This window comes from Vipera ursinii (genome assembly GCF_947247035.1).
Source record: "Vipera ursinii genome assembly, chromosome: 2".
NCBI lineage: Eukaryota > Metazoa > Chordata > Lepidosauria > Squamata > Viperidae > Vipera > Vipera ursinii.
Genome location: NC_139513.1, coordinates 274,070,163 through 274,185,851, shown reverse-complemented (window position 1 = coordinate 274,185,851; position 115,689 = coordinate 274,070,163). Strand labels below are relative to the sequence as shown.

The following is a 115,689-nucleotide window of genomic DNA, read 5'->3' as shown; positions in this document are numbered from 1 at the left end:
AAAAGTGCTTATAGTCAAGGCTATGGTCTTCCCAGTTGCAATGTATGGCTGTGAAAGTTGGACCATAAGAAAGGTTGAGTGCCAAAGAATTGAAGCCTTTGAACTATGGTGCTGGAGAAGACTTCTGTGAGTCCCTTGGACTGCAAGGTGATCAAACTGGTCAGTTTTAGAGGAGATCAACCCTGACTGCTCTTTAGAAGGCCAGATCCTGAAGTTGAAACTCAAATACTTTGGCCACCTAATGCTGGGAAAGGTTGAGGGCAAGAGAAGAAGGGGATGAAAGAGAATGAGGTGGCTGGATGGAGTCACTGAAGCAGTAGGCATGAGCCTAAATGAATTCCATAAGATGGTAGAGGACAGGAAGGCCTGGAGGAACGTTGTCCATGGGGTCGCAATGGGTCATACATGATTTCACAACTAACAACAACAATGATAATTATAATGTAAAATAGACTGGAATGATTACTTCTCATAATTTGGAAATTATATTAAAATATTTGTGATTGCTATTTTCCCCCCAGCACTTACAGATATTTTTTAAAAAAAATTTCCAGGTATATCAAGTCAAAACTTGAGCACAGCAAACTTCAGCTGCTCTTCCTGGCTTAGTACTGGTAAGTCTTGGTAGCTCTCATAAGTATAGATTTAGAAAGTTCTAAGATAGGGGTGTCAAACTGCTGGCCCACGGGCCGGATGCGTCATGCCGAAACTGCACCCACCTCATTGCCAGCAATGGAAAAAAAAGTTGCGATACTTTGCAACAAGTCACATGACATTGCAAGTTTGACACCCCTGTTCTAAGATCTCTGTCTTCCGCAACTGATCCTCCTAAATGAGCATGTTAAAAGATAATAACCATGTTTGATGACAAGGGTAGTCCAGTTACCTGCTTTCCTATATAAACAACTCCTGAGAGAACAATTGTGAAAACAATTAACCAGAGGAACACTTACATTCAGATGTTGTGGGTGCTTCATCAATGAAGGTTTTTAAGAAGAGACTTGTCTGAAATGTTATAAGGCACAGGTGTCAAATTCACCATGTCATGTGATGTGTCGCGACGTATCGCAAATTTTTTTTTGCATTGCCAGCAATGGGGTGAGCACGGCTTCAGTATGACGAAACTGGCCCATGGGCCGGCAGTTTGACACCCCTGCTATAGGGTCTCCTGCTTGAGTGGGGGGCTGGACTAGAAGACCTCCAAAGTCCCTTCCAGCTCTATTCTGATTCTGAATGTATAACTTGGGCCTTTGAAACACATTGGGATAGTATCTTCAGAATTTTGTTACCTTATCCTTAATTGTATAATCGTTACTTTTTTAGACTGCTTTCTACCTCTTCCCAACCCTTCATCCCCTCTGCCCTAATCCTAATAAATATCTAATGGATTTTAATAATGGCTGTTACTGTGGCAACCTGCTATAGCAACTAAGAAAAAGCCAAGATTTTATATTCAGAGAGAAAAGAAACTTCGCTTATGTGCGTTAGTATTTTTCTCTGCTTTTCCTTGACATCAGTTTAATGCAATGGAGGAGGAGGAGGAGAAGGAGGAGGAATATCACCTTAGCAATATATGATCTCTAAAGATTGTTCTAAAGATCTGTTGGACTAGGAAAGAATTTTACATGTTGCATGGAGTTCTTGGCAGAATTTGGCTGAAATAAAATATATTATAGTAGGACTATTAACATTGAGTTGAACTCATTTGTTTTTAAAGACAAAATCTCAATCCACAGAAAACCATACTATTGGGGAAGTTGCTGAATTACAATTCAGAATAAGTCATTAATGATAAATAGCTATTAATGATGTTGTAATTCAGCAACATCTGGAGATCCATAACTGTGTATCCATAGTTCAGTTAAATCTTACCATTAATGTTCTTTTCCTAAAGCTATTTATAGACATCTTCTTCAGCCTTGAATCATCCATATATCCTAAAATTTCCATTTAGTTTGTTTGGTGTGTGGCAAGGTAGCTACAGTATTTCTCTGAATATCTTTAGAGGCATCTAATTCCATTCAAAAATTCAAACCGACTTTCTAGTTCAAAAACCAATTAAATTTAGAGATGCAATCATATTATTCTAACTGAATATGGACCTAATACATATCAGATATCAATATTATGTATTATTTCATTTATAGCAGAGGGGGGCAGCTTGCAATCCTGGACTCTAAACCCAGGATTTTTATCACCATTGTGCTGTTGAATTTCATTTAGCTTTTTATTTAAATTTCATTCTCCCTATTTAGACAACAGTGGCTCTATTCATAAGTCTGAGGCGGCTCTACCCATTCTGCATGTTGCCCTCTCCACTGAGTAGATACACCTGTTCACTTGTCTCTGACCGAGGCATTGTGATGACTGGATTCTAGAAATGTCAATCAAAATATGGTGATGAAGGGCACAAATTTCCTCTTTATTTTTCAAAGCACTGCAGGAACTGAGGAGAGATTTGGGAGGTGTATATGGAAGGAAAGATCAAAGGAAAATTTGGAGTCCACTTTTCAGAAAAAACTGTTTGGTAATATATATTTAGTGCCAGGGAAGACAAGGAGTCCTTGTTTAAGCATTCAAAAGTGACTCTGCTTTTACACACCTTCCCCATGTCCCTCAGATTAATGTTACTTAAGATGTATATTTAAAAATGGAGTAGAAAAAATAATCATATCAGGAAGGGAGCGAAACAATCTTTGAGTAGATCGGGTTTGCTTTAATTTTGAAGGAAGTTTATTTTCTGTTTTACTATCTTAAAATTATTTTTTTAAAAAATGATAAAAGACAAAATTTCTTCAGTTTTGAAAAACGTTCTTTTCTATTTTACTATCTTAAACTTAATTTTTTAAAAAACTGATAAAAGATCAAATAAAAAGTTCTCCATATTGTTGTAAACTGTTGAGTGAAATTTTCTTCCAGAGAAAGTTATTTTAAGTAATAATGATCACACGTTTATCTCTACTAGTCTAGAAACAAGAAAAATGTCCCCAGGAAAGGATTCCTAAACTTGATCCCAAGTTGTTACAATTTACCAAATTTATGTTTATTAGCTCTACATATGTAGCATTGTAAAGAAGATTAGGGCTACCATATCTGTCTTGCAAAAATATGAGTAGCAGCACAGACATAATAGGACATATTACTGTTTATGTCTGTGTAGAGGTTATCTAGATTTTTTGCAGTACAAATCTGATACAGACAGGCATTGGGTTGTACTCAAAGTGGAATTTTGGTTGCTAAGCAATGTGGTTGTTAATCAAGCCATCGTGTGCCTACTCAATTTTACAACCATTTTATTGTGGCTGCTAACAAATCACTCAGTTGTTACATGAATCACACAATAGTTAAGCAAATCTGACAACCCCAATTGACCTTGTTTGTGGGAAGCTGTTGGAAAGATTGACCACAACATCTGCAACCATTAGTGCCAGGTGCCAAGTGTCTGAATTGTGATTACACAATTACACGATCACGGGGATGGTGAGACAGTTGTAACTGTGAAGACCAGGTTGTAGGTCACTTCTTCTGAGGCCATTCTAACTTGTAACCATTGTTAAACAAACAGTCATAAATCAAGAACTTTCTGCAGGTAAATGTTTCAGATTGCTTATCTACAGAAAAGCCTATGATTTCTAACAGAAGTTAAAAGATCAAGGACAGTAAATAAACTGACAGTCAGTGCCTGATAACATTGAGGCCTGTGCTATATTTAAAATTCAGCAATTTTTAAATATGTAAAAATGATCAATCACACAGAAAACTATCTATTAATATATCTGGAATGATATCATTTTCATGCAAAATTTATGTTCGTTATTTAAAGAAAGCTTTGCCACTAGGGAGCGCCAGCATACTAATTATTCGGAAAGCCATTTTTTTTTCCTGCCAAAGGAAAAGGGAAAAAAAAGTTGAGTTGTTTCTAATGTACCTTCAAATTCAGGATGGCACAGGCAAGCATCTCAATTATCTTTCAGTTAGATTAACATATTATTGATTTTAGTAATGAAATTAGTGAAATATTTCATTAACTAACAAATAATAGCATAATGGAGGTTTGCATTAATTTTAATTGTATTGATTAAATGACTGTATTTTTATTGTGTCAGTTAAGTTTTGCATTACGTTTAATGGAAAACCAATATGATGTATATATTTCTGACTCCTGAGCCAACCAGCTGCTTTGAAGATCAGTGGCTGAAAGCACTGAGCAAAGAAAAACTTTTTCCCTGTTCTCTATTTCTGCATCAGCATTACAATATTGACTCAAGCTCGCTCTTGTACAGGTAGTCCTTGACTTACAACAGTTCATTTACAACAGCACTGAAAAAGTGACTTATGACCATTTTTCACACTTATGACCTTTGCAGCATCCCCATGATCACGTGAGCAAAATTCAAGAGGCTTGTCAACTGACTCATGACCGTTGCAGTGTTCCAGGGTGATGTGATCCCCCTTTGTGACCTTCTGACAAGCAAAGTCAATGGGGAAGCCAGATTCACTTAACAATCCTGTTACTAACTTAACAACTGCAGTGATTCGCTTAACAACCATGGCAAGAAAGGTCGTAAAATGGGACAAAAATCACTTAACAAATGTCTCACTTAGCAACATAAATATTAGGCTCAATTGTGGTTTAAGTCGAGGATTACCTGTATTCTTGATAAACCCAACACTTTTTTTCTCCCAAGTACCACATTCCTGGTGCAGCCGAGTTTCCACTCTGTCTTTTACTAATTGTTGGGACTTTTGTAGAAGTTATTACTATTTTATTATGATAAAAAGATTGATATTCGGTCTTATCTTGGGGAGTTAAGCATACACGGTGCCTTCATTTTCTCCCCAAAAGATGAATGCTGTGAGGTAGATTGGTCTGACAGAAAATCACAGACTAAAGAGCCGCCTTGCTGAAAGGGGATCCAGTCCCAGCTCAGTGCCTTTACTATTCCACTATGAGGACTTATTTGAACAATTCTTGAAATTAAGCAAGGGCCAGATGCTAGATATGGAAATCTATTATGTGCCAACACAGCAGCCAGGAAAAACAGTCCCTTAGCTTTGCCTCTTGAGAAGAATGTAAAATTCAACCTTGGCAACTTTAGGATCTGTGGACTTCAATTCCCAGAATTCCCCAGTTACCTGTGAATGCAGAATTCTGGGAGCTGAAGTCCACAGATCTTAAAGTTGTTAAGGTTGGGCATCCCTAGTATAAATGTATCCCTATGATTTCTGACAGTCACTCCAAGAAATCCTCACTTCTGTAGCACCAATGCTTAAAGGATAATTTCTCTAGTGGGACAAAATAAGGAAACCCATTGCGGCATGTGGCCTTTGTTGATGGCTCTCTTTGCCTTTCCTTAATTGTAGAAAATTTGGTATCCATTGTAGAATTGGGAGAAAAGAGCTTGGAAATTTACAGGCAATTTAAGTTCCTTCAAGCTTTCTCTATCTGTGGAAGGAGAGGCTTCCCATTTGCCACTTAACAAAACTCTCTTGTGGGAAGACTCATCATCTTTATGGAACATTAAAAAATGCAGTAAAGTTAACTGTAAAATACGTCTGGACAGCCCTGGATGGCAGCTAAAATGCAGTAAAGTTAACTGTAAAATACGTCTGGACAGCCCTGGATGGTGTTGTGATTCAGGGTCAGCCCGTGGGTTCGGCAGTTGGGTCGGACAAATCAGAGGAGGATGGGGGTCTTGAAGACCTTGCTGAGGGGGTTGAAGATCTTGCTGATGATAGCCCTCAGGCAGGCCCCTCCCACTTGGTCACCATGGAGACCCAGCTGTGTGAGCCTGACAGTGTGGATGAAGATGACCCACAGCTGGCCCTGTTCAAAGATGCCCGACGCAGGAGACAGTCAAGTAGGAGTAAACAGAGGAAGGCTGTGGGGCTTCTCGGAAGGAGGCAGAGAGAGGCCACGCCCTGAACTCTTTATAAAGGGAATGTTTGGGGAGGGCTGGTTTGCTGAAAGCAACCGCTCAGATAGTGTTTCAAAGCTCCTGTATCTTGGTACTTGTCTTGTTTGTTTTTTGTAGTAATAAATTTGGCAGACGTCATTCCAGCCTCTTGCCATTTATAAAGGGGTTGCCTTTTCTGCAGGGCCGGTAGCAGGCTGGTACAGAACAGATGGCAGCTAAGACACACAGGACAGTTTTAATGACTTTCTGCCATCTCTTTGAATGGGTTTCTGGAGTTCAGGTCTAACAGAGCTAAAAAGCAAAAGCTGTAAACAAACTATGGAATGATTTGATGCGTCCTTTTATGATTGCAATACATGAAATAGGTCTATTTATTTACATATTTGCTGGGCAAAAAGGAGAGAAGAGGAAAAAGAACAGCGCTTGTGGTGCCTTCATCTGGAGATGGGCACCTGGAAATACAGCAGGTGTTATCTGTGCCTGGCATGGAACTGAGCTGGAGATAAAATCCAGACTATATTTCTTTGCCAGGATGCTCTTAAAGACACAAGAACAGAGCCAGAGAACAAAACAACACCAAAAATGCTTGTCTGAGAAAACATTAGTGGGGATTAAAAAAAAACTTGTAACAACTTTGTAGACCTTTTCAAAATGGTACAACCAGATCAGAGAAGGGATTGTAGCTCAGTGGTAGATCATGAGGGCATGCTGAAGTCACAAGATTTTTTTTACATTTATAGTCTAGCCAACATGCACTTAGCTGGACAATATGACCTTTAACTAATCTCCAACTCTTCTATGACACTGCTTGCTTTTAAGATGGTATCCAGGGATTATACTAATGTATTGATGGGCTGTCTGTCACAACAAAGCAAGATTATGGCATACACTTGAAAGGAGACCAGGAAGCCTGTAATTGGGGAGTTTGGCAAGAACAAAAAATCCTTATTCACAGGGAACATGCACATATAACGCTTGTAACAATTCTGTGTGGTCAAAAAGCTGATAAGAGTAACAAAAGTCTTAGGCATCTTGCAAGCTCAGCTAGAAGCTAGGAATAGGGATGGGCTGGAGCAAATAGTATGTGTATTAGACAACTCCTGAAGCATTCATTAGCCAAGGCTTTGGAATAGAGACAGCTAGAGACCAACAGAATAATTGTTAGATTATAACTGAAATGTTTATTGGATGATATTTCTTATATATCTCACCTTATCCCACCTTCTGCTTTAGAGAAAATATATAAGGCTTTATTAATTCTGTGGTTCTTGGTTCCTTGCATTTTGGCCAGGATCCCCTTTCCTGGAATGCTTCAATAAAAGACAACAAAACCTGCACCTGTTCTTCATTGGCCTCAGCACCAGGCTCAGACCTGAATTTGGGACAACAGTATCATGCTAAAATATGTTAACATGACTGGTTTTGACCTGCCCATAAGGTTCCAAGCAACATTTTAGGGATTATTGTGATTATCAGTTTGGGCATCATGGACTAAAACAAACTGTGGCCTACCTGGATCATTGAATCCAGCTAATGGCTCAGTGCAGCAAGTTAATAAAATAGGCCTTCAGCTCAGATTGAGGAAAAAGTACCAGGATGAGATAGCACAAGTTCCTTCATTCAATTGCTTCCAAATGGTTGATTATTACTTCCCTAGTCCCAAAACATTGTACATAGCGTCTTGGAATACTATATTTGAAGTCCATCATATTTGGAGGATCTGGACAAGGAAAGAATGAGCTAGATGAATAAAGAATTTAACCTGGCATTTTAATCATTTAAATGGGTGTTCTCTAATAAGGTTGCAGATGACCTAGCTAGAACTTGAGATGCAGGATTCAGCATGTGAAAATGTCATGGCATGAGGACAAGTCACAACCACCTTGCATGCAAATACTCTGAGGGGAAATAACAATAGTGGTTAGTAACGAAATTGAAGACAGTTTAGAGTAGTACCATTCCAAAACAGGAGAAATGTCAGGGGAAAAAAAGTTGTTCCCAGAGCAAGGGTTATTTCAAATGTGCAGGGACATTTTTGAGTCTGTAGCAAACTATGCTTTACTGTATATGTTATTTCTCTTCTTGAAAGAACTCAGAGGGTGAGCATAACTAAATTCCCATTCAGGAATGGCCAGGAGTGTCTGCAAGTGGGATAGGGCTGGGGGCAAATGCCAAGATGACCGACATGACCATGATAATAGCTTCTCCCATTTTATGTACCTGCAGTGTTGAAGCATATACAAAGAATTGGGCTTTGATCATGCAGTTATGCCCACCAGTGTGGCTTTTGGACCACTTCTTCCCAATGCCCCTGTGACTGGTATTAACTGAACAAACATTGTTTCCTTGGCTGATATTGTATTCTCTTATCAACTTTTTTTTATTTTAATGTATGTTTGCATCATCCTTCCAAAAATAGAGCCAGTGTGGCATCAAATTGCTGGATTGAATACTGGACTGAATCCAGGAAGATTCACTCTCTGCCAGTAAAGTTTGTTGGGTGACTTTGATTGGTCACTTTCTTTCAAACCAACCTACCTCATGGTAAGAAAAAAGTGAGCAGGGAGTCCTGGACACCTGGCCTCAATCTCCTGGTACCTATGAAAAATGGGATATAAATTGAACAAAGTCATAAATAAAACAATCCCCACACCCCAACCTGTTCAAGTTATAGATATATTAAACAGAGAAGCCTAATTCACATTTTCCATCTTCCTGGAAAATGTAATGGTTCTTTGAACAGAATGCTTTCACTTTGTTTTACTTTGTTTTATTTGACTTTGGCTTAATTTAGCATGCCTGCTTAGTCATTTGTAAGTTGCAGTTTGTATTTCAATGTTCGGTATGAACCCAGCCAATTGTTGTTTATAGAACAAACCCTCAAAAGCTCTGTTTCTTATGCCAACAAATTGACTGCCCAGTCAGTTTCATGCACACTTTTGATGTTCAGATATTCAACAGGCTTTCTAACCTTTTCCTTTAAGAAAGAGAAAGCATTACTGTATCTAAGGTGTTTCAGGCAACAATGGAGGTGTGTAAGGGAGCTCCCTCTCTTTGATAATCTGAACAGGCCTTTCAGAGCAGCATAAAAGAAACAGTGTGCTGTTAACAGGATCAGGAAGCATCAAGCCACGACAGCATCTGGAACACTGGAGGCAACATAACCCCATGTAATTACATTAATTGCATATAATTGCTTTCAGAGACCCACACATGCTGCTTTGAAGGTAGGCATTATCAAAGGAGGTTTAGGAAGTAACTTAAACAAGCACATAAATCTCATTATAATATTATAGCCTTACTTAATGGGGCCAGGAAATATTAGGAGCTGTTGATACCACATTTTCTAACCATCAAGAGTTTTCTTTTTTATTACAGCTACATAGAAGCTTAATAAATACTTAAACAATAAAATTGGAGGGACCAAAACTTGATTGGGGCTATGGAGGAGTTTGGAGTTTCTGTAAGACACAATCCATAGTCTAAGGTAGGACTAGAACTCACAGTTTCCTAGTTCTTTGCTTGGTGCTTTAATCACTGTACCAGACTGGCTCCCATATGTACTGCATATATAAAGATAAAGTCCTATCATTTTTGGTAATGATATAGAACACCTATGACACACATGTTAGAGGTGACATGCACAATGTTTTTGGATGACATGTCAGCATTCACCAACACCCAACAAAAACTATTCTCAAAACCACACCCCATTCTCATGCAATTTTAGAACCATAACAGGTTCTCCATCACAAGTATAGAGGCTTGCCAATCATGCCACTCTCAGTGTAGCACACGTTTTATATGATCAGAAAGGGCAAACACCTATAGCAATATTTCTTGTTTTTGTTTAGTTCAATATGAGTGGATGAAGACCTCTGTACTTTGAAGAGAAAGAAGGTTAATTCTTCTCCCAGTCATTTTTTAAATTAAAATTCTCATTCTCTTTCTACGTACACACTAATATGTAATCAGAGGCTTTTAAAAAAAAATCTGCAGGTGCCAATGAAGTCCTTTAAATGAAAACACAAATCCTGCATGGAAGATTATTTTTTCAAAGGGGCTAGGAGGAAAAAAAACCAGTTTTTTCCTATATTGTGTGTAGAGTAGCCAAGCTGGATTGCGCTTCTGCACAGTCACACTAAAATAAATAAAACATGTAAGCTATTTTGCACATCAGTAATAGGCTGTAATACTTGAAAAAAGGATATAGTTTTGATAGGTATAGGAATTTGGAAGGGACGAATATAGGATATGCTCCTGTACAGTAATTTAATCTGTTTTCATAACATCAGTGTTTCCCTGGTAACACCACATTCCCAGCTGAAGTTCTTTGGGACACTAAATATTTCTTAGGCATTTTTTCCCATTAATACATTCCCTTCTAAAAAGATACCATGCTACTTTTCTTATACTAAAGAATCCCCTTGAATTCCAATTAAGAGCTGATTCTGGAAGTAAGGCTTAGTCCTTGAGATATAACACCATTCATGCTTAGACTTAAGGCACAGAATGGTAAAATCATGAAGACTCTAATTAATAATAATAAACCTTTATTGTCAAAGTACAACATGTGTACATTGAGATTAGCTGAGCCTCCCCCTGTGCTCTCTCCCCCCAACACACAGTGACAACAAACCCTCCATCCCACCACACTATGTGAACCAACTACACCACACACCGGCCTCCCAAGTCAATTCTGCATAAGATTACATCCCATTCAAAAGCCTAACAGCCCACGGATAAAAGCTGTTCTTCAGCCTGTTGGTACGGCTGGCTATACTCCTGTATCTCCTAACCAATGGTAGGAGAATAAAGAGATACCGTCCAGAGTGTGAGTCATCCCTGAGAATCTTCCTCACTCTTCCAAGGCAACGAGCCCTGGCGATGTCATCCAGTGGTGTCAGGGGACAGCCCACAATGTCTTGTGCTGTGCTCACCACCCTCTGTAATACTTTCCTATCCGTGGCTGTCAGACCGGCATACCAAACCACAATACCATATGAGAGGACGCTCTCTATGGTAGACCGGTAAAAGAGGGTCATTAGCTGTTGTTCTACCCTGTTAATTAGGCCATGTTTGATATGAAACATAGCTGTCTGGCCAACTACATGTCAGTTCTTAGGAATAGGGCACAGCTCAGTCCCATCAGACAACTAACATTAATTATTTCATCTATATCAGATGCATCATGCTACTGATGCAAGTGACAATTTGTGTCACTGGTACAATGATGATATTCCCCCAGATAATTTGTTGGTCTTTATTTTGAATTTAATTGTTCACAGTTGCCCCATGTAAAATTTGATCCACCAAAATAACACGATTTTCATAATCAAAAAGCAAAATGTATTCTTGTAGAGTTGCATGAGTAAACAACCTGTGGCATCTTTGCTCAAGCCCAGTCTTGCTTTCTGCAATCCTTTAGTTTCCAAAACCGTGAAGTACAGAGTATGCAGTGTACCGTAAGCATCTGTTTTCATGGCATATTTTTGCATGTGCAAAAATTCAAAGACATTTTGGGGAAAAAATAGAATGCACTACAGTATGTCAGCTTTTCTCATAATTTTAGTCTCAAGCAATGCCCATATTCTGAATATCAGTTGACCACAATTCTGGAAGGCAGTCACCAGCATATAGACCGAGCTTGGGGTTCAGGGGATTCCAATGTCCTGAATTATTAAATACTGCTAAATTATTGCTTAGGACTCTTGAGAGTTGGATCCTAATGCGTTCAGAGGATAACAGAATAAAATATTCTGGTGTAGATGGTACTAAGCTACATGGAACAATGTTATGGTTCCATATAAAGCCTCAGCTTTATAAATCTGGTTTGCTGCTTGTTGTTCTATGTCACAGACACAGAACTGGTAAAACGAGATTTGGAAATTATAGATTGTTAAATTAAGGCCGTGACCTTTATGGCCATGATAGGTCACAATCTCTCCTGCCACCAGGTTTCACCATGTTTCTAAAATTTCAGGGGCTTATGGAAGGAAAGCTTCAATTGCTGAACTAGAGGAACAGTACAAAGATCATATTACAGCATTAGCAGAAGAAAGTGGAAGAGATTCCTGTTACCAAATTGTCAAGCAGAATGAATTTGAGACCCTATCTACTGTATATGCTCCATGAAAAGGCCTTAAACCTTTAATTTTCTTCTTCTATCATTGTTGCTGGGAATTCTTGTTCCTTATTAAAATCCCTCCACTCTTGGGCCGTTATGGCTGACAGTTCTTTCAAGACTGCCTTGATTATTTATCAATCACATCACTGAGTCTCAGAATGAGAAAAGAATTGTTTGCATTTCTTGCTTCTCTCCTGTGACATTTTGCTTAGTTATGATGGCAAAAGAATGTGTAGTCTTTTGTATGATCAGTTTTATAGTGAGAAGCAAGGCATGGGAAATGATAATGCTTCAGTACACTGGACATTAAGTATTCCATTTTCAGCATTGTATTTATATTCCTAGCCCACTTTGGACCAGTTTTATTGGATACCTTTTATTTTCTGGGCTGCTTAAAAAAATACACTCACAAGTTGTCAGCAATATTTGAAGCTGTTTTAAGCAAGAAGCTGATTATAGCGTGCAGTTTCTTCACCAAGGTGATTTGTAAAACTGGAATAGTTGCAACTGCACATTTAGCTGCAACTACTTCATTAAACTAACTTTGCAATCTCTCTCTCTCTCTCTCTCTCTCTCTCTCTCTCTCTCATATAAAATAAAAGCTGAGACCCACAGGTTGGGATTGCAGCAATCAGAAATCAGTGTTTACTTCAGGTTTCAGGCAAAAAAAGCCCATTAGCTAAAATGGGTTTTCTTAGCGATCACCAAGTTCATTTAATGATGGCAATGTTCACTTATCAACTACTACAGAAAAGATTGTAAAGTTGATCATGGTCACCTGGCGACCTGCTTAACAACCAGCACAATTTACAACCATAATTCTGGGCTCAATTACAGTTGCAAATTGAGTATTACTTGTACTTACAAGAATGCTTTATGCTTTGACAGAGGATATAGAAGGGAAACAGATTTTATTAGATGAAACAGAGACTGGTTGTATGTGGATTTGGAGTTTTAAAAAATGTTGTATTACAAAAGTGATATGGAAAAAGATGCCAAATGCCCTCCGAATATGGACTTAAAAATACAAGAGTATAAGAGAGATATGGGGAAAGATGCCAAAATGGATTTATTGTAGAAATAAAACTAGCTGATGTCTTAGTAATTAAGGGAGGCATCCAAATAATAAATCAGAAGAGTTGAAAAGCCTTCTTATCTCAGATTTACAAAAGGAATGTGTGAAACCAAAGAAACTGAGAGGGGACAAAGAAAAAACTAATGAGAAATCAACTGGTGGGACATTATTTGATGGGATTAAAGATCAAGCTTTTTAAAAGTAAGCAGAAGGTTTATAAAGTGAACTTATTCAATCAGGATTAAAATATATATGTTGTGGTTTCTGGTAGCTATTAATCAGATTTATTTTTGACTGAAAGATGAGCGTTCAAGGAGATGTTCATAAGTGTTTGCTTTATTTCTTAGAGAAAGTGATAAATTGGATTACAAAATGGACTTTTTTATTAAGATACATTTGTTACTATTTCTAGTAGCTCTTAATAGACTTTTGCTGTTTGGGACTGAATGATGAGTTCTTGAAAAGGTAAAGGTTCCCCCGCACATGCATGCTAGTCGTTTCCCTAGTCGTTTCCAACTCTAGGGACCGGTGCTCATCTCCGTTTCAAAGCCGAAGAGCCAGCGCTTGTCTGAGGACATCTCCGTGGTCATGTGGCCGGCATGACTGGACGCCAAAGGCGCACGGAACGCTGTTACCTTCCCACTGCAGTCATCCCTATTTTTCTACTTGCATTTTTACGTGCTTTTGAACTGCTAGGTTGGCAGAAGCTGGGACGAGCAACAGGCGCTCACTCTGTTACATGGCACTCGGGATTCGACCTGCCAAACTGCCGACCTTCTGATCGACAAGCTCAGTGTCCTAACCCACTGAGCCACTGTGTCCCAATGAGTTCTTACAATTAGATTATTGATCAGGGATGAGATATTGGGAAGAAGTTTTTTTAAGTGAAATACTAGAGAAAGTGTTAAGGTACTGACATTGTTTATGCAATGTCTCTTTGGAGGGAGAGAGTTATCTTTTATATATCTACTTTTTCTTCTTTTTTCTTTTTTTATTTGTTTGCACTTTTTTTCTTATTTTGTACTAATCTTTTACATTTGTAAACTTTAATAAAATTACTATAAAAAACCCAGACAAACAATCAAGCAAAAAACAATATCCTAATCAAAGAACTACCAAGGCCAAAACCCCACCCCCTACCAGCCTTGGCAGGGCAAGGTGTTGTATACAAACAGAGCAAATTCCACACACTCTAGCACTGAAGATATTACCTAAGGTAGTTGGGTAAGCAAACAACTACCAGTAACCTCGGAGAGCACCAAAGACTCCAACCTACAAAATAGGTCATATGCTCATTTTAGTCATCTGTTGGAACCCTTCTCAGCTTCTTCATCAAGCAGCCATGGCAGAGGGCCTGCTCTATGTACTTTCCTGGATTAATTCACAGTAGTGATAGAATGAGAGGAAAAATGTGTTTCAGGAGATATAGTGTACTCAGAATAGTGTTTTGGCTTTGAATAAGGGAGCTTCCTGTCTAACATCTGAATTTGCCTTTTCTATTTACTCCAGATATAAATAGCAGAACACCGGTGCTGAGAATTAAGAGCTTCAACATTACTTCAAATCTTCACTGGGCTTGGCATGGATGAAGTGAGTCAATGATCAATTTCTGCAGTAATCCCCAGAGCTAGAAAACCAGATTTTAATTAATTTAGTCACAGCTGAATATTGTTTCAGAGGGCACATTGGTATGCAGTACCATCAACCTTCCTGTGATAAAGAAGAGGAGGTAGCTGTGTCATTTTATTCCCTTGCCATCACCTCTTGTCACCCCAACTAATTTGCATTCAGATTGCTTGACTCCATGCCATAATGAAATTGTCACATTTTGTAACTTATAGAGGAGCCATTTTTTGAAGCATAGTCTGAAATGATAAATTCGGGAAGGCAACCAAGAGAGTAAAACCCGTGCCTTTGACAAAAGCAAATAATGGAAACAATTCAATTACATTTTCCACAATGACCTATAAAGTTCAGCAGGTTTCTATGTGTGTTTCAGAAGGTGGGAAATGTATGTGTAGGAGAGAATTCTTAAATTGGTTGGAGAGTTTTCTCTCTCTCTTGCTTCCAAATATTTTTGTTTAATGATAGAAGAGTTTTCTATATGATTGAATTTCAATCTTTCAGTTCCACCGGTAAGGCTAAGAGAATTCTGTGGTGCCTGCCATTAATTTGTGCGTGTATATAAGCATCAAAGGCTACGTGTATATGTAGCGATGATTCATCCGTGACATTTGCACTGTACTGCCCAATGACATCTATGAACAAAAAGAATATGGATTATGAAATACTTCTATAGTTATTATGTTTCTTAAAGAGGAGGATAGCAAGATTGACAATGAAACATGAACATCACGATGTATGCCTATAAATGAACACAAAAGTCCTGTGTACTCTGAGAATAAAGAAGAAACTCAAAATGAAGTGTCATCAACTCTATTCATGGTCTTAAAGCATCGATTTTTTAAAAAATGCCCTTTGTAGCTTTAGTGTTTTTGGTGATGAAGCACCTCTAATGCCTTGACAAAAAGCAGCAGAGTAATGCAGTCGATACATAAATAATGAAATAATAATTTTTAAAAACCCTTCTGGCCAGTTTTCCTCAGTTTCAGTTTCATATATGCTCCAAATTACTATTTTAAATATTTAATTTTATTTAAAGCAATATTTCCTGCTGTCAGAGAATGCATTTCAGACAATATTGTCTGCTAATATTTTATATTTTCTAACATCTTCTATCTTTTGCAGAAGAGTCATCTTTTATGGATTACTATGGAGTCATAGTACAGATACTATTTCCTTGAAGTGTAACTAAAACCTGAAAATATTTTTAAACTCTTATATTAAATTGATATAAAATTGAATGGGATTCAGTTGGATAATCCTCTGTTTGATGGGCTGCCTAGATCAGACGAGAAGCCATTGGAAGATTAGCAAGATCTCTTCAAGGGAAGAGGCTCAGAAGATCTGAACTGGCTTCTGCTTGAAGAACTGGAAACAGTTCTGAGAGAGTAAAAGAAAGCAAAGCAGAATAGCAGAATAAGAGAGTTGGAAGGGATGTTGGAGCTCTTCTGGTTCAACCCTTTGCTCAGACAGGAAACCATATACCATTTTAGACAAATGGTTGTCAAATCTCTTCTTAAAAACTTCCAGGCAAGTTGCTGATTAATTGTCTGGAAATTTCTTCTGAGTTCTAGATTGCTTCTCTCAGTGCTTTTTTTGTAAAAGAAAAAGGTGCCGGAACTCACACATGTCATACAACCCGCCTTGCCTACCCTACAAGGTTCCATCCAAAAAAGGTGCCGGAACTCCGTTCTGAGCGTTCTATGAGAAAAAAAGCCCTGGCTTCTCTCCCTGATTAGTTTCCATCTATTGCTTCTTTTCATGCCTTCAGGTGCTTTGGACAAGAGCTTGACCCTGTCTTTTTTGTGGCAGATATTGTGCTATCATGTCACCCTTAGTCCTTCTTTTCACTAGACTAGACATACCCAATTCCAGCAACCATTCTTCATATATTTTAGCCTCCAGACCAAACCAAACCAAACCAAACCAAACCAATATAGCCAGTTGTCTATTAGAAGGAAGAGGCTTCCTTACTCTGAGGAGTTTTGTGTGTGCTGAAATATTCATCACAACAAAGCATCATAGGATGCTTTGCATAGTTCTAATTAACCTGCAGGCACATCACAGGTTCTTTGATCACAGCCATCCCCTGCCTGGTGAAGCAGCAGAATACATTCTATTTGAGTTAGGGTAATTACTTCTACATTTGCATCTCTTAAAACAGCCAATGTCATTTGAATGAAATTGATAATCTAATGTACTCCATTTCAGTCAAAAGCCTTATCTGCCTTTCGTTTGATTTCTTACGGTCTTCCAACTACCCATTCCATTTAAGCAAAGGCCATAAAAAGGTATCAACAAACTAAAATATAGAAAAATAAAACATTTTATTTTAGAATCATGCTGCATCAACACATTAACCAAATAATCAAACCAGAAATATGGTTACCAGGGCTTTATTTGACATTTCACGGAATACAAAGAAACATTTGCTCTTTTTTTTACATTACATACATTTTTTAATAAAAATTCACATTTGCTATACAGAACTGTAGATGGTTTGTTTATTTTCTTTATGCAATATTTATTAAAATACCTACATTTAAAAAGAAAAAAAACCTTTGGTACACATTGCAATTTTAGCCAAGTTAACATATTCACAATTTCCATCCAAATAAAATAAGGTCACTGTAATACATTAGCAAAAGAAGGGAGTTGTTAGAGAAGGCTTTCCATTTTTCTGAAGAAACACGGAGGACATCAAAACTCACAATAGGTAGCTAGGGCAATGTAAGAATGAATCTTGGCCTGTGAAACAATCCATCACTTTTGTGATTTTCTATTCTTAGAAAAGAAATACAATTCTACTCCAGCTCCAGTTAACTGGGATCAAGTCCCACTGAAAGCATCAGAAGACATTCAACTTCTATATTCCATTAATTTTAATGGAACACATATCCTGACAACATGTGTTCATTACAGAGACCAAGTCTTGATGGAACTTACTTACAAAATACTTGTACCCAAAATGGGAAATATTCTGGTTTAAGCAATATGGAAAGTGATGGCAAATTGAGAGAAAGATACATTAAGCCACACCACAAATAGTACTGCAGCTCCTTTCAGAGAAGTGATTGGCACACCTTTGAGAAGCCCGAGGGTGTGCTTGACATTTCTTGGAGGGATAATTATTGCAGTGGGCAGACCTAGAATACAGAATGCTAAGCATATTTTCTTGTATTTTCCTGGAGCTTGTTAATTATAGCAAATCTAACTCAAATGGGGTAACTCATTGTCATGGTATACTTTGTTAGGCCAATACAAGCCATATTTGTGACAATTGGGAAGAAGATGACTACTTATCCCATATTTGGATTGCAGGTAGCCCAAACTTTCTGTTGCTAAGCAAGATAGTTGTTAAGTGATTTTTGCCCCACTTTACCACCTTTCTTGCCACAGTTGTTAAGCAAATCCTTGCAGTTGTTAAATTAATAACATGGCTGTTAAGTGAATCTAGCTTCCCCATTGACTTTGGAGGAAGTGACATGACTCCGGGACACTGCAACCATCATACTGTAAAACAAGAGCCAGTTGCCAAGTGTCTGAAATTTTGATCATGTGACCATGGGGATGCTGCAATGGTCATATCTGTGAAAAACATCAGTGCTGTTGTAACTTTGAACAGTCACTAAATGAATTCTTGTAAGTCAAGGACTACCTGTACACCACTGGATGACCAGTGAGTAGCAGCAAAGAAGAAACGTTTTATGAATCTCTCTGGCTGCATCTGGGGGTCTAACTTGTCCATATGCTGCTCCCAAACTATCAGTATGGAATAGAGTCCCTTGGAGTTTCAGCACACAGTCTTTCTGCCTTTGCCTTTACAATGTAAGTAATTATTTTTACTCTTTTTCCCAAGAACTCACCTTTAAATAATTATCTACTTGAGTGCTTTGGGAGCAGAAAGATTGGATAGAAAAAGCATAAAATAAATGATTAATCCAAGAAAATTTTACATTTATATATGTTACTTTTAGGTTTTTGGTGATGTTTGACACATATCTGGGCTCATATTTACATGCCTAATTTTTTTTTATAAAGGGCTAGAGAATTCTTTGTATTTGAATATGGTTTTAGGGCATGATCTAATGGAAGTTTATTTTAGTCCCACAGGATACAGTCTATGACTTAGTTCCAGGTAACAAAGTGAAGGACTGCAACCTTAATCTGTCAATAAAATACTGGAATTTGCTGAAAGGGTATCAGTAAATAATGAATGAAGGTGAAATCATTTTTATGTAGTGCTTCAGTTGACCATTGATAAAGGTAGGGAAAATGAGAGGGGAGGCATATTAATTTAATAAATTAATAAAATAAATAATATATAAGTGTTCTTAAATCTGCTTATCCCATTCTGAATGGGCTTTCAGTCACACAAGAAAGAAGCTGTGGACAAATTTCTATTCCTGTTTGTGAAAAGTGCCTAATCAGTATTATTTTGAAACCAATGTATTAAAGCTATGTATCAATTAATAAATATGTTAATTTTCATTGGTTTAGTTTAGTGCAATCAGTTCTGAACATTTAAAAAAATCTCTCAAACCACAAAACAAAGAATGTTTTCGTTTGGCTTTTTTTTAAAAAAAAACTTTTACAATTGATATCCCACCTTTCCTTATAAATATAAAATTCAGGTTTGGAGAGAAATAAGGCTAAAATTTACTGGTGGTTATATTAATAGACTTGAGTTTTAAACATTACAGAATTTATCCATCTTCCTTCTGGGACCTGAACTCAGGTTTCATGGTGGAACACAGGCAGATGATGAATTTCAAATTGGGTGACAAATATATAATTTCATTTCCCAAGAAATGAATTCTTTCCCCATTTTCAGATGTGAGATTCATGGTTATTGTTCTGCATTTATTTTCTTTCAAAATACCACAGTCATTTTAATGTTTATGATTTTAAAAAATGCATACTAAGGACAACAATCAAAGCTTGCAGCTATGAACCAGAGAACCGTATGAAGGGTTTCATTTTTATTTTTTTAGGAGCTCACTAGATTTTGGTCCATATAAATTAATCCTCAACCACGCATGAAGCTTTGAGATTTCACAAAATCTTAAAACAGATGCAACTTTGAAGAAACACAACCAGCTTTTTCATTTAGAATTAAGTTGCTAATTCTCCTAAATTGTATAATGCACACAACCCACACCCCTGCACACATACGCCCAAACATACACAGCAAAACTTACAGGAACACGGACACAGTTTCAGAATTATGGAGAAGGGAATCACCAAAGTTTCAACAAATAGGTCATTAATACATTTTACACTGTGTACAGCATTTTTCTTAAAAGTACCTTGTGATTAAGTAAACAGATACAGTTCAGAACAGTGTAAACACAGAGGCTACTGAAGAATTATACCACACAGATTGTATAATATACTATTAGCTTTTGCTTCACTGTAAAGAAAGAAACATCTAAGAAAGTTATCATTTGAGCTATTACAATTACACAAAGCACACTTTATAGATGGCTGTGCTTGTGTCTCCAGGTGCCCGCTTTGAAATTAAACACCCTGTGAAGAACAGGTCACCTTCAGAAACATTCAGTCTAAAGCTTCCCAAACCGAAAGCTTCTTTTTTATTTTATTTTTTTTGCTTTTTTACATTCCAGTAAGGGAGATGGTGCTCTGAACTAGTTAAAATCACACTGGACTGAAATAAATGTAAAAACAGAAACACAAAGACAAACAGAAAAATATTCATCCTAAACCATGGAATAACAGAGTTGGAAGGCCATCAAACCCAATCTTCCTGATCAGTGCAGGAGTATGAATGAAAGTCAAGGGGATCCCACCACTTCTCTGGGTAGCTCCACTGTGAACATCTTTGTCTCTTAACTTTCTCGATGATCAAAATCCATTCTTCTATGTTATGCCCTCTAGGGCAGGGGTCCCCAACCCCTGGTCCATGGATTGGTACCGAGCTGTAGCATGCCAGCAACCAGGCCACACAAACAAGGAAAGTCCCATCTGCAGGCTGCAGGCAGCACACAAAATCACGCCCCTCCGGTCCACAGAAAAACCTCTCTTCACATAACCAGTCCCTGGTGCCCAAATGGTTGGGGACCTCTGCTCTAGGTTGACAGAGAACAGTTCTTGGCATGTGATAGTAACTGAAAAATGCTATCATACCTATTTTTAAGCTTCTCTTCTCAAGGCTACCCATTCCAAGTTCTTTCACCTCACAGGAATAAGATTGTAAACCTCTTATCATCCTTATTGTCCTTTGAATTTGTTCTGCTTTGCTCTTCCTAAGGTGTATTAAGCAGATCTGGTTGCAGTATTAAGGTGTGGTCTAATTAATAAAGTCAATGATTACTCATGCCATTGATAAACTATACTATTCTTAGTGAAGCCTAAAATTGAGTTTGCCTCTTTTTAACCACATTGTGCTGCTGTTTGAATGCATAGTCATATTTATAACTGAAATCTTTTTCTCAAGTTCTACTTTAAACTATGTATCCTCATTCTATACTTATATAGGTGATTTCTGTTTCCACTTATTGGGCTACTTCCAGTAATATTAACAACAATTCTATATGTAGATGTAGTGTCCTTGTTCATATTGAAAGAGATCTCTACCGTAGTGATGTGCACAACAATTTAATTGTTTTATTTGTTTTTAATTTTTTGTATTCATGGTTTTAACTGCCCTGTAAACCGCCCTGAGTCCTACGGGAATAGGGCGGTATACAAATCCAATAAAATAAATAAATAAATAAATAAACTCTACCAACCACAAAGAATGGACAGCTGTTTAAATTTGCATGCCTTTTTAGCTGGAACATAAACATGACTATGGAATCCCTTGATCCAAGAAGCTAGAAATTAGTTGACTCCCTTCTTTACATAAAATACTGGTACAGGACACAGGATTGCAATACAGGACTAGAATACAGTTCCCAAGATGCCATAGCATCTGCTGGACTTTGAGCTCGCAAGTTATTCCTAAAAAAAATCTCATAAGAGTTTGGGTAACATGTATCAAGAGTCATGTATCAAATCTCATAAAACTTTGGCAATCTCACATGATCTCACTGAAATGTTGTGAGAGCATAATGATTGGCAGGGGGAGGGAAGGACCGTGGCAAAAGGTTGTGCCATAATGCCATCATCATTTTTTTTTAAAAAAAGTAGTTAACCCTGGTAAAGAACGTAGAACAATCTTGGTGAAAACTGTTCTGTGAAACAGGTGGCAATTTGGTGGTGGCAATCCTGCCAATTGGGCAGGATTTTAGAACACTCATGGGCAGGCTATGGATGGTTTGTCTGGGGAAGAGCCCCTCAATCTTTCTGAAATTGCCTTTCAATTTATTTTAGAGCTGTGCCTTTCTACCTCCAAATATCCAGGGACTGCAGGAACATGTAAGTGTCTCAATTTCATCAGCCTTGGTGTAGCATAACAGTATAGACAATACTGGCCCAATAAGCAGAATTATCCCTTCATGTCTTGCATATAATAGTCTCTTCTGGCCACTAGAGGTGACTTAAAGGAAAGCTTTGTAGAAACCAATAAATTCATTAGAAGCTTATTAAAGATTTCTCTGGAAGTGGAAAGAATGAACAATGTACTATGATCTCTTTATAATGCTCTTGATTTTTACACTGTTTGGTCCACAGGAAATTCTGTGCCTAGAACAGGGAAGGCAACTAGTATCCTTCCAAATATTGCACTCACCATCCTTAACCAGTCATTGGTAAGAAATAAAGCAGCAGTTTCTGGAAAGAGATCCAGGTTGCCTACTACTGATCTAGAATGAGATTTCTATTCAGAATTAAAGAGACACCATTGTTTTTATGACAAATTTTGGAATTTTAAAAAGATCATTCAGAGACGATAACCATGTTTATCATTCTTATTTCTTGAATCCATTGCATAGGAGTTTGCTTTAGGACAAGCAAGATGGAACAAATAATAGCGATAGTCAAAGAGCAATGAGGCAAGTTGAGGAAATTCAAATGAAATCATCATATGCTGGAGCAGAAAATTTGATAACTCCAAGACCCAGGGCTGCGTGGAGTTTTTGAAAGCCTTTAGGAGATGCCCCCAGATTTCTAACAGCTTTTACAAGATTAATAATTTTAAAGGGCCCCAAGGGAGATGGGTTTAATGCATGAATCAAGTGTGTTCATTTTCTGTTAATTTGATTTACATTTTAATAAAAATCACCATTAGCTTTTATTTTAGGCCTAATTTGTAAGAGGTAGGCCTTCCTTCCCTGGAAAAACTGTGCATAAAGTGCACTGACATTGTATGAGTGTCCTGCTGTGGAAAGACTCAAATGCCAAATCACTTTAATTGGAACAGCAGAATTTTTAAAATATTATTATTGCAAAAGTTCCCCATTAAAATTGTGTAACCTTGCTTTATCCCACTGTGTTCATCAGATGTTTTGTCTCTCACTGATTACTTCCACCAATGAACAAAATGGGCCTTAACTCTTTTTAATGAAGGCCAATATATCCATCTGTCATCATTTCCATAATATTTTAGATCTCTCTAATAGGAAAGTAATTATTAGTTACATGTAAATATATATTAATTAGTGTTCGTCTCTCTTTTTCTACCTGTAGTTCAGCAACGTCAATAAAACAAGGAAATATATTTGGTTATATCTGCAGGAGCTGTTCTTTGTTTTTAAAGCTTGAATCAATAACTACAAGGGATGCCAATCTGATATCTGAATGGTTCCAGTAAATCTAAGATATACTTTTCTATAGCTATACAACCCCCCCCTCACTATACATTCTTTTTTTATGACTATTCAACATCAACATTGCAGTGACCTTGACTGTAGGCTGTATTCTAGAGATCTAAGTACCCATCTGTGAAAGAATATGTGAAGGTACTAGAGTCATGTCAACTGCAACATTGGCAATTTGAGCAGCCCTTCTCCAAATCCACTCCATACACAGAAGAGAACTGTGGAGAAGGAATATTGTATAAATTTTGACACTGACATCTGTTTTATAAGGTTTGGTACATGGAATACCAGGCAACACCATGTGATTTGTTTAGTATTTTGACATTCTTCAGGTGAAGGTAGCTAAATGTTATTCTGGGATTCAAACTTTCTATGGGAATGGGACTCATAGACTTTTGCACTTTAGATGACTATACATGGCGTTAGCTTTAATATCAGAAGGGAATAATGTTGTAAGATTCCTCGAATTAGAGTCCTTCAGATGTGAATTTCCATCTTCCCTTGTCATGGATCATCTAAAATAGAGTTCCCCAACCTTTTGGGGTTAGCAGCCTGGAGGGAGGGAAAGGGGAAAGGGAGGAAGAAGGGATGAGTTTTTGTGGAGGTGAACGCATGCATGCACGTGTATGAGCACCCATTGCTCATGTAAATGGGGCTGTGAACGCCTATGATGCTTGGGCGAGTGGGGCTGCAAATGCCCATGATGCTTGTGGTGATGCTTGCATAAGTAGGTCTGTGTACATCCGCACACACATGTGCACCGGTCAGCCACTCATGTGGCCCAGTGGCCAATAGGCCACAGCTCAGTAGTGGGCCATGGCCCACAGGTTGGAGACTCCTGGTCTAAAGGTAACCCAAACTAATAAAATGCCCTCACCAAGGACATTCAAATGTTATTCTTCAAAGGGAAGCTTTGAATGTGAATTCAAAGAAGCTGGTACTGATTTGATGATGATAACTTTATTGTCACTTTGAATGTACACCAATTGGCATACATCAAAATGAAATTTCGTTGCATACAGCTCTCAAAGGGTCACCACCTCCGATATATACTCCTTGTTCGGGGCCCGCTCCAATTTCCCATTTGCTCTCATCTGTGTGCATACATTTATAAAAGTAGTTCTGCCAGGTTGTCTAATACCTCTTTCCAAACAAACTAGTCAGATATTCCTGGATAAATTAAAGCTATGTTTTGAAGACCCTTTCCCACTTGGTCCAATTGTAAGATTTGGTCAGAAATGAATTTGCTCCTTAAAAATAAAATATTTATATTTATTTAATTAAAATAAGGACTTTACTTTTAAAAAGAAAATTGACAAACCAGGAAAAAATATTCCTTAATTTGGCATTGCAGACTTCTTACATTAACCATTTCAAGCAAGGATCAATGTCAAAATTAAGGTCCTTGATTCATCAGTTTTGCCTAAGTAAAATATGTTGGGTATAGAGACTGAATGATATAGTTTAGCCACCCAGATGATTACAAGTATTCATTGGGATGACTATTTCCTACATTCATAATATTTTTTCTCACTAATGGGAGCTATTCTGGGAGCAGATCAAAACTGACTTCAAAGAATTCTTAACCTATGTTAAGATTTAAATCAGAATAAAGAGGAAGGAAAGGGAAACATCCATTCCTTGGGCAAAGGAGGTTAACAGGACACTAAACAATTACTATTAGCAAGTTAATCATGATTGTCATCATCATCAACTTCATCAACATAATTCTTGCTAGGTGGAAATTATAAAGCCCCAGATTAAGGAAAGTTGTAGTAAATAAAATGAAGAATTGCATGAGGAGAAACAGAAGAAGAAGAAAATCAAAAGCTGAAATGACTTGGAAATATTCTGATCATAATATCCTGGAGAGTGGGAAGTTATAACAGGGAAAGAAATGTGGATGTGGATATTAGATGGTAGGGCTTGATATTGGTGATTTGACACAGCAGTTGCCACAAAGAAGAGGGAGTCAACCTATGTCCCAAGGCACTTGAAGGCAAGACACGAAGCAATGGATGGAAACTAATCAAGGAGAGAACCAGCCTAGAACTAAGGAGAAATTTCCTAACTACTTAGAACAATTAATCAGTGAAACAACTTGCCTTCAGAAGTTGTGGGTGCTCTATCTCTGGAGGTTTTTAAGAAGATATTGGACAACCACTTGTCTGAAATGTTGTAGGGTCTCCTGCTTGAAGAGACATGAGCAGGAGATTGGACTAGAAGACCTCCAAGGTCCCTTCCAATTTTGTTATTCTGTTCTGTGAAGATGTGTGCACTTCAGCTCCCAGAATTCCCCAGCCAACATGGACAGTTGAAGTCCACACACCTTAAAGATGCTGAGCTTAAGAAATATTCCTCTATAACGGACATGTCAAACTTGCGATGTCACATGATGTCGTGCGACATATCAGAACTTTTTCCCCATTGCCAGCAATGGGGTGGGCATGGTTTTGTTGTGATGCATCCGGCCCGTGGGCCGGCAGTTTGACACCCGTGCTCTATAACATTCTGGAGTCTTCTCCAATCATAGCAACTGAGTTTGTGTTGGGGAACTATTATTTATATAAAAGGTAAAGAGGTTGCAGGTTATTCACGCCTAATTAAAATCTTTCACTATTTCATCTCTTAGCATTTGAATATTCCCTTATGAGACAAGTGAGTGGAAGAATTTTCTATTGTCATGTACTACAGGTTGTTTTTGAGATAGATTTTTTTCATTAGTGTCCTTTCACTCAGACAATGAAAAATTAGCTTCGTATTATTAATGCTCACTGAACTATTCTGCTTATACTTTTTATTTTTTGCTTAGAACAAGCTGGGAAATTATTTTTCTCTGAGTGTTAAATAGAAATGTATGCTGCTTTTATGTGTTATCAAAATCCATACTTGGGATATAAATATTGAGTTCTAAGAAAAAAATAGTTGAGTAGATTTGGACCTAGTCAGGCTGAGAGATGATCCAGTGAAATTAATGTGACATATCCGTTCATGATTTCAATGAATATCTGTAAGCATGGCTAAATATAGATCCAACCTTATATTATTCTCTGTATCTTGACAGTCTTACAAATACAAGAGAATATATGCAGCTTAGGATAGAACTGTGGCGTCCTTGATGCTTTATGAGCTTGGTTGTTTGCTTGCAAACATTTTATTACCAAACTAGATAACATCATCAGTGTGAGTGAATGTGGGGTTTGATCCCTGTTTATATACAGAGCTTATTCTGCCAGTGTTAATGGGTGGTGGTGGTTTTCTCCTTGTAGGATATTGGGATACTGTTTTCTGTTTCATTATTTGTTTCATTATTTGTTTGGTGATAATCCATGCTTATCTGGACACTGTTTGCTGGAGGGATGTCTGATGTTTGTGTTTCTTTCATAGCTTTTTTATTATCTCTTTTGAATGCTGTGTAAATATGGTTTATCTCTATGTGACTCTCGGTGGCTGACCCATAATAACTAATAATAATTCAGTTTAATAACTAAATTAAATATATTTAAATATAATTCAAAAGGGTAAATATGCAGTAAAAGGGAAAAATAGGCCCCTGTCTAATGCTAATGCCATTCTATAGTGTCACTCTAAAGCAGGGGTGTCGAACTCAATTTCATTGAGGGCTGCATCAGCATTACGGTTGCCCTCAGGGGGCTGGGTGGGTGTGGCCTGGGTGGGCGTGGCCTACTGGGTGGGCGTGGCTAGAGTGCGTATGGCCTACTGGATGGGCATGGCCAGCTCTACATCGTTCGCATCAAGGGTGCCTATGGGGGCCTGGGCAGGAGTGGGACAGATCTGAGGGTCTCTGGCAGAAGGAGGGTCTCTGGGCCAGGGCCAAGGCAGAGGGGGCCTTGCGGGCCGCATGAAACCACTTTGCGGGCTGGATCCGGCCCCCGGGCCTTGTGTTTGACATGTCTGCTCTAAAGCCACTATCCAATGCTTTCTAATCCTTTTTAGAAATAATCAGTGGCAGACTGTCCACCAAGTGCAAGAAGACAAAATTAGATTAACAATGTAATGTTCCTTTTTTAAAAAATGAAAAAAATATTCAAAGTGTTCTGAATTTCCAGAAAATGTACCCACAGTAAACAGTGGAACTAAAACAACTTGTTAAATTGGGATTAGTCTTTAATGTTGATGGCCTATCCTTTCCACTTGAGTTGAAGCAAGCTGATGCCACCAATTAATTCAACATTAATTAATGGAGTACGCTGGCAGATGCTACACCTTGATATGATAGTACACAGTTCTCATCCATTAGCAAAATTCCTAGCAGCAATGGGAACTTATTGCAAATAGGACAGTAGATGGCTGCCAGTTGTGAATTAAGCTTAGCAGTGATCATACATATGGCCAAAAGCACATTGGTTGCTGGCAGAATATATATTAATGGCTTTCTGAATTATGATAACTTAAATAATCAATCCTGACTGGGTTTCAAGAAATACAGTTGCATCAATGTCAGGAAATTATTACAACTTATAAAAATGTCTCCTTTTTGCCTATTCTGTCCAATTGCTCGACACTTTCAAAAGAAAATGATAATGTTCAGCACGTGCTTGCAAAATCTGTGGTTACAAGATTACAACCTAACCTAACACAACTGGGGGAAAAAAGTTCAACTGTGGCGCATGTTGGACATATTACGTTACTATCAGGTTGTATCAGCTTCACCTTCATCCAAGCTGTAGTTGAGTTTTATGACTGTGCTGATAAAGTCTCCAAGTTCTACAAAGTCTGCGGTGACAATGTTGATACCACTTTCCCCTGGTGTTTGAGCCTGGACCCACTGCATCATGGCGGGGAGAGCTCTGTAAAGAAAACAAGTAATCATTTTTTATTAAGCAAAGCAAAGTCCTGGGTTCTGTAACAAACAAACAAAAACATCAGCTGCTAACCATTTTTATCGCTTCAATCTCATTTTTTAATTCTGGTAAATCATGAATTGGGTATGTCTAGTCTAATGAAAAGAAGGACTAGGGGTGACATGATAGCAGTGTTCCAATATCTCAGGAGTTGCCACAAAAAAGAGGGAGTCAACCTATTCTCCAAAGCAGCAGAAGGCAAGACAAGAAACAATGGATGGAAACTAATCAAAGAGAGAGACAACCTAGAACAGGGGTGTCAAACTCGCAACGTCACATGGCATGTCACAACATATTGTGACTTTTTTGCCCTTCTGTCAATGGGGTGGGCGTGGTTTTGCTATGATGCATCCGGTCCGTGGTCCGGCAGTTTGACACTCCTGACTAAGGAGAAATTTCCTAACAGTGAGAACAACTAAACAGTGGGTTAGTTGCCTTCAAAAGTTGTGGGTGCTCCATCATTGGATGCTTTTAAGACGAGACTGGACAGGCACTTGTCTGGAATGTTGTAGGGTCCCTTGTCTGTGCAGGGGGTATAGTAGAAAAGTTAAAGCAGAAAATCCATCTTTCACTGCATAAAAACGAATTACATCACATGCCTAATATCTTCTTCATTTAACACTGCCCTCAAGAGAAAGTTCACAGAAAAGAATACAATGTAATAATAAAAAAATCAGGCTAAAAGCAAGAGTCCATAAATTCTGCTCTCGCCTTAACCAGGAAAGCCAGCTGACCTTGGGCCAATCACTCTCAGTTCAACCTACCTCAGTCCAACCCCACCTCACAGGATTGTTGTTGTGGGGAAAATAGCAGAAGGAAGGTATGTCGGATATGTTCCCAGACTTGAGTTACAGTATTTGTAAAAACAATAAAGATGGGATACAAGCAATAAATAAATATCTTTCTTGAATAGCAGATCATAAGGAAATACTCCCTGTAATGATCTCAGTGATCCTTACAGTCAGATTTGGTATTTTCCCCCCAGGGAGAAGGTGCCTTTTCAGTGGCAAAAGAGCAATTGTTTATCCTTCCTTACAATTTCCAGTCTCTTCATGCCTCAATCCTTGTAATTTATTTTATTTTATTTTATTTTATTTTATTTTATTTTATTTTATTTTATTTTATTTTATTTGTATACCGCCCTTCTCCCGAAGGACTCAGGGCGGTGTACAGGGCAATAAATGCCAAAAATACAAAATACAAAAGTTAAAAGCAAATTAAACAATTGTGCCCGAATACAATAAATTAATTAAAACAGTAATTAAAACCCCAAACCCATCAGGCCAGGCCGGCTTCTTCAAATAAATAAGTTTTTAGATCACGTCGGAAGGAGCGCAGGTCGGGAGCCATCCGGAGCTCAACCGGTAAACGGTTCCAAAGGTCTGGCGTGCCCACAGAGAACGCCCTCCCCCTGGGGGCCATCAATCGGCATTCTCTGACCGGTGGCACCCTGAGGAGGCCCTCTCTGTGGGAGCGCACTGGGCGGAGGGAAGTTGACGCCGGCCGCAGGTGCTCCCTTAGGTACTCCAGACCCATGCCATGTAGGGCTTTATAGGTCATTACCAGCACCTTGAATCTCACCCGGAAGGCAACTGGAAGCCAATGCAGCTCACGGAGCAAAGGTGTAACATGGGAGTATCGGGAGACCCCCAACACAACTCGCGCAGCTGCATTCTGCACCAGTTGGAGCCTCCGAGTGGTCCTCAAGGGCAGCCCCATGTAGAGAGCATTGCAGTAGTCTAACCGAGAGGTCACGAGCGCATGAGTGACTGTACGCAAGGCATCCCGGTCTAGATAGGGCCGCAACTGGCGCACCAGGCGAACCAGTAATGGCCCTTATTAAGTATTTCAGTCAGGACAACGGAGACCACGCTTTGTAGCAGCTACCCAGATGGTTGAATGCTCTTGGAAACTTAGAACAGCTATATTCTAAACCCTAACATTCACAAATATCTTCTGGTTTCCAGATATAAATTAAATAAAGGGGGTGTGAGAAGTTTTTGATATTCTTGGCTAATCATGTTTTTCTGAACAAAGAGACCAGATCATAAAGGTTAGATATTTAGTTACTTAGATACTACTTACTTACAGGTAGTCTTTCACTTGCAACAGGTTGTTTAGTGACCATTCAAAGTTACAATGAGACTGAAAAAAATGACTTATCACAGTTTTTCACATTTACAACCACTGCAGCATCGCCATGGTCACATGATCAAAATTTCAGATACTTCGCAACTGACCCACGTTTATGACCTTTGGAGTGTCCCAGAGTCATGTGATTCCCCTTTTGTGACCTTCTGACAAGCAAAGTCAATGGGGAAGCCAGCTTCACTTACCAATCGTGTTGCTAATTTAACAACTGGAGTGATTCACTTTAACAATTGTGGCAAGGAACATCATAAAATGGGGCAAAATTTACTTAACAACAGTTTCACTTAGCAACAGAAATGTTGGGCTCAGTTGTGGTCGTAAGTTGAGGACTACCTGTATTACCCCCAAAGTAGAAAGAGTTGTGATAAAGAAGTGGGGATAAAAATCCAAGAGGTTGGACTTGAGTTCGAGTCGCTCTTAATAGTCTGACTGGATCACAGAGAGGGAAGAAGAAGTATAAACATTTGAAAACAGTTGAGAGCTGAAAGGTTTTCTATGTCAGATATGATACAAGTCCTAACTCCTAATTCCTAATCAGCTTCTCTGTACTCAATCCTATAGTGGACTTCCAGTTTTAGTTATAATTAAAACATTTATTCCCTCTCAAGAAATTAAACTGCACCATCTGATTGCACGTGCTTCCAAATTTTATCCGGCAATTGTAAACTGTTGTATTATAGATAAGCCCTTCTGGACAATAAATCTCTTAGTTGCAGGGTGCTAATCTGGGGAAAGTGGATTTGCCAACAAGTCCATCCGTTTGTTTATTTCCAATTATGTATGTTGTTCCTAAAAAAAGGTTTCCCTGCTGCCAATGCCAAAACAGGATTTTGTAACCAAGGAGCTGTAGAAAAATGGAAAGAGGAGAGCCATTCTAGCTGCTCTAGTGTAAGGACAGCTCCTTCTTGCTTCATTAAAGAGTTTATATTCCACTTGGTACTGGTGAGAAATCCATCCTGTCTCATCCCATCCCATTTACAGCCGAAAGGTCCCAAAGCCTGGAGTAAATAAATAAATAAATTATTCAGCTTGAAGAACTAGTGCCTAAAACAGTCTTTCCCTTCCCTTCCCTTCCCTTCCCTTCCCTTCCCTTCCCTTCCCTTCCCTTCCCTATTCATTCATTTTCTTTCTGTCTGATACCTTTTAGTTGGAAACTAGCAGGCAGGGACTGCCCAGTTTTAATCACTGTATGAAAGCTATTTTGGAACACCTCTAAGACTGAGAAGTAGAGTGAGGTCCATTCCCTCAACACAACCTCGTGGACATTAGCTCTTTTGGTCATAGAAATGAATCATCGCAGCTTTCTTCTGGGACATCTTTTTAACTTCCCAGTTGAGTATATAGCCCTAGATATTCTTGACTTGGTGGTCTCCCATCCTAAAAATGTCTAACCTCGCTTCAATTTTTGAGATTTGTTGGGTCATTTAAGTGTCACTATGTAGTTAAACTTCTGCCAACCTAGCACTTCGAAAGCACGTAAAAAAATGCAAGTAGAAAAATAGGGACCACTACAGTGGGAAGGTAACAGCGTTCCGTGCGCCTTTGGCGTCTAGTCATGCCGGCCACATGACCACGGAGACGTCCTCAGACAAGCGCTGGCTCTTCAGCTTTGAAACAGAGATGAGCACCGGCCCCTAGAGTCAGAAACGACTAGCACACATGTGCGGGGGAACCTTTACCTTTACCTTTACCTATGTAGTTAAACAAAAGACTGAGATAAAAAGTGCCCTTTAGGAAGTATTTATTGGAGTTATATCATGCCTTTTCTTCCCAAGCTTAAGACAGCTTATATGGGCAGGTCAGTTTCGTTTGTTTTAGCCCCATAATAATAGCACAGGGACTAGACTGGGCCAGGCACTCTTCTTTGACCAAAGTCACCACATAACTTTCCGAGCTCATCTGGCGGGACCTAGAAAGTGTGTATTTTCTGTTGTAGTATCTGCCCTCTGGAGCACCAGGCCCCCTGAGAACTGCCTGACCCTGAGCTGCCCTCTTCAACACCAGGCCTCTGGGATCCAGCTAGCAGCTGATTTTGCTTTCTCAAAAAGCCTTAAAAACACACTTCTTTTCCTGGGGTGAGGAGGCTAATGGGGCCCCTGAGATGGAGATTATGTGTAATAATTGTTGTCCTTGACTGTGTATGTCTGAGTGTGTGTGTGTGTGTATGCTAAGTTTCAATTTTCTGTTAGGCACCCAGAGTTGCTGTTGTGAGATGAATAGCCATATAAACCAGCGTTTCTGAACTTCAGCAACTGAAAAACCTGTCAACTTCAACTCCCAAAAGTTCACAGAACAGAATAACAGAGCTGGGAGGGACCTTGGGGTTCAGAAATGCTGACGGAAACTGATAGAAATAAATAAATAAATATATCTGGCTGCCTCTCTGAATTTTATATTACTTTTGGTGTACAGCTAAGTACAAATCTAGGAAAATCAAGAAGAAAAATATGATCTTCCTCCTTCCCCAAAAGATAGGCCAATATTGCATAGCTTTTAATGATAACACAAGATTTATAAAAAGTATGCATTTTAAATTTCCTTTTCTACATACAACATACTGAGTTCTTATTATAACATCTTCTCTTGCACCACGATGTAAAAAAGATGTTGAGACTCTAGAAAGAGTACAGAGAAGAGCAACCAAAATTATTACGGGGACTAGAGGCTAAAACATATAAGGAACAGTTGCTGGAATTGGGTATGTGTAGTTTAATGAAGAGAAAGACGAGGGGGGACATGATAGCAGTGTTCCAATATCTCAGGGGCTGCCACAAAGAAGAGAGAGTCAAGCTATTCTCCAAAGCACCTGAAAGCAGGACAAGAAGCAACGGATGGAACTAATCAAGGAGAGAACTAAGGAGAAACTTCCTGACAGTTAGAACAATTAACCAGTGGAAAAACTTGCCCCCAGAAGCGGTGAGTGCTCCAACACTGGAAGTTTTTAACACGAGACTGGACAGCCATTTGTCTGAAATGGTATAGGGTTTCTTGCCTGAGCAGGGAGTTGGACTACATGACCTCCAAGGTCCGTTCCAACTTTATTATTGTTGTTGTTGTTATGACTCAAGGCCATAAAATGTAATTTAATCAAAAGTTTACCATTGTCTTCTGTACAATGTTACAGCTTGCAATAGTGGCGAAGATCTGTAGCTCAGGTGTAGGATGAGGGTGAGGGTTTATTCTCCGAGCTTGTGGGTTGGTTCCTGAACGTTTCGTTAGCAGGCTAGGTAACATCTTCAGTAAAGCTTAGGGGATGTCAGTGTCGGTGTTCTGTTTATAAGGGCTTCAGGTGCAAGTGCGTAAGTGAGGGTCTTGTGATGGGTCAGGTGTGAGTCATCAGTGAGAGGCTTGTGATGGGTCTTATGATGGGGAAGTTACATCCGGTCAGGGTCATTGGGAGGTGATCTGCTGTTGGGGGGAGGGGAAGCTTGTGTGGGTTGGTTGAGGGTCAGTGCTGTCTCTAGTTGGCTGTGTGGTTGATTTGGATTCTAAGTGGTTCATAGGCTGGTTGTAGGTCAATGTGTCTGTTGATGGTAATGAAACATTCGGAAACCAACCCACAAGCTTGGAGAATGAACCTTCACCGTCAGTGTTACAGCTCTGTACCCTTTTTTACACCATGTCATCAGTGCAGAACTATATGGAACTTGGATTTTGGTCCCTTCTTATGTCTGTTTGCATTCATTTTGCCAGTATCTCTCTTTAAAAAAAAACCTGGAATATTTTTTGCTTTTAAAGCAACTTGTTTCATAGAAATTAATTTTCTCTCTTCCTTTATTTCTGAAGCAAACCTTCCCACCTGCTTTTATTTCAGCCCTCCAGAGAGAGATGTGGCAATTATATTCACTGTCAGATCTTTTTTGACTTTTCTTTTAAAAAGCTTGTAGGAAACTGCCTTTGCACTGCTTAGACAACTGCTGCATCTTGCTCAACACAAGCCACGACGACTGCCAGGAGATCTTTAGAAATTGCAAAGCATTTATTTAGAGCAGAAATTAATCCAAGGGACTTCTACAAAGGTTCTCTGCCACTGCACCACTGTAATTGATAGCTTTACTCCAGATCTATCTTTACTTCCACACCTTTATTCATTTATTCGCAGGTGTGCCTGTGGAGACTGCTTGCTGAGTGTCCCTCCTCCAAGTGAAGTGCTATGAAAAGAGATTCAAAGGCAAGCGTTTTTTTCTGTAGGAGCTCCCATCCTGAGCAATGCCTTTCAACCAGACCTAAGTTCTACACCCTCCCTCCAAGTATAGGTAGTCCTCAATTAACATGGCAACTGGAACTGGAATTAGCACTGCTAAGCAACACAGTCATAAAGCACAACATCACATGACTCTGCAGCTTAGCAATGGCAATTTCCAGCAGTATGCAAGGACCTGACATGACCTGACATGACTTCCTGCCAGCTTCCCCACTGACTTTGCTTTCAAATTGGAAATTGTGATCAAGTGACTACAGGGACACTGCAACAACTGGAATTCTAAAGACTAATTGTAACTACTACTTGTTCAGCACCATCATAAGTCTGAAAGATTGCTGAATAAGTGATTATTAACCTGTATTCAGGAAACTTTTAAAAACATGCATTTGGGGACTAGGAGTGAAAATGGGAGATGTCCCTGAATTCAGATGACTGACTGCTGAGTTTCTCTCACACTGTGACTGGAGGTTCTTTAATAGTTGGGTGGGATAACCTGTCTTTAAAGACAACAGTTATTTCCCAGAAACATTGATAGTGGAGGCTTTTTCACCTCTTTTACAACGTACAGATGTACAGTTTTACAGGAATTAATAGAGAAAAACCAAAACTATTTAGCAGTGTTTCCAAACTTTCCAATTTGTTTCTTTCTCTACTTATTTCCTAGGGCAGGGGTGTCAAACTGCCGCCCACGGGCTGGTTGCATCATGCAGAGGCCACGCCCATACCAGCTCCAACAATGCAAAAAAAAAGTCATGATACATTGCAACACATCACGTTATGTGGCAAGCTTGACACCCATGCCCTAGGACTATTTACTAGCCACTCCATGCTCCATTACTTAGTCACCAAGTTCCCCTTCTCCTCCTCCTTCCCTTGCAGTGTTTCACTAGTAGAGAAGGCTAGGAAGCGAATTGGCTGGGCTACTTTGAAGTCTCCTCAAAGCTTGTCATCCTAGGATTTTGGACTTTGTCAGCTATGCCTCTATATTGACATTGCCGGGAACTGGATCTTCTTCCTGGTCTTCCAGTATGGGGCTCCTCCAAGATCTTCAGGCAGTGCTTGGCAGGCAGCAACCTTCCTCTGTCTGTGGTTTGCAATTAGATTCAAGATGTTTTCAGAATGGACACTTCAAATGTAGGTTGGTATGCAGCTGCCTTTTTCTCCCAGCCAGGTGACCTTGAAGCAGCATCTTGTGACTGAGTCTTCACTCCTCTTCTTCCAGAGAAGTCTCCAATGAACATCTTCACACTCTTCTCTCTCTGGGGCCAGGAAATGGTAACTGCCCAGGCCAGTGGTCAGATGTCTGTCCCTAAACATCAACTTCCCCTACAGTCTTTTCAAAGGCTCTCCATCTGTTTTGATATCTCAAGCAATATAGATGTAGGAGATGACCAGGCTGAGCCTGAGGGAGGGATCAAATGCATCATCAGTCACATCATGCCCACAAGAGATCTAAGTCCAGCCCACTTTGTATTCTGTTGACTCTTATTTACTGCCAATTTGCTTTGACCATTAGTAATTCTGATTCTTGTAGAGAGCATTAGCATACAATAAACCTATATTCATTTGAACTGCCTGGACTTCTGCTTTACGGTGCTTGGCTCAAACATGGTAATATGTTTCCCCCCCCCAATATACTGTCAGACTTAAATCTCTAAATAGAAACAATCCATGATATAATTTTATTAGAAGGCAAGTGTATTGCAGTAATGTATAGCCAGATCTGACAATTGTGTGCCAAAATCTCTCCCTTAACTGCCTCCCATCGCTGAACCCCCTGCCCTGCCCATGACCAATCAGATGTTTTCAAAATGGACACTTCAAACATAGGTTAGTATGCAGCTGCCTTTTTCTCCCAACCAGGTGACCTTGAGGCAGCATCTTGGGGAGATACAGATATTACTTTTGCTTTCCCACAAGTATTCCCCCTCTCATCCACCCTCTCCAGAGTTCATGGCAGACTGACACTGCATGGTAATGAAGCACACAAGCAAGCATAAGCTGATGGCAGCTATCTCTCTGTCCCTCTCTCTCCCCCTGCAGTATTATCTCCAGCAACCAATAAGTTCCATCCTCAGGCTCAAGATCCCCAACTAGGTTGGCCAATGAAAATATTGCCCATCTGTCCCACAAGAGTCCTGGCTAGCAGCCAGGACAGCTTATCTGCCACTAAGAGAGTAGAGGTTGCATCTCAAGACCATACCTGAGCTTCCCCTCCCCATTTTCTTTTCTCACCTGCTGACACACACCAGTACAACAGCCAGCCTGGCAATAAAATACATACACCATAAGATGTCATATAGGATATTATGAATTCTGACATTATGATGATATTTAAGTTACTTGCATTAAGAATTAATGCTGGTTTTGCAATCTTTTTGTTCATTTTGGGGCCTGAAGACCTGGCTCTTTGAGCTCTCAGGCCCAGGCTGAGGAGAAATTTTAATTGGGGGTTTTAATGTATACAGGGTAATTTAATATTTTTTAATTGGTTTTTTTAACTTTTGTATGGTGGATTTTTAATTCCCTGTAAACCGCCCTGAGTCCTCAGGGAATAGGGCGGTATATAAATGTAACTATAAATAAATAAATAAATAAATAAAATCAATCTGTGTGGTTGCCAGGAGTCAACAATGACTTGATGGTACACAATCTTCAATCAATGTTTTCTTGCACACTTTCTCAAGTTGCACCATCTAATGGACACAGAAACATTTGTAATAAAATAACAATATTCAGAAGCTCATAAAGTTCAAAGACTTCTTTGAAAAAAATATGTAAGAGGGAAAATAATTGAATTGCATCCTTTTTTAAAATTACATTTTCTCAGAGAAATACAGATTTGTCTGTTCTTGCTATTCTTGGTTACATTCTCATTTAATGGGACACATCATTTTTCCTCAGTGCCCTCCACAACTGAGCTCCAGCCTTCAAATGAGCTAGAATACAAATCAGTATAATATCTAACATTCAAGCCAACAGCTCTGCTGTTTAGTGATGACGGGAACTGGAGCTTAGCACCCTACTGAAGACAGCTATTCTGCATTTTTGGTATTGGCTTTCTGCCTCTCTTGGAAGGCATGATGATGAATAGCTGAAGGTGCTTGCTTTTGACATTTTTTAAAATTGATTTGATTAACGTTCTGTCACTCCAGCAGACCAGGATGAGTCAAACACAAAGCCTGCTGCTGCTTCAATAATATTCAATATCCCTTCAATGAAAGAAATGCTCATCATTTGCTTTGCTTTGGGTTCTTTTTTTAAAATGTTAATGAGGTTAGTATTCCAATTACTTTAGTCCCAAGAATTGAACGGCACTGGATTCTCTAGAGCCTTTGAACTTGAAATTGCTCAGTATTATTGTTTCAAAAAGGTTCCCCAAGGATGTTGAGACACAGAGTATGTCAGTATTTTTTTTTAATCCCATTTATATCCCGCCCTTCACCGAAGACTCAGGGCGGCTTACAATCTAAGAAGCACAAATCAATGTGCTTAGCAGTAGCCTTCATTCTATGTATATGCCTGCTTATTAGGGCTTTCCCCCCCCAGCGGCATTTTTACAAAGTCAGCTTATTGCCCCCAACAATCTGGGTCCTCATTTTACCTACCTCGGAAGGATGGAAGGCTGAGTCAACCTTGAAAGCAATTTTGAAAGGTTGCAGCATAACACTTGGCCTTTAACAGTGCTAACACAGTCTTGATCCTTGACTTTTTCTTATCTATGTCTCACACAGAGATAAGAACTGACAGATGAACTCCTGTCTTATTTAAATATGGCATCTTAACATTTAGTTGACCAATGGGCTGTGGATCAAACTTTCTACAAAAGCAAGAAAGCTTTCCAACTATGGTATCTCTAAGAGCTGAGTCTCATAACCGTCTGCTGGGCTTCAAAGTGCCTTATCTAGTTTTCTTCTCCCAGCAGGACTTAACCATGAGAGGATTTTCACTGCTATGTGGGCACTGCACTGCACATCTGGACTTGGCTCCATCTCTAATCTCCATAGGAACCTTGGATTATTTTGAATTGACATTGTGCATGGAGGTAACTTCCTGGTATCTGAGGAAGAGAAATATTCCATAACGTATATGGGTAAGTATTCCATAACTTATCCAATGGTCAAATTGATCATTGCTGGGTGATAGACAAATTGCACACTACGCCAACAATTTGGAAGAGAACTCTGGTTATTTTTTTTATGAATGACAATGAAAATCATAGGTAACATTTCACTTTCAAATTTAATGTTAAACAGTATGAGAATTTATTTATTTATGAGTGTTCTATTTATTTCCTTTTTCAGATCAATTTTTTTTAAAAAAAACCTTTGATTACCTTGGAATTCATTGTCCACAGAACTAGGGAAAAGAGTAAGTTTATTTCTTCCAAATAAACAGGATGCCAGTCACCTGCTTTATTTTTCTGTTAAGTAAAGGAAGTAGACCAGACATGTCAAACACAAGGCCCGGGGGCCAGATCCGGCCCGCGAAGTGGTTTCATGTGGCCCACGAAGCCATCCTGGAAACAGTGAGGGACCGGCCCCTGCTGCATCGGCCCCGCTCCCTGGGCGCATGCTGGGGAGTTATCACCCTTTGTGAGGAATGAAGAAATGCACCATCGCCTGGAAGTGGCCAGCACATGGCCCTGCCTACTTCGGGCAGGCTAGGGGCTGGGCAGCGTTGTGCTTCTCTTCAGATTTGTGCCGTCTGGCTCAGCCTCTCAGCACTGTGAGGAGAGGGCCACACCCACCTGGCCCCTGAAGGGTAACCGCAATGCTGATGCGGCCCTCAATGAAATTGCGTTTGACACCCCTGAGGTAGACGGATGGATACCGGAATGGATGAAAGCTAAATATTCTGAAAAGAAAACTTTTTGAAGGAGTCCGAGCTGTAGATCTTCCCCTTTGGGGTACAGATCTTACAATACTCTGTGTTACACATTAGCACAGAAAAAACATTAGTTTCTGCATGAGGCCCAAAATGTACCAACGGTTGAACAAAACATGAAAGCGGCCTAGTCACCAAGAGCTGTTGTATTTCCTGAATATTTGGCTGCAAAGACCTTCCTTATGTGCTGTCAGGCAGCCTCAAAGGACATCAAGTAAGGGTGAGCTTATCGAAATCTTTTCCTCTCTTTGAGACTCATAACCTTCTTAACTGACCAGAAAAATCCTCTGTTCCACCTTTCAAGGATAGAGAAGTAAAGCACTAAAGGCCTTGAAGGACCATTCTGAATTCTGCCAAGTGTGAAAAAACCTATCAGTGGCAGGACCACCAGGCAATCACGCACTTATCAGTGAGGAGTGTAGGTGTCCTAGCACTTGCTCTAATTGGCTGGTTTGAATGAATTAGTCTCTGCTCCAGTAGAAATACCATAAGAAAAGCCTCTTTGCTGCCTGTTTGTATTTAACCTCATAAGAGGAGAGGATTTCATAAGGACCAGCTGGGATCATTTGCTGCTAGAGCCCATCAGGATTGGAAGATGATTTGGAGATGCATTTTTTTTGGATCTTACTCAAGAGGCAACATGGCAGCCATTTTTGAAAACAGATCCAGTTGCTTTAAGGAGCTAAGTTATTAAATTTATTGCAACTGTTAAAGTTGCTGCTCTTTTTTTCAGATTTGAGCAGAAGCTTGAAAAAAGATGGGCTGCTTTAAAGAACAGCAGGGAAAAGTTGTACTTAATTTGGACGCGAGACTTTTTTTTTTTGAAATTATTTTTGAACCTTGCATAGCCTCACTGATTCCATGAATAAGGCACAGTAATGAGTGGCAAGGATTCTGTTTCTTGTACTTATTTTGACCAAGATTGGTATCGTAGATGGCAATCATCTTACTGGGATGATGATGATGATGATGATGATGATGATGATGATGATAGTGATGGTGATGATGATGGTGATGATGATGATGATGATGAGGAGGAGGAGGAGGAGGAGGAGGAGGATCATTCTGTTGCTGTGCATGTACACTGAGAGCTTCCACACTGGAGACAAATTCCTTGTGTGTCTAATCATACTTGACCAAATAAAGTATTCAATTCTATTCAATCAGACCCTTGGAATAGGACTGTGTTTGCAATGGAATAGTGATTTAATACCATCTGATCTGTGTTGGGTTCTCTACAGTTGCCTATGGAGACAACTATGGTTATATTAGCAATATTACAAACTTGAACTGCAATCCTAAGGAATTATAGTTGTAGAACATACGCCGTGAAAACTTTTATTATCTCAGGTTATTCCTTAAGGCTCCACATGAGGTGTAGCCACCCATTCTGTTTCTATCACCTCCTTTGTTTTTTGTTACCTTTTTAACACTTTCTTCCCTCTCTCCAAACCTGTTGTGGGAGGGAGGGAGGAACTATTACTGAACTTGAACAGATGACTTGGAAAATATTTTTAAATTGGATGGGGACTGCAAGTTTCTCAGTTTCAGGCTGGAGAAAATGGGGTAATACAAAATATCAGTCCTTAATCAGCGCTGTCCAGGAAATGTTCTTGCATTTTTTTCCTACTGGTTCATTTCTTTTTTAATTTGTTGAATTAAATTATTTCAAAGGCAAAGAGAATTTTGGACCCGTATGTTATAGATTGTTGTTGTGCTACTTCAGTGGCAAATTGAACAAGGAGCATGCGTGACTGATTCATCCTTCATTGGCCAATACTCTCTAATTTCCTCTGCTTCCATTAAATCCAAAAAAGTAGATTTTATGAGTGAATGCCTTCCATTAGGTCCTTGAGTCTAAATTCCCATCATTAAATCCTATCATAGTTGCACAATAAAGTATAGGCTTTTAAATCAAGAGCTAAGATCATGGCTGGAGGTAATTCAGCTCTGATCTACCTTTCTATATATAGCATTCATTTTACATATGCTTTACTTACACAATGCCATAATACAAGCATTTTACATATGCTTTACTTACACAATGCTATAATACAAGTAGAGCACTTTCTATACTCTGAGAATTATAATGCATTGAAATATCCCTGTGTGGTTGAATGCATTCCATTTGACAGAATATTTAATGAATAACTGAGCCTAGGAGATAAAGTTAACCATGCGGCAGTGAAATGGAGTGCTCTTGTGAAAATTCAGGAAACCAAAAATTCGATAGTTAGCTCAGGGACCAATGCAACATGTGTCACTGAGCAATGGAAAGATTCATAAAAGAGCACTAGAGGAAAAATGAGGAATCATATTTTGCACAATTACATTAGCCTCAGATGGAGTTTTCGTTCCATCACCATTGCAGTAACTGATTCTTAACTATACTTGAACTTGTTGCTACTTCTCTCTCTCTCTCTCTCTCTCTCTCTCTCTGTGTGTGTGTGTGTGTGTGTGTCTGTGTGTGTCTGTGTGTGTGTCTATTTCTCATTCTCTCTCTCTTTAGTCTATACAGGGATTATGGTTACTGATGTCTAGCATATTTTTATGAAGAAAAACTAATCCACTTATTCTTGTTATAGAGCTACACATGGACAGGCCACTGTTCCAACCGTATTAATAGGACAAGAAGAAAATAATTCAACCAAACTCTTATAAACATGCACGCATAAGATGAATGCATGCCTCTAGTTTCGCTGACCTGGTTAATTTTCAGGAAGATCTACAATACATTTCAGGTCTTTAATGTCTTGCAGTATACATATTTTTTAATCTATGTCACAATTCAGATTTTACTATGAGTCATGATTTCACTTATTTATGTTAGGTATCCTATATCACTGCACTTTCATGAAAATTGCCTTTAGAGACACCCTCCATTCATAGCATTTTTTATTTAATATGTTCTCATTCTAAGTTTTCTTTTCCATTAAAATATGAGTAATCTTACATATCAAATCACATGGACTCGGAAACAGATACATTAGCATGACATGCTTCTGACGCCACACAACTAAGTCACATCAAATTAGACAATTGACTTAAACTGATAAATTCCAAGCTAATGCCCAACCAAAGAGGTGATGGATCTCAAGCTTGTTGAGACCATCCTCTGATTTCAAGTTGCTCCTTGCAAACCAAGAGGTTTTTGGCCTCTCATATGCCTGCAACATCACAATAAGGGAACTTATTAGACACTTTCAGGTGTTTCACTTGCCACAATGTAAGATCTAGTGTGACTGCTAAATCTTCCATCATATATTGTAGGAATGCTATTGAGAGACTTTGCAATGCAAAACTGCAGGAGTTCTCTCTTACTGCCAACCGTCATGTAGTCCTTAAAGGTAGTCCTCAACTTACAACCACAACTGGGACAGAATTTCCATTGCTAAGCAAGGCGGTTGTGAAGTGAGTCACACCAGATTTCCAATCTCTCGTTGACTGGAAATATTTAAGCACCACTGGACAACATATCTCAGCTGCAGACTGCATTGCATCTCCTGTACAGAACCAGGAGTTAGTTTGACCTCCAGTCTCAAATAATTCTATAATTTTATATAATTAAGAAGTGCCCTTTTCTCTAATGCTTGCTCCCTTATTCTGAAGGTATATCCACTCTGAATCTGGACACAAGCAATCATACAACTCGAAATACAGCATTTCCTTGCTGTTCAGAGCAAGTCTGAAAGATGCACTTGTCTTGATGACTAACTAGCTAGACATGGAAATATTTCCTGGTTCTCAGAACTGGGCCTTGTGCTTTGTATCTTAGTTATCTGTTTGTTTGTTTATGACAGGGACTCTGGCCACCATACAAGGACTAAAATAGGAACCACAAGAAAAGTTGTCTCTTTCATTTAACCCTGCTCTGAGTAAAAAACAATAACAGAGCACTATATGGTCTTTTTTAAAAAAGCTGCCTTTGATTTTCAATAAGACAATTGAGTTTCCCACAAAACTATGAAAAAATGAGTCTAGGTACCTGAATAAACAGGATTCTGCAGTTTCCCTCTTTAGGGTTTAAAGCTATCAATTGTGCAGCTACAACCTGACTTAAAATCTAGAAACTTTCCTTCCTCCCCTCCAAAAAAAAAAAAATCACGGACAAGTGGCAAGCAATGAGGGTATCAACAATCCCTTACTTATTGAACTCCCAAACTGATTTGATCATGCTGAGAACCTCACTGAACTGTGTAACATCCTTTATATTATTCTTAAATACACTTTACAGTTAATAGATGTTTGTTACATAATTCTTACTTTAATATACGGTGGGGTGCAGGAAAAATTCATTTTTATTTAGTGAAATAATTAAATTGTTATGTTTTATTTGTTAAAATAATCTGTGATCCCAAATAATATATGGGGTTATCATCCAAGAGGAAGCATTCCAATAAGACCATTACGTGTTAGGATCTAAAATTACCTAGCTTCATGGTGGCCATTTCAACTTGTGTTATTGTTTCCGAATAGCAAAAATGAGCTATTTTAAATGTCTCGTGCTTGACAATATGAGGGATTAAAACAGATTTGGGATGCCTTTGTATATGAACCCTGTACACTACAGCTGTCTGCTCAGAACTGCAAAACATCAAATGACCATTAGATGGCAGTAAAAACTAGTTTGTGTCTTTTCTGCTATCTTCTACAAGGGTGGTAACTATGAAAAATGGTCATAAGTCACTTTTCAGTGCTGTTGTAACTTTGAACAGTCACTAAATGAACTGTTGTAAGTCAAGGACTACCTGTATTAAGGTTACACTGTGAACTTATGTTGGTGATTCCCAGTTTATGTTGCTTTGGATAGTTAATGCTTTATACTATACATTAAAAGGGACACGGTGGCTCAGTGGGTTAGGACGCTGAGCTTGTCGATCAGATGGTCGGCAGTTTGGCGGGTCGAATCCTGAGTGCCGCGTAACAAAGTGAGCGCCTGTTACTCGTCCCAGCTTCTGCCAACGTAGCAGTTTGAAAGCACGTACAAATGCAAGTAGAAAAATAGGGACCACTACGGTGGGAAGGTAACAGCATTCCATGCGCCTTTGGCGTCTAGTCATGCCGGCCACATGACCACGGAGACGTCCTTGGACAAGCGCTGGCTCTTCGGCTTTGAAACGGAGATGAGCACCGGCCCCTAGAGTCGGAAAGGACTAGCACGCATGTGCGGGGGAACCTTTACCTTTACCTTACTATACATTACTGAAATTCCTTTGAGGCATGGAAGGCAAGGCTCTGTCTTGGATTAAGCTCTGAGGCTTCATAAACAAAAGAACTGACCTGGCAGGCCTCCAAGGCTCTAAATTGCTCTTCCCAATCAGTTTTGTTTCACTCTTTTAAACCCACTTTATCAAGCAACAGTATATTCTGCATGACAGTTGCTTAGCTACCAGAACTCTTGCTTGGACAACTCTACAATTTTTGAATCTCACCAAGGGTCAAAGTCTATTGAATAACCCTTCCATCATTTTAAACTCATCCATTGGTGTACATGTTCATTATTCTACCAGGTCAATCAAGAAGACTGGAAAAGAGCATGTTACAATAGAGGGTGTGTATATTTCAGCCCTTGCAATGTATGGCAGTGAAAGGTGGACCATAAGAAAGGCTGAGCGCCAAAGAATTGAGGCCTTTGAACTATGGTGCTGGAGAAGACTCCTGCGAGTCCCTGGACTGCAAGGTGATCAAACCGGTCAGTCCTAGAGGAGATCAACCCTGACTGCTCTTTCGAAGGCCAGATCCTGAAGTTGAAACTCAAATCCTTTGGCCACCTAATGAGAAGGAAGGACTCACTGGAGAAGAGCCGAATGCTGGGAAAGATTGAGGGCAATAGAAGAAGAGGACGACAGAGAATGAGGTGGCTGGATGGAGTCACTGAAGCAGTAGGCGTGAGCTTAAATGGACTCCAGAAGATGGTGGAGGACAGGAGGGCCTGGAGGAACATTGTCCATAGGGTCGCAATGGGTCGGACACGACTTCGCAACTAACAACAACAAATATTTCAGCCCAAGCATCAAGATGTCTGCCTGTCTGTCTGTATTGACAAGATTATCACTGTCATTGTCTGGTCCAATACAATAAAGACAATAAAACACAGGTAGCCCGCAACTTACAACAGTTTGTTTAGTGACCGTTCAAAGTTATAACAACACAGAAAAAGTGACTTATGACCATTGTTCACACTTATGACCATTGCAGCATCCCTGTGGTCACTTAACCAAAATTCAGACGCTTGGCAACTGACTCATATTTATGACTGCTGCAGTCTCCCAGAGTCATGTGATCACTCTTTCAGATTTTCTGACAATCAAAATCAATGGGGAAGCCAGGTTCACTTGACTTAACAACTGCAGTGATTCACTTAACACTGTGGCAAGAAAAGTTGTAACATGGGACAAAACTCACTTAACCACTTTCTCACTTAGCAACAGAATCTTTGGGCTTAACTGTGGGTTGTAACTAGAGGACTACCTCTAACAAAATTGTCACCTCTTGAAAAAAAAACACAATCAGACCAATAAGGACGTTATTGGATTGCATGCTGCTGCTTGAAATAAAAAAAAGTTTACAGTTTCCTTCCATGAGAAAAAAAAATTAAACAGTGCTCTGGTTTCATTTGAATGGGTTTAGCCTCTCAAAACCTCAATGAGACCTTATCATTTGTTTTCCATTGGAAGAAAAAAAATGAGACCAGAACAGCCAGTTCTGGAGATATCATATCAGCCACTCTGTATGTGAGACACGAATGCAATGAAGCAAAGCTGAAAGATTATTTTAATACTGTAATATGCCTGCTGTATATTTGTGGTTGATATTCTCTCTGCAGTAGCATCGAATCTAGTGTGTGTGTGTGTGTGTGTGTGTGTGTGTGTGTGTGTGTGTAATGGAAAGTCTGCACAGATAAGAGACTTATGATAAATACATGCCTACTGTGCTAGCTTTCTGGCTTTATAAGAATTGGCATTAATTGGCCTGCCTATCCTTTACTATTATTAAAGCAGTATGTAAAATTAAGATGCCCTAAATATATGCAAGTCATTTCCTGAGTATGATATAATTATAGCCAACCAATTCATGAGATATCTTTAAATTAGTCAATTTCTGGCCTTAACCAGAAGCCTGGCTCAAACTGAAGTCCACACACTCTTAAGTGGGCAATGGGTTACAGCACCACCTGGCTACATATCACTGTATTCTTTTGAATTCCATTCTTCTGCTTATCAATCTCATAGAAATGTGGATTTTTCAAGGTTTTCTTGTAATGTACAGTGCCAGAAATCCCATTGCTGTGACAAACACTCTACATAAGCCAGCAAGATAATGATAAGATTCATATATTTATTTATTTATTTATTTATTGTAGATAGTGTGTGCTCTTTATAGTTTATAGCATCAAAGAATCATGGGACTGAAAGGGACTCTCGAGGTCTTCTAATCCAACCCCACTGCCCATGACAGGATCCCTTGTACCATCCTGGACAAATAGTTGTCCTCCAACAATGGAATGCCCACAATTCTAAGAGGCATTTATTAATCATTCTCACTGTCAAGAAATTCCTCATTTCCAGGTTGAATCTCTGACCAGCTTTTGCCTGTTGGTTCTTGTCCTGCCTTCAGCACCTGTGACAGCCCTTCAAGTATTGGAATACTGCTATGAATTCTGCCAACTGCATCCTATGCAACAAATTATTCTTAAGCAAGCCATGGTTTAATGCAGACATGTCAAACACAAGGCCCGGGGGCCGGATGCGGCCCGTGAAGTGGTTTCATGTGGCCCACACAGCCATCCTGGAAACAGTGAGGGAACGACCCCCACTGCCTTGGCCCTGGCCCAGAGACCCTCCTCCTGCCAGAGACCCTCAGATCTGTCCCACTCCTGCCCAGGCCCCCATAGGCACCCTTGATGCGAATGATGTAGAGCTGGCCATGCCCACCCAGTAGGCCATACGCACTTTAGCCACGCCCACCCAGTAGGCCATGCCCACCCAGGCCACACCCACCCGGCCCCCTGAGGGCAACCGCAATGCTGATGCGGCCCTCAATGAAATTGAGTTTGACACCCCTGGTTTAATGCATTGCATTGTTTCAATACAGTTATCTCAAAAGAGACTTAAAGGTCTCTTTTTTTCTTCAAAAGGCAAGTGGACTGTTTTTTTTCTTTGAGGAACAAGAAGAAAACGTTTCACTTCTCATTTAAGAAACTTCATCAGTTCTGATGGCCGGAGGTATGGAAGGATTGATACTGGCAGTTGATTCTACTGCATGCTGGGGAGATGGAAGGATAAGTGGGGAGATGGAAAGATAGGATAGGAAGAATAGGAAGCGGGGGGGGGAAGCACCTTTGAGACAACTATGACTTGGATTACTGAGAATCTCCACAGAGTTTCAATACAGTTATTTTTAACACTTTAGATTAAGATCTTTATACAGGCAACTCTCAAGTATTCTGTCTTTGGGTAAGATCATCAATAATGCCCTTGTCTTAGGGCTTCAGTTGCACCTGAATGAAATTGACTATCCAGTTCAAAGTATAAGGATCATATGATGCCTCTACAGAAACTTTTGCACTGGCTAACAACTTTCCAGACACAATTCAGGATGCTAGTGTTGTTCTTTTAAGCCCCAAATGGCCTGACTATGTAAGATAATGTATCTCCCATTGTGAATTTCTTTGGTGATGCAGATCATCATCATCATCATCAGCATTTAAAACAGGGGTGTCAAACTGCTGGCCCATGGGCTGGATGCGTCACGCCAAAACCACGCCCACCCCATTGCTGGCAATGGGAAAAAAAGTCACACTACATGTCACGTGACATCACAAGTTTCACACCCGTGATTTAGAAGGTGAGCATCCAGCCAGAAGATTGGGAAAGGATTTTGTCCTGGGTGGCTGTCAGGCCATGAAATACTTTGCCCAGAAAATTACACTTGGCTACCATTTTCCAACAATTACAAAAATGGCAAAAGAAAAAAAAGAACCTTCAAATGCTTATATTTATTTTTATAAATACTTATATTTATACTTCAGATCATTACTGGATGTTTTTAAGAAGACACTGGACAGCCACTTGTCTGAGATGGTATAGTGTCTCCTACCTCTCTACATGGGGCTGCCCTTGAGGACCACTCGGAGGCTCCAGCTGGTACAGAATGCAGCTGCGAGAGTTGTGTTGGGAGTCTCCCGATACTCCCATGTTACACCTCTGCTCCGTGAGCTGCATTGGTTACCAATTGTCTTCCGGGTGAGATTCAAGGTACTGGTAATGGTGTTTAAGGCCCTACATGGCATGGGTCCGGAGTACGTTAGGGAGCACCTGCTGCCGGCATCAACTTCCCTCCGCCCTGTGCGCTTCCACAGAGAGGGCCTCCTCAGGGTGCCACCGATCAGAGAATGTCGATTGGTGGCCCCCAGGGGGAGGTCCTTCTCTGTGGGCGCCCCGGAGCTATGGAATCAGTTACCGGTTGAGCTCCGGACGGCGCCCGATCTTCGCTCCTTCCGTCGCGATCTGAAGACACTCTTATTTGAACAAGCCGGCCTGGCCTGATGGGGGATGGGTTGGGTTTTTATTGTTATTTTAATATATGTATTTACTGTTTTTAGTTGGGCATATGTTTAATTTTCTTTTAACTTTTGTATTTTTGTATTTTTTATATATCTGCCCTGTTCACTGCCCTGAGTCCTTTGGGAGAAGGGCGGTATATAAATAAAATTATTATTATTATTATTATTATTATTATTATTATTATTATTATTATTATTATTATTATTATTATTATTATTATTATTACTTGAGGAGGGGGTTTGACTAGAAGACCTCCAAGGTCCATTCTAGCTCTATTCTGATTGACTTAATCCCTCTCGACTTTGCCAAGCGTTTGACTGTTAATTGATTTGAAGTACACTTGGTTTAATTCTGATTTACCTTGCATTGATTTTACTGTTATGCTTTATGTTCTGCATTAATTGTTATAGGTCACCTTGATAGCTTCATAAGCTGAAAGGCAGAGTACACTTTAATGAAATTCCATTCATTTCAGGCAATTAACAGAAGCCTTCCTTAGACCTTCGTTTGTGTCAAATAATTAGTAGATGCCTTTCTTATTATTTTTTCCCTGCTCCACAAATAATTTATTATTTCTTGAAATAATTCTGTACTAAGCTTTTATATAACACTATACAATTCATAATTAGTTCAAGGATTGAAAATCTGCATGTATCAGAACCTCCTAACCAATGGTTTTAGAAATGAATTTTCTTGCCTGAAATGTTTATGTTTTTGCTCATATTTCAAAAAAATATTGGACAAGAACACTGAGGTCTTGTGAAATTCTACATGTTGTGAGATTTGGCCTATTCTTTAAGAATTGTATTCTTATTTTTGAATCCTGGCTTCCCCATTGGGAGAGATAGTTTCATGGAAGGCAAAGCACCTTAGAGTATTGTATTACCAAATCAGTTAAGACTCTGATTTCTCCATATTTGTTATGGAAATTAAGAAAGGGAAGGTAAAATGCAGGTATCTGACTCAAACCAGCCAGTCATTTTTTGTCAATTGTGAGGTATATAATACAGGTAGTCTTTGAGGGTCCATGACAATTTGCCACAGCCAATTTGTCACGGCCAGCTTGCCACAGCCAACTTGCTGCGGGACCACTCGCCATGGCCAAGTTGTCACAGGACAGTTTGTTGCAGGACAGAAGTTACACTAATATCAAAGAAATGGTGGAATAGAACCATTAATAAAGGATGCAGAAGGAGGGACAGAATGAAATGTGAAAGACAAAATGTAAAATAATTTTTTATTTATTTTAGATAGTTAAATAGAATTACTAAATTGTCCCTCCATGAGTTGCCCCACGATCAGTTGGCCGCGGCAAGTTGGCTATGGCGAGTTGTCCCATTCCCGCTCCTTGACTTACAACCATTCATTTAGTAACCATTCAAAGATATATAAATGATTTATGACCAGTTTGCATGTTTACAATTGTTGCAGCATCCCTATGTCACGTGATCAATGTTCGGGCACTTGGCAACGGGCATGCATTTAGAATGGCTGCACTGACCCGGGGGTCATGTGATCACCATTTGCAATCTTCCTTGTTGCATTCTGACAAGCAAAGTCAATGGGGGAAGCCAAATTCGCTTAACAACCACACAACTACAGTGATTCGCTTAACAACCATCGCAAAAAAAGATAACAAATGGGGTGTGACTCCTTAACAATTGCCTTGCTTAGAAACAGAAAGGTTGGTCTCAGTTTTGGTCAAAAGTTGAGGAGTATCTGTATTAATCCAGGTTACCTTTGGGGACTCGGAGAAAGGAAGATTTGGAGGAAACTCCTTCTATTTGTGCATGACAACTGATATTTTTTGATATCACTCTTCCTTCAAATTAGGAGATCCTTGAGATTGGTACCAATAACAGAACCATGAAGTGAACATTATCGGTCCAAAGGACCTACAGTGTATTAGCCATTGAGCTGTATTATAGACGGGTACGCTAAAAATTCACTACCTTTCATCTTGATTACAGTGATGTTCCTGCATTGTACATTTGCCGTGGTACTCAAAGGGGTGAGGTGGGAGAAGAGCACACCCATTTTTCTTCCAGCAAGAAAAGATGAACTGTGCCCTCCTAATTCCAACTGCATTACAGAAACAGCGTTCTGGCAGGTGGGACCGTGCTTGTGCGTCAACACACAGCAGCAGCACACAAGGCTTTGTTATGGGCTTACGCTGCCTGACTATGGAGAAAACTATCTGCAAAGATCTCAAGACTGGCTGCCTGTATTTCTGCTCTCCGATAGAACAGCAGGTTACCTAATTCAAATTAATGCAATATTAATGCATTTACGGACAATGAAAACTACTCAAGACAAATACAGGCCCTATTAGAATAACTGCCCACTTAAAGAAATTGGTGTATTTTTATCACATCTATGGAAATTAATGATTTCCAACATTAAGACTAACCTCCTGTGCCCATTTACCTGCAAGTATCTCCAGTTATTCTATTTATTTATTTATTTGCTTTCTTAAATATATGGCTACTCATAGTAATTGTGTGGGTCTATCAATACATAAAAACATATTAACAATGCTAAAATAAAAAGAGTAACTTGTCTCTACCCAAAAAAGATCAACAATTAAATACACATAATGGAGTATGGAAGATATGGTGCACTACAATGTGATCTTAATGCAATTGTTAAATCTGCATAGATTTGCAAATACAAAAAAGCATCCTTTTAAAATGGGGAGGACATACCACTTACATGTAGTATATTACATTTTATAAAACTTGTTAGTATTGTAGCAGCTATCAAATCAAAAAAGGCATGTTTTTCAATAAGCTGAAGCAGTAAACAAAACAGCAAATAAAGAATGGAAAGAAAGTCAATTTGGTACATTGATTAAGGTTCTGTCCTAGAAACCAGGAGACTAGGAATTCTAGTTCCATTTTAGGCTTGAAAGGAAGTTGGGTGACCTTGGGCCACTCACTCTCTCTCCCTCAGCCCAACTCATCTCACAGGGCTGTTGTTGTGGGGAAAATAGGAGGAACATTATGTATGTTCTCTGCCTGGAGTTACTTATAAGTAATAAAGGTGGAATAAAAAATCTAATAAATAGACAGTCGGCATAAAACGAATGCTCTAAAAGAGTGACTTTCTTCCACTCCTGTGACTATCCTCCATCCTAATATTTTTTCTGTATCTGAAGGCTTAATACAGTAGGAAGAATCTAAAAAGTAGCTACCAGAATTGGGTCCAAACCAGTCTAAAATTGCACTGAACCTTGTTCTGCAGAGACATCCAATTCTAAATTTCATTCAAGAGAAGGTTTCTAGGGAAGTCCTCTGTTGATCAGAATGGGATTTCAAATTTCAAGATTGCCTGGGGTGAGCAGACCTTTTCCCCCCCCTAGTTCATGTGTTTTAGAAACAATTTTAATGTATGAGATTTAGATATGCAGGCAAGAGCCTGTTAAGTGTAGTGGTTAAGGCATTAGGCTGGAAACCAGGAGACCTAGTCGTGTCTTAGGCACTAAGCCAGCTGGGTGACCTTCAGCTAGTCATTTTCTCTCAGCAATAGGAAGGAAGCGATGGCAAATTACTTCTGAAAAACTTGCCAAGAAAACTGCAGGGACTTGTCCAGCCTGTCTCTGAGAACTGAGGACACAGTTGAACAGAAGGGGGACAAAAAGATATAGAAGCAATCTGCCTTCATCCACTTGCATAATGGCAACTTCGGTAGATTATTATTTAGTAAAAGAAAAGAGTTTACTTTTGGACAGTTGATCAGTTTGTTTTATTACTAAGATTTCTATGCTATGAATGTAGCGAATTCTAGGTTCTGGGTTAATTTTTTGTGTTAGTGAGGACTATTAGGCAAGACTTCCAAATCTTTCCAAAGAAACGACACATTGACCTCTGTCTGATTTTAAGCACAATGGCTGTGTTTTAAGAATGAGAACATGTTAGTTCACCTATGAGGCCAATTTACATATAATGCTAAGCCATATATAATTAATGATTGTGAACTCTTATATTACGACTTAACATTATCTGGGAACCTGACCATTATGGCTTATTCAACAAGGCATGAATAAACAATGGCTTAGTGTTATGTGCTGTCAGCAATAGTTATGAAGTTCACAGTTCCTCATTCAACTTTCCTGTCACGCATCCTTCCTCTTATTGAACTGCTCCAAATTCCACAAAAACCTAGTATCATTTCAAAAAATAAATGTAAAAAACTAGAGTACATATAGTAATAAGGACTGAGCGATATTATTAATTGTATTTGGTAAGCAAACATGTACTAAGAAGGCAGACACTTCATATAACAATTACTACTGAACAGATCAAAGGTTTTCTGATGATTCATGTACAACCACAGGACTGCCAAGCTCTATTAAAATGAGTATAAGAACAATTGTTTTCCTCAAGGAATTTTGAAAGCTATATTTCTCTGTCATGGACCAGCATACTAACAGAAATCTTAGTATCTTAAGTATTTTAAAGTTTGCAAGACTCCGTATTTCCTCATGTAGAAAGAATCCATGACTGAGGTGATATGACCTTTACTTCTATTGCAATTGATCCTCCTAATTCTCCTCCGTAATCTTCTTAAGCCTCTGAGAAACAGAAATTATCTACCCAGTTTCTTCTAATCCAACTCTAATCACAACTTTGTAAATGTAAATACATTTTACTCAGTTTACTAAAACTTGATATTGTCTAACTATACAGATGACAGAAAATGTAAATGGTCATAATTAATATTCTGGCAGATTGCAATGGCAAACATGTATAATATTCATACACATTCAGTGTGGTCTGGGGATATGCACACATGGTGTTGTTAGTTATGCAATATCCAATTCAGAACAGAACAGAAAAACAGAGTTGGAAGGGACCAGAGTTGGAAGAGAGGTCTTCTAATCCAACCTCCTGCTCAGGCAGGAACAACTTATACCACTTCAGAGAAACAGTTATCCAGTCTCTTCCTTTCTCTTATTTACTCTGAAGTATCATGGAACTGTTCTGTACCAGCCTGCTACCGCCCCTGCAGAAAAGGCAGGGACAACCCCTTTTACAAGAAGGCAAGAGGCTGGAATTACGCCTGCCAAATTTATTGCTACAAAAACAAACGGAACAAGACAAACCAAGAAACAGGAGCTTTAAGAAACAGGAACTATCCAAGCGGTTGCCTTCAGCAAACCAGCCCTCCCACACATTCCCCTTATATAGAGTTCAGGGCGTGGCTTCTCTCTGCCTCCTTCCGAGGAGCCCCATTGCCTTCCTCTGTTTACTCCTAATTGACTGCCTCCTGCGTCGGGCATCCTTGAACAGGGCCAGCTGTGGGTCATCTTCATCCACGCTGTCAGGCTCACACAGCTGGGTCTCTGTGGTGACCAAGTGGGAGGGGCCTGGCTGAGGGCTCTCATCAGCAAGATCTTCAACCCCCTCAGCAAGGTCTTCAACACCCCCCTCCTCCTCTGAGTCGTCCAACCCAACTGCTGAACCCACAGGCTGACCCTGAATCACAACAGGAACTTGGCTAAAGATAGAGGATCCTTCTCTCATTTTTCATTTCTAAATTTATTTTTCTGTCAAGGAAAAAGAAGGTGAGTCAACTATTTAGTGGAACCATTAAAGGCATCCTTGGAACAAATTAAAGAGGATAGGAAAGAAGAAGGAGAAAATTAAGGGAGACAGAAGGTGAGAATTCCCACCAATGGAAAGCAATTCTCCATACATTTCCAGAAGAAACGTGTCACAGTCATGTGAGGCCAACTTTCAGTTGGTGGCAGCTTGAATAGGGCATGGTCCTAATACTTCCTTTGAGATATAACATGGGAAGGATAAGAACTTGGCAATGTGTTCCTTCTTCTACCCATTGTTAATAGATTCAAAGTTGGAAGGGATTTAAGTATTGTTTTTTTTGTTAAGATGAGCGCAGGATTTCTGTGTGAACATTTTAACATTTTTGCAATTATTAATAATAGTTATGGGGAAAGGGTTTTCTGCCTTTACTAATAGGAATTAACAGAAGTGAAAGACAAACTGCCATCAATCTGAGACTATCTCAGTATTTGGGAAAGTACTCACCTTTCTGTGATTGTTTCTCTAAGACCACTAGTGACCCCCTTGACCACAGTGCTAGCCTTTGGAGTCAACACCACCTGAGATATAAAAAAAGAGCCCTTCTTCCTTCGGTCAATGATTGATGCCTGGAGAAACTGGATCAATTTTTCTGGATCCGTGGTGTTTGCCCAAGGAGCTGGCATCATTTGTCCTGGCCATAGAAATGGGACCTCTAAAGCCACCGGACTGTGATAAAACACCAAAACTTGATAATCCTTCTCCCACAGGTACTGGAGACAGACTTCATGGGCAAAGATGGGTGGGCACATTTTACTCCCAAAAGTGTCTTTGAGCATTTGAACCAGTTTTTCATGGTGGCATTTCTGCATCCCGTAGAAGTGGTTGAAGTCCAACAAGACCACTTCTTTAAGATGGTCATTCAGAAAGGCACTGATCTCCTCCAGGCCCTCATTGACTTTGGCACTGAATAAACCATGAGCAAAGTAGAGTTCATTATCAGGGTCTCTAGGCTTTGTGGAAATCCGAAGGTCGAAATACCGTATCCCTGCTCCAAGCTGGCTTGTAAAATTCATTGTCTGTGTTGCAAGCCATTTCCTCATCAGCTTTTTAGCCACAGTTCCAAACACTGAGACAAAATTCTGGACAGTTTCTGGCTGCTCAGGTCCCACTGGAGAGGCCTCATCAATATAGAAGCTAAATGAATCATGAGATCCTAAAGATAATACAAAAGAATAGTTTGAAACAAAATCAGCAAGAATTAAACACCCATAAGTGATATCACGTACTGATCAAGATCGCCTAATTATTCCATGAAAATATGATGAAATTCAAATAGCAGTACAATTTACTTAACTGTTTCATATTCAGGTAGATTGGTGGGAAATTCTGTAATCCGTACAATTAGTAAAAGAAATAAAAACAACATTTGTGATTAAATGAAGATAAATATGAATATTTTAGAAGCAATTTTAATATACGTAAGAGTATTTTCTTTGATTATATCAGACATGAATGGATGTGTAATATACATATAAGATGCTAGTAGGAGAATGTAATATAATAATTTAGGTTATTAAGTTCTGACCTGATTTGGATTCAAAATTTATGTCAGCTATGACACTTACTAAGTCATATCGAACCAATCTCTCTCTCTCTCTCTCTCTCTCTCTCTCTCTCTCTCTCTCTCTCTCTCTCTCTCTCTCTCCTCCCTCCCTCCCTCCCTCCCTCCCTCCCTCTCCCTCTCCCTCTCCCTCTCCCTCTCCCTCTCCTCTCCCCCCCCTTCTCTCTCCCTCTCCCTACTTCTAAACCATCTTGAACTCTTAGAAATGCATGCAATGAAGTAAGGAATAAAGCACAAATCATTGAGGTAGATTACTTTGCACCATATGAAAAATTTTCAGAATAAAGAATAATACTAATACATAAAATTGACTAGATAGAAAAATGTCTGAATTGATTTCTTAACTACAATACAAGTAACGTCTGTGCAGAATTTCTCCTGAGTTCTGGCACGGAATATGACTCAGCACTGATAATTGCTTGGTTTTCATGCGTAAATCTTAGGTGAGATTGACTAGCTGTTGTTTGATCCATTAGTTATACAGGGAGTATAGGGGACTGATATTCCTCAGTGTGAATGAGGAACACAAATGATACACCGAAGTGCATAAACCCAGCACCTGTTTAAAAGGAATTAGTTTTAAATGTCCGAGGCAACAAGTAGTTGTTCACTGCAACATTTGAGCAGCACATGACTTTACTGAAATCCTAAATTAGTGTTGCAGGTGAACAGAAAGGATATATAGCTGTTACCTCGGTCTCACAGAATGAAATCTATGAATAGTGTATAATGTTGCTACTGTCCTGCAATTTATTATCTATTTTTCTACTCTGTTGTTCAGAATGAAGTAATGATATTGTGCCGCGCACAATATCTTAAGAGCACACAATGACTATAAAGTTGGAGAGGGACATTAACCATCAAGTATGCTGGCTGGAAACATTTAGAATTAGAGCTCAACACATTTAAACATTAGCAGCTTGGCAAAGGCAACTGTATAACTATCATATATGAAAACATGCACCCACAATGTATTAGCCAAGAAATTAAAAGACGCTTGCTCCTGGGGAGGAAAGCCATGGCAAATCAAGACAGCACACTAAAAAGCAGAGACATCACCCTGTCAACAAAAGTGCGTATAGTCAAGGCTATGGTCTTCCCAGTTGCAATGTATGGCAGTGAAAGCTGGACCATAAGAAAGGCTGAGCGCCAAAGAATTGAAGCCTTTGAACTATGGTGCTGGAGAAGACTCCTGAGAGTCCCTTGGACTGCAAGGCGATCAAACCGGTCAGTCCTAGAGGAGATCAACCCTGACTGCTCTTTAGAAGGCCAGATCCTGAAGCTAAAACTCAAATACTTTGGCCACCTAATGAGAAGGAAGAACTCACTGAAGAAGAGCCTAATGCTGGGAAAGATTGAGGGCAAGAGAAGAAGGGGACGACAGAGAATGAGGTGGCTGGATGGAGTCACTGAAGCAGTAGGTGTGAGCTTAAATGGACTCCAGAAGATGGTAGAGGACAGGAAGGCCTGGAGGAACATTGTCCATAGGGTCGCGATGGGTCGGACACGACTTCGCAACTAACAACAACAACAAAATTTAAATATGGAAAAATAAAATATCTCAATATATTGGTAAAGTTAGATCCTCTCCTGTTTTTGAAGGAAAGTTATGCCAAAGAATGAGGGAGATGCAGAACTATACACCTACTCTGAAGAAGGTCAAAATTGCTCAAACTGAAGATTCAGCCTGTCTTTTCTGGGGACATCATCATGATCTCTTTCCTGCTTCTTTTGTTTCTTTTCCTCCTCTTTGGTTATACAAAAAGAGCATCTGTTTGCTAGTACACCACAAACCGAAGGAAATAAAAGAATGAGCAGCTTTTGGGGACTTAAATAACAAGGAAGGCATATTCTATTTAACTGCAGCATTTTTTTTCTTGGTGGGGGGAGAGAGAGGAAGGAAGGGGAATCACTGGAACATCATTTCAAGCCTTGCACGGAGCCTGGCTGTTTGAATCTTGTTCCACAGTGGTCCTGAGCCCTTGTGAATTAGTCTTGATTCCAGCCAAGGTTTATCAGAGACCTCTGAGACACAATGATACTGGGCAAACAAAGACCTTAACATCAGGGGAAAATAAATGTGGATCACTGGCAGCAAATGAAATTTTGGTTCTCGTTTCTTCCAAGCCAAAAAAAAAAAAAAAGAAGACAGATATATTTATTATGCCAGATTTCCATTTCAGTATCTCTCATCCCTGTGCTCATGGCTCTATGCTTCATTTACTTCTATGTCAGGGAAACTTCCATCCTTACTTCAATGTAAGTGCCCTGAGAGCTGAGAATAAGATCGAGAATAGACACTGCACTTCTAACAATAAAAAAGATTATGTGTTTTCCTCCTAAGAATTGCATTAAGAGTAGAGATGTGAACTTTATAACTCGTTCTAGGCTGGGGGGGACATTATCTAAATTAGATAATCACTGAGCAGATAGGAAGCAAGACAAGCAGCATTCCTGAGCAGTGGGGGGCAGGATCAGTAGGACCCCCATATCTGGGTTCAGCTTCCTATAGTTTCTTGGGGGAAGGCATTTCCCTTCCTCTTGCTTAGATGTCCAGGCGGTAAGAGTCAGTATTCCAGCATGTGCTCAGCCCACACTTGTGGAGTGCATTATTAAGTGTTTTTGTGAAGCCCAGGTTGCCATTCCTTTCTGTTTCTATGTACCCATCGTGCCACATCGCACTAAAGGCCAAGCATGGAGGGAATCATTCTTTACAGAATGCCGGGGTGAATGTGAAAGATCCTAAATGGCTACTCTCATCTATTTAGATCTTGGAGAACAAATAACAACTGGTTAGCAAAGACTAGACCAAACCAGACAAACATCCATGCTATGTCACCAAACCTGAACTCCCAGCACCCTTCATCACTGGGCTTACTGACTAAGGCTGCTAGGAGTTGCCTTCTTTCTCCGTGAAAGCAACCTTCCTTGGTAGAAAGGTCTAAATACCTTTCCTCTGTTGAGGGTATCTAGCAGCAAATGCTATCCTTGGACTGAAGAAAAGGTTGAATGACATTCTCTTAGAACTGGCCTTATCTGGGATTCTGAACACACACACACACATGCACACACATACACACAAACATTGCTTTCCACATCAAAAGCCTATTTTCTAATCCATGCTAGTCTGAAAACCACTTGAAATGATTTATGTCATCCAATTGTTTTCAACAAATAACAGCAAAAGAAAATAGAACAGAGAACAGGGTATCTCTTTCCAACTATTATTGTAGTTCATTTTATCCAGTTATATGCAACCCATTCAACCTGGTTATATTTTGTTTTACTCCACAAGAGCAAGCATTCAAAATATTGGGTATTAACAATATTGATAGGCCATATCAATTCTAAGGGCCTTTGGGCTAGAACAACAAAGCAAACTGTACATACAAAAGTCAGTAGAAAAGAATTAAAAAGCTATAATCATAGGTGACTAAATCAAGCAGAGGCTGAAAACATACTGCAATAATTGTGCTTTAACCCTGTGAAGGACAATCCATGTAATGGAGGCTATTATTGAGAAGCCTTGTTGTCTCATCTACTTCCCATGAACCACACAAGAGGGGCCACCCAGCAGACTTTTGTTAGATGACACTAGACAAGCAGATTCAATTCTGGCAAGTCATTGCCTGATTTATACTGGTGCTGTACTGTATTCTGGTGCTGTATAGAGTAGGGGTCTTCAAACTTGGCCCTTTTATGACTTATGGACTTCAACTTCCAGAATTCCTCAGCCAGCCTGGCTAAGGAATTCTGGGAGTTGAAGTCCACAAGTTATAAAAGGGCCAAGTTTGAAGACCCCTGGTATAGCGTATTAAAAGTAATGACCAGGTCTCAGATTAAATGAGAAAAGGCACACAAAATAATACATGCAATTAATAGAAATTTGATATTCAAATTTCTTAATAATCTAGTTCAAGCAATTGGAAAATACCCATGGTGTCATTATGTGTTGGCTGTGCAATCCACAACTCCTTCACTCCCAGATCTTTCCATATGGGGGAGGTCTGGATGGGGTTCTATTCATATTCTTTTGATCCTAATAAGAATATCGAGTTTGTTGCATACTCTCCATAATGCGTGAGTAGATTAACACAAATATCTATACAAAATAGAGAACTGCTACCCGAACAACAACTGATGGATAATTGTTATCACAGGACAATGGATCCATAAAGCAGAGGTTTCCAAACTTGACAACATTAAGAGCTGTGGACTTCAACTCCCAGAATTCCTCAGTCAGTCATACTGACTAGGGAATTCTGGGAGTCAAAGGCCATAAGTCTTAAAGTTGCCAAGTTTGGTGAGCCCTGCCATAAAGAAAGTAAAAGAAGTCTTAAAGTTAAAAGAAATTGGAAAGTAAGATAATAAGGAATAAAGCGGCTAGGACTAGGAAACGGAACTTCATTTCTAGAGAGGAATAAGCAATTTGTAGTATTTCAAATGTTGTTGCATTTATTTATTTATTTATTTGTTTAATTTAATTTTTATACCGCCCTTCTCCTGAAGGACTCAGGGCGGTGTACAGGGCAATACAATAAAATACAATATATAAAAATTAAAAAAAATATTAAATACAATAGCCCAATTTAATAAATTACAAAACGTTAAAATACCCCTAAACCCATCAGACCAGGCTGGCTTGTTCAAATAAATATGTTTTTAGGTCACGTCGGAAGGAGCGAAGGTCGGGAGCCGTCCGGAGCTCCACCGGTAAACGGTTCCACAGGTCTGGCGCGCCCACAGAGAATGCCCTCCCCCTGGGGGCCACCAGTCAACACTCTTTCACCGACGGCACCCTAAGGAGGCCCTCTCTGTGGGAGCGCACTGGACGAAGGGAAGTTGATGCCAGCAGCAGATCTTCCCGTAAGTAACCCGGACCCATGCCATTTAGGGCTTTATAGGTCATAACCAGCACCTTGAATCTTACCCGTAGGACAACTGGAAGCCAATGCAGCTCACGGAGTAGAGGTGTTACATGGGAGTATCGGGAAACTCCCACCACCACTCGCGCGGCTGCATTCTGCACCAGCTGGAGCCTCCGAGTAGTCCTCAAGGGCAGCCCCATGTAGAGAGCATTGCAGTAGTCCAACCGGGAGGTCACGAGTGCATGAGTGACTGTGCGCAAGGCATCTCGGTCTAGATAGGGCCGCAACTGACGCACCAGGCGAACCTGAGCGAAGGCCCCCCTAGTCACAGCTCCTATATGATCATCCAAGGAGAGCTGTGAATCTAGGAGGACACCCATTATAGCTCCCAGCATCCCTCACCACTCCCCATAATCCTTATGAGTGCTGGGAGGTATACAGTAGATCAGCAACAGCTAATGTTAAAACTCCTTAAAGAATCTGGGATATATACCACTGAGCCTAAGGAGAAAATAGTCACAGAGGATGAGAAGGAAAGGAAAGAGATAGAAAAGTGCAAAGTCAAGGAAGCAAAGAATTGTAAGGACAAGGGTGTTGTGTATGGGTTTGGGGGTCAACATAGCAACAGCGGTACTTATACCACCAGGTGGCGCTGTACCGGGACTGATGCGGATTGGGCTATGTCTTGGCGTGAATACCAGGTTCAAATGGATTGGCCAGGTGGATACCTGGCCAGGTATATATAAGGACTCAGGTAACCCCAAATCCTCAGTACAGTTTCTACCACCAATAAAGAGCTGCATGCTGTACCCCTCTGCCTGGCGTCGTTCCTGTGTTCCAGAACCCACTACACAATCAAGACCACAAATTTCTGAAGATTATTGGAGGAACCAGAGTAACAAGACAGGCTAGGCTGGAAACAGTCCATAATGGGAATATCCCAATATAAAGTATCAGAAGAAAAATACACTGTAAAGTATTTTTCTCTCCTAAACATCTTGGATTTAGGTAAGATTTCTCTAAATCAGTGTCCTTCAAACTTGGCAACTTTAAGATGTATGGACTTTAACTCCCAGAATTCCCCAGCTTGAAAAACACTGTTTTAAATGAATGCTCTGCTGATTCTTCCAAGCATAAACTACGGGAAGAAGATAAAAAGAAGAAACAACAATGGTGTCTAATCTTGTTTCTGTGAAAGTAATGACGTTATTCAACAAATCAAGTAGTCTAGTCTCTCTTGAAGAAAGTGATAAATATTGAATCCTATCATGTAGAACTCCTTGATCACACTGATCCAGAAGATTTCACGTTCATGTCTGACATGTAGGACCAAATGTACCTTTGCAATAAATTCATTAAGAAAACAGGTAGGGCTGTTATAAATGGGGACTAATCCCATTTACTGCAACTTATTTTTTTTCAGTTGCTTTGTCCTCTTTTAAGTGATTCATAAGGATATATTCAAGACAAGGCTTTTAATGGTGCAAATGGCATTTAAACTGAATCAGCTATCAGTCAAATGGAAGCATTTATTTAGATGTGTCTATTTGCTCAGCATAAAATGTTTGCACTGCATCATCAAAACAAAAATAAATCAATGGTTAAAAGTTCATTATTTCTCCCAAATCACATATAAGAAAGAGCAGTGATCTACAGCTAAGCAGTTAATCTGTTTGGAGCTGCCACTGTTGAACTGTGGGGGTTTTTAAAACTCATTCTTCAAATAAAGAATGGAAGATCTTGAAAAAATATCTTTGATGAAAGTCATCCTTCCAGGACACATTAATTTGCACTTCCAGGTAGAGATGAGAGATAAATTTATAACCATCTATTCTCCAATGTGTTGGAAAGAAGGTTAAACCAGAATTTCATTTCACTTTGGCAAAATTTGTTGTAGCCTTTGATCCATTGTTCTCACTGGAATCCTGGATGTCTCCAATAGCTAAAACTGGCTACTCCAACTTATTTTCCAAGCAATCATTTATATGTTGTTTATATCTTGCATCTAAACTTGTCCAGTGTGTTCTATGGTTTGGGGTCTTCAGCTGGTGCAGAATGTCGCAGTTAACATGCTGTTAACATGCTAGCTAAACTCAATGATCCTAAATCTGGATTAGCAAAACATATTGTTGTTTTCCATTGGACAAGACCATGGCTAGATTCCCACAACATGTTTAAACTCTAAGTAACCAGCCCTATTTTATTCAAGATTGAGGATTTGTACAGACACAAGTTTCTTTACTACTTTCCTAGAGTTGATTGTAAGTATAAACTATACTCAAGGTAAGGAAAAATATCCAAATCCAGGGCTCCAAAGAGATTTGTAGCCTTTCCCTGGAACTTGTCTCATTAGACTTTGAAAATGTTGTAAGTATTCCAGTAGAAGAAATTATATGTAGGTCAAGTTCGAACTGTTGGGTTCTTGGTGTTCTCTGGACCTGGTTATTTTCTCGCAGATGTTTCAATAAAATGTTACTTAGCCTGGTAATAAAATGCTTGCAAGAAACAACCAAGCTCAGACAGCATCAAGAGGCCAGCTGTAAAATGTTATTAAGGAATGAATTTAGGAATGGATTTCTAAAAGGTTATGAGTCTGGTCCTTCAAAATAACTTTTCCATGTCCATTAATTACTCAAACATTATAATACTGATGCATCACAGACTTTTATATCAGCCTAGTTCAGTGCTTTGCCTTGGGGTACTGTTTTCATATAGCCATCAAAATGTTCCTGACTCATATATTTGTTCAACCATGTCTTTCTCCATTGCTCCTTTTATAGGAATTGTTATGCTTTACTTGGACTACCCATTCTACAAGTTAATTCAAGGAGAAAGCTAACTTCTTCATCATACTTTGACTGCTGATGGAAGATTATATGAAATGTTAAAGAGCATGACTAGATATATTAGTTCTTAATATAAAAATGTGACTGTATGCACACACACGTACGTTTGGCAGTATATATGTATAGATATTTTATGCTGGTCAACTAACGGTCATACATTTTTATTTGCTATATATGAAAAGTAACTGCAGAATAAATTATTCTACTAATTATTTTTAAATTTCTCCAATAAAGCATTCTTCCTGTTTTATAATGTAGAATGATATACAAACAAAACTGAATTATGCTCGTGCTATATCAGCTTAGACAGACGTGGATGCTAATGGATATGGGAAGGTGTTTTTTTTTTCTTTTTTAAAACTTGAAATCCCCTATCTTCCAATAACATGGAGTAACAGGACACTCAAAATAAGTAGAGCAAAGAAGTGTAGTGAGAAGACAAGTGTCTTCCTCAAGGAAAAAAACAGTCCAGTTGCCATTTGAAAAAGCACCTTTGAGACTACAGCCAAGATTTGGGGAAAGACAAGTTGTGCACAAAACTGAACAAATATACTATTTTAGATAATCCAAAATTCATTGTATAGTATGTACTATCAAGCCCAAGCCCAGAGATGACACTGCAAAATCCAATCAAGTCCAATCCTTTACTTGCTTACACCTAATAAACAGAATCTTATCCACACTTGTCCTTCCAACCTACTAGATATATCCTGAGAGAGTCTAAGATATGGCTACTGTGAACCTCTGCTTGGGACTATTCAGTCTCTTAATCTGGATTCTCTTTGGGAAAGCTCCATGTCACCAAAAGCGTCCCCCCTCTGCTCCTAAACTTGAACCTTATTCTTCAAAGAACCAATTACTTTGGCAATGGTTTGACACACTAATTTAAAAGACCAGCCCAATCATTTCGTGTCTTTTTAAAACTACTGCTGAAAGTATGATCTTTGGCTTGAGGATATTTGCTAAAGGGAATCTTGCCTGAATAAAATGACAGGCTCTTTGCTCACATTCTAGCCTGCCAGAGATGGCCCATGCCTTTCTAGACTTTTTAACACCCACCCTGAAGACACTGCTAGGCCTAGGGACATTAACAGAACTCGAGTGACCTGCAACTTGCTCTTACTAACTTTCAATTTTCTTTTTGCGATAATATTGAGTCTTTCTAGCCTCTTTGACACACAAAAAAATGAAAATTCTATATAGTTCTACCAGTCTTAATAGCATTTAATTAAGTTAATAAATGTTACATTTTCTAATTAAAAAATGACAAATGTATGAGGTATTATTTATCTGTAAATATAATTATATAATAATAAATTTTGGCAGTGGTGATAGAAGGAAAAAAATCTTTGCAGAACAGTGCTCATGTTACACAACTAATTTTAAAAAATGGTCTTTATGATAATTAGCAGAGCTCATCCCTTAAGGAAGCCTTCTGGTTCTCTGGCTTCTTTCTTTTTCCTTTTCCTATTTTCTTCCGTACAATCTGTACTGTTCTTCCACAAAATAAGGCAGATTTAGATGTATATTTTTAGACTGTCTGCAGAATTTAGACTGTCTGCAGAATTTGTATGTCACTTTCCTCTGACTTTTGTGTGATAGATTGTGTTAAAATTGGAAAACATTTCATAGCCAGTACGGATGTTCTAAATTGAGAAGAATCTGAATCCCTTTCCTGAGAACTTTTGTCTAAAGCATTTGTTTTGTTATAATAGTGCCTCAAGATGTTATTGCCAGTTTTGGTCTTTCTTCTGGCATTCCTAGGCCAGGAAGCAAACCTGCCTTGCAAATGTGAAGGAAGGGGAGGATTTATGAAGATTAAAGAAGATGTACTTGATGGAAATATGTAGGAACCATTACCTAGGCCAGGGGTAGGCAACCTCAGCTCTTTTATGACTCATGGACTTCAGCTCCCAGAATTCCTGAGTCAACTATGCTGACTCAGGAATTCTGGGAGTTGAAGTCCATGAGTCATAAAAGAGCCGAGGTTGCCTACCCCTGACCTAGGCGAAGGTAGGTAGCAATGGGCTGTAAGGAGGAGGAGGAGGAGGAGGAGGAGGAGGAGGAGGAGGAGTTGTTACAGCAGGCAAGATTTATTTCAGTCCCGCTAGGTAGACCAGACCAGGAAATCAATTCCCCACGAAAGCTAAAACTACCTTTTTTATGAATGGCTATAATAACAGAATTTGATTATGTTGCATCTTCTCCCTCTTAATGTTCAGTGAGTTAGGGAAGCATCGGCCTAAGCTGCTTTCAAACATAATCTTGTTTTGTTTCAGCCCTTTTGCCTAGGCAGCAATTTCTCTATGTCTCTGTCAATTATTACCCCCCGTAGATAGGGCTCGCAACTTGGGAGTCCTCCTAGATTCACGGCTCACCTTGGAAGATCACATGGTGGCTGTGACTAGGGGGGCTTTCGCCCAGGTTCGCCTGGTGCGCCAGTTGCAGCCCTATCTAAGCTGGGATGATTTATGCACGGTCACTCATGCGCTCGTGACCTCTCGTCTGGACTACTGCAACGCTCTCTACATGGGGCTTCCCTTGAGGACCACCCGGAGGCTCCAACTGGTACAGAATGCAGCCGCGAGAGTTGTGTTGGGAGTCTCCCGATACTCCCACGTTACACCTCTGTTCCGTGAGCTGCATTGGTTGCCAGTTGTCTTCCGGGTGAGATTCAAGGTACTAGTAATGGTGTTTAAAGCCCTACATGGCAGGGGTCCGGAGTACCTTAGGGAACACCTGCTGCCGGCATCAACTTCCCTCCGCCCTGTGCGTTCCCACAGAGAGGGCCTCCTCAGGGTGCCACTGGTCAGAGAATGTAGATTGGTGGCCCCCAGGGGGAGATCTTTCTCTGTGGGCGCCCCAGAATTATGGAACCAGCTACCAGTTGAGTTCCGGACGGTGCCCGATCTCCGCTCCTTCCGCCGCAACCTAAAAACATACTTGTTCGAACAAGCCGGCCTGGCCTGAGGGGGGATTGGGGGGGGTTATTATTATTTTATTGGGGGTTTTTATTATGTATTAATTGTTCTTTTAACGGGCATGTATTTAATTACTTTTAACTTTTGTAATTTTGTATTTTATTCTTGCCCTGTACACCGCCCTGAGTCCTTCGGGATAAGGGCGGTATAGAAATTAAAAACAATTAAACAATTAAACAATTTTCTCTCTATAGGCATTCCTATTACAGAAATGGGTTATATGAGGTACTCAGGCTTATACAAATTTTGCTTGGCTTCAACTCAATCTTCCCCAAGAAAATAAGCATTACATGTTCTGTAATGTTTATTTGTAATGTTTTGTTCCAATATGAAACTGGAACAATAGGGAAGGTAAGCATCCCATAAGGATGTAGGGACTTTCTTTAAATTCTGAGCAGTTTTTTTTTTCATTATGGAAATAAATCAGGACCTGAAACAAACATTAAGAAATAAAGACTTCCCAGCATGATCATTTGTAGAGCACCAGATTAGCCAAAGCTGCCAGATATCTTCCATAACCTCACTCTTCCTATATAAACAGGCCTATTCTTATTTGGATAAATGGACAATGAAAACCTTGCTTCAGTAAATTGGGAAGTTATACTTGATGCCCAAACTCTATACAATATATTGAAGCAATTAAAACTGTGATAACAAAAATCACTGGCTTTACCCCACTCCCATTCCCAATTGCAAAAGGCTCTATTGTTTGTTCACCAAATGCTGCAATAATCTGTGCTTCACCTGATCTAAAAAAACTTCTCCTCCTCCTCCTCCTCCTCCTCCTCCTCCTCCTCCTCCTCCTCCTCCTGATATCTTTGAAAAATATAAATGGCTAATAGAATCCCATCTATAGCTGCAGTAGATCAACTATTCAGTGGTGTCCTGCAGGAAACCTTAACATTGATGCACAGGCATTTATAACATGCATTGTTACTAGAGAGACAAGATGCATTAATGCACTGCTCTGCGATCTATATTCCAACCCAAAGCCTACCAGATAAGATAAATGGTGAAGAATGACAATTGCCCAGGGATCTCACACCAAAATGTATCCCCACAAAATCATAAAAACAGACACACTAGGGATATAAGTACACTAATAAATGTTGATAATAACTTCAGCATGTAGAGCTAGAATGGAGAATTTTCATTCAAACACTATATTCTCTCAGGGCTGAAATATGAGAGATGGTTTGCTATAGGAGGAAAGAATATTCTTTTCCCCCGCTACTATTCAATCTCCATATTCCTTGAATATTTCCCCTTCCTTCTTAGCATTCTTTCTGAGAATTGTTGAAGGTGTGAACTTTCAGGAGTTCCAAAAAGATTCCACACCCATTTGCACTACCCAGGTGACCCTGAATGCACAGATAAACTCCAATGGCCTCAATGACTCTCAGAAAGAGTACTAATGACCAGATGACTGCAATGAATATAAATCCTTCCATTCCCCACCCACACCATTCAGTCAGAACTGAAGAAGCTTCTTGGATGAGAAGTGAAAAGTCTTCAAAGAAAAAACAAAGAAAGTCCAATTGTCTCTTGAAAAAATACCTTTGGGTCAACCATGACCTGGATGACTGAGATTCTCCATAGATGATACTAAGCTAGTTCAAGTACAGCTAAAATACCATCACACTATCAGATGAAGTTTTGCTGCACCGCTAGGAAAAACTAGTTGCTTTCTTCATCTCTTCATGAAGAAATGTATCTGTTCAGGAATTACATACTAAAAGTTAAATTTATGGTCTCAGTTGTTTACCTTATGTTCAAATTATCCCCTCTGGTACATTAGCAGCTTCTTTGTTCTCCCATGTACATATGATGATGAAAATCATGAATTCCTGTCACGACAAGTGCGTCAGAATTTTGCTCAGCAGTTATTCTCAAGTAGTGTGAATTAGGGGTAATTAAAGCATGCCAATAACACAATGTACAAAATGGCTCCTTGCCAAGAGGGAAGGAAGAAGAAAGAAAAAGACCTTGTACAGATTTTAATTTCTTATGGCTGCACTGGGATTCTTCCCACCCCATCCTCTCCCATCAAATCTCATTTTACAGTTGAAAGATAATAAGAAAAACAAGAACTGCTTTGGGTTTGTTTGTTTGCTTTTTGTTGTTGTTTATATCCCTTTAGGTTCATTTTGAATGAATGCTTTTGAAGCTTCAAAGAAGGAAAGTTGAATATTTATTTTTAAATATTTCCAACTAAATACTTTGTCCTAAGACTTTCCAACTAAATGCTTTGTCCTAAGATGGATAGAATATCACACACCCATTGTGTCTGCTGGAATAAGCCAATATTATAGAACAACTGTGTTTAGATGTGGGGCTTTCAAAGTGGCCGCAATGAGCCCTCTGAAGAACTTCTAGGCACAAAAACTCACATAAGCAACTGTTTGAGATGCCCCTAAATACCCAAAATCCTATATGAACAATTTAAAAAATGAAAAAAGCAAGTATTGAAGCTTCCCCAGACTCTAGGCTGTAGATATGGCAACTCTGTGCTTTAATGTTCTTTCTGTGTGAATGTATATATCTGCACACAGACTGTTTTTCTGACCACAGAAGAAAAATGAGCAAAATACTTGGGTGAATCCCTTACCCTAATATCTTGACTTTCTACATTTCTAGAAAGTTACTTTCTACTCAGAAGATGAGGTGGTATGCACAATATCTCCCATTCTCTAAACAGACAAAATTCAGGCTTTGAAAACATTTCATTGCACTGATTTTATAAAGGCAAAGAGCCAGCAGAAGTTTTATTCCCCTGTATTCAATGTAATCATCAGCAAAGACCTGCAGAAGTGAAATAGATCATCATGCTTCCATGTAAAAGGAATTACTATTTTCTCTGAAAGTATATTCATTGTCTGGAGTAGCGTCATTCACTTTGCATGCAGAATTTGATTTGCTGATAAATAATCATAATTTTTTATGCTGTGACTGACTTCCATAGTCACTAAGATTACTATGCTATAATTATGTAACTGCAGTGTTCTATTTAACTCAGTTTGTATATACTCTTTACATTTATTAGGAAAGATGGGTGAATATTTGCACAATGCAGTCTGCTTTTGTGCTATGTGAAATATGTTTATATCCCATAAATTCTTTATCCCCAGGTACCCAGTAATGAGCCCTATGTCCAAGGATGTTCTCCCAGGCATTTTTCAGTATCTGAAGACAACATTAACCATTAAAATTGGCTTACAAATTATCAAACGAAAGAAGGAAAGAAACAGTAAGTAAAGAAACCAATCGGTTAGAAATTCTAAAGATTTCTAAAAATTAAAGCCTCTTCTATTTGCATCACTAGATCACTGCTTGACCACTGTAGTCTTCTGTTATTATAAAAAGATGTCTCCCTGACTCAGAAGACAAACATATTAACAGTTTGGAAGAACCCTACAGCTTGCAAAAGCAAAACATGAAACCAAAAAACAAGCTTGTAATATCTCAGGTGGGGCTAGTAAGAATACTAGTTCAGAAGCCATGGAATGCTGATATACCATTGAAAGTGAATAAAGGGAAAAAGAAATGGATTGTGAAGAGCTTCAGTCCATATCGTAACATTTGCAGGTTCTACATGTCTTAGTATGAGCATGTATATCCTCTGCCATATGTCTAAGCTCTTTTTCTAGGGAAAAAAGAGAAAAGGCCAAGATTCTGCACTATAAGAACAGTACAGTATTGTACAGTACGGCTGTAACTTCTATTCATCTCAAAACTATGACCTTACTCAACACAATATTTAAATTGCTTTGCTGTTCATCATAAAAATGACTATCAGAACATTGACTACACATGCTGCTAGACTGAATGCTGCACCAAGTACATGACACATGAATTGATGTGTTGGCTAGAAGATGTTATTAATTTAGCAATCTCTGTTTACTAAACCAAAGTACTAGCAGATTTGGCTGGATAACCTGGTGTCTCTCCTTCTGTTTGAAAGTGGAGCAAAAGATACAAGGATTCTTGCAGAATGTGGCCTGTTAGTATAAAACACAACATTAGTCAGGTGTTTAAATTCCCTGTTTTGGAAGCAAAGAAAGTTTTTGTTACATAATCAAAAAGCCAGGAAAATATGCTGCTTTCATGATCTACATAAGCCTGGATATTTCAGGCACAGGTGTGTACAACTGGCTGAAAAATGTACACAGTAGGCCTTACTGCACAATAGTTAGTCCCATTCTCAAGAACTTTTGATTTGGCATAAAAATGTACAGTGTATTAGCCATCCTTTGTCTAATTTCAAGAGCATTTCAAGGATATCTCTTCCTTATAACTGCTAGCCTTAAGTGCTGATAGAGATACCTATTATTAGCATCAGGATATGTGCCCTAGGAATCCCAACCCCATATCTGTAGCATACCATTACTTATTTCAGAACTTGAAGTTTCTATTCTGCAACTCTGGCCCATTCATCTATCAAGTCTGGATTTCTAGGAAGATCTACCATTATCCATTCATTCCTAAGTGAAGCAGAATTTAACTTTTCATACACAATAACAGAGTTGGAAGTGAGGACTTCTAGTCCAACCCCCTGCTCAGGCAGGAAACCCTACACCATTTGACACAAATGGTTGTTCAAATCTCTTCTTAAAAACTTCCAGTGTTGTTGGAGCATTGCTTCTTGTCCTGCCTTCAGGTGCTTTGGAAAATAGCTTGACTCCCTCTTCTTTGTGGCAATCCCTTCAAGTCCAGTACGTGTATGGAAACTTCCAAAATGAGATTCCAACACAGAAACTTACAGCCAAAATAGGCAGAAACAATTCCACCAGAACATGATGAAATATACTGAAAGTGGATGTTGTGTACCCTTATCCTCCCCTCTAAAGTAGAGTCACCCAGACTCCATTCTTCTTAGGGATCTGAATCTTTGAACTGTGAGTATGCAGTCCGGACGAGTTAGGATGAATGGAAAAAGATAATCATATTTGCCTTGCAGATGAAGAACGGAAGCAAGAACCACTTGTAAATTACTTGATAGCTGAATTTGGCCAGGCAGAATAGAGAAAAACAATGCTCTAATCAAATCACTCTCGCCTAGCCATATAAAATGCTGAGATGCTAAGTCCAGGCAAGGGAACAGGCAGTTTCCACACTAACTGTTTGAAAACAGATAAAGCAGCAACCCAGGACTGGCATTTTTTTAATCATCTTTCGTCAATGCTCTTTGCCCAGCAAGAGCTTTCAACCTGCCATGATATGCAGTCTGTTCCTCCTGTGGGTCTCAGAAGTGCCTGGATGTCAGCCCTGTGCATAAATTTGCCCTTTATGATCCTAGTGATTGCCTAGTGGCTGTTGCCATTTCCCTCCTGTTGTTTTTCATGATTGCAGGACAAATCCTTAGGAGGTTATTTTGCTTTTCCAGTCTCAGTACATTTAGCACTTTGTTCTTAGTTCTTTCCACATTTCAACTGAGTTCACACTTAGCACTAAACCATGATCTGCTGACCCAACAGCTAAACCAAAAGACCAGAAGAATCAGCCTTAATTTTACTGATCAACCAACCCTACAAACTCTGAAGATCTACAATAAAACAGTGACTAAAAGCATTAATAATACCCTCTCAAAGTTTAGCCCAGATAAGCCTGGGAAAATATACCTATATTCTAGGTATGGAAGTTAATTGGTCTGGCACATTTCTTTCAACTGTGAGAAAAATCTTATCACATAGGCTGTTCTGCCCTCTCCACAGCAAAAGAGTTCACAGGGAAAAACCAAGGTGGCTGGGTTTTGTAGTCCTATTGCAGCATCTGACATCTGAAGGATTGCCTAACCATATTTCATGATGGGATTGACATGAAGATTTTATAAAAAAAGAAGCCAGGAATGACTGAGACAGCTTGAGACTAAGGTCTTAAACCATCCCGTTTTTACCTTGCAAAAATTCTGTCTGTAACTACTGTTTTTGTAACTACCACATAGATTTGGAGGGAAGAAAATCCCAGGGGATGATGCAATTTAAAATAACATACTGGGTCCTCATAGAATAGAATAGAATAGAATAGAATAGAATAGAATAGAATAGAATAGAATAGAATAGAATAGAATAGAATAGAATAGAATAGAATAGAATAGAATAGAATAGGGCTTTTCAACTGGTGGTACGCGTACCACTGGTGGTATGTGAGCACCTGGCTGGTGGTATGCGAGCACCTGGCTGGTGGTACGCAGCATCGCCTTCCTCCCCCCTGCCTACAGAGGGCGTGCCCAGGCGCAGAGCGAGGCCCTGCCTTCCCCAGGGATTCGTTGTGCAGCAACCAGATTGACTTCTGATCGGCGCTTCTTCAGGGCACACATGGCCGGGAAGGTGCATCAGAGTCCCAAGTACCGGTAAGGTGATCTGCCTGCTCCTCCCCCATCGCCTGCCAGCCCCGGGAGAGCCCCGCGCGAGTGCCTCACTGGCTGCCTAACCCTGCCTTTTGAGCAGGAGCAGCCTTCCCCTGCTTGCCCTTGGCCACCTCCACAGGTGCTGCTGTAACACGGAGAGGGGGAGGCCGGTCCCCATTCGGCCTGCCAGCCCCAGGAGAGCCCCACGTGACTGCCTCACTGGCTGCCGAACCTTGCCTTTCGAGCAGGAGCAGCTGTCAAGTCCCGGGCTCGACAATCAACCGACGGGGGGGGATCCACGCAGCAACCCAGCTACCTGGCCTGCCAGTTGCTCATTGCTCCACCAATCAGCTGTGAGGCTGAGACTCCAGATTTGAGCCGCTGACCAGAGGAGAGCACTGCTGATCAGCTGTGAGGCTGGGACTCTGGATCCGATGCTGTCGGCCAGCTGGAACTCCCGGCAGGCAGCCCCGATGCCGCCAAACAGCCGGGAGTGTCAACCTTCTCTCGGGGCTGCCAGTCACCTGGGAGTGCCGGTGCTTTTGAGCAAGAGTGGCTGTCAAGCCCCAGGCTCCCAGCTGACTGGCAGCCCCAAGAGAAGGTTGCCGATGCTCCTGGCTGTTTGGCAGCATCGGGGCCGCCCACCGGAACTTACAGCTGGCCAGCGGTGTCAGATCCGGCATCCCAGCCTCCCAGCTGATCAGCGGTGCTCTCTGGTTGGTGGCTCAAATTTGGAATCTCAGCCTCCTAGCTGATCGGTGGAGCAATGAGCAGCTGGCAGGCCTGATAGCATAGCTGGCTCAGGAATTCTGGGAGTTGAAATCCACAAGTAATAAAGGAGCCAAGGTTGCCTGCCCCTGGCCTAGACACACACACAGGGATGCACTATAAATCCATGGTGTTGTGCAACCACCTGAATACAGCTCACCTCTCTTCTTCAGCTGCTAAAAATGACTTCCTATCGTGAAGTTCAAAGAAAGCCCATTAAAACTAATGCTTTTGGCAGGCTGGGGGGGAAGGGTGTTGCATAACACAGCATATATTTTTTGGTGACAGAATTTATTTTCAAACACATCGATGTATTTATATCCATTCCCAAAGTTTGCCTCATTTAAGTGGCTTAACAAGTGTACTAAAATTTATGCTTCTTGGCCTCGAGCCCCAAATTAGAATAAACAGCTCGTTTTAAAAGACTGTGGGCATAAAATCAACTACCTTGGATAGAATGAGTTCCAGAGTTGGTTGCCCTTCTCTTTTCCAGGAAAAACTGTAGGTTCATCTTATGCAGCTGCCTGTATCGCCCTCCTCACCCTAATCAATTTTGCGTTGCTCTGTGATGCCAGCATGTGTCCCCTCCTTGAACTGACCCAGGCTCCCTCCAGCCAGCCATTACTGCAGGAAAAACAAAACTGGAGGCAACCTTCGGCTTCTCCCACTCTACCTTGCCATCTTAAGCTTTCATAACCAAAAAAAAGAGAAAAAGGACAAGCCAGCCAGAGAAAACATCTTTGTGGCAGGGAAGGAGGGAAGGTAAGTAAGCCAAGGTATCATCACACCTGGACAACTGGAGGAAAAGAGAATTACATAAGTGGGATGACATCAATGGAAAGTTCCTTTTGCATCAGCAAAACAAATGGTGCAATACGGTCTCTGTTTCCTCTGGAGCAGAAGACAAGCTGATCAACTTGTAAAATTGGGGCAACCAGAATTTACAGAATGTCATGCATGTGCAATGGTCAAGAGTTCTCAAACTTTGCAATATCACAACCTCCTAAAATAGGAAATCTCCTCTTGTGAATAAGACTAATTTATATAGCCCCCGTTGATAGGGCTCGCAACTTGGGCGTCCTCCTGGATTAGTGGCTCAGTTTTGAAGATCATATAGGAGCCGTGACCAGGGGGGCCTTTGCCCAGGTTCACCTGGTGCGCCAGTTGCGGCCCTATCTGGACCAAGATGCCCTACGCACAGTCACTCATGCGCTCGTGACCTCCCGGTTAGACTACTGCACCGCTCTCCACATGGGGCTGCCCTTGAGGACCACTCGGAGGCTTCAGCTGGTGCAGAATGCAGCCGCATGAGTTGTGATGGGGGTTTCCCAATACTCCCATGTAACACCTCTGCTCCGCGAGCTGCATTGGCTTCTGGTTGCCCTCTGGGTGAGATTCAAGGTGCTGGCGATGACCTATAAAGCCCTAAATGGCTTGGGTCCAGGATATTTGAGGGAACACCTGCTGCCGGCATCAAGCTCCCTTCGTCCTGTGCGCTCCCACAGGGAGGGCCTTCTCAGGGTACCGCTGGCAAAAGATTGCCGGTGGGTAACACCCAGGGGGAGGGCCTTATCTGTGGGTGTGCCTGCCCTTTGGAACCAGCTGCCCGTAGAGCTTCGGACTGCCCCTGACCTTCGTTCATTCCGCCAGGACCTGAAGACCTGGCTCTTTGAGCTTTCCGGCCAGGACTGAGAATTTTAATTGTAATTTTATTTTAATTGGGTTTTAATTGGAGTTTAACAGGGGTTTTATTTTATTCAAGGACTAAATTTAATTATTTTAATTGTTCTTAACTTTTGTAATTTGTATTGTTATTTTAAATTCCTTGTGAACCGCCCTGAGTCCTACGGGAGAAGGGCGGTATATAAGTCCAATAAACATAAACTAATGGTTGTACAGGTAGTCCTCGACTTGCAATAGTTTATTTAGTGACCATTTGAAGTTAGAAAGGCACTGAAAAAGTGGCTTATGTCGTTTTTCACACTTATAACCGTTGCAGCAACCCCATGGTGATGTGATCAAAATTTAGATGCTTGGCAACTAGCTCATATTTATGACGGTTGCGGTGTCCCTTTTGCCACCCTTGTGACAAGCAAAGCCAATGGGGAAGCCAGATTCGCTTTACAACTGAGTAACTAACTTAACAACTTCAGTAATTCACTTAACAATTGCAGCAAAAAAAGTCGTAAAAATGAGTCAAAACTCATTTAACAACTGTTTTGCTTAGCAACAGGAATTTGGGGCTCAATTCTGGTTGTGTATCGAGGACTACCTGTATTTGATGATGGTTCTTCAAGAAATACATATACCACAAATGAAGGCAAATATAACATGTTCCAGGATAATATTGCAGGATCCCATCTGGGCCAGTCACTAGGACCAGAGGCTTAGTATTCCAATCTTTTTGACTCATGCTAGAGCCTATCCTCAGGGAATTTCTCTCCATCAGAATGTGTGCTTTGGGCTATTCTATGTGTAGTTGGTTGGGTGTGGCTTTTTATTTGTTGATTGGGATGTTGATGACCGGCTATTAAGTCATTGGCTGTTTTTTCCTTGTGCTGCCAAGTCCTCGGTTCCTAAGTACCTGGTAAATCAGCATTCATGTTGACTGACAAGGAGGCAGTTTCCCAGGCTTCAGTCATTTCCCTGGCTATCTTTGTACCTGCTCAGCCAACAATCTTAGAAGTTGCAAAATTGAATATATGTCCTTTTTCATTGCAATTGCAGACTAAACCTCTGGTCCTGATGACAGACCCGGATTGGATCCTGTAATACATATACATTTTATTAAAAGATAAGTAGCTTTCAACATAACTTTCTTGACTTGATCATACTTTTATCAGTGGAAGAATACATTGGTGGGGGGGGGGGGGTTGTACCAGCTAGTAAAACCATTTCTATTTGAAATATTTTAACAGATAAAAGAACTTCTTTTACACATATGCTTTATCCATTCCAAACAGTATAGACAGATTACTACATGCTATATCAGAAGTCACCAGCCACTGGTAAACAATCCATCAACCATAATGCCACTTTAATAACTTAGCCATTTCTCAAAGCTCACTTCATGTTTTGCTTCCCACTTTGTCAGAATGCAGGCCATAGGTTGGGCATCTTGGTAGGTTGCAAGCAAGAGAAGGGCTTGCAAATTTTTCTAAAGTTAATTAGTCTTATGGAGGGAAAGCAGGATGGGTACTAAAATTTACAACTGTACTTTTCCCAGGCAAACCTGCAGTGGGTTTGTTCTGGTTTTAACCCATTCTACAAATTTAATACACTGCAGTTCTCTAAGATGTCATATATATCTACAAAGTATTCATAATGCATTAAATGGAGATATAATCTAAGATTGATAGACAGGCATTTATATAGTTCTGGATCAGAGTGGGGGGTTTTCCTGCTGATCTTCTTGTGGGACAAAATAGTGGTGCTATCTGGATAACCTTTCTTCTCTAGCCAGTTGAGGGGAGCAGAACAAACTTCCTTCATTTTTTCCATTGCAGTGCCAAGATATGATCCTAATCATATATATATATATATATATATATATATATATATATATATATATATATATATATATATATATATATATATATATATATATATATATATATATATATATATATATATATATACATATACATATACATATACATAGCCAGCTGTACCAACAGGCTGAAAAATAGCTTTTATCCATGGGCTGTTAGGCTTTTAAATGGGACATAATCTTATGCAGAATTGACTTGGAAGGCCAGTGTGTGGTGTAGTTGGTTCACATGGTGTGGTAGGATGGAGGGTTTGTTGTCACTGTGTGTTGGGGGGAGAGAGCACGGGAGGAGGCTCAGCTAATCTCAATGTACACATGTTGTACTTTGACAATAAAGGTTTATTCTTATACATATACATATACATATACATATACATATATATATACACACACACACATGAGAAATCAATGACCCTCACTTGAAATTATTTCCATTAATCTTTTCTCTAGTACATACCCACCTGAACACATCACTACTATCCTGCTACTTCGATAAAATAAATGATTGCCTTTCAAAGCTCATGTTCCACAAAATCGTCTTCAATGAGTGAATAAACCTGTTCTCGTTTAAATACACCGTGTTATTTCTTCACCCCCACCACCACTAAATCCATTGCTGAGACGAGGGTAACAACTTCCCTGGGCTTGAAGAAATTTCTATTTTAAGAAGTAGACTATTGACTTAAGCCATCTCTAACATTGGTCCTTTAAACTGTTCTGATTACCCCAAGCAGCACAATCCATTCCCTACTCCAAGGGCTATAAAAATGGGGTGGGCAGGTTGTGTGTTGTCATAGGCTCTTCTTCTTTCTCTACTAAGAATTTTAGAATTACTTTCAGAATATTTAGGTCTATTTGCTCTCAAAAAATCTACTGATTCATTATTTATCAAACATGCCATTTCATGACATCTATTCCATATTCCAAAATTACCCAAGAGCATCGGCATTCTAATGCAAAGTCAGTGAAGTTTGACTTATGAGCAGACTGTGAAATAAGCAAATTAGTTTGGGGTTTGTGAATTACTAAGCATCTTTTATCTTTGAATCATTGCACAGTATGAAGAATTTTCCTTGCCTCTAGAACTTTGCTGAATCAGCGCACAAATTACTGGGAAAGGATGTGTGAAGAGAGCCATCTCGCTAAAGTGTCACATAAAGCAAGGCTTGTGATGTGGCACCTCTCCATGGAAAAAAAATAATCAACTTTGCAGAAATGCATAGCGATATTAAAATGACTCCAATTGCTCCTCTTACTAGCTTCCCATTTAAAAAAAAACAAATTAGCATGCCAGTTATAAGCAAATACAGATTTTTAGCAGACACCTGTAGTGTGCTTCATTTCTGTCTTCCCTAAGGATGATAAATAAAAAGGACAGAGAACTAAAACTTTGAGGGTGGATAGGGGATCAAGAAGGGATGCGGTGGCTCAGTGGGTTAGGATGCTGAGCTTGTCGATCAGAAGATCGGCAGTTTGGCGGGTCGAATCCCGAGTGCCGCATAGCAGAGTGAGCACCTGTTACTCGTCCCAGCTTCTGCCAACCTAGCAGTTTGAAAGCATGTAAAAATGCAAGTAGAAAAATAGGGACCACTACGGTGGGAAGGTAACAGCGTTCTGTGTGCCTTTGGCATCTAGTCATGCTGGCCACATGACCACGGAGACGTCCTTGGACAAGCGCTGGCTCTTCGGCTTTGAACCGGAGATGAGCACCGGCCCCTAGAGTTGGAAACGACTAGCACGCATGTGTGGGGGAACCTTTACCTTTACCTTTAGGGGGTCAAGAAAGAGACACTTAACTAATTAAAATAGGGAAACAAAACTCATTTTCCCTGCCTGCTGTGCTCTGAATAAATTAAAAGGCAAAACTGTTGCTGGATGTACAATCAAAACAGAAGTAAACTATTTTTACTGTGGAAGAAATGTCTTCTGTTTGCAAAACCTGCATAGGAACAAGAGCTACTTGTTTTGACCCATTATATGCAAGAAGACTTTCAAGCTTTTTACCCTGTAGACCAGAACTTCATAGCTGTTTAATAATTATGTCTTATTGACGAATCAATCCAAATGTTCTTATAATGAGGATTTCTCATATATTTTTCTTTGATGTAAATCCCTCTGTGCATTATATGCATAAAATATGAAAGATGGTATCTGCAGCAAGCCAAAGTTCCCAATTAAATTCCTATTAAATCCATTTTAAGCTTGATAGTGCAATTTATTCTTCAGTGCAATGTCTCAAAGGTGATGTGATGAAAATGCAACAATTAGCACCTTCTTGTCTTCACTGGTGCATCAACATCAAAATGGGATTAGATCCCAAGATCCATAAACAAAGTAGTTTTCATGAAACAACACTTTCATTTCCTATGAATGCAGAGGAAGAATGGATATCCAGGCATTCTTTACCTACTGCCTTTCTCTGGACCCCAAGTTGATAAAGAAGAAGAAAAAAAAGTACACAAAATTTCTTCAAAGAAGGAAGCTTATATTCCACGACAAAAGGGGGATTTTTTTTCCAGAGCAGATACATGACTATTTGTATTACTTTTTAATCTGTTCAAGAACAGATTTTTGCTGAGATTATATAAAAGGAATAAATTCAATAAAATCTTGTGGTTTTTCAATGCAATAAACTTCAGTAATTAGCACAGGAAACATAATGTGAAAATAGCTGCTACACAAAGATGTTAAAAGTTCTCTCTGTTCAGAGAAGAGGGACAACTTCCTTTGGCATTGGAAACATAACACTTAGGAGCACTTAAAATGTTGTGGATTTGGAAATGCCTCAGTACATTGGTCATGTGGCATTTTTGTCTGTTCCAGGGTTTCTACCTGCTCCCAATGCCCATAGGACAGACCTTTAAGTTAACATATGCACACACAGAGAGTTTGAAATGGAAATTGAAACAGCACAGGACAATTTAGTCTTTAATTGCCAAAGAAAACCCCTAATGGGTATATGAGGATGCATTGGTTGGGAGAAATTTGCAGGATTAATAAGAACAAATAATTAGAAGAGAACTTTAAACCTATAAATTATTATTGTACATCCCCATAAAGTCCTTTAGAACCATTGCCATTATCAGGAACAATGTATATGTGTATATATTCTGCAGTTTCTGAAAAGAAAGAAAAAGAATAATATTAAAATAACAAACGGTTTCAGACCGATGCTAAAAACAGATGCTATAAAGGTTTCTATTGCTAGATCATTTTAAACAAGTTAGCTTATTCCCAATGGGACCCTTAGCTGTTCTCTACAGGTTTTTGGAAGTCAGGTGAAAAGGACTTCCCTGAATTATTATCAACTGCTTCTCATCCTTTGAATTTCAAAGGATCCATTGTAATAAAATGAGCTGTTTATCCCTTTCTCTCTCCCTTTCTTTCTTTGCAAGCAACAGAGACAATCTATTATAAGTCCTGGATATCATCCATTATCATCCATTATAGTGGAAAGAGGATAAAGAAAGGTCCCTAATGGTGGACATCTTCCTGATTGAGTTAATGCACAGACTCAGGTGACCTCCCTATGTTCACTTGAAAACTGGTACCATCAAAGATAAGATGTGGGGCTTCACTCCATTAAAATCCCACACCACCATCACCCCCGTCCACAGGGCAGGTTCACCACCTGTTGAATTAAATAGATTAATTTAACTTTAACATCCGATCAAGGTATGCAAGCATAACAAATATTAAGTTCCAGGTGTAAAGCAAGGATGAACAACTCTGGGGTGCTCAAAACTGCAAAGGCATACAGAAGTCTCCCAGTCTCGTAACCAAACTGTAAATTTTAATCTGAAAACAAAAATGGAGGTTACTAAATACACCACCGGAGATCGATGTTATTGGCCAAATTTCATTTCAATTAAATATAAATTAAATTAAATTTATTGTTGTGCCACCCATAGTTTTTAAGATATGGCCCTTGGCTGGCCCCATGGAGACCCTGGAGGTGGAATGCTGAAAGCTGCAACTTAAAAATTAAGCAGGGTCGTAACAAAATGCTAAATTTAATCGCAATGAAGTCTCTTGTCTTGCTTGTATTTGAAAAAAAAATCGCATCACTTAAAAAAGAAAAAAAATGTTGAGTGTAGAATCCCAGGCTGTGCACATTGTGGTTGTACACATACGTATAAAAGTGTGGAGAAGGAGAGAAGGAAGAAAGAAAGAAAGTAGACAATAAAAAATGTAACCAAAATGGGGAAGAAGAGTACTTTAATAGCAATGCAGAAGACCCTTGTTATTTCATAGAGTTTAGTGACATGTTTTTATTTTTCCTTCATATTAAGAAGAAGCTATAGGTTTAGAAATCATTCTGAGTTACCCTGCTTGGATTTTTTTACTCCTGTATAAAGAAGGGGGGAAAACATCTTCACACAGTTTCAAAGCTTTTCTCGCTGTGAAATTCTCAGATTTTCAATTCCCATCTCAGAGTCATGTGCCTGCCAGTGAGTCAAAATCAGGTTTTGTGGGGTCATGAAGTCATAGTGCCAGGTTTTGATAAAAAAAGAAAAACCTTGTGGCTGATGTTGCTTGTTGGGAGGTTCTGCATGGCACCTAGCCCTGAGTACTGTGGAAATTGGCTATCCTGGAAGTATCTCTGTTGTTATTATTAAGGAGTTCTTGAGATTTGGGTATCATCCTGCTTGGAATATATGCTTTTTATTTCATGCTTTAATTTGCTTGCTTGATCTAATAATAAAGCTTAAAATTTCCTTCATTGTCTCTGGATCCAAAAGATCCAGTTGCCTGGGCACCTGATCACTGCCCTGACATTTGGCAAAATAGGGCCAGTATGTCCCATTTTATCCTTTTAAAAAGTTGATCTGCCCATTGAGGTTCTGCTACATTATCTGGCCCATTTAATATTAATCTATTTATTGCAAATCAATGGTTGGTAAGAAGAGGAGCTGAGAGACAAACCTTTAGAAACCACATTTAGTCTCTGGGCCACAGGCTGGGCACCCTGACAGATAAGAGTTCACAAGAAACAAGTGATGTCTATAAATCCTTGCTTTTGCTATGAGCAGGCTAAATAAACTTGCCACCTTTATTCATATCATTTGAAGTCCCTAGGCATGCATTCTTTCCAAGGAAAAAGAAGAAACTCAGACAAAGAAACATGGCCAGCCAAGTCCTAATAATTGCTGGGAAACTGCCAGTCAACTAACTTAATGGGTGCCTGTAGGACAACTTTGGGATGCTTGCTCCCCCTCAAGTGTGTCTTGCATTCGTATGAATAGCAAATGGGATTAAAAATGTATGCCCGTACATTAGTTTCAGCTTGATTAGCACCAGAAGGTGTGTTTCCTGAAAGCATCCTGGAACTAGGATGGTGTAGGTAAATGGAAATAATTCACATGCATTTTAGAAAAGCAGACCACAAAATGGCCAGCTCGATTAACTTGCCTCAATGCATGACTCAACCAATAAACCGTACCTATGCTGGTACAATCCTTGTGTGTTTGTTACTATTTCACTCTACTTTATGGATATCTTGTGAAGATTATTCAGCGTGCCAGATAACACAAAGAAGAAATCCTTGCACACATAAAAATTTCAAATTCCCACTGCAATGCATAATGTGTTTTAAATTAGCAAAGAATTGAGGAGAATAGTAAGGATGATACATCCAGGTAGGCAACCTGATGAAAGAAACCATTAGTGGTTGAGATGGGTCTTTTTCATTCCCCACAAAAGCTGAAATTACCACATGGAACTGCCAAAAGCAGAGGTATGAGGTAAAATAAACCAATAAAATAATAACTCCCTACTAGACAATAGTTGCTGGAGAAGACTCCTGTGAGTCCCTTGGACTGCAAGGCGATCAAATCGGTCAGTCCTAGAGGAGATCAACCCTGACTGCTCTTTAGAAGGCCAGATCCTGAAGCTAAATCTCAAATACTTTGGCCACCTAAAGAGAAGGAAGGACTCACTGGAGAAGAGCCTAATGCTGGGAAAGATTGAGGGCACTAGAAGAAGGGGACGACAGAGAATGAGGTGGCTGTATGGAGTCACTGAAGCAGTAGGCGTGAGCTTAAATGGACTCCAGAAGATGGTAGAGGACAGGAAGGCCTGGAGGAACGTTGTCCATGGGGTCGCGATGAGTTGGACATGACTTCGCAGCTAACAACAACAACAACACAATAGTACAACACAAGAATCAGGTTTAAAAGCGAAAAGAAAACCTTCAGCAATGGAGAAATTACCTCATTAATTGCTATTTAAATGAGAGCAGCACCCCATCCAACCTCTGTTTTCTACATTAAAGCACAATGCATTTGTGTTGTCACTCTCAGTTAAACAATGGTCTCTAACTAAAAAGAAAATTACACACGAAGAACTCTTGCTTTGAAAGGATTTTGGAGGAGGGAAAAAAAACCCAGTCCCTGAAGAATAGTTTCTTTAAAGATTGTCTCCCTACCCCCCCCCCCCCACTTCCTCCTTCCTCCCGAATTTCATTCAGCACTAACAAAATCGTCAGCTTCAAGAGAGGGTCTGGATTTTCAGAGGTGCCTTGCTTCAAATCAGACAATGGAAGAACGGAAGCTCAGTAGTCAGGCACACGTTTTGCATGCAGAAGAGGCTGAATTCAGTCTGATTCCTCTCTTAAAATTGTCTGACAGCAGGGAACTCAAGGACTCGACTAGACATGACCAGGGAGGTAGAAGGAAAAAAAATAGTTATGATTCTTTCAGCCTCCCCAATCTCTCTCTCTCTCTCCCTCTTCCTCTCTCTCTCTCTCCCTCCCTCCAACACATTTCTGCAATAGTGTTGCTCAAAACAATACTTCCAAGAAGGACAAAACAACTTCATGGATGCCTATTCTTTACAATGCCTCCCCCACTGAAGGGAAAAAAAATGAGACAGTATCTAAATGAACTGAATACACTTTCCAACTTTTCATTAAGGGAGCTTTAAAAATTTCAGATGTCATCTTGATATTAAGACCATAGTGCATACACATCTCCCATATTATTTCTTTCTAGCTTCATCCATTTTGTAGTCTGAACGGTTATTATGGTTTGTTGCACAATCAGCCAGATGTTTAGACTGGTTTTGGCATCTTTAATTATTATTATTATTACTTCAAATCAAAGTTATGGGTGCTTTTTAACAAAATGGCAAATTTGTTCTTACACTGATGTTACTCTTTTGTCTATTAGTTGTTTGATAGTTGCAGCTGCTTGAAATGCTAGGATTGGTTTATGCAGGATAAATGTTGTTCCATATAAATATATTGATGCTAGAGACCCAATTATGATCATTCTTTTTAGTTTTCTTCTAACAACTACTTGTATGTGTAACTAATTCAAGAGCTGATTCTGCTGCAGTTCTTAAGAAATGAACGTCCTTCATCCCTGCCAGTTCGCAAAATAATTTCAGTTTTGTTATTTATTGATTTTGATTTTTTTTGTCAGCCATTTCAGATTACAGTTGTTCAGCAGAAGGAAAGAATAATGAAGTAACAGATTGGAAGGGACCAACCTCCTGCTCAAGCAGGAAACCCTATACCAATTCAGACAAATGATTGTCAAAAATGGAAGTCCTAGTGGACAATCACTTAAATAAGAGCCAGCAGTGCACTGCAGCTGCCAAAAAAGACAACACAGTTCTAGACTGCATTAACAGAGGGATAGAATCAAGATCACATGAAATGTTAATACCACTTTACAATGCCTTGGTAAGGCCACACTTGAAATACTGCATTCAGTTTTGGTCACCATGATGTAAAAAGATGTTGAGACTCTGGAAAGAGTACAGAGAAGAGCAGCAAAGATGATCAGGGGACTGGAGGCTAAAACATATAGAGAACAGTTGCTGGAATTGGGTATGTCTAGTTTAATGAAGAGAAGGACTAGGGGTGACATGATAGCAGTGTTCCAATATCTCAGGGGCTGCCACAAAGAAGAGGGAGTCAAGCAATTCTCCAAAGCACCTGAGGGCAGGACAAAAAGCAACGGATGGAAACTAACCAAGGAGAGAAGCAACCTAAAACTAAGAAGAAATTTCCTGACAGTTTGAACAATTAACCAGTGGAACAACTTGCCTCCAGAAGTGGTGAATGCTCCAGCACTGGAAGTTTTAAGAACAGACTGGACAACCATTTTTCTGAAATGGTATAGGATTTCCTTGAGGAGCAGGGGGTTGTACTAGAAGACCTCCAAGGTCCCTTCCAATTCTATTCTATTCTATTCTATTCTATTCTATTCTATTCTATTCTATTCTATTCTATTCTATTCTATTCTATTCTATTCTATTCTATTCTATTCTATTCTATTCTATTCTATTCTTAAAAACCTCCAGTATTGGAGCACCCAAAACTTTTGGAGGTAAGTCATTCCACTGATTAATTGTTCTAACTGTCAGGAAGTTTCTCCTTAGTTCTAGGTTGCTTCTCTCCTTGATTAGTTTCCATCCTTTGCTTCTTGTCCTGCTTTCAGGTGCTTTGGAGAATAGCTTGACTCCCTCTTCTTTGTGGAAGCCCCTTAGATATTTAAATACTGCTATCATATCACCCCTAGTCATTCTTTTCATTAAACTAGACATACCCAAATCCTGCAACTGTTCTTCATATGTTTTAGCCTCCCTAATCATCTTTGTTGCTCTTCTCTGCACTCTTTTTAGAATCTTCACAGGTGAACTATATTCTCCCATAGTTGAATTTATTCTTTTTATTTAGCTTTATGAAGAAATGTTTAATTGACCATCTTAAACATGGAATGAAAATACAAAAACATTTTTTTCCTCAGAGGATATATTTTTGTGCTAATTTCCCCCTGATATTCATTATTTTGGCAAACACGTTTCTCTTAAATAAGCAATCTGTTGTACTTTTTTTCTAATTTATGCCATTTGCTATAACATGCACTTTTTATTCATTAGCAGATCCACTACAAATTCAGATAAGAGCTGAAAATGCTCTGTGTTTTGGCTTGTATATGGATGTCAGTTTGGAGCATTTTTATTTTTAAAACAGATTTTTTTTTATTTCTCACAAGAGAAATCATTTCAGAAAATAAGGTGTTCAAAATAAATTCCTTATGCACTTTTGATATACCTCTGAGGGAGCATCAAAATCTTTGATACAAATGAATAACTCTACAGTGGATAGCCATGCACCAGAGAATAATATTTTCTGCTTAATAATGGACTAATAGAATGCACAGTAATGTACCAATTCTATTATTTAGTGGTCTACACTAAAGCGTACTAAAGTAGAATCTCTATTATTATGATAATAGTAAATAATTATAATAATTAAGCTTGATTCTCATAATTTGTTTTTATAATGGTTGGGTTTAGAGGACACTAGGCTCATTCTCATATACTGCATGTGATTCGCTTTTACCTACTTTTTGTATTATGGGATAATATATGGAAAGCATCAATTCTTGTTTACCTATCATGACTGCTGGACATGATAGTGCTTTATTAAAACCTAGCACGTTTAAAGAAAGATTTAATTAAAAGCACGTCCACCCTTCAGCATGTTGCGAACAATCCCTTATTTTTTCCCCCATAACTGACTTTTCTCTCCATCTGTTTCAGCAGTAATATTGATTGAGAAATGTCAAAAGCATCATGTAGCCAAGTATACTTTTAATGTCATTTTATTTATGCACTAAATTGGTGGGCAATTTACTAATTGTCTTAACTTTTGGTAGAAAAATATTACAGATAGTCCTTGACTTACTGTTTGAAGTTACAATGGCGATTGAAAAAAAGAGACATGACTGTTTTTCACACTTATGACCGCTACAGCATCCCCAGGGTCACTTGATCAAAATTCAGATGCTTGGCAACTGACTCATATTTATGACGATTGCAGTGCCCCGAGATCATGAGATCTCCATTTGTGACCTTCTGACAAGCAAAGTCAATGGGAAAGCCAGGTTCACTTAATAACCGTGGCAAGAATGGTCGTAAAATGGGCCAAAACTCACTTAACAACTGTCTTCCTTAGCAACAGAAATTTTGGGCTCAATTGTGGTCATAAGTCAAACACTATCCCAGCTTCAGGCAGTAAAGAAACCCTTTGCACGCTAGCTTATGTCTTCCACCAATCCTTCTTCCAGCGAGTACCACTCATTAATTTGTTTTACTGCACTTGCCTTTAAAGGATACACTGTTGCATTCACATTTTAAAGTGTAGTCCCATTAAAAGCTTCAAATCTCTTGTTCATTTTTTAAGAAATAAGCACTGGATTTATATAGTGCCCAAGGCAAAAAATAAAAAATAAAAATCAGCCCTTGATTTTCATCAAGATGCCAAGAGCAGTTAATGGCAACCCAGTAATTCTCAATCATGATGTCCCATTTCTTATTCTAGCTTTATGTTGTTTCAGAAAATCATATTACGTGAATTATTCCAATGGCAGAAGAGCTCCAGTTCCTCTCTATCTCATTTTTAAGAGCAGATTTTGTAATCCAATCAACCTCTTCAAAGCCTCCCTAGCAACAGCAGCCTTTGTCATGCATCTCGGCTAATCTACAGAGGAACTGGCTCAACACTGCCACATATTCAGGGCATCTTAGTCTGAAATTGACAGAGTGGAAAGCATTTTACTCTTTCCTAAATGCCCAACATTAATGGAGGGGGAAGGGTTAGGTTAGATAAAACAGTCTTATAAAACCAAATGGATAATTTGGAAAAATGCATAGCAGGGTAGTGATCTTGAAAATATTTAAAGGATGAGTTTCCTGAAGTTAAGTCAATGTGATGCCGGGTTTTGCATGGATGAGAAGCAGTAATTATCTACAAACTCATGTCCCAAAGGTGCTTTTTCAAGAGGCAACTGAGCTTTCTTGTTTTTCTTTGAAGACATTTTGCTTCTCATTCAAGAAGCTTCTTCAGCTCTGATTGGATGTTGGGGAATAGAAAGATTTATATTCCTTGTAAGGTAAAGGTAAAGGTTCCCCCGCACATGCATGCTAGTCGTTTCCGACTCTAGGGGCCGGTGCTCATCTCCGTTTCAAAGCCAAAGAGCCAGTGCTTGTCCGAGGACGTCTCCGTGGTCATGTGGCCGGCATGACTAGACACTAAAGGCGCACGGAACGCTGTTACCTTCCCACCGCAGTGGTCCCTATTTTTCTATTTGCATTTTTACGTGCTTTCGAACTGCTAGGTTGGCAGAAGCTGGGACGAGTAACGGGCACTCACTCTGCTATGCGGCACTCAGGATTCGACCTGCCAAACTGCCGACCTTCTGATCGACAAGCTCAGCATCCTAACCCACTGAGCCACCGCGTCCCTTATATTCCTTGTAGACATTTATATATAAATATAAATCCTTCCATTCCCCACCATCCAGTTCCAGCTGAAGAAGCTTCTTGAATGAAAAGAGAAACATCTTCAAAGAAAAACAAAAAAGTTCAGTTGCCTCTTGAAAAAGCGTCTTTGGGACAACCATGACCTGGATGACCGAGAATCTCCATACACCTACAAACTCATGTGCAAACCTTTGACTTCGGTGAACTGCATGAAAACAATCAGTGTGTACATTTTATCACTTAATAATTTATGTGAAAATTTAGGACACTTCTGGGTTTCTCTACAGAGTAAAGAAAGACAATGGAGGCACTTTTAAAACTTGATCTCAAGCATATTATGAAAACCTTAAGAAATCCATATTTGCTTCTATGAGAAAGTTAGGATTCTAAAGGAATTACGTGGTATATAAGGAATTGAAAGACCGGCTATTCTTTACATCTTAGATCCTTTCTGTCAGCAAAGAAAACCATCTTCTGATTGTTCATTCCCAGATTGCAGGATTTGTGTATTTAAAAAAAAGTGTCTGTCAGAAATATATATTAAATTGGGGGAAAATGAATATAAAGAAATGACCATTTCAGATGGGAAAAATCTTTTACTTTACAGCAAACTTTTCAGTAACAGTGATATTTCATTATTTTTCCCTGGCAAGAAAAAACTGTTTTTGTAACTGTTTTTGTTTTCCCTCCAAAATATATATATATCATAATTACAAATTCTTCTAGCACTCCAGTAATAAATGTATTTCCTGTATCTCTGTGTTTTAAGCTTCTCTGAATTTGGAACTCTGTTGCAACATTTGAAGAAGTATGCGATCAAATGGATAACCATCTAGCCTTGAACTCTCAAACATCTCAATGGAAAGGTTAGGCATGCATACACATAAAATGAACTTATCTCATGTATTTTTAAAAAAATGGCAGAGCAGAACAGGATGGCCATACCATTAACTTCTTGTTCATAGAAAATAATATGGATTTACAGCACCATCAAGGAACTCCAATAAAGTTGTCAGCTATCAGTTGGGAGGAAAGACTATAAATAAAGTTTATACAGCCAACCAGCAGAGGTGTTGGCAGGCTGCATTGTAAATGTGAGAAGAATCATTATCAGTCCAAGGTTGAGTCGCCAAGGTTAAAAGGACTAAAATCAAACTGCCTTTGCAGTTGAGATCTGCTTCCTTGAAAACAGAAAGATATTGTGAACAAGACTAGAAGCAAACAACAGCTTTTAAGAGACTGTGGCACTTTCTGTGTCAGGGACAACATAACCCAAGATCTAAGCGGGAGCATTTTGAGGCCAAATTTAGTTGACCTTTGAATGGCATGCTGAGCACTGCCTTGAAGAATGTTGTCAAAGCTGTAGTTTACTTAGTTTAATTTTCACTTGCATTTATTTAGAATCACACTGAATTAACTAAATGCAGCAAACAGTAACATTTCCTTTGCTCAGTGAATCACCCAACACCCAATTTTTGAACCTCCAGAATCCTGAGACAATACATTGAAGACAATACAGGGTACCAAATATCCATATCGTAGCAATACATTTTATCAAGTGACAGCAGACCAGAGGTAACTATTGACTGCCTCCGTGAAATATAGGAACAGCAACTCCTGATGGAAGATCAATTTGGAATTGGGCTGTAAGAGTAATATCGGTGGATTTATTTCCTAATAATTGTATACTACTACCATCCAACTCAGTGATTACAAGATTTATCGCATTGTTGATAGTCTATGATTCTGTCATTTGTCAGAGTGTTTCCATGGTTTGTTCCCTGTTGATTCCTTCTTATAAGGCAATTTGTCTGGGGAAGGAAAAGTGTTGAAGAAATGTCTTGACAAATCTATTTTTTTCTGAAAGGTCAGGGAAGGAATATTAACACAGAAATTATAAGCAAAACTCATCCAACATTGATAGCCCACATTTGCTGAGATTCAGTGGCCCTGACTATCCCTCATTCTTTTATCAGATGCCAGCAAACCAGAAGCCTCTTTTTAAAAAAAGGAGAAACAATGTCATATTAAAGGTAAAGGTAAAGGTTCCCCCAACTCTAGGGGCTGGTGCTCATCTCCGTTTCAAAGCCGAAGAGCCAGCGCTTGTCTGAGGACGTCTCCGTGGTCATGTGGCCGGCATGACTAGACCCACCATAGTGGTCCCTATTTTTCTCCTTGCATTTTTCGAACTGCTAGGTTGGCAGAAGCTGGGACGAGTAACAGGCGCTCACTCTGTTATGCGGCACTTGGGATTCAACCCACCAAACTGCTGACCTTCTGATTGACAAGCTCAGCATCCTAACCCACTGAGCCACCATGTCCCTTCAATCTCATATTACTTGGTCATAATAAGGGCCAATGAAAAAGTCTGTAGTCTTTAAGTTTCCGATTAATTCCCAAGCCTTCCATTCATTGGAAATTCTCAGAAAGCTTCTGGGTCCAACTGAAGCAATTGCTAGCCAAGAAAAATACCACCCATACATTTCCAAAGCTCTGGACAATCCTAGCCTGAGTCTAGCCAGCTCTCACAGTAATGCCCAATTTTGTCACTTCATGCATCGGCCTTGATTAATGTAATTCCAGTGTATTGCTGCTACCTCTTCAAGCTACAAAGTACCACAACAGCTCCCTTTTCTGAAATCTCAGGGCTTATTTTAAGAAAAGCAAAAAAATGCATACAGAAGTTCTACCTAAGGGTGTTTTTTCACCTAGATTTCACCTCACTGTTCCTCTTTTACAGCTGAATATAAGAAAAGACAAATCAGTTCAGACCAAGCTCTATTTAATTTGACATTTTGTTCATCAGAGGGAGACCAAATGTTTTAGAAAGGCCACAATAAAAAAGGTCTAGCAGTACATTCATATATTTCAAATTCTGGATATCATTTTCATTTTTAATAATCACTTATTAGGGAGTCCTTAATGTTTTCTGAGCTTGATTGCTTTCTTGCAAATGTTTCATTAACCAACTTCAGGACTTAATCTAGTGGATTAATGAAACGTTTGCAACCAAGCTCAGAGAGCACCAAGGATTCTACAGTTCAACCTTGTTCTACAAATAGTATCTTCTATTAATGATATTTTTGCTTTAATAATGATTGTATATATATGTTTGTTGTTTTATGTGATTGTTGTACGCTGCCAGATTAAACTAATGATATATGTGGTTCCCAGCAATTGACATTTAGAATAGGATAGTGGAAATAATATACAAAGAACAAGGAAGCAGAGATCAAGAAATACATTTTTCTTCTATGGATTTGCACAAAACCTTTTGTGATGAAATGAAATGGAGGGGGTACATTCCAGAGAAGTCAGAAGTAACACATCTCAGAGATCATGTGGGAGAAAAAGAGGGTGACAAAAGCCTCTACCTAATAATTCACAGAGTATGTTGCAGATGTGTATAGTAGAGTCTTCAGTCTGGCAAGATTTTGTCTATGGGTATGAAACAATAAAGAACTCAGCTCGGAAGAATTGCCACATGCTATTCTTCATTTTGGGTCTGACTGTGGTATTGTCAAATGCAAATCTGTGCATTTTCTAGTCTATGAAGATGCACAAATTTTATTCATTCCAGATCTCTTACCGCATGACTGTGGGCTCTAATATTATGAGCAAAAAAGAAAATGTTTGCCTCTGCAATATACTCAAAGACATAATGACAGCTGTCACAGGCCGCTTTTTCGCGGCCGCACTGACAGCTGTCAAAAGACCACGCATGCGCAGCCGCTCACGCGGCCTACAAATACACGCGGCCGTTTGACAGCTGTCAAACGGCACGCATGCGCACTTCAACCCGAACTGTCAAACGCGCGGCAAGCCCTTGGCGGCCGCCGCAAGCTGTCAAAGTTGGCGCATGCGCAGTAGCGGCGGCGAGCTGTCAAAACGCCGGCCGCGCGCCAAAACCAGCTGACGGGATCCCCCGCCTAGCTAACTAGCTAGCGTTGTCTCTGGGGAGATTCTGACCTAACAGCTGACCAATTGGCCCCCTGTTCTTGGCGGGAAAACGTGCCCAGCTGATTCGCTGTCCCGTTTGACAGCCGCCTATATAAGGCATGTTCGCCCCTGTTCTGTTGTCCGGGCTGACTAAATAAACTAGTTGAACGAAGACGTGTCTCCCTCGTCCTTCCTGCCGCTAATCCACCTGGCGACGAAGGTGGGATCCCGGTACTAGCTGAAGTCACAGCCCTGGAAGTCGCTGTCCGGTCAACGCTGAAGTCACTAGCTAAGTCACCGACCGGACAAGCTGAACATCCGGGCGCCCTAAGTACCGCGGACCCAGCATGGCAAACCTAGGACATGTGAGGGAGTTCGACGTCCGGCACCCAGAAGGATGGGAGTCGCATTGGGGCCAGGTTGAGGGGTACCTCCTCATAAATAAAATCACGGAGGACCGCCACAAGGCCGCCGCGCTCCTGTGCCTCAGCGGGCCGGCAGTTTACGACATCGCTGTCGGCCTCTGCAGCCCGGACCCAGTCGCCACTATTCCGTACGCCGAGCTCACTGACCGCCTCAGCAAACATTTCATGCCAAGGCGGTCGGAGCTGTATTGGCGACTCTACTTCGCCCGACGGAAGCAGCAACCAGGTGAAACCTCCACCGCCTTCATCGCGGCCGTCAGACACGCCGCCCGCAAGTGCCATTTTCCCGACCTGGAGGACCAAATTCGCGATCAGGTCATTGCCGGTCTCCAAAACGCGCGTCTGCAGAGGAAGCTCGTGGCAAGGCCCACAATGGACCTCGCAGAGCTCACCCTAGAAATAATGGCATACGAAGACAGCCACCGCGACGAGGCAGAGGCGTTCGGAGAAGACTCGGGCACCACCGTCCATCAAGCCCGGGAGCTTGACCAAGGACCCTCGGAGCCTAACTCCGGGGTCGATGCAATCCTCTCCCGTTTCAACCGGATGGTCGCCGGCCGGGAAAGGAACCGCAACCAGGACCGACAGACAGCCCCCAACGCGAAGAAAACACTGACCAACGCCAGGGCGAAGTGTGCAAGCTGCGGCGGAAGCCATGCCAGAGCTACCTGCAGGTTTAGGAACGCGAAGTGCCACGGCTGTGGCAAAACCGGCCACATCCGATCAGCCTGTCGCAGCCTAAACCGGGAGACCCTCCACGACCTTGATGAGATCCCCGCAGGTAGGACCGCCCCTCCCCGCCCTCCCCCGGGGGTTGTAGAGTCCGTATGCTCCCTAACAAAAGCTCCCGCTAACAACATCCCCAGAGCCAAAGTTAGAACGTGGGTAAAAATACAAGGAATCCCCTGTGAAATGGAGGTCGATTCAGGATCCTCCGTTTCCATCCTGTCAGGGGACACCCTCCAGAAAATAGCCAACAGAACAAATCACCGCATCCCCATTCAACCCTCCAGGGTCTTGCTGGCAGATTTTCAAGGGGCGCAGATAGATTTAAAGGGACAGGCCGTCCTGAAAGTCGAATTTAAAAAATTCTCAGGCCACTTAACAGCCCAAATAACCAAGCAACCAAGAACTAGCTTAATAGGATTAGATTGGTTTGAGGCATTAGGCATTCGCCTCGAAGGGACAAACCGCATCCAAACCAATTCTCTAGAAAATATCTGCAAAAAATTTGCGGATGTGTTTGACGGCTCACCGGGCAAATACAACGGCCCCCCCATCGACCTCAAGTTCAAACCGGAGGTCGGACCAATTAGAATTAAAGCCAGGAAAGTTCCCTTTGCCCTAAAACCAAAAATAGACAGGGAATTAGACCGCTTGCTGAAGCTAGGAGTCCTAGAACCCACTGACAGCGGGACTTGGGAAACCCCCATAGTGACACCTGTCAAACCCAATGGTGAAGTGAGAATCTGCGCAGACTATAAAGCGACCCTCAACCGCGCACTCAATCCCCATGCATACCCAGTCCCATCAGTTAGAGATGTTCTTTCAGAAATTGGGTCGGGCTCCATTTTTGCCAAATTAGACCTGGCACATGCTTTCCTGCAACTCCCTGTAACCAGGGAAACCGCAGAAGCCCAAACCATAGTGATGCACAGAGGGGCATTCAAAGTGAACCGCCTCCAATTTGGCATCTCCGTGGCACCTGGAATATTCCAGGAAGTCATGGAACGAACTCTCAAGGGCATCCCTGGAGTCTGCCCGTATTTTGATGACGTCCTCATCGCGGGCGACTCCACCCATTCACTAGCAACCAGGCTGCACGAAGTCCTCTCAAGGTTCCGCGCAGCTGGACTAAAATTAAAACGGGAGAAGTGCTCAATCGGAGTACCCTCCGCAGAGTTCTTGGGGTACAAAATAGACGGCAAAGGCATTCACCCCACCAATGCAAAAATACAAGCAATACAAGCCGCACCCCCCCAAAAAAAATAAAACGGAGCTCCAGGCATTCCTAGGGCTCCTAAACTTTTACCATTCATTTTTGCCCGGAAAAGCCACAATAGCAGAACCACTCCATAGGCTCCTGGACAAAGGGGCTCCCTGGCAGTGGACCCCACTTCATAATGACAGTTTTAAACAGCTAAAACAATTACTCTCCAGCGATACAACCATATCGCACTACAACGAAACCAAACCACTATGCATCGCCTGCGATGCTTCACCCTATGGCATCGGGGCAGTCCTCAGCCACTCCCTCAACGATGGCACGCAAGCCCCAATCGCATACTACTCTAGGACACTTTCAAAAACCGAGCGCAACTACGCGCAAATAGATAAGGAAGCCCTGGCTATAGTAGCTGGAATTAAGAAATTCCACGATTACCTCTATGGCAGACCTTTCACAATCTATACAGATCACAAACCTCTCCTAGGCATATTCACATGGGACCGCCAAACCCCGCAAATTTTATCCCCGCGAATGCTTCGCTGGACGACATTTCTATCCGCTTACTCTTATCAACTAATCTACAAGCCTGGAAAGGAAATGTCCCATGCAGACGGCCTCAGCAGGCTCCCACTGCCTCAAATAGACCCTGACCCAGCCCCAGCCGGCCAAGTCCTGGCCATTCAAGAACTCGCGGAATGCCCAGTAACAGCAAAAGACATCGCACACGCCACAACCAGGGACCCCACCCTCAGCAGGGTACTCTCATGGGTCACATCAGGATGGCAATCAACCTGCCCCTGCCCCCCCATCCAACCATATTTTACAAAACGACACGAACTTTCAACACATCTAGGCTGCATCCTCTGGGGATGCAGAGTAATAGTCCCTTCATGCCACAGGGCCAGGGTTCTCCAAACACTACATGAAGGTCACCCTGGCATTTCAAAAATGAAGGCCCTGGCACGCAGTTATGTCTGGTGGCCATCCTTAGACAGGGACATCGAGCAGCATGTAGCCGGCTGCTATCTCTGCCAGCAAACCAGACCCTCCCCTCCACACGCCCCAGTTCACAAATGGGAAATCACTTCCAATCCTTGGTCCCGCATCCACCTCGATTATGCAGGACCATTCCAGGGACAAACCTTTTTAATCATTGTAGATAGTTACTCTAAATGGCTGGAGGTTCTCCCAGTTTCAAGCACCACATCAGAGGCCACCATTCAAGCATTAAGGGGAGTTTTTGCCACCCACGGTCTTCCAGATGTCATAATTACTGACAATGGGCCTCAATTTACCTCCCGTGACTTCCAGATCTTCACGAGGAGGAACTGTATTAGACACTCAACATCGGCCCCGTTCCACCCGTCCAGTAATGGCCTCGCAGAGGTCATGGTGAAGACCACCAAGGACTCTCTGCGCAGAATGATCATCGGAAACTGGCACCGCCGACTCGCCCGCTTCCTCCTCGCACACCACACCACTCCCGTGTCCACCACCGGAAAATCTCCGGCAGAACTGAGATGGGGTCGCCGACTGGTCACTCGACTAGACAGACTGCACCCAGACAGGCCAGCGGCCGAAAAAACCAACGCCCTGCCACACAAAACATTCACTAAAGGACAAAAATTCTGGGCCCGAAATTATGGGGGAAGGGATAAATGGACCCAGGGGGTGGTTCTCGATCAAACCGGCCCCCTGTCATACACCATCAACGTGGGCAAAGGACTCACATTTAGGAGGCACGCAGACCAGCTTCGCCCCCGGTCACCCCCCAACACCACCACGCCAGAAGCGGCGGCTGAAAATCCCGAACCCCCCAGCGCCGGCTACCAGGAAGATACCCCTTGCCATGCAGACCCACCACCCATTCCCCCCGTAGAAGCCCCCGAACCCATAGAAGAACCTGCACCTCGCAGATCTTCGCGTCAGAAGAGGCCGCCAGCATACTTGTCGGATTTCGAATGGGCCGGAAGTTCGCCAAACAGTTCCAACACCAGTTAAAAGTTTACTCAAAGTTATGAGTTCAGTTCAAGGGGGGGGGAAAGGGGTGCAATATACTCAAAGACATAATGACAGCTGTCACAGGCCACTTTTTCGCGGCCGCACTGACAGCTGTCAAAAGACCACGCATGCGCAGCCGCTCACGCGGCCTACAAATACACGTGGCCGTTTGACAGCTGTCAAACGGCGCGCATGCGCACTTCAACCCGAACTGTCAAACGCGCGGCAAGCCCTTGGCGGCCGCCGCAAGCTGTCAAAGTTGGCGCATGCGCAGTAGCGGCGGCGAGCTGTCAAAACGCCGGCCGCGCGCCAAAACCAGCTGACGGGATCCCCCGCCTAGCTAACTAGCTAGCGTTGTCTCTGGGGAGATTCTGACCTAACAGCTGACCAATTGGCCCCCTGTTCTTGGCGGGAAAACGCGCCCAGCTGATTCGCTGTCCCGTTTGACAGCCGCCTATATAAGGCATGTTCGCCCCTGTTCTGTTGTCCGGGCTGACTAAATAAACTAGTTGAATGAAGACGTGTCTCCCTCGTCCTTCCTGCCGCTAATCCAGCCTCAATCTTTATATTGACTCCAGTTATTTCCTGAGCATGTTTTTAAAAAAGATTTCTAGTATTAGCTGAGGGAAAAAAAGTTCACAACTTATTTTTTTTTAACCTGGGAAGTATATTTCTCTGAGGAAATCAGATATCAGGAATATACTCTAAGATGCAGGGCTTTTTTTCTCATAGAACGCTCAGAATGGAGTTCTGGCACCTTTTTTGGATGGAACCTTTTAGGGTAGGCAAGGCAGGTTGTATGACATGTGTAAGTTCCGGCACCTTTTTCTTTTACAAAAAAAGCACTGGTAAGATGCATGGTATTTCCTTGAGTAAGATTTTCTAGAAAGTATGGAAAGGAAGACCACTTTATTTATTTGTTGAATTTCTCAGTTATTGAACTCTAAAACAATTCTGGGCAATTCTGAGGGAAAACAGGATTTCCAAATTTATCACTCTCAACTCAAAAGAGGTCTATCCAGCCACTGAACCTAAGCCTGGGAAAAGCGGTAAAGTACAAGTTTTTAAAGGTTGATTAAAGGTAGACAAGCAAATCATGCACTTTCTGGGGCCTGCTATTGTATAGGCCAGTGCTGTGACAGAAAAGAGACATTAAATCATGTTTAGATTATGTGGTATAAGCCCATTGGTCTCTGAGGATTGATTCTGAAATGTAATGAAATCAAAGTTCTTATGAAGCTTGATAGACTAAGGTATGAGACCTGCCAAGCATGACAGGTGGAGGGTGGAAGGCATGAGAAAAAGTGTTGAGCCTACAAACAAAAGTTAGACCAATTAGGATCTTACAAGCATGACTGTACACTTACTCAGTGTAGTCTGTACTGTTACATAGTCCTTTCATCATTTTGAAGCTTATGATAAAGTGATCAGGACCAACGCCAGGCCCAATGTTTTAAAAATATTCTTGTTTAATTTGACAGAAAACAAAAATTTTGCTTTTATTTTCCAAAAGGGAAAACAGTTTGCATAAAATGTCCTTTGGCTTTCTCATAGCTGTGAGGTGGGAGAGTGCCATGCCTTTCATTATGTCATTGTCTCACCTTCATGGCTTCTCTCACCTTGGTTGAATTATAATTCCATGATAAGATATCATGGAAATATTTCTTCCCCCAGGACAGCCAGGACAACTGCAGACTGATGGAAAGAGATGCTGTGGGGTGGGGACAGCAGGAGTACAACAAAAATTCAGAAGTATCACTGAAAGAAATGTGAAAGAAATGCTAAAGCACACTGAGAAAGAGAGATCCCTTTCCAGATTTTCTGGAAATTGAAAAAGAGATTTAAGTATGTCATTTATCAAAGTCAGAAAAACAACATTGTCCAATCATATTAGAACCAGCTGAACCATACAGTATGTATGCTGTTACAAGATGAATTCTCCATTACCCATAATATTCCTTGGAACATAATCTGGAAAAGGTGGAAAATTGCCCCATGGTGTATTTTTTTACTAGATTCATACCATGTTTATCCTAACTTGACAGAGATTGTTTCGACCATAATAATGAACTGTGCATTCACATTATGAGCGAAAACCATGAAAATACATGCATCCCATTTCCTTTTTGTTGTGCCAGGGAGGCTGAAAGTTTGGAAGTTCTTTTTTCAATTTTCAGCTAACAGCAGTTTAGACAAACTGTGTTGACACCATTAGCTATATTTTACCAAAGCAAACCATGTTTGTGAAACTGACTTTGTTTCAAAAAGCCACTGTTGAGAATAATCAGAATAAAGTTATTTTTGAATATTCCTAACCATCATTAAGAAGAATCTGTTGTAAGATGCCTAGAGTTGTCTCTAGGTGAGATGGGCGGCAAACAAATAAATAAAATCAAAATGTCAAAGTCCAGTTAAATGCTAAATTGTGGCTTGTAGGATGACTGCGCCAAAGAACTCTGGGAGAATACATAAACCTAAGAGTCATTAAGGTAACAGTAAAAACATTTATTACAATCACTTCCAAAGCAAGCAATATTGACTTGGCCAACATCGCACAGCAACAAATGTCATATCTGCTTACGAATTTCAGACCAGATCTTCTTAATCCAACATTGGTTCATTTTAACAATAGCAATTACAGAAAAGACAATGGAATAATCTATGTTTAGGATGAGCTAAAATATACCCCACAAGAATCCTAGAGGAAAATCTATGTGCAAACCAATTTTGAAATCTTCAGTTATTGAAAATGAAAACTCTTCCCTGCATGCCCTAAAATAGGAAGCAATATTTAAATAGTGAAATGATAGAATTTCCACATGCTTCACTGGCCTCTGACCCAGGAAAAAAAATTATCTTGGCCAAATATAAGCTTATAAAATAATCAGCCTAAGAAGTAATATACAACAGAAATTTGAAGATGTCAAAAGGAGAGCTAGAATTAAAATGTAACTAAAGAGAAAGAGAACAAGTAAGAACAGCCCCAGTGCGATTTATAAGAAGAAGAAAAGAATCCATTGTAAATTAATTCCATAGAAGGATGAAACAATAAATAAAAGAAATCAAAATATAGAACATGGATAGTATTTACAAGACAATCCTACTGAATGCTGGACTTACTCCTGGATAAGAAGATGACCTCCTCATGGATGGATTCATTCAAAATGGAATGAATATAAAGAAGACTCTGCAGCTGTGCATTTAATAATGTTTTCCTGCTGCATTAAAAATTCCAATTTGATAATGACCTTTAGCACAGAGACATTCACAGAGGTTCACAAAAGTTAAAATGGCAGCCTCAACTCTGCCATTCCAACCCAACTCCTTTTGTATTTGTGTATAGTCATGGCCACCATTTTGACTTATGAACACCTCTGCTTTTGCTATCTCTAGGTGACCTGTGTGAGAGAGTGATCATGGGAGCCCAGGATGTTCAACTTTCAAAACCAATAGTGCCAAAATATACCTGGATGTGATGCATTGTGCTAAGCTCAAAACAAACAAGTTGAGTTACACCTTAGTACAGGGGTCTTCAAACTTGGCCCTTTTATGACCCTGTGGACTTCAACTCCCAGAATTCCTCAGCCAGGCATGCTGAGTACAAGGTGAGAAGCCATGGCCTACATGACATTAGTCTAATTAGAAATTAGCCTAGTGAAATTACTAGTAATTGCTCTCATAGTTGCTCAACCTACTACAATGTTTTTTCTTTCTTTCTTTCTGGGCAACAGCTAGCAACTGCTTCATTTATCTGCCTCTCTCTTCTTTATTGTATTGACTTTTTCACATCCTGCCACCTGTCTCTTTTTGCCATTTTTCTTTATCCAGCTTCTTGCAGACTGTAGAATGGAAAGCTAAGCTCTGACTTTAGGAACAACTGGTTCTTGTATTGTGTTAACTTTCAGTGAGGATGTTATAATCACTGGTCTTATTAGTTCCAGATGAAAGAAGGTTATTATTCAAAGGTCTGGTGTCAGGCTGGTGTTGGGTTTATTAATTTTAATACCTAAATCTCTAGCAGATGATTAACAAGGCCCAGCCAGATTATTGTTACTACAAAAACTCCCTATTAGCAACAAAGCTGCTCTGTTCTTGCTAAGTCCTTGAAATGTGCATCAGTGGAGCAGATAATTAAGAGACTGAACATCACTGAAATGAATTAATTAGCAAACAATGGAAGCAGAAGGAAAATATTTGTTGGGGTCATCAATTGTCTTCAATGAGAAATGGACACATTTTATTTCTTATTGGGCAAACCAAGGTAATCCCACAAATGTCTTTTTGTAAACGTTAAACTCAAAATCAGTGTGGTATTTATAATAATTGTGCCTGGTTACCTAAGTTGGAGAGCTCTGGATGTGTTAAGTTACATCCATATAATTTTGAGCCATAATTCCTAGAAAACACCAGGTTTGATTAAAGGGTTACTTGTCCCTCTCAACCGTATCGCTCACCCTAGTCATATTCTCTTCCCTATTCTACTTCACTGAATAATTTGATGACTGATTAGGGCTAGAGGGAAGCAACAATTTCACTAATTTTTGCTTCCTGGAGGAAAGCAAGAAAAAAAAAAACAAATCTGCTACAAAATCTTACCCTGTATGTGTAATTCCTTGGCAGTCTGTCGGGCCTCGGGAGCCCGACACTCGAGGGGGGGTCCCTCCGCCTTCCCGGCAACCCCCGCCTACCGCCCGCTGAACCAGCCTGCCTCCTCGGGGAACTGCGGCTCTGTGGCGGCCTGGGAGACTCCAGAGACCGCGTCGCCGCTTCAGCCGCCCTCGCCCGACGCCGCGCAACAGCTGACAACGTCTGGCGGCGCGTCGGCGGCCCGGAAGGCTCGGGAGGCCGCGCCGCCGCTTCAGCCGTCCTCCTCCCCCGCCGCACAACAGCTGACTGTGCTTGGCAGCGCGGCGGCGGCTCAGGATGTTCAGGAGGCTGCGCCGTCGCTCCAGTTGTCCCCCTTCTCCGCCGCGCCACAGCTGACATTGACTGGCGGCGCGTCGGCGGCTCGGAAGGCTCGGGAGGCCGCGCCGCCGCCCCGGTCGTCCTCCTCCGCACGGCTGACCGGCGGAGGCTCGGGCCCACTCACGGCGGCCAGGGGGGGGTTTGGGACCTACGGCGGATTCGTTGGGAGTCAAGCTCTTTCCCGCCGCGGTGCCTGGGTGGCTGGGAGCTTCGGGTGTAAATGACCACAGGGGGTTTCGGAGTTGGGCACGGCAGGGAGTTGGTGAGGGGGTGGAGCACCAAGACGAGATATTGAAAGTTACGTGCGGAGGTGCCGCATTTGCGCAACCACGAAGCCCTCTACTAACAAACCGGCGGGTCTTCTGCAACAGGTGGCAGACCCTATACGACCCTGGCAGGACATTGCCATGGACTTTGTGGTCGAGCTACCGGAAAGCAGGGGATATAACGTTTTGTGGACAGTAATAGACTTGTTCTCGAAACAAGCCCACTTCATCCCCTGCAAGGGGTTGCCTTCAGCCCGTCGACTGGCCTGGCTGTTTGTCCAACATATATATCGTCTCCACGGGGTGCCACGACGTATCATCTCCGACCGTGGGGTACAGTTCACGGCCCGGTTCTGGAGGGATTTCGTGCGTTATATTGGAGCAACACAGGGCCTGAGCTCGGCGTATCACCCAAGCACAAATGGAGCTGCAGAACGTGCAAACGCGGCGGTAGAGCGATACCTGCGTTGCTACGTCTCATATCAGCAGTCTGAATGGGCGGAACTGCTAACCTTTGCGGAAGTAGCCTACAACAACGCAGTGCATAGCAGCACTGGTTTCTCCCCCTTTAAAGTAGTCTCAGGTTATGAATTCGTCCCCATTGCAGGGTGTGAACAGGGTGCCCCGGCCTCCTGCACACCTGGGGAGTGGATGCACCGGTTGGAAGAAGTGTGGGGGGTGGCAAAGAAGGCGTTAGAGCGGGTTACAGAAACATATAAAGAGCAGGCAGACAAGAAGAGACGGCCATTTGCACTCCCTAAAGTAGGTGATCTAGTGTACCTCTCTACGAAGTACCTGCGGCTACAGGTGCCCTGCAAAAAGTTAGGCCCCAAATATCTCGGCCCATTCCGAGTTATACAAGTGGTAAACCCTGTCACCGTCAGGTTGTGGCTACCCCCCCTCCTTGGGAAGATACACCCCGTCTTCCACAGTAGCCTGCTGAAACCTGCTACAACTGCTTCTGTGGCAGTGGGGGAGGGCGGCCCTGGGCCTGTATACGGCGACCACTATGAGGTACAAGAGATCCTGGACTCCCGGAAACGGAGGGGACGAGTGCAGTACTTAGTGCTCTGGAAGGGATACCCTATGGAGGAGGCCACCTGGGTGCGGGATGGGGAAGTGTACGCGCCACGCCTTCTCCGCGCGTTCCACCGAAAACATCCAGGGAAGCCGAGAGGGATCCAGGGGGGGACAGCAGGTCACATAACGGAGCACTCACCTCTCTCTTCTTGCATTCCAGGTGGGCCCCTGGTAGAGGGGGCAGCATGTCGGGCCTCGGGAGCCCGACACTCGAGGGGGGGTCCCTCCGCCTTCCCGGCAACCCCCGCCTACCGCCCGCTGAACCAGCCTGCCTCCTCGGGGAACTGCGGCTCTGTGGCGACCTGGGAGACTCCAGAGACCGCATCGCCGCTTCAGCCGCCCTCGCCCGACGCCGCGCAACAGCTGACAACGTCTGGCGGCGCGTCGGCGGCCCGGAAGGCTCGGGAGGCCGCACCGCCGCTTCAGCCGTCCTCCTCCCCTGCCGCACAACAGCTGACTGTGCTTGGCGGCGCGGCGGCGGCTCAGGATGTTCGGGAGGCTGCGCCGTCGCTCCAGTTGTCCCCCTTCTCCGCCGCGCCACAGCTGACTTTGACTGGCGGCGCGTCGGCGGCTCGGAAGGCTCGGGAGGCCGTGCCGCCGCCCCGGTCGTCCTCCTCCGCACGGCTGACCGGCGGAGGCTCGGGCCCACTCACGGCGGCCGGGGGGGGGTTTGGGACCTACGGCGGATTCCTTGGGAGTCAAGCTCTTTCCCGCCGCGGTGCCTGGGTGGCTGGGAGCTTCGGGTGTAAATGACCACAGGGGGTTTCGGAGTTGGGCACGGCAGGGAGTTGGTGAGGGGGTGGAGCACGGTGATGGCGACGCACGAGAGGAGGCTTACCTGGTTGGGCGGCGGCCAAAGGGATTTGTAGGGGTGGGGTGGGGCAGTTATAGGGAATGGGAGGGCGTGGGCGTGTTTGGGTGGAGTATGGGTGGGGGTTTTGAGTGTGTATATAATAGCGTTGGCTGCAGATAGCGGCCAACGCTGGCTTTGTTTCCTGTTGCGGCTCTTGCCTTGAAGAATAAAGTGCTTGCAGATCGCATCGGAAGTCTCTCGTTCCTGTATTCGGCACTCTGCCCTGCTTGCTGCAGGACGAGTTTTGACTTGGAAGCCCTGCAGACACCCCGCCGACTGTCTCTGAAACACGTACGGTGGGCCCAATATTTTCCACGCTTCCGGTTTCATCTCCCCAAATTCAAATCCATATCTGATGTAGAGTGAAGCATATACAAAATGACTTGGGGAAAAATGTGTAACATTTCATTCCAAACAAATATGTGTGGGTTTACTTCCGCTATAAATTGGGTTAAATGAATTTATTCCTAAATAAGTGAGCTTAACGTTTCAATCAAGAAGCTCAAAGCTTGTTTGTATGGATATAAATTCTGAGTTACATATCAAACTACACAATGTAGTAATGTGATGGCAACGTTCTAAGGAAGCAGGCTGGACTCATTGTTTTCATATTATGAAAATGGGTCATATTTCTCAAGGCTTTTAAAAGTCTTTGCAATTAGATGCTAAGGATAGCAGAGAATCAGCTGGAAAGCCTCTTTTTCTTGAATAGTTAAGTGCCAATCACACTTATCTAGAAATAGATACCCCTGAACTTCTTTATCTCCTTTGTAATGAAGGACTCTTGTTGGATCAGCTGACTGCCTAGCATTACATAGAACTGCAGCTAGTATTCTGAATTAAATGTGTCCAAACTTTGCATGGATATGATTCGTAAGCTGATCTGTGGATACCACTCAGACAAGCTTGCTATATTCCAAGTTTCTGAAACATGTTAAACTTTAACCACCCATATTAAACTGCAGAACCAGTGAGTGTAGCATGTTCAGCATAGTATTTCTTTCCTAGTCACCTCCATCCATTCTAAGAAGAGAAACAGATGGCAGCAGCTCTTGTTATTTATTTATTTCATTTATAGCCTGCTTTTTCTCTGCGGTTCATGGACTGGGTCACCTTTCATTTCATCTCCACAGAAACAACCCTTAGAGGTAAATAGGACTGAGAGACAGAGAGAGGGACTGATACAACTCTATGAGCCCTGTGATTCGGTCAAGACTTGAATCTTGATCTCACTATTGTAGTCTCATACTTAAATCCCCTATACTGCCCTGAATGGTGAACTGGACATCCTGCAAACAATCCTCTACTCTCACTTCATATTCTTTGAATGTACAAACTTGTAAAGAATACTAACTTTGCAGGATCCTGCATCATTCTGTTTGTTTACTGTCTTGTCTATTTTGTTCAGCAATGTGGAAAGATTTGGAGCAAATTCTGAGCATGTAGGAGAGAAGTTATGTTATTGGGACAAGGTTGATTTTTGTCTTGCTTTGTTTATTTATTTACATTATGTTTATATCTTTATATTAAGGGTGGGCATCAGAGCAGAAGGAGGATTCCTAATCATATTTCCATTCTTAACCAACATACCAAAAAAGCCCCCCCAAAAAATCACACACACCCCAATATACGAAGCTATCTTTGGAAGAATCGGAATGGAGCTGAAGTGCTTTTTTCTCAGAAGCTACCTCTCCCATAGACATCTAACTCTCCCATTCTTCAGGGTGATGCCTGCTTACAATGTGGTGCTATCACCTCCTGTAGAGGAAGCCCAATTTCAGCTATCTAGTCAACATGTGTCACTCATACAGGCACAGAAGTGCAACCCTGAGTTTTATGTAAGACAATTAAAGCCAGTTCTAATGAAAAATTGCCTACTCCCAATGTGTAAAATTTGATTTCCCACACAGCACAGCCATGTAAAAAAATTCTTTAGGTCAGAATTCTCTCATCTGGAAGTCTGAAATAAATGGTCACTTATCTGACACCAAAACCAGCAAGTCCTCAACTTACGAACACAATTGAGCCCAAACTTTCTGTTGCTAATCTAGACAGTTGTTAGGTGAGTTTTGCTCCATTTTACAACCTTTCTTGCCACAATTGTAAAGTGAATCACTGCAGTTGTTAAGTTAGAAACATGGTTGTTAAGTGAATTTGGCTTCCCTATTGACTTTGCTCATCAGAAGGTCGTCAAAGTGGATCACGTTACCCTGGGACACTGCATTGATCATAAATATGAAAGAGTTGCCAAGTGTCCAAATTTTGATCACATGACCATGGGGATGCTGCAATGGTCATAAGTGTGGAACATGGTCATACGTCACTCGTTTCAGTCCCGTTGTAACTTTGAATGATCACTAAATGAATGGTAGTAAGTTGAGAACTATCTGTATTCAAAAACCAAATTTTAATCTTCCAGGACCTTAAGGTGGCTGCCCTTGGATCAAGTTGTCAAATGTTTCAGCTCTTTCTCTTGGGACTTGATCAAAAACTGGATTTTTCATGTAATATTTGTGTTCATCAGCTTCCTATAAGTGCAGGAATAATAACAGCACACACAACAACTGTTTGTATGCGTACATTATCAGTGGATAACAATCATTGTCCATGTCCTCAGCATTTCATTTCCCTCTATAATTTTGCCACCCCATTATTCAGTCAGGACACCATCTCAAAATATCCCTTTGTATATTCAGTGAAGCAGTTCCATTTTATAAAGCAGTTGCAATAAGTTTCATGATTACAGGGAAGGGGGGATGGTGCAAAATAAAGAAAAAATTCACTCATAATACATCTTATTTTTTAGTATTACATATATTACAATTTTGAGATATCCAGATTGCCTCTTGCTAGGCACAATCTACCTTTAGAGAGTAGATTGGATAAATATAGGCTCTGGTGCACTGTTAATCTCTGATGCTAAAAGCCATGTTCTTCTTTTTAATTCCAAAACCAAAGAACAAGCAGTATTCATAACTGCAGTGAATTATCAGGAACCAACAGTATTTTATTACCCTGAAACATCTTAAATATTGAATCAGTCAAGAGAAATCCATCAGTGCTATAAAGATAACTTGTTCTATGTACATTATTCTTGTAACAACAGATGCAGATAATGTTCAGGATTAGAATTCAATTCTTGCTACGTAAATCTTGAGACCAACATACTTCCTGATGGAACAACAAATTTAACATCTGCCCCAGGAATATATTAATTTTGGTGAAGATGAATAAGAACATGATATAAAAGAATTTATCCACAATTGGGTTGAACCGGTCTGGCATATCTGGATTCCCATGTTAATCTATTAATGCTAGATTTACCATCAGAGTTATTATTACACTGGAGCTGCATAAAATGCTGCTAAACTGCTGATAACCACAACCAAATAAAATAAAAAATGGTGTATGTGCAGCCATATGCTAGGCGTCTAAAAATACTTAATTTTGTTGGGTTTCCACTATGACTGGACTACAATTGTGCCCTTTGTAAATATAGTCTGATTGGTCTTGGTCTGATTTCATCTCTAAGATGTAGATCAGACCAAGAAATCTATTTTATTTTAAGATTAAAGCTACTTTTATTGAGATTGACTGTAGTAATAGAATCTTTTGAGCCTGATTATGTTTCACCTCTTCCCTCTCATACTTAGGTGAATTAGGGAGTGAGGAGGGTTTATACATACCTTCATTGTTTGAGCTTAAGTGATGTTTTCCTCCTCATTGCTATGGCAACAGATCTCCCCTCTCTCCCTCAAGGCCATCCTCTTTGCTCTCTACACTCTATGAATGATCACTATATTAAATGTGTTAACAGAAAAAAAGTATAACAAGAAAGAATTAGCAAGATTATATAACACAACGGATCACAGAGGTTCCCAGATGCCTCACAATATGAGCAGACTAAAATTCCTATCATCCCCAGCCAAGGCGGACCCTGAAACCCATGTAACAATGAGCAATGAGACTGATGTATTGGCCATGCTAAGCAGGTATGATAAGAAATCTAAAGCAATACATGTGGAAGTTCCTAAATAAGCAGAGAACTTTCTATATATTGTAAGTGGACTGGCACAGATACACTTAACTGCAGTTATCGTCTACCTAAATACAAATATAGAAGATACAATTTAAAAATGAAGAAAATAAAATCAAAGCCTAACTCTCACAACAATCCCATGAAGTGTTTTGTGCAGAAAGAATCTAAGTGATCCAGATGAGGAATAGGGTATATTTGCAGGTTGCAAATATAATGTAAATGTAAATGTAAATCAGGTTGCATGCTGATTTACAAGGATCCATCAAACTGAGAGAGAGTGCCAGGTTGGAATAGTGGTTAAGATTCTGGGCTAGAAATCAGGACACTGTGATCAGCTAATGATCTTGGATCAGTTCATCTCTCTGAGCCCTAGAAAGCAGGCAAAGGCAGAAAATCTGAAAATCTTGTCAGGGAAACTGCAGGGACTTGTCTCAAAGGTGCTTTTTCAAAAGGCAACTGGACTGGGTTGTTTTTTTCCCTGAGGAAGAAGGAGAAGATGTGTTCGCTTCTCATTCAAGAAACTGGATCATCCAAGAAGACGTTTTGCTTCTCCAAAATGAGAAGCAAAATGTCATCTTCTTCTTCCTCAGGGGAAAGCAGTCCAACTGCCTTTTGAAAAAGCACCTTTAAGACAACTATGACTTGGATGACTGAGAATCTCCACAGACATGCAGGAACTTGTCTCAACAGTGTTCAGAAATCAATACCAACTCAAAGGCTCAGACACAAAAAATAATAATAATCAAACAATAGGTCAGATTTTATGTCCATATAGATGTGTACTCATGGTCTGCAACAAGAAGTAAACCACTAAAGCAATTTTCCAGTCATTATAGAACATACCTGCCTTTCCTAATTCAACACTTTCTAGATGTTATGGGACATTAACTTCAAGTATTTTCAGCATGGACAAAGACTGGGAATTTCAGAAGTTAGAGGGTTGGCATTACAATTACAGATGAAAACATAGTAAAACAAATTAGAGATTTAAATCGTGCACCTATAAAGAGGATATATAATGTTTTAATTGAATTGGACTCGGAAACGGAATTAGTTAAAGATTTTATGATAAAGTGGGCACAAAACATACAGGATCCAATTCCGTTGGATACTTGGGAGGTAATCTGGGTCAGAAATGTTAAATTTACTCAGGCTCAAAATTTAAGAGAAAAATTTTATAAAATGTTTTATAGATGGCATTTGGATCCCAAAAAGTTGTCCAACATGTATCCTAACCTACAGTCTAAATGCTGGAGATGTGGTAGTTTAGATGCTACTTATTTTCACATGTGGTGGACTTGCAGAAATATAAAAGCTTTTTGGATTAAAATTTGGTGGAACATTCAAAAGATTTTTAAGAGAAAGATAAAGTTTTCTCCACAATTGTTTTTATTGGGTATTGTTGTAGATTGTGATACTAAAGAAATCAATTTGATGTTGAACTTGATAACAGCAGCACGGTTACTGGTGGGACAATATTGGAAGAAGGATAGTTTGCCTACTATAGAAGAATGGGTACTTAAGGTATCGAATCTTGCAGAAATGTCTAAGATTTCTGCTTATTTGAAGGATCATTCGCAAGAAAGATATATTTCAGTTTGGAGGAGATGGATAGATTATATTCAGAATAAATATGGGACTAAAAAGTCACATTTAGCTTATGAGTAGATTTTAGATTTTTATTAACTTTAGTATTAGTATTGATTGTATTTTTGTTTAAGTTATTATTATTATGTTTTTAATAATTTGAATGTATCAGTGTTAAAGGGGAGTTAAAGCACATTATGAATTTGGTTAATTTTATAATGGATAATTTTAGTTAGAATATGATTATTATATTTATGACCCTGTATTCAGCTCTGGGAAGTGGGGGGGGGGAGAGGGTGGTTTGGGGCGGGTGGGTTTTGGGGATATGTTTTGTAAAAAAAATTGTAAAACTCTTTAATAAAAAAAAATATGATTTGATATACTTTCTTGTAGAGAATATTCTCTCTAAATTTAAAGTTAAAAGTGATCAGTATATTAATTGATCAATTGAAAAAACACAGGGGAAAGTTATGGTCATAAGTTGTAATGGTCATAAAAAGGATAAACCACGGGAACTGACCTGATTTTACAATCTTTGTGGTAAGGTTATTAAGTGAACGCAGTGGTCATTAAGTAAACCCATGGACCATTTTTACCAGAAACCAGAAGTAAATGTTGATTTTTAGCAAAAATGTCATAAATTGCAGTCCCATGACAGCAGGATGCTGCAAAAGGCCATAAGTATGTGCCAGTTGAGTGCTCAAAATGCAATCATGTGACTGCAGAGGGTGGCCATCAGAACTGGATCAGAATTGGATCATAAGTACCTTTGGGGAGATTGAATAATAAGTTAACTGGTATACTGTATACAGTATACTGGTTACATAATGGAGTCAGAATGGTTGAGATCCAGACTCTACTCCACCCTCAAACATGGAAGTTTACTTTCACAGGGTTATTCTTGCAGACAAAAGCAGGAAAGGGTTTTGCAAAGCAGTTGGAAAAACCATGGGATCTATTTTAATAGTCAAACATAAACATTAGTAACACAGATTTTTAAAAGATGTTCTCTGGGTGCTCTTCAAATATGTTGTGACTATAAGATGATTAGGGGACTGGAGGCTAAAACGTACAAGGAAAGGTTGCTGGAATTGGGTATGTCTAGTTTAATGAAGAGAAGGACAAGGGGGGACATAATAGCAGTGTTCCAATATCTCAGGGGCTGCCACAAAGAAGAGGGAGTCAAGCTATTCTCCAAAGCACCTGAAGGCAGGACAAGAAGCAACAGATGGAAACTAATCAAGAAGAGAAGCAACCTAGAACTAAGGAGAAACTTATTGACAGAACAATTAACCAATGGAACAACCTGGCTCCAAAAGCTGTTAATGCTCCAACACTGGAAGTCTTTAAGAAGAGATTGGAAAGCCATTTGTCTGAAATGGTATAGGGTTTCCTGCCTAAGCAGGGGATTGAACTAGATGACCTCCAGCTCCCTTCCAACATCATCATCATCATCATCATCATCATCATCATCATCATTATTATTATTATTGTTGTTGTTGTTTCCCAAATTCATAAATAATTAACTATGCAATCATTGTGGCAAGTCTAGTTATCATGTTTCCATTCAAAAGATTTAAGATTTAAGTCAACCCAAAATTGTGTATGTTTGTCTTGGTCTGGCAGAAGAAGACACTTTCAATATAGTTCCATAAATGTTTAGTAGGAGTATTCCACTCATATTCATAAGGACTTACTCCCAGGTAAATATAGGTACAGTGCATTGATACATCAAGCTCTTTTTCTCCTGCTTATAATAACCTCAGTTATTAAGAAAAAGGGAATTAACTTTTGTTACCCTCCATGAAAGAGAACCAAAAGCTGTTACTGATATTGCCAAGGTCAATTCAAATAAGTGTTTAGGAATGAAATCCCAAGGGTGGCTTTGGAACAAAGTTGCTTTTCTCAACTCCACTTTCAGATCACTTCCACAGTCCAAGAGGCTCTCTGATAAGAAGTGTACTATGATCCAATATATTTAGAGGATAAAGTCAGAGAAAGCTGAAGGAAAGAAGTAAACGCACACAACCAGTTCAGACAATGGCACAATCAGCATTGGGGAGGAGGGGGGAGGGTTTTCAAACTAACACTTCTTGTCTTGCACAGAGGACTCACCCCAAAGGCAGCAGAGTTATAAAAATATTCACCAGTATATCCAATCTCTTCCAGTTACGATACTTCCCCTGAGCATACATACACCTTATAGCTAGGAGCCCAAAGCCCAGTAGAACCATCAAAGGAAACAACATGAATCTTTCTCAGATTCAAGGTATATTTTTCAGTTAAAAATTAAAAAATAAGAGTAATCTCATGTATTATTTCCATCTATTTCTTGTCCAGGGCTCACTCAATCTACTCTGAAAGGGCTCTCAATGGGCTCCCAATCTTATGGGGTATCTCTTGTTTACTGAAAGCTACAGATTTTCCCAGCCATACCTAGAGACATCAAGGAACAAAACTGGGATATTTAGAATGCAAAGCAGGTGCATTACAACTGAGCTATGACATGTCTGGAATGTGTTCAACAGCAAGATTAAATGTCAACCACCCACAGACGGCTTCATCATCCATTGTTAAATGCTGTTCATGCTTTACCATAAACCTAGTCCTCATTGTAGTCCTGGCACCTGAATTACTCAGTAATCAAGAAAGGTTATCCAACTATAGTGCTTAAGATGTTTTTTTCTAAAAAAAACTTATGTGATGGGAGGGGGCATAGAAGAGAGAGGAATAATTGTGTTTTGTTTTTAAATTTAAGTAGCCAAATAAACATATCTTCAATCAGCAAGCTATCCACTTTCTATGTCAGAGCAATTAACCTATTTGCATGCACTAGATTTCAATTAGCATATATTAGATTTCAATTAGCAATTAACAGATAATTCCTTTGTACTACAGAATACAAAAGGTTTCTCTGTCACCCTCGCTCTTTTTGTCAAAATGCTTTTTTGCAAACAAATTCCTTTCAAATTAGGTAATTATTAAGAGAATATATTAGAATATATCCTTCCCACAGAAGCCATCTAATTTTTACCTCTGTTTTGTCTTCTTTTTGCCTTTACTAAATACAAGTAGTTAAAATTCATTGAAATATTTGAAGTATCATCTGTTTTCATAATTCTAGCTGTTCTGTATTGTTTGATTGATTACACCAAATAAGTAAGCATTGTTTTTTTATCCTAAAGTCTTCTAAATTTTAAAAACACATCCTTTTTCCAGATCGTATAGAAGACAAAGCTGAAACTTACTTAAGCCCCCCTCACATACATGCATTCTTTAAATACCTTTTTCATCCTCCTGTATTGTTACAAGTGTTGTGTGCTGTGCATTTGGATCTAAAATGCACTTAGCGTGTAGAGATTTTCATAAAGGCAGCTTAAAAGGCATACCACAGTGATTTATTATTTATGCAGCTATAAAGCTGAAATGGTTGGGATCCAGAGCTGTATAAGTATCTATATATTAACAAAAAAAAGCTCAAGGTGACATAAACCAGGAGATTTTAGATGGTATTGATGAGCAATAACAATGAAACAAACTCAAAAACAACAACAAAGTCTCAATTATTCAGTTGAATAACCCCTATGTACATGTCTGTGTGTTAAGAAAATTCACTATTTTTGGAAGCTGACATTTTTGTGAAGAAAAATGTTCACAGCCCAATCATGGCAACAATTCTCCATGAACATGTAAAATTTATAATAATCTATCTCCATAACAATCCTTCCAGGTAAGACAAAAAATAGACAAAACTTCCCACAAGATCTTAAAAGGAGAAATAGGATTTTGCTATTCAAAGCTCCCTGTCCCACCATGGTTATCTCTGACAGGCTTTGTGGAGGTAGGTAATTTTGAAATGACAGCAGTGCCTAGCCATCTATGTTGAATATTGTACTAGCAGATTTTCCATGTCTTATGCTATGCCAGAAGTAGCAATCTCAAAAGCTTTTGCCAACCAGTTGTATTTTGGCACCTAGTATCTATCAAATTGAACTGCTTGTCCCCCCTATGCGGTAAATACATATACATCTACCTTTTTAACATGCACTGCAGCATCAAGAAAATATGCAAACCCACCAACTTCATAACAGAATGGTTAGATTTTCGTCTTAACTTCACGTGACAGGGGCATAGCATTAACTGTGTCCTGGTTCAAATATTGAACTTCCCCAGTGTGGTAAACAGAGGGATGGGGTAGGATGTAGTGTGTGCATAGTTATGTGTCCGGTTCAGGGCAAAAAAAAAACCCCCAAACGGTGAGGTTTTGGATATCTAATCTGAATTACACTTGAATTACTCTCACAAAACAGTAGACAAGTGTAATGAATCAGAAAGAAAACATGCAATGTGTGGACAAACCAAAGTGATTGCTTTGTGGGACCCTTCCAGAGTGTTATGGAGATATCGATCTATGCAGTCCTAAAAGTCCGGAAAAGACGGCTATAATTGTTATGGTTCCATGAGCCGTAACTTTCTTCTCTTGTTCTCGGAATACAAGCTGCATCTGGGAGATCGGAGAATATTTCAGCACCACGGATAGCGATATGACTTCGATTTAGATCTCGTGGCCATCTAAACGGAAACCGAAGATCGGGGACTGTATCCCTACAGACAGGCTGTCATTATGAAACGGAGCGGTATGTCATGATCCCCAGTCCGCCATCACATTCGTTTATCAATCCCCATCAAATAGCAGGCGCTGCATGGAGAGAGCGCCCAATGTCACCTTTCCGAGAAGGCAAAGGAGCTATTTATTCCAGGCGCGAAAAAGACTCAGCCGTCTCGTAGCTTCCCACCAATGAAACCAAGCAAACATCCAACAAAAAAAAAAAAACAATGCCACCACCCTCCCCACCCCCCCACCCCCAACGACCTCGGTTCCTACCTGGGATGGCCAGATTTGCCAGCGGCACTCTTTGGATGCTTTGGGGCAAACTTGCCATCCAGTCGGCGAATTTCAACTCAATCTTGCCTTGCGACGAAGCCATACTTGGTGCCTGCCAAGGAAACCGCTCGCTCGCTCGCTCGCTCTCTCGCCTCGCTCAGCCGGTTAGTAGCACCGCGGCAGCCCCTCCTCCTTCTGTCGGCCTCTGAAAGCTCAGCCGCTTTGCTCGTCTCCAGCCCTCTCTTTGCTAGAGAGAGTTTTACGCGCCACGCTGCGCCACGCCCACGGGTGGATGGCGCAGGCACGTGCGGAGTCGACTTAATATGCCAAATCCTCTCGGCTGGAAAAGCGCCAGTCCGGGAAGCGCAGCTGCCGCCCCGCCGCCTTCCCTGGCATTTCCCTGCGCATCTTCCGTCTACCTAAAACTCCGCCAAAGGCTGAACGCGCGCCTGGGGCGCAACGGGGGCCTGGAGACGCCGCTCCTGGATCGCCTCCTGGGGAAGGTCAGGCCAGCCGAGAATCAACAGCAGGCTCTTCTCCCCTGTGGTGCCACGGTGGTGGTGGGGGGGGAAGGTGAAACAAACAAGAAGGGGGGCTTTTTTTCTCGGGGGGGAATGAAAATGTGCGCGATCTAGAGAAAACAACAGTCTCCTGTATCTTGCGCCATCTTTTTAGCGCCTTGGCTGGGAGGATTGTTAGGCTTAGGCGCAAAAAAGGAGTGTAGCCTTTCTACTCACATTCTTTCCCCCACTCCAACTCAAG

The 115,689-nt window shown here is 40.6% G+C and overlaps 1 protein-coding gene across 1 annotated transcript; it reads right to left on the bottom strand.

Annotated features, from left to right (window-relative positions):
* Positions 1-28,117: 28,117 nt before the first annotated feature.
* PLCXD3 (phosphatidylinositol specific phospholipase C X domain containing 3) lies at positions 28,118-115,030 on the bottom strand (the record flags this gene model as incomplete). Its single annotated transcript, XM_083356824.1, has 3 exons — positions 28,118-28,274; positions 55,187-55,895; positions 114,928-115,030. 3 exons carry the CDS (start codon positions 115,028-115,030, stop codon positions 28,118-28,120), a joined length of 969 nt encoding a protein of 322 aa, XP_083212950.1.
* Positions 115,031-115,689: the final 659 nt, after the last annotated feature.